This window comes from Sorex fumeus, unplaced genomic scaffold, assembly GCF_029834395.1.
Source record: "Sorex fumeus unplaced genomic scaffold, SorFum_2.1 ptg000142l, whole genome shotgun sequence".
In the NCBI taxonomy this organism is placed as follows: Eukaryota; Metazoa; Chordata; class Mammalia; order Eulipotyphla; family Soricidae; genus Sorex; species Sorex fumeus.
The window spans coordinates 124,793-262,797 of record NW_026606199.1 but is presented as its reverse complement, the minus strand read 5'-3'; the positions used below and the strand labels follow the sequence as shown (position 1 = coordinate 262,797).

The window sequence follows — 138,005 nt, the reverse complement described above, 5'->3', positions numbered from 1 at the left end:
GCGTGCAGTGCTCGCTCTAGCAGCCGACGGGCCACGTGACGCTGAGCAGGAAGGGGCCAGCCCTCATTTCTGCAGTGCCGAGACTGAACTATTCCACCGCGGAGTCCGAGCACCAAACCCTAATTTTCCTTAGAAGCGAAGCTTCAAAGCTGCCGGGTGTTATTCATAACCAGCAATAGAAAACAAATTGTCTACTGCTGCCTTTTCAGCAGATCTGAGTGTCGGGGTAAAATCCCAAATAATAATGGTGGGTCTGGCGTCCAAATATTGAATGTGATCAAAGTAGAGAGAGTAATGTGGAAATCATCTGCCCCGCAGGTAGGGGAGGGTCTGGGATGGGGGTCCACTGGGGGTGTGGCACTGGTGAAGGGACGAGTGTTTCATTGTGTGACCAAGACTTAAACCCAAAAGCTTTGTAGCCGCTCTCACGGTGATTCAATAAATAAAATTATTAAAAAAAAAAAAGCCGCTGGAGTGAAGGCTCCGAGGGACAAGCGCGGCGTGCTGGGAGCCGGGTGTGGTTGCCTGCGCCCTGCGGGTCCCCCGGGCAGCGCCAGGAACGCTCCCCGCAGCACAGCCCCCAACAAACATTAGACCTGGGGCACGGCTGGCACCAGAGGGAAGAGGCGCCTCCTCCTGCAGCTCGAGCCTCGGCTCTGGCTGGGCGCCCCGCCCGCCCCCGCCCTGCCACAGCCCTGGCGTTTCTCCGGAAGCCCACACGGGTGCGAGGGGCCGGCGGGGACCCTGCGGGAAGCAGCTTCCACCCCGCTGCCTGCTCCCACGGTGACCCCACCGGCCCGTCGTCGCGAGAAGCGGGAGGTGTAGCCTTACTCTCGTCACCACCTGACAGTGATCGACTTACTGCGAGTCCCTGTCACGCCAGTCAACGAAAGGTGAGAGGTCAAATGGGTCCACAAGGTGACCCGATTCCAGAACTGGTTTCAGGGCTGGCCAGCGGATCACAGGCTTCTGAGAAACTCACTGGGGCTGGAAGGCGTTCTGGGGGGTGGGGTTATTCCTGGTTCTGAGCTTGGTGACCTGGGCAGTTTTGGGGCACCGTATACGGCGCCAGGGCTCGGCCACAGGCAGCCTGATCTGTGGCCTTACAAAGCCGGAGGGGTTGGGGGGGGGGGTGCTGAAGGGCGCTGCGGGTGTCTTCCCCTGAGCCTGATCCCCTCAAGCGCCACAAGGACGCTCCCCTCTCCTCTCTCCTCACACATTCATTCTGGAGCTGAGAGCCCGGCCCCTGTGGGCAGGCCTGTTGCCGCCCCGCCCGGGGAGATATTAGCCTACGCTGTGTCTGTCGTTATCTGCTCCGAGCAGACGCTCCTAGAAGGCAGAATTATCCTTTCATTAGCTGTTTTTTTTGGTCTTCACCCCAAACCTGAGGTCGGTGGAAACGCCATCAACAGATGTTGGGCTTAAGAATGAAAAACTCAGCACGCAACCACCTGGCAGCACTGGGAGATTTCACTTCAGAAAACCCACCGTCAGCTGCTCTCGTAGCCCGACAGCTTCAAGGCAACAACCCCTTCCAGGGAAGACGTGATTTCTGCTGGGGGTGGGCAACTGACATCACCTACAAGGCTTTTCAGCTGCCCACCATTACCATACTATCATCTTTGCTTCTGCACTGGAATTTTGGGGGTTCGTTTTGTTTTGGGAACATACCCAGTGGTGCCAGGGCGTACCTGCGGCTCTGTGCTCAGGAATCTCTCCTGGCAGTGCTCAGGGGACCACATATGATGCCTGAGATAGAACCTGGGTTGGCACTTGCCTGCTGTACTATCTCTCCAGTGCATGGACTTTTATTCATTTATTTTCTATTATTATCGATTTTGGGGTTTGGGCCATCCCTGGTGACACCCTGCCTTACTCCCGGCTCTGCGCACAGGAATTACTCTTGTGGTACACTGGGGACCATATGGGATGCCCGGGATGGAAACAGGTTGGCTGCGTATACAAGGCAAACACCCACCAGCTGCACTACTGCTCTGGTCCCAGGGCACAGATTTAAAAAACAAAAACCGAACAAGAACAAAACCCTCTGACAGAAATGGAAAAAAAAACCGAGGAACCCTACCCCCCCAAAAATCTCAAGTGTTTATATGATGTCACAGGTAACACAATGTGTCACCAAAAAAAAAAAGTAATAAAAAATATAATTCCTACACTTAAGAAACACCATTAAATAAAACACATGATTTCTAAGCAAAAGGAAGCAACAAATTCATGCCTTTAATCTCAAAGGAAATCAAGCATTCGCCTTGAGCACAAATTTTTACTGACTCAAAACAGCAGGTCAACTCTAACTGAGAATCCTGGTGTCGGGAAGGAAAGGCAACTCTCCCGCCTCTCTGACTGATCTGTTCCTTCAATGGGAAAACAGCATTTTATTTATTTACTTTGGTTTTGGGGCAACCCCCGGAAATGCTGTGGGCTGACTCCCGGCTCTGCGGAGATGCTCGGGGGACCATGCGGATGCTGGGGATGGAACCCAGGTGGGCCACATGCCAGGCCAGTGACCTACCTGCTGTACCATGCTACAGCCCTCTTGCTTATTCTTATGCCGGGGCTACACCTGGCTGTGCTCGGGGCTGACTCCTGGCTCTGTCTCAGAAATCACTCCTGGGGCTCAAGGAGCCCTAGGGGGTTCCTGGATCCGTTCTCCAGGGATCAAAATGCAAAGCAAGATCCCCCCTTGCTGTGTTAGCTCTTCAGCCCCAGAAAACACTATTTCAAAATCCCGGAATTAAACTGAAACGATGTCTCTACTTGCTACTAAACAGACTGACACAGGGCGGAGGGGGCGCTGGAAGCTGGGCAGGGGGCCGGCACGACAGGCCCTGGCCCTCCCCCCTGACCCACGCTTCCTGCCGGAGTCTGCACCCCGAGGGAGTCCGCACCCCAGGCCCGTTCTCCCTGGGCCTGGCCGAGGCCCTGCCTCTCGGGGGACCGGCCCATTCGCATTCCCTGCACCCTCACCTGGCGTCTCCCCTGCTGCTGTGGTCAGGGTTTGTGTCTCCTTGAACAAGCTTTTTCATTTCGGGGTTCTTTTGGGCCACGCCCAGAGGTGCTCAGGCAGACTCCTGGCTCTATGCTCAGGGATCACTCCTGGCGGTGGGGAACCTTAAGGCTGGTGGGGACAGGACCTGGGCAGCCACATACCAGGCAAATGCTGCTGCACTGTGGCTCTGGTCCCTCCACGGATGATCTTTTAAAAAGCTGTTTTGCTGGAGCCAGAGCTACGGGCAGGGTGGCTGCCCGCATGCAGATGACCCGGGTTTGGCCCCCAGCACCACATACAGTCCCAAAGCCCCACTAGGGGTGATCCCTAACCACCCCCCAGTCAAATAAAAACCTGCGTGTGGGAAGGAGGCTCCCACGTGATGTTCAGAGGGGCAGGGGCCCGTCCTGTGGGTTCTCAGCAGACCGGCCTTTCGCTTGAACGTCAGGGCTCAAGGATGCCGCTCGGGCCCTGAGATGCTGAGGCCCCACCCGTGACACCTGGGGGGTTCAGGGCCACACCCATGGTGGGCAGAGCCCATCTCCCCACGCCGGAGACTGAACCAGATATAGCCCAGGTTTCAGTCCTGGCCGGTGTGGACCCGAGCTTTGGCTAGGAGTGGGCCCAAAGACCCAACATTAAAAATTTAGAGTACATACTTTCGGTGTCACTGTCCTCCCGCTGTTCATCGATTTGCTCAAGAGAGCCCAGTAACATCTCCATTGTGAGACTCGTTACTGTCTTTGGCATATCGAATATTTTAAACAGTATGTAAACAGAGGCATCAGGTCATTGTGGATGAAGAGAGAACTTTCTCTGGGAGGGTGACAGGGAGCATACGACCTTCCCAGAGTCACGCGCGGAGGTCACTCCCGGTGGCAGGGCACTGGCCCTGGAGTTCACGCACGCACTCTGCCCTCGGAGTCACACGCCTGCCCTCACCCCCACCCCCAGCCCTGCCTGAAAACTTTGGTTGACGCCGGGGCCAGAGAGAGAGAGCACTGTGGGTCAGGCGTGTGCCCTGCACACTGCAGACCTGGGTTCGATCCTGGCATCGTATGTGGTCCCCCGAGCCTTCCAGGAATGATCCTGAGCCGTGCTGGATAACCCAAAAGTGTTGGTACTTCCCCCCACCACATGATGCTTTAAAAATCAAATTAAAAAAATTAATCTAGAATTAACTTATCTGAGTGAAAATGGAGACCCTGGGGCGAGGAGAGAGCGCAGCGGTCACGGGCAGGCAAGCGTCCCGGACCCGGGCTTGAGGCTCAGGCACCACGTGGTCCTCTGACTCTCCGGCCAGGGGCACCAGGAGGTGTGGCCGAGGCACACTGCACAGCCAGGGGGAACACAGGGCCCCAGCACCATCGCATCCTGGAGGCACCGCCCCCTCAGGGGACTGCAAAGGCACTGCAGAGCACTGTTGCAGGGGATGTGGCTCATTCCCATCCCGTCCTGCCTCCGTCAGACCTTCCACCAGACCACCGCAGGCCCACTTACAGATTTCTGGAAAAACCTTTCTTGATTATAAAATTAACGTCTGAGGGTCTGGACAAACATTAAGATAATGGGGGTGTTTTTTTTGTTTTGTTCTATTTTTCTTTTACATTTACTTAAGCTGGCACACAGGACTGACCCTGGGTGCTTAGAGCACCCGCCCAGTAAGTGTGCGGTGGCAGGTCAGATCCAAGGGGTCCCACGGGGACAGGGGACAGCACTGCTCAGTCCAGACGCGCGGGAGCGATGACCGGCTGCGTCCCAGCCGGTACAAGTAAACAGGGGCCAGAGAGACAGTCCAGTGGGGACGGCATCTGCCTTGCATGCAGCTGACCTGGGTTTGATCCCAAGTACCCCATAAGGTCCTCTAAGCCCACCGGGAGTGATCCCTGAGCACACGGCTAGGAGTAACCCCTTAAGCATCACTGGGTGCCACCCAAAAAGCAAAAAAAAAAAAAAAAAAAAAAAAAAAAATCCCAAAATGAGGCCTGACCCAGTGAGCACCACAAGAAAGATGCGTGAGAGGTGAGCCTGGAGGGGTGACCTTGGGGCGGTGCAAGGCGGGGGCGCAGGCATGAGCACCTCCCGCATCCCGGCAGCAGCAGACCTACCTTCCTCCGCTCCTTGAGAATCCTGTCCAGGCTCTCTTCGCTCACTTTGCTTGCATAGTCGTAAAAACTGTCGTTTTCGGAAAGAAGAGAAAAGAAAAATGAAGACCGCGCAGGGTTGTGACATGAATGCTTCTCAGCGACACCCTGTCCCCAGGTGTCCCTAGGAAAGGCGGGTGCGAGTCCTGGTTGGGGCGGGAAGAGAATCCGGGCGCCTGGACGGTGCTTGCTGAGCCAAAGATGGCTCCTTCCAACGTGGCAAGTGCTGAGAGCCACTGGTGAGGTTTCAAACGCAGGCGCAGCTTCGCCTGGTTTCTAAGGATGAAGGACTCACAGGAAAGAAAAACCCAAAAGCGACGGCACATTGAGTACAGCAGCAGGGCACCTGCCCAAGGCCGACCAGAATCTGAAGCCCAGAACCACACATGCTCCGCTGGGATGGACCTGTGAGCAGAGAGGCAGAGGAAGCCCTTGGCACAGCCTCAAAAATGAGAAACCAAAACAAATTAACAACAACAACAAAACAGACGGGGGCTGTTTTCTGGGCTACGGGAAGACACCATCTGTCCAACGGGCACTAGCCAAGGGCACACCTCCTGCTGCTACTGCACCTTCCTCCTGCCTCTGTGCTCAGAGGGAAGCACTTGGTTGGCTAAATAAGTCCCAAGCCTGACTCCCATCTCCGCAGATGAACGTCCCAAGTTTGGTGACTTGGCCGTGTCACCAAGCTGGGCGATGACGGGCTGGGACCAAGAGCCCAATCCAGCCAGCCCAGTTTACACAGGCACCCCCTCAGGGGACCCCTGCCCAGGACCTGTGGTGAGTAGTCCGGGCCCAGTGTGGAGGCATCCCGGCCAGCGGCCTGCCTGGACTAGCTCTTCCACCTGGAGCATCTCTTGCCGGCATTCGGAAGCGCTCCTCAATGGTTTCATCCCGGGCTGGACAGCGAGCTCGGGGGTTCGGGCGCAGGCCTCGCATGTGACCAACTCACAAAGAACCCAGGACCACTAATGGCCCCCAAGCTCCACCAGGAGCGAACCTTGAGCAGAGCCAGGAGTAAGCCCTGAGCACAGCTGGGTGTGGTCCCAAAACACCCACAGACACAGACACACACACACACACACACACACACACACACACAAAGTAAAACTCTCTTCTTCCTACCCAAAGTTGTGTCACCCACACCAGTGGCACTCAATAAATAAATGTATGTGGGTGCCCTCAGCCATCCCAGGGCTTTTAAAGGCCAAAATTCAGTGGTTTTTAAGCAATAAATATCCTTTTTTTGGATAAAGATAAAAAGCTCCAAAGGAAGGCATGGCTTACCTAAAAAGTTTCGAACAAGGCTGATGATTATGAATTTCTGTAAGTAAAAAGAAGAAACATATCCCAGTGAGTCATAGAAGATAAAGGCAACTATTAAAACAGTTCAGAACTTTTTTTTTTTTTAAAATAAAACCTCAGACACAGACAGGTCCCGGGAACAGCCAGGAACATGGGTGCCCAGCAAGCAGGCAGGGACAGTCCCTGGGCCAGCCGGGAGCAGGGCAGCACGGTAAGCAAACAGGGACAGTCCCTGGACTGGCCCGGAGCAGAGGAGCACTGGGAGTGGACAGGGACAGTCCCCTGGGCCAGCCGGGAGCAGATGCGGTTCCAGCCAGGCCACAGGGCTGTGTTCTCAGACCACGTCCATGGTGCATCCAAGTTCCATTTCCGCTTGTCGCGTCCGATGCACACACATTGAAAGCTCTCAGAGGGTCACACGGATGTGCATGTCCCCTTCCATCTGACCACCTCAACAGAGCGTGCAAAGAAAAAGTACCCCAGGACTGGAAGCGTCTCGTCAAAGGGGACGAAAGCTGGGAGGACAGCCTAGGGAGAGGGCGGGCTCTCAGCTCCACAGTGACCGCTCACAAGCCCGTGAGCTACAGCTTGGGCCAGGGGCTCTGAAGGGCAAGGGCAGGCCCCGGGGAAAGCAGTAACCCTTTCAAACCCAGGCACCCCGAGGGAACAGTCACATCATGCAGTTTCTGAAAAGGCAGCTGTGGTCAGCCAGAGAGAAGACTTCCGTCGAGCTCTTCGGGGGACTGAGGGTCTGGGGTGCTTTCTAAGACCATGGGACTAACTGGCTGTCCGGTTCTGTGGCCCACGGCTGCTTGCAAAATGAAACCACGCTGGCAATTTCTGTGCTCACGGGAAGGCTCGCAGCCACGGCGAGCCACGGCCAGAGGCAGGACTTACAACGCAGAGAAGTGCAGTGCCTCAAGGGGCTGTGGACAGCGAGTGCCAGGGCAAAGCTTCCTCTGGAACGACAGCCTTCTCCGCCCCCCCCCCCCCCAAAGGATGCCAGCACCACGGCAAGTTCTTATGGAGACTGTTTGCAAAGTTTCGGAAACGGACCTTATTTTTTTTTTTCTTTTTGGGTCACACCCGGCGATGCACAGGAGTCACTCCTAGTTGATGCACTCAGGAATGACTCCTGGCGGTGCTCGGGGGACCCTATGGGATGCTGGGAATTGAACCCGGGTCGGCTGCGTGCAAGGCGAACGCCCTACCTGCTGCGCTAGCTCTCCGGCCCCCGTTTGTGTTTATTCTTTGAGGAAACAACTACAACGATAAGACAGCTCAGATAATGCCGGCACTGCACCCTGAGCTCCACCGTCCTTTCAAATCGCCAACGGGAGGTGGCTAATGCATGAAGGACTGTAGGGCTGGTGTCTTTAATGCATCAGCTACCCGGTCTCACGGCGCCGGGAAGCCGCCCCGCTGGGTTGGCGCGTCTCGGCGTGAAGAGCACCAGGGACACTGGTGCTGGCGGCGAGGGGAACCAAAGCAGCAGGATGCCGGGCCCTGAGACCGGAACGCCCGTACCAGCCGGGGGACCAGTCACCGCTGGTGCACGCGCTGTGGTTACTGGAGGTTACTCCGGGTGACGTTTCAACCCCCCGCTGCGAACTTCGAAAACCCAAGTGCAAACAGTAAGTAGATGCACAAAACCGAACTCTCTGTTTTAGGATTAAAAAAAATTTTTTTTGAATTTTTTATGGCTTGGAGGGCCCCAGCCGGCAATGCCCAGGGTCCTGGCTCTGCTTCGAGGGACCACTTCTGGCGGGCCTGGGGTGCTGGAAACCGAACTCGGGTCAGCTGCATGCAGGGCAAGTGGCCTACTTGCTGTGCTACGCTCCGGGCCCCCACTGTAGGATTTTAGAGTCAAGCAAAGATAGAAGAAAAACCGAAACCGCAGGACAACGCGATTCCCGGCTCTCGAGGCTGACACAGTCAATTAACGCTGCGGGGAGCGGGTCATCTGGTTGGATCCTTTGGCAGACAGCACGCCTCACTTCCCACCCGCCCTCCCTACCCCCTCCACCTCCTCCTGGACCCCTGCCCCGCCCACGGCTAGCAGGCTCTCGGCACTGGCCTGAAACGATTTCACCCCACACAGGCTCCTACGCCAGCAGCGTTTCAGACCACACGCTGGTGCTGTCAGAGGATCAGGCCGTGGGTTCCGCCGGTTCCCTGCACTCAGCTGTCCTCCTGAGTCATGCCCGCTGACCCTCAGCTCGCCTCCTCCACGACTGTGGCCCCATGACTCCCCCCTCCCCCCCCCGACACTCGGGGGAGCGGGCCCTGTCTGCATTTCCCCCTCGTTGCCGAGCCTGGGCTCACCCGTGGACACCAAGTCAGCCGGTGCCTGAATGAACGGACGGTCCCGGTTCTTAGAGGATGCGCTGCCTGGTGCAGTGGGAAGAGCTTCCGTCTGCTCCTATCGAGAGGAGTCGAGTCGGACCCAAAGAGAGCGGGCATGTCTGCAAACACCTGCTCATCCCTCCCTCCCCCATCGCCCCTGCAGTCGGGGGCAGCCCTCAGGGCGGGCTGGGACACACTCACACCAAGCACGAACACCTTGGCGGATCTCCCCATGGCCCAGCGCAGCGGAGACTCACACTCGAGGCAGAGGTTTGCCGGGAACCGGGAACGGGACAGACTCATGTGGAACCAACCAAGCTCAACAGCACATGGCAACGCAGAGAGAACCAGCGGCTCCCTTCAGCCTTCGGGGACACCTGAACCTCCGGAAATACTCGGGAACTTGACGGACTCTCCGATCACCCGTGAGAGTGGACACCTGGCGCTGCGAGTCTGGCTGTTCTCTCGGGTTGTTTTTAGTGCTTTCGATTAAAATCAGGGATGAGCCCCAGGAACACACGGACACGTCAACACACAAACAGAAGCGGCGGGAAACGGACTCACCGATCACTTGCAGAAACTCTGTGTTGCTGATCTGTGAGTCGCTGATGCTGAATGTCTCCTCCTGTCTCACCTCGCCCAGCAAGAAGCCTTCCTAAAGGAAAGGAAACAGCTGTCAAGGCACAGAGGTGACTTCCTGTGTTGGAATCGAGAAGAACTGAGGCCATATTCAGAGTAATGGTGACAATCACCAAACAAGCCCGACCACACGGACTCTTACCCCGCGAAACCAGTGCATCAGAGGAAAGCAATCCCCGCCAGAGCTACGAACCCAACTGTCTGCGAGACAGAATTCCATGAAAAGATGAAAAAACATTTTTTTTTATCCCTCCAAGTACTTCCTGTAGTTTTCGTTTGTTTTCGGAACACTGAACCCAGCAGTGCTCGGGGTTTATTCCTGGCTCTGCATTCCGGGATCACTCATGGTGGGCTTGGGGGACCCCATTGGGGTGCCAGGAATGAAACCCACGTTGGCCATGTGCAGGACGAGCACCTCAGCCACTGCACTAACACTCCAGTTCTGTTTTCCCTTGGTACAGAAGTACAGCGAGGGGCGGAGGATGTGACCGGAGTCGCCGCGCCTGGGTGATGCCTATGTAAGTAAGGCTGGTTCAATCCCCACCACCGCTCGGTCCCCAGTGCTGGCACTGCCCACTGGGGTCCTGGTGGTCCCTGAGTTCTGCCCAGTGAGACCCCCGTTTCTGTTTCTTCTTCCCTCCCTCAGCCCTTCCAGGCACTCTGCCCTCCCGGCCGCATCTTCTTACGTGTCTCACGACCCATCGCCTTAGTTCTCCAGCTAAGCCGGCAGCGACCCCTCAGAGTATAAACTCGGAACACGGGAGCGCCTTCCCGCTGCGCACACCACACGCAGAGCCCCACAGAGCGGGCACGCAGGAAATCCCGAGTGACGGCCGCCCAGTGCCCAGGCACCTGACTCGCCAGCTTGAGTCCAAGACCGATCCCTGCGTGGCACCACGTGACCCAGTGCAATCCCTGGCTTTGCCACGTGATCCGTGCGGCACTATAATCTGTGCAATCCTGGCCCTGCCACTGTGATCCCTGATCCCTGGTGTCGTGACCTACGTGCAAACAACCCTGGGCATGTGGCACGCATGTGAGCTGCAAACCAGGCACAGGCCCTGGACCTCTGGGGGCCCCACCGCCCCTTGCGAAGGAAAGGGAGGGGGAGATGGGGAGAGGGGGCCCGGGAGCTGGTAGTTGCCTTGCATTTGGCTATGACAGTCACAACCCTGGTTCCCATCCCGGAACTGCATCTGGTCCCCGGGCTCTGCCAAGGCTCACTCCTGGGCACAGAGCCAGGAAAGGCCTGAGCACCCCAGGGCGTGGCACGGCGCCCCGCCCGCCCGCCAGCAATAACAAGACATAGGCGCTGGAGAACTCGCTGTTTCTGCCGGGCCAGCTTTAGGGGTCTCGGAGGCCTAGACAAAAGCTTAACCCAAACCGGAGACACACTCTCCACTCCCACTGAACTTCGTGGGTGGAGGGAGCCCAGGGGCCAGGGCACAGGCAAACCCTGGCACTTCAGACCCCCCCGAGCACTGCTGGGCGTGGTGAACCCTAACACCCCTAGGACCAGCATAAAATCATCAGGTCCAGTTGCCCAGAATCACCAGAAATGACCCCCTGAGCACTGCTTGGGGTCCCCTCCACCACACACACACACACACACAAAAGTAACATGTGAGTACCACGGCCAAACTAACTCCGGGTGAATCTGTGAGTGCCACAACCAAAACAATGTGACCCTCTGCAAGTGTGAGCCTTATAGTCAGCGTGTGCGACCCCCGGTGAGTCTTATTCAGTGTGTGTGCAACCCCGGCGAGTGTGAGCCTTACAGCCAGTATGTTCAAGTCCAAGCAAGCACAACTAAGTGTGAAGGTGACCCAAGAAGGCACAACAACAGAGATGGGTGAGATGATTACCAAAAGAATCTGCGGTGTGCCAAAGCGATAATGCAGAGGACAAGCCGCCTGCCTTGCCCAGGGCTGGCTGGTTCCGTCCCCAGCAGCCCACATGGTCCCTCAAGCACTGCCAAGAGTGACCCCTGAGTGCAGAGCAAGGTGTGGTCCGTATCCAAAAACAAAACCAAATAGAACTTACCTAGAAATTCCTCGTGCTCTACAGTCTAGAATCACCAGATTTCACACTCAAACGCAAGCTACCAAGCACCACCAGAATTTCAGAGTCACAACAAACACCTGTGTAATATTCAGGACGTACTTATGCTAAGAAATAACTGACTACTAAAGTTTTGGATCGACCAGCTGCCTCGTACTGTATCTGGCAGCCCCGACACGGTCCTCAGCTTGAGGCAGTCAAGAGTGTTGGGGCTGGAGCCATAGCACAGCAGGCAGGGAGTCCGTCTTGCTCGCAACTGACCAAGGTTTGAGTCTGGGGAACCTTACATGGTGCTCCAAGTCCCACCAGGAGTGATCCCTGAACACTGAGCCAGGAGCAGGCACTGAGCACAGCCGGGTGTGGCCCCAAACCAAAAAAAATAAAATAAAATAAAATATGATTTTTAAAAAACAGTGACGGGCTGGAGCGATAGCACAGCGGGGAGGGTGTTTGCCTTGCACGCGGCCGACCCGGGTTGGATTCCCAGCATCCCATAGGGTCCCCTGAGCATGGCCAGGAGTAATTCCTGAGTGCATGAGCCAGGAATAACCCCTGTGCATCGCTGGGTGTGACCCAAAAAGCAAAAAAAAAAAAAAAAAAAAGACAAGTATAAGCGGTGAACGGGCCACTAGTCACCGCAGCTTTGTGGCTGGAGCAGCCGGTGACGACGTGAGGCTGACTCAGGCGGCGGATACTATTCCCCAGGCTGCCAACTTGGCCGATCCTTTCGCACGGCTGATTCAAAAACTGAGTAGTACTTTACGGCATGACAATCACGTGAAGTCCCACCGTCAGGGGCCACGAAGAGGGAGTGACTGGAGGCTGTCTCCTCAAGCCTGCACTGGTGACGGCTGCTCTGTCCTCCTGCGCCCAGAACGGCTCCCTGGAAGAGCCCCTCTCTGGCCCTTTTTGCAGAAAGGGACAGCTCAGCTCCTCCAACTCTACAGAGTCAGCAGTCTTTCCGGTTTGGTTTCTGGCCACAGAGGACAGTCCTGGGGGGGGGGCGGGGGTGACTTCCACTCTGTGCTGGGTGGCCGCTCTTGGTGCTGCCTGGGGGGGTGGGGGATGTCGGGGTCCTGATGCAGGGCTTTGCTCTCGACCTACCCCCAGGCACCCCCTCCAACACCGCACAGTCCAGCCACAAACTCACGCCTTGTCTGGCCAGCACCGGAAGAACACCACTACCCACGGGGATCCTCGGCCCCTCCGCCTTAAGCCACATCACCCTGAACTGGCTCGGGAGCATCACCCACAAACATCCAAGCAGCGGGGACGGTCCCCGGATGCAGGGCTGCAAGGCGCCATCCCTGCAGGCGCATTTGCAAACGGGTGGGTGCCCTGGGGCTGGCTGACCGTCCCAGGGAAAGGCATCAAAGAGGCACGTCCTGCACGGCAGGAAACAGCAAGGCCAGTGACAAGGGGGGGGGGGGGGGTTTGCACAAGAACCACGCACCCACCAAGAGGCAGCTGCTGTTACCCTGTCCACCACCTGGGCTGGACCCCCGAAGCCTGTGCCAAGCGGAGGGGAAGGGTCACTCCGACTCTATCTGACCGTTTGTCTGCAGGACAGTCGCCAAGCGCCCTTCATCAGCGGAACCGCACGCCCTGGGCCGGGCCGGGACTCGCCCCGTGGGGCGGGGTGGGGGTGGGGATGGGGATGGGGATGGGGGTGGGGTGGGGTGGGGGTCGCTCCCTGTCGCTCATCGCGTCCACCGCTTCGGGATGCAATTAGCAGGGACGCCCCTGAGAAGGACCCCCCGCCCCCTGCCAGGGTCCCGCTTCCTCCCCGCCCGCCCGCCCGCCCACCGGGTCCGAGCGACCCCCCCGCCGGCCCCGCGCGGGGCAAGTCGCGGCGCCCCACCCCCACCCCGGCGGGCAGCGCGGGCGGGCCTGGGGGGCGGCGCGCGGCGGGGCGGCCGGCCGGACCCCGTCCCCGGGGCGGCCTGGACCGGACCGGACCCGCGCGGGCTCTCGGGGCCCCGGGGCCGCCCACCCGCCCGCGCAGACGGCGCCGGGACCGAGCCGGGCCGGCCGAGCCCCCGTGCGGGCGCCGCCCGGTTCCCCGGTTCCTCTCGGGGAGGCGGCCGGGCCGCGCACGCCGCGCGCACGGGGGTCGGGGGTCGGGGGCCGGGGGTCGGGGTCGGGGGCCGGGGGCGGCCGCGGCGCGGGGCCCGGCACCTACGTGGTCGGCGTTGCTGTTGGCGCTGTGGAAACACACGGCGCTGAAGGTGTAGCCCGAGATGGAAGCCGCCATGATGGAAATCGCCGTCCCCCAGCATGCCCCGCGCGCGCCCGGCGGCCTTCCGGGCCGCCCCGGCGCGCGGCATGCTGGGAGTTGTAGTCTCGGGCGGGGGCGGCCGCGGGGGCGGGGCCGGGTCTCCGGGGAGGGAGCGCGGAGGGCTGGCCGCGGGGTGAGCGGAGTCTGGATCGCTGGGCTGGGCCGCGGGACACACACGCCGCGGTGTGGCGAGACACACCTTCCTCCTCCGGCAGCGCGGCTTCTGCAGAATTTCCGGGTCCTGGACACACGTTGTGTTGTTTTTTTTGTTTTGTTTTGTTTTGTTTTTTTTTTTTTTGCTTTTTGGATCACACCCGGCGATGCATAGGGGTTTCTCCTGGCTCTGCGCTCAGGAATCAGCCCTGGCGGTGCTCAGGGGACCCTATGGGATGCTGTGCTGGGAATCGAACCCCGGTCGACCGCGTGCAAGGCAAAAAAAACGCCCTATTTTGTGCTATTGCTCCAAGCCCCTGGACACACGTGTTTTCACTCTATGCAAATACAATTGTCACTCTCCAAAAAACAGGGCGAGTGCGGGGTGCAGAGAGATAGGAGGGCATTTGCCTTGCATGCAGCGGATCAGGGTTCGATCCTCGGCACCATATAGGGTCCCCTGAACCCCGGGGGGAGTGATCTCTAGGCACAGAGCCAGAAGTCAGCCCTGAGCATAGCTGGATATGACCCCAAAACAACACACACACACACACACACACACATACACACACACACACACACACACACACACACTGCAGGTGTGCCCCCTTCCCACTCTCCTACCCCCACCGGAGAACATGATATAATTTCAGCTTCCAAGGACCATTAGGGATTTCAGTGGTGGAACGTGGCAGGGAGGGCAGCGGCAGGTTAGAGCAAAGGTTGTAGGGGAATTGGTGTGACTCAACTGTCACACTGGGGGGTTCGCACCTCATAGAAAAAATTAGGGATTGCTCCTGGCGCTGTGCTCAGGAATCACTCCTGGTGGTGCTCTGGGGACCATATGTGGTGCCAATGACCCAACCATGGCCTGCCACATGCAAATCTAGATTGATTGCATGCAAAGTAGGCATCTTACCTGCTGTACTTGCTCTCTTACCCCAAGAGAGGGAGTTTTGAAGGTTGAATCTAATGGCTATGGGCAGCCACAAAACTGTAGCTATAACATTGCATAGAGGGGCCAGAGAGATAGTACAGTGGGTAGGGCACATGCCTTGCATACAGCTCACCTGTGTTCCGATTCCAAACACCCCATTGGCTCCCAAGTCTGGCAGGAGTGATGCCTCAATACAGAATACAGAGCCAGGAGTAAGCTCTGAGCACAGCACCCCTCCTCATCCCTCCCCCCCAAAGGAAAGGATGAAAATCGAAGTCACCACTACGAAGACCATTGCTGGCCCCTGCCTGCTAGGCTCTGTTCTAAACTCTTTTCATGCAGCTCATGAGCTCAATCTTCCTTAGGACCCTCTGAAGCAGACCCATTTAAACTCTGTTTTACAGCAAAAGAACCTAAGTTAGCATCCACTAAGCCTTTGTCACGAGTCAGGCGCTTAAAATATCTCAGGAAGACTCTCATCGAATCTCCCATCGAATCTCTGCAGCTGCCTTATGCTGTTACTATTATTATCCTTGTTATCAGGATGGGCTGGGGGGGGTGGTGTCTGGGAAGCAGAGGGTTCTGTCCCCCTCATGCTTGCTAAGGCTTGGGCTCAAAACCTGGCACCCTCGCCCCAGAGTGTGCACCCAGTTGTCTTTCGCAGGCTCACCCCAAGAGTATTGGGCGTTGGGGGCCAGAGAGCTGGTATAGGGTTAAGGCACATGCCTTGCATTCACCTGGCCCTGGTTTGATCACCAGTACCCCAGTTTGATGATGTGCTCATAGCATCATCGTAGGGCGGGGGCCTCCTGTGCCTCCCAGCTGAGCATGAAGGACACAGCCCAGGTAATCCATGGCACCGCAGGGCCAAGCAGCACTGCATCCTCGGACCTTTCTGGAATAACCTGGGGCCGAGAATCTACCAAAGCCTTCTCCTCACCCTCCTCAATTCTGTTTTAAGCCCCACCCGGTCAAAACAAAAGATTGAGCTGTCATGGAATTAAAAAAAAAAAGGGGGGGGGTTAAGACAAGCACTCTGGGGAGAGGTGACCACAGCGTAGGGTAACCAAGGTGAACCGTGAAATCCGATTCCCGGGTTGGCCAACGGGGAAGCGGAGGACCACGCTCGCACGCCCAGTTCCGGAGCCGGGGGCGCGCAGGGTGGCAGGCTGCAGGGATTGGCGGAGTGGGAGGAACAGGAGCCAATCAGCGTTCTCCCCGTCTCCTCCCGCCTCCTGGGCCGGCCCCCGGTAGGCGGGGCCATGCGCCTTGGCTCCGCCCAGCTCCCCCGCGGCTGGCGAGCAGGGTCAGAGCCTGGCTCCACCTGCCCCAATTGCTGGAGTGACCCGAGGCTCCCGGCTCAGCCTGGTAGGCCCAAACTGCCCGAGTCACCCTGGTACCAGAGTGGGACCTCGAAATCAGCGTGTCCACCTCCCCCCGTCCCCGGCGCCCCGCACAGAACTCCCTCCTAACGTCAGTTCCCGGGCTGCCCACGCAGCGCAGGACATCGGGGTGGGTGACACGCCAGACCCGGGAACGTGGGGGTCGGGAGCTCCTTAATCAGAACCTACCCCGGCAAGCCCCGCCCGGCGCATTCCGGCTCTCTCCAGCCCCCCCCCTCGAGTCTAGCGGAGATCAAAGCAGCCCGTTGCCCCGGGCAACGCTAATTGACCGCAGCATCCGGTGTCTTTATTGCTCTGCAACAAAGTTACTTACGCTCTTGCTAGAGTTCTCTAATCGCTACCCGGGGTCCCTCCGGCGGCCCCGGGTTCGGAGCTCACGCCTCGCGGGCCAGCGGCTGCGCTGAGCTCTGCCCAGCCCGGGTTCTGCGAGCCGAGCCGGGCAGGGAGCCGCTGACGCTCCTTCCTTTCCTCGGGGACTCGCTGGATTCTGTCAACAGAGCAGTGACCTAGGAGACCGTCCTGTCTCTTGGCAGGCTAGCCCTGCCAGGGGCCCGGAGCTGAGCTGCCCTGGGGACCCGTGCCCCCAGACCCTTGCCCATCAATTCTGGGCTGTTAAGACTGCAGATCCACCCCAGGAAGCCAGCCAGACCTGAAGTCCGATGGGTCTCTGGTTCACTGACCTGGAACGGTTTTACAGAACACGCCAGAATGCGTGTTTTGGGGGGCTGCTGTGGGGGAGTTTTGGAGGGGGCCAGGCACCCGCCCAGAGAGGAGCTTCCTGGCCTTTAGTCTCTCAGCAACCTCTTACAATGCTCTTATCAAGGTGATCACCGGATTTGGGGATTTGGGGGGAGGTCCTATGACCCTAATTTCTTCTCTTCATATATTTCTTTATTGGTAAGTCATTGTCACTGTCTTCCCATTGCTGATCGATTTGCTCTAGCGGGCCCAGTAACGTCTCCATCGTGAGTCTTGTTACTGTGTTTGGCATATTGAATATGACACGGGGAGCTTGCCAGGCTTTGCCGTACGGGCGAGATACTCTCTGTAGCTTGCCGGGCTCTCCGAGAGGGACGGAGGAATTGAACTCGGGTGGGTTGGGCTGGCTGTGTGCAAGGCAAACGCCCTACTGCTGTGCAATAATAATAATAATAAATATTAATAAATGGAATGCTTCACGAATTTGCATGTCATCCTTGCACAGGGCCATGCTAATCTTCTCTGTATCGTTCCAATTTTAGTATATGTGCTGCCGAAGCTCACATGGGTAGGGCCTTGCACGCGGCCAATCTGACCAACCCGGGTTCAATTCGTCCGCCCCTCTCAGAGAGCCTGTCAAGCTACCGAGAGTATCTCGCTCACACGGCAAAGCCTGGCAAGCTCTCCGTGACGTATTCAAATATGCCAGACACAGTAACAACAAGTCTCACAACAGTGATGCTACTGGGCCCACTCGAGCAAATTGATGAACAACGGGAGGGCAGTGACAGTGATTAATAAATGATTTAAATAAATCTTAATAAATTCGAATTTATTCTCTTCATATATTCTTTATTGGCATCAACGCTGCTGTGCTCAGAGGTCACTGCTAGCTGGGTTCAAGTGCCAGGGATCAAAGCTGGGTAGGCGGCATGCAAGACAAGGGCTTTAGCACCTGCACTGCATGAGGGGTTGGAGCGATAGCACAGCAGGTAGGGCGTTTGCCTTGCAAGCGGCCAATATGGCCGACCCGAGTTCGATTCCTCCAACCCTCTCGGAGAGCCCGGAAAGCTACCGAGGGTATCTCGCCTGCACGGCAGAGCCTGGCAAGCTACCCGTGACGTATTCAATATGCCAAACACAGTAACAACAAGTCTCACAATTTGTTGTGAGATGTTACTGGTGTCTGCTTGAGCAAATCGATGAACAACGGGAGGACAGCAGTGACAGTGACTGCATGTAACAAAAAGACAAAGCTTGGGGGCCACGTCCAGTGTACTGGGGTGGGGGGCAGGTGGTTCCTGGGATCAAACCCAGGCCTCCTGTTAGTACAGCCTGTCACCACCCCAAAGCTTCCCCCATTTTATATATTTAATGTCCCCCCCATTATATGGTTTTTTTGGGCCACCCCCAGTGATGCTCAAGGGCTTACTCCTGGCTTTGCGTTAAGGGACCACACCTAGCAGGGCTCCGGGGACCCCGTAGGGTGTGTGCTTCAAACCCGGGTCGGCGTGTTCAAGCTCTCTAGCTCGGGCCCCATCCAGGGGTTTTTAAGGCAGCATCCCAGCCACCACATACGAGGCCAACTACTCCGGCTGACTGTCCACTCTCGCTCCCTTCGGCCAGACGGTCTGGGAGTCCAGGCAGGGAGGCTTCTGCATCAAGTACTCAGTGTGGCCACCCCACCGCCAACCTTTTTCCAAAAGGTCAAGGGTCTGGAGCAATAACGCACAGCCGGTAGGGCATTTGCCTTGCACGCGGCCGACCCGGGTTCGATACCCAGCATCCCATAGGGTCCCCTGAGCACCGCCAGGGGTGATTCCTGAGTGCAGAGCCAGAAGTAACCCCTGTGCATCGCTAGGTGTGACCCCAAAATAAACAAAGTGTTTTAAAAACAAAAGGCCATGCCAGGAACGGTCCCCGACAAGTTGTCCCGAATGGAGCGGCGGTAGCCGAGGACCGCCGGCCGCAGGGGTCGGGGGCAGCGGCGGCGAGAGTCCCGCAGGGAGCCAGACTTCGCCCCCCACCGCCCACGCGGCCGCCGGCCCGGCTGAGAGCAGTCGAGAGGCGGCCTCCCGCGGCCTAGCGGCGCCCGCCGCGCGGCCGCTCTGCCCTGCCGCGCCTCTATGGCGGGGTCGCGCCGTGCGGGCGCGGGGCGGCATGAGCGCGGGCTGCGGCGGCGGCGGCGGCGGGGTCTCGGGGGTCGCGGCGCGCTCCCGGGACGGCAGCCCTGGCGGGGACGGCTTTGCCCCGTCGGCGCTGGGGACCCGAGAGCAGTGAGTGCGGCGGGGCCTGGGCTGGGCTGGGCGGCGGGGGGTGGGGAGCGGGCCGGGGGGGCGGGGGGCTGCAGCCCGGGGGTCGCGGGGCGGCCTTGCCAGGGAGGGGCGCGTGCCCAGGCTCGCGGGGTGCGGGGCGGGCCCAGGACCCCTCCCCGCCGGAGAGGCCCGGGGGTGCCCCTCGCGGGTGCAGGAGCGTCGGTGGGGGCGTCTCAGGGGGGGCTAGTGAAGGGGAGGGGGGCGTAAATCGGGGCGTCGCCCCCTACAGCGGGCGGGGGTCCGCCCCGGGCTGGGCCGAGCTGATCTGGGCCGGTGCGGTGGGACCGTCGGAGCCCCAGAGCCCAGGGCACTTAATAGAAGACTCGTTTTTTTTTTTTGGGGGGGGTCACACCTGGAGATGCTCAGGGGTCACTCCTGGTGGTGCTCGGGGGACCCTATGGGTTGCTGGGAATCGAACCCAGTGCTGCCTCGTGTCAGGCAAACGTCCTACCTATTGCTCTGGCCCAAGAGTCGTTTTTTTTTTTTTTTTTGCTTTTTTGGGTCACACCCGGCGATGCACAGGGGTTCCTCCTGGCTCTGCACTCAGGAATCACTCCTGGTGGTGCTCAGGGGACCATATGGGATGCTGGGAATCGAACCCGGGTCGGCCGCGTGCAAGGCAAATGCCCTACCCTCTATGCTATTGCTCTCAGCCTCGAGTCGTATTTTTAAAGCTTTTTTTGAAAATTATTTTGGTGGGGCTGGAGTGAGAGCACAGCAGGGAGGGCGTTTGCCTTGCACTCGGCCAACCCGTGTTCCATTCCCAGCATCCTCTATGGTCCCCTGAGCACTGCTAGGGGTAATTCCTAAGTGCAGAGCCAGGAGTCACCCCTGTACATTGCCCGGTGTGACCCAAAAAGGAAAAAAATTTATTTTGGTTTGGGGGCCATGCCCGACTGCACAGTGCGGGCTCTGGGACCCTATGGGATGCCGGGGGTGGGACCAACATTCCTCCATGCAAGACAAATGCAGTCGCTGCTGTACTATCGCTCCAGCTGATGAACAATGTTTTATTTTATTCTTTGCTTTTTGAGGTCACACCCGGCGATGCACAGGGTTTCTCCTGGTTCATGCACTCAGGAATTACTCCTGGCGGTGCTCGGGGGACCATATGGGATGCTGGGAATCGAACCCGGGTCGGCCTGGTTCGGCCGCGTGCAAGGCAAAAACGCCCGACCCAATCTGCTGTCGCTCCAGCCCCTGATGAACATGTTTTAAACATCTTTCTTGAGCATCCCTGTAATGTGTTAGAAATGCCATGTGCGATTCTTCATGAAGTCTAATCCCAGATTCTTGCTTTGCCTTTGGCTTCTTAACTAGCTGGGATTCTGTCTATGAGCGAGAGCTGGAGACCTTCCAAGAGTATGGAGACTGCGGAGAAATCTGGTGAGTTAGACAAATATATATATATATATATATATATATATACACACACACACATATATGGGAAGCACATGTGGATCTTTCTTTTATTTATTTATTTTTAAATTTTTTTGGGGGTCACACCTGGCGATGCACAGGGGTGACTCCTGGCTCTGCACTCAGGAGTCTCTCCTGGCGGTGCTCAGGGGACCATATGGGATGCTGGGAATCGAACCCGGGTCAGCCGCATGCAAGGCAGATGCCCTACCCGCTGTGCTGTCTCTCCAGCCCCGGATCTTTCTCTTTTTTCTTTATTTTTATTATTTTGGGTTTTCGACCACGCTGATGATGCTCAGGGCTACTTCGCTTGCTTTGGACTCAGGAATCACTCCTGGCAGTACCCGGGGGCTGTATGGGATGCCGGGGATGCAGCCTGGGTCCAGCTGTGTACAAGACAAGCGCTCTGGCCTCTGTGCTGTTGCTCCAGCCATGGATCTTTTTTTTAATTCATTTTTTTGGAGAGGGCCGCTCCCAAAGCTTACTCCTGACTCTGCTCTTTAGGGATCACTCCTGGCAGTGCTAGGGGGACCGTGTGGGGTGCTCGGGTGCAAGGCCTTCTCCACTGTACATTTTCTGGTCCCTACTTGATTTTACTGTTTGGTTTTGGGACCACGCGCCACAGTCCTCAGCACTGCCTTCAGGCTCTGAGCTTAGAGATCGCTCCTGGGGTGCTTCCGGGGAGCAGTTTGAGGCGTCAGGGATCTAAGCAGGTCTGCTGCCTGACTCACAGCCAGCGCCCTGCCCGCTAACCCCACACATGAGTCTTCTGAGTGCTTGCCTCAAAGGAAGCCCAACAGTCTTAGAAACCTTGGACTGATTCTGATTTTGGTAGATTATTAGTAGCTCTCTTCTCTTTTTTTTAATAGTTCAGGTTTAAATTTTAGGAGAGTATTAGGAAGTTTTTTTTCATCCTATAGTCATTTTTCAATAAGCATAAAATTTTGAGGAGCTGATATGTATACATGTTAATGCTGTTTTATAGAAATAAATAGGCAACAGACTGGCCTTATGAGGTTTTCTTCCCTTATATTTATTTATTGAATCACTGTGGGAAAAGTTACAAAGCTTTCAGGTTTAAGTCTCTGTCATACAATGATCAGACACCTTTCCCTTCACCAGTACTCATTTTTCACCGCCAAGAACCCCAGTATACCCCTCCTCCCACCCCTCCAAATGCCTGTGAGGCAGATGATTTCTACTTAACTTTTCTCTACATTGATTACATTCATCATTTTGACAAAAGATGCACCATTATTGTTTAGAATTTCCCCCCCAACAATCAGAATTGCTGAAAAGCCATTGTGAAATACTTTGTTTTCTATAGCTGGTTACGAGAATCATATAATGATTTTGGATTTCTGCAAAGAGCCAGATAATTATGAGATTGGTTTCTGTGCGTCTGGTGTTGTGGCTGTGCCGGAGAGCCACTTGTGGGGGGCAACTCGTGAGCTCGGTAGGGCATGAAGGACGAGCCGGTACCACCCCCTTTCCCATGAGACTGCAGTTGCCCCGTCACCGCCGGCTCATTCCTGGCTTTCCTATAAGCTCTGAGGCGGCAGCCACCTTGCTTCCAGGGTTTAACGCATGGTTCATTCACTTTTCTGCCGCAAGCTGCTGGGCTCTGGACTGAATCCTTTTGCCTCTGGAGCCATGGCCGTGCTGGAGAGCCACTCATGGGGGGCAACTCGTGACCTCGGAAGGGCGTGAGAGACAAGCTGGTACCGCCCCTCTTCCCATGAGACTGCAGTTGCCCCCTCACCGCCGACTCATACCTGGCTTTCCTATAAGCTCTGAGGCGGCGGCCACCTTGTATGTGGTCCAGACGCATTTCTGCCAAAAGCCGCTGGGTTTCGAGATTTGTTTCTGAGTCCCTGGGATCGTGGCCGTTAATCAGCTTGATCAGGAGCCAGAGAGGCCGTTTGTAGGCGGCGACTCGGGGGTCTCGCTGGGATGGGGAGGAAAGGGCCAGTTCTACTCCCATCTGGTAAGGCCCTGCGTGTCTTGTCACTGCAGGCCCAAACCTGACTGTCCAGTGACCTCTGAGGATGGCGGTCACCAGGCCGCCAGGGGGAACAGGCCAAGACATGAAACCTATTCCCACCTGGAGTGGCCCAGCGTCAGTAACCTACTGCAGACACAGGATGCATTTTTGCCAAAAGCCTTTGGGTTCCGAGATTCGTTTCTGAGTCTCTGGGATGATGGCCGTTAAGCAGTTCGATCAGGAACCAGAGAGGCCATGCCTCCAATTATATAGCTGAGCCGGAGGTGGTTTGTGGGTGTGTCTCCCACATACCTAACTTTTGGCCATTTACTTTCTTGGTAAACTTTGCCCCAAGTTTTTGGGGTCTGGCCAAAGGCACAGCAGCAATTTTGGGGTATCTGGAAGTCTGAAGGCGCCATCAGGCTGCTGATGCACTCGCCTCACAGGTACACATTGACCTGCTGGCGGCACCATACCCCCAAGTTATTCTTTCTGGGGGGGTGTCATTTTGATAACAGAAATGAAACTTAAACAGTCATATGTGCTACTTTTTTTTTGTTGTTGTTCTTGGACCACAGCCGGGAGTGCTCGGGCTTTCTCCTGGCTCACTCCTAGTGGGCTCTAGGGGTCAGTTATGTCCAGCTTTACTAGCTGGACTGTCTCTCCACCAAATTTTATTTCTTTTTGTTGGTTTGTTTTTGGTTCACACCCAGGATATTCAAGGGTTACTCCTAGCTCTGCACTTAGGAATTACTTCTGGTGGACCTCAGGGAACCATACGGGGTGCCAGGGATTGAACCTTGGTTGGAAAAGGGACCCTTTTACTATTTTTCACTATTTACTTGCCTGTATACTATTTTTCCAGCTCCCCCCGATATTATTTCATACTTTCATGAAAGATAATTGGGACTCTGGAAGAACTGCTTTGTGTGGAATATGATTGTGACTTTGCTCTGTAACTTCTTCGTTATTGGACTCATTGATTTCTCTCTCATAGGTTTGGAGAAGAGAGTATGCAGCGACTAATAAGGTGGATGCAAAAAGCCAAGATTCCGTTGGACGCTGCAGTGCTTGATATTGGAACTGGAAACGGTGTTTTCCTGGTGGAACTTGTTGGTACTTTTAATATTCTAGTGATACAACCAAATTGCAAAGTGAAATTAAAAAAATTAAAAAGAAATCTTGCCACTGAAAATACTAAGTGGCAAGTCTCAAATATTCAAGTAATTGGGGGTTGGAGAGACAGTATGTACAGTGGGCAAAATGCTTGCCTTGCACAAGGGTCTAAAAGTCAAAAGAGAAATATCCAAGTAATCATACCACGATGGGAAGTCACAGGTGCTAAAGGGAGACTTTTGGGGACTGTGGGAAAGAACCAAGAAAAAGTCTGGAGGTCTGAGCATAGCTGGCTCTCAGGAATAGCTTTCACAGTGAGTAAGCTGCTCATTTTTTTTTTCTTTTTGGGTCACACCCGGCAATGCACGGGGGTTATTCCTGGCGCTCTGCTCAGGAATTACCCCTGGCGGTGCTCAGGGGACCATATGGGATGCTGGGAATCGAACCCGGGTCGGCCGCGTGCAAGGCAAACGCCCTCCCCGCTGTGCTATTGCTCCAGCCCCTCATTTTCTTTCTTTTTTTTTATTATTATTTTTTTAATTAAATTTATTTATTTATTTTGATTACCCTTCCCTCCACCAGTAACCATTTCCCACCACCACGGATCCCAGTATCCCTCCCACCCCCCATTCCATCCCCATCCCACCCTGCCTCTGTGGCAGGGCATTCCCTTTTGTTCTCTCTTTCCTGTTCGGTGTTGTGGTTTGTAAAAGAGTTAAGCCTGATTTTCAGGGAGAAACGTTGGAGAATTTACTTTCCAGTGACCACTTCATATATAAGATGTCTAAGCGGCCACGCGGTTGGGAATAAGAGTCCTGGTTCCTGCATAAGTGTCATTTTCTGGGTTTAGTTCTTAAAGACTTTTTTTTTTTTACTTTTGGGGTCATACCCAGTGATGCTCAGGGTTTACTCCTGGCTCTGGACTCAGGAATTACTCCTGTCGGTGCTCGGGGGACCATATGGGATGCTGGGCATTGAACCCAGGTCAACCGCATGCAAGGCCAATACCCTGCCTGCTGTGCTATTGCTCCAGCCCCTGGGGTTAGTTCTTAAAGGGTTTTTTTGTTTGTTTGTTTGTATTTTGGCTTTTTGGGTCACACCCAGTGATGCTCAGGGGTTACTCCTGGCTTGAGGGACCATATGGGATGCCAGGGATTGAACCGCTGTGCTATTGCTCTGGCCCAGTTCTTAAAGGTTTTGATGAGATGATCTCTCTCTCTCTCTCTCTCTCTCTCTCTCTCTCTCTCTCTCTCTCTCTCTCTCTTTTTCTCCCTCCCTCCCCCCTTTCCCCCTCTCCTTTCCTCCCTCTGTCTCTGTCTCTCTTTCTCTCTCTGTTTCTCTGACTCCCCTCCCCCCGTGGCCCTGTACTCCCTGTCCTGAGAATCGAATCCCCGGGTGCTGCATGCAAGACATCAACTTCACTGTTGAACCACATTCCTGCCCCTAAATTAGGTGACCTGTTTTACTCGTTTCTTGTTCCGAACTCAAAACAGCTTTATGACAAAGATGTTTTCTGTTCCTTCCAGTCGGATATAGATCATACACTTGGCATGCGTGTATTTTTGAAGTTTGTTTTTTGGGGGCGACGCCTGACTCCCGGCTCTGTGCTAGGGGTGCCGGCAATCAAACCCTGGCCAGCTGCTTACATGGCAGGCACCCTCCTCACTGTACTGTCTTTCCAGCCTGCAGACATAGAGTTCCAAAAAAAAATGTGACTGCCTCCCCGTGCCAAGCTTCATGCCGGGATCTGGCAACATGAAACTTTAGAACTTGTACTTGAGTTGTTTGTGGTGTTGTCGAGAACAGACTGACGTAACTAGGCAAACAGCGCCCGGGAGATGGTATAGAGCGAAGGTGCTCGCCTGGTGTGTTCCAGCTGGGTTTGAGCCCAGCACTGCAGAGCACCTGGAGTGCACACGGGGGCCCGCGTGTGGTCACAGAAATACCGAAAAATACCGACCGTGGTGAATTTTGACCAAGGAGGGGTCCTGAGGAGTCCGCAGCTGCGTCGGGGGTAGACTGAGGGGCAGGTGTGGTGAGCGGGGCTGTCGAGTTTCAGGAAGGGGAGACGCTGAGTCGAGGCAGGAAGGTTGGAGCAGCTTGGCAGGCAGTGGCCTGGAAGTGTGTCAGTGAGTTGGTGTGCAAAGTGCACGTGGGGGACCGCCAGAGAGGAAGGTCGTGTTAGGGCAGGGTCACCTCTGGCTCAGGGTCTGACGTGTAGGTTGTTGGGAGCCGTGAAAGTGTTTGAGGAGGGGCCACGGACATGGCACTGGGATTGAGGGCACGTGTGGCCAGACCACTAGGCTCCCCAGCTCCATGCCGTCCCCGAATGTCCCTGGGAGCAGCCTGGAGACCCCGGGCTCTGCTGGGTATAGCCCTGGAGACCCCCGAGTACTGTTGGGTACATAGCCCAGGAGGGCCCCAGCACCCCAGGGTGGCTTGGGTAGTCTTTGGCCACATGGGGCCTGACAGGACATGCTCCTTGGCCCTGGTGTTGGCCTGAGACCTGCGTGTGTGAGACGCACCAAGGGGCACCTGGTCCTCCTGCAGAGGTCGCAGTGCTGCGTGCAAGATCCTGTCCCTGGCCCCCCCCATCACTGTGTGGCCCCCGGAACACAGTATATGGGGCTCCCCAGGAACCAGACCACGTGTGACACAGGAATTTGTCACAAACTTTTCCGAACTGCAGAAGTGTAGGACGCTTACATTGGAGCACCTGGGCTATGGCTCGGTGAGTTACCATCAAGTGTTACCATCAAGCTCCCCCATCAGCGAATCGAGCCAGCAAAACAGCCAAAGGGCCTTTGGGCTGTTTCCGGTGTTGTGAGTCGTGCCCAGCTGTCTTTCACGCTGGCTGTGCTAGTTGGTACTTGTATTGGCAGCCTGAGAATTTCAGTTGCTTCACAGCCTTATCACCTGGCCACCTCCCTCATCGGTGTAGAAGTCCCAGCCATCGTCACTGGAATGCGTTGTTATGACGTGGTTTTACCCCCTTCTCTGTGCGAAAGATGCCGGGTGTATTGTCCTGTGTGTTTTCGGCTCTCGGGCTGATCTTCTTGTTTGTTTGCCTTTGGGCTCGACCCAGCTGTGCTCAAGAGTTACCCCTGGCTGTGTTGCTCAAGGCTACTCTACTCCCAGCTGCCCCCAGAGCCTGTGTGGAACCAGGGATTGGCCCGGGTCGGTTGCACCCAAGGCAAGCGCCTTTAAGACCAGGAGGAGGAAATCTACCTACGGGATCTGCAAAGATGCTTTTCTTTGGGATTGTCTAGAGTCTCTAGAAGTTTGGTTTCCTGCTTCCCTCTTCACCTGTTGCAGATGACGGGAGTTTGAGTTCAGGCTTCCTTCCCCTCGAGATGCAGATGACGCCCACCACTTCTGGGACGCTCCTTCTTGCCCGCGGGCGTCAGAGCCAGGAAGGGGAGCTGTCTGAGCGCTTCTGGAAACCTCTCTTCTGGTCCTTCCTGTCTGCTCCTCCTGTGCCAGGGCCTCGCTGTCCTGATCTTGGGGGGACAGATGGGGGGGGCACGTAACACGAGCCAGAGCACGGGCTCGGATCTGACCCGGCACCCCATGTGCAGAGCCTGTGCTCCAGCCTGTTCGCTGTCTCCCCGCCTGGAGTTGTATTGATCTGGGGCTTTTGTGCCACACTGGGCGGTGCTCAGAGATGCCCGCAGGCTCTGTGCTCAGAGGTCACCTCCTGGTGGGGCATCCAGATCTGGGCCTGGGGGGTTCACCGGATGTAGTAGGTTGTAAGGCCAGTGCTCCGCCACTTGTGTCTCTCCAGGCCCCCTGGATTTTATTTTTGCTTGATAAAACACGGCTTAGAATGATTACACCTTTCACTTGCTGACTGGCTGGGGCTCTGGGATGTCCTATGCTCTTAGCGATGGTCTCCTGGGTACCCCTGGTTTCAACACTCCACCCATCACTCGTGTGCTCCTGTCCCTCCCCAGGGGCCCCCCACTTAACTGGGGGTGTGGCGGTGAGCACAGCTGCCTCCCAAGGGCCCTGCTGCCCCTCCCCCCGCCTCCCCCCAGTTCAGTCGTGTGGGTCCGTCCTCCTCCTGTTGCTTGGGGCCCTGTTCCCCCCTTGCCGTGCATGCACCCCACGTCGGGTGCTGTCATTCAGTGCCTTCCTCTGGCCAGCCTCTCCCAGCGCCATGTCCTCTAGTTCTCGCCATGTCCAGGCCAATTGTGTGGCCTGGTTTTATTTTTTATTTTTAAAGAGTTTTTCTTAGAGTTAGATAGTTAGAATCATGACATTTTAGGAAGAAAAAAAACCCACAAAACATCCTGATGAGGCTGGAGCAGTTGTGCAGGCAGCCGACTCAGGTTCGATCCCCGGCATCCCATAATCCAACCCCCCCAGCACCGCCAACAGTAACCCCTGAGCGTTGCCGGGTGCGGTCCCCCACCCCAAAGAAAAGCACCCTGAGATTTTGCTTCTGCTTCTGTCGGACTTAGGGCTCAATTCCAGGAGGGTTTCCTTTCCCCGTTATTGGGTCCGGAATCCACCACCACGCTCCCCTCTTTCTCTGTGTTCTTGATTTTCTCTCTAGGGAGTTTACATCTTTTTTTAGATTTCTTCCCAGTGATTTGTTGTTTTTGTGTTGACTTGCTAATGTATTGACTTTCACATTTCTGTTATGTGTCTGTGCATGTTTGGGTTGGGTTGTTTTCCTGGTGCTGGGACTCAAACCACCTTCCCCTGGCCTCTCTCTCCCGCCCTGGTGGTGGTTTTATTTGGGTTTCCGGTAGGAGGGTTTCTTACTCTTCTGTTTCGTCTGGGGGATACACCTGGTGGTGCTTAGGGCTTAATCCTCACTCTGCACCCGGGGGTCACTTCTTGAGTTGCTTACGGGGACTAAATAGGGCGCCAGAAACGGAACCCAGGTCGGCTGCATGCACGGCAGGCGCCCTGGTCTCTAGGAGGTTTCCCGGTGTTAGTTTTCTGGAATTCCTTTGGTTTTCAGTCGTCTGTTATTTCCTTGAGTGACTGCTTATTTTTCAGTGCGTGCCAGAGATTGAGCATGAAAAATGTCAGAGATAGTTTGGGACTTCAGGAGATTGTCCTTGAAATCGAAAACATTCCTTAATCAGTTCCCCTGAAGAATAGACAGACATAGTCTGGCAAGAGGGGCTGGTAGGAGGCAGCTAGTAGATTCATCCCAGGATCTAGATCTGCTGGAGAAAGGAACTGAGAAAAAGTTGGGAGAAAAGTCTGCTCTGGAAGAGAACCGACCAGACGGCCGACGGAGGAGAAGGAATGGGAGATACCCAGATTCAGCAGGAGGAGAAGCCAGGGGGCAGCGGGCGCCGTGACTGTGTTACTTGACTTCGGAGTCAGCCTGTGATTCAGGGTCAAAAGCCCACGGCGGTCAGGGTGGCGTGGGAAGGGGGTGAGGCCTGCAGGAAGGCACTGGGTGGAAACGGTGGAGATCGCGAAGGGATGTCAGTGGTGTGACACTTGCAGCTTTCCTTTGAAAGTGCTTAGACCTGATTGGTTTAAAAATGTTCCTTAGGGGGACTGGAGTGACAGTACAACGTGTCGGGTGCTTGCTTTGCATGCTGCTGCTCCAAGTTCAGTCCCGGGTACCCTCTATGGTCCCCCAGTCCCCACCAGGAGTGATCTCTGAGCACTGAGCCAGGAATCAGCCCTGAGCACTGGCCATCTGACCTGAACACACACACACACACACACACACACACACACACACACACACACATGCACACGAAGGCCCAGGCCCTGAGCACCGGCCATATGGCCTAATCACACGCACACACATACACCAGAGCCCAAATGGCCTGAACACACACACACACACACACACACACGCACACACAGACACACAGACACGCACACCCAGGCCCAGGTGAGAGCTTCGTGGGCTGGAGTGCATGCTTTGTAAGTTGGAGGCTGTCCAGGTGTGACCACAAGACGGACAGGGGCCCTGGTGTTGGGGTGGGAGGGATGACCAGAGCCTTTTTTGCCACAGGCCCAGCTCTTCCATGGCTCAGGTCCATTTTGGGGGGTCAGTGAGCTTCAGTGATGGGGGCGCAGTTTAACCTCCCGCTTCTTACTGCACACATTTCTTTGGAGGGACCCACACCCAGCAGTGCTCAGGGGTGCCTCCCGGCTCTGCACTCAGGAATCACTCCTGGCAGTGCTCAGGGGACCCTGTGACATGCCAGAGATCGAACCCGGGTTGGCTGCACGCAAGGCAAACGCCCTCCCCGCTGTACCATCACACCGGCCCCACTGCACACGTTTTCAATAAAAGTTCCTTGGAAGGCATGAGATGTTTCAGAAACAACAGTCTGATAATCAGTCAGTGGGTAGAGATTGGAGTAATTTATAATTACACTGAAGGAAAAAAAATTTATGGAGGAAAAACTTTGACCTTCTACACATACACTTAATCTATTCACGATCACGATCATACTATTGTTCGTCGATTGCCTCGAGCAGGCACCAGTAACGTCTCCTTCATCCTAGCCCTAAGATTTTAAAAAGTGCCATATTCAAGGCTCTTTCAGGGTTAGGAGAATGAGACCCGTCATTGTTACTGGTGTTTGGCATATTGGGTACGCCACGGGGAGTTTGCCAGACTCTGCTGTGCGGGCAGGGCACATTCGGTAGCCTGCCGGGTTGTCCAAAGTAAGAATGAGATAATAAGATGTCGCTTCCGGGATCTGGGTTTTATGGTCTCTGGGTCTTGGCCGTTGATGGGATTACACGGTGCCGGGGACAGTTGGTGGGTGTGACCCCCGCCTACTGGAATTTGGAGGATCTGGGTGGAGGATGCTCAGCCCCGATCCGAGCAGGCTTGGAGATCTCAGCCCCGGGACCCGCATGCCTGTGTTCCTCTGCCAGTACCTTCATGCGTGTGGAGAGTGGTCTCAGCATGGTTGTGGCTGGTTCTGGAGGTCTTCGACTGCCGGGGCTCTGCTCGGGGTTGGGAGGGAAACTCAACCCGCCCCCCTCCAAGGGGCCCCGTCGAGGACAGCCAGGCACGGGGGCAGGAGACTCTGCGCTGTTCTCTTCCGGGATCTGGGTTTTATAGTCTCTGGGTCTTGGCCATTATATGAATTATATGAGTAATGAGTTATATGAATAGATTAAGTCAATGGCCAAGACTTAATCTATTCATATAACTTAATTACGTTAAGTAAAATTTATTAGGTTTTATGTGAATTAGAGTGTATCAGATGTTAATACTTTTTTCTGCTTTAGGGCAGAAATCGTGTACATATATTCTCATTTCTTTGAGAAAGTCAGTTTCTTTTTGAAGGAGAAATAAAATACTATAAAAGCAAATGAATTGTCACATATAAATTTGAACTTTAAGTTTCTACTTGGCTTCGACAATAAAATTGAAGCATTGCAAGTTACTGGCTAGCATATGTCACCTGATCTATTCAAATAAATAAAGTTGTCCCAGTCTTATTTCATATGCAGAAGATTATATTAAAACACTCTAAAGCGGAAGTAGAAAATTATTTCTTTTGTCTCCAGGCAAAATGTGGTTTCTCTAATATCACTGGAATTGATTACTCCCCATCTGCAATACGACTGTCTGGAAGTATCATAGAGAAAGAAGGGTTAGCGAACATTACATTGAAGGTAACTATTACCGGAACTTGTTTTTACTTATAATAAAAGTTGTTAAGTTTAAATGCTTTAAGGATGTATTAACTTGCGGGGGCTGGAGTGATAGCACAGCAGGTAGGGCATTTGCCCTGCACGTGGCTGACCCGGGTTCGATCCCCGGCGTCCCATATGGTCCCCCGAGCACTGCCAGGGGTAACTCCTGAGTGCAGAGCCAGGAATAACCCCGGAACATCGCCGGGTGTGACCCAGAAAGCAAAAAAAAAAAAGAAAAAGAAAAAAAGATGTATTAACTTGCTCTGGCATCTTGGAACTAGCTTCCTGCTCCTGAGATGTGGCCAACTGTCCTGTTCTGTCCGTCTGTCTGTCTTTTGCTTAGGCTGTTGTTGCCCCTTCCGGCTTGTTCCCTTAGCTCTTCGCTCATATACCTTTTTTTTTTGGTTTTTGGGTCACACCTGGCTATGCTCAGGGGTCACGCCTGGCTCTGTCTGCACTCTGGAATCACTTCTGGCAGTGCTCGGGGGACCCTGTGGGATGCTGGGAATCGAACCTGGGTCGGCCGCGTGCAAGGCAAACGCCCTCCCCGCTGTGCTATTGCTCCAGCCCCTTTCTTGTCTACTTTTGCAAAAAAATTTTCTTGATTACACACTGCTTTATTTTGTTTGTATTTTCTGTGTAGCGGTTTTGCTGAAATATGTAGTCTTGTGTCTTCCTGTGCGGTATAGTCTCATATGACTTTCTCTGTTCTGTTTGTTAATTTTCCTGGCCAAACAAGTTGGCACATGGAGGGGCCGGAGCGATAGTACAGCAGGTAGGCATTTGCCTTGCACTTGGCGGACCCAGGTTTGATCCCTGCCATCCCATTTGGTCCCCCGAGCACTGCCAGGAGTCACCCCTGAGCGTCGCTGAGTGTGGTCCAAAAACAACAACAGAAAATGGCCACATATAACAGGCACCTATGAAATATTGGTGGAATAAGTGTGCACTGTGTGTGTGTGTGTGTGTGTGTGTGTGTGTGGTAGCGGGGATTGAACTGAGGGCCTCACACATGCATAGCAGGTGCTCGAGAACAAAACACCTTCAAATGTAAGTAAACATAAAATCCACATTGTAAATAAAGAAGTGGAAGTTTTGGTGATACACTCTGTGGGGGGCGGCAGAGGGAGACAGAGCAAAGGACTAGGCGTGTGCTCTGCAGGTGCGGGCCCCTGAGCACCGCCAGGTGTGACCCCGAAACAAACCCCCAAAATGGATAGACGTAGTTTTGTGTGAATAAAGATGAGCTCATTGCTGGATTATTATTTTCCTTTTGGTTTTGGGGCCACACCTGGTGGTTCTCAGGGGTTACTCCTGTCTCCATGTTCAAGGATCACTTGTGGAGGGACTGGGGGGGGAGTTGCCAGGGGTCTGATCCAAGGCCAATCTTTTGCAGATATCCCGTCTCCATCTCCAGTTGCTTCATTCTGATGAGAGCTCTTTTTTTTTTTTTTTTTCCTTTTTGGGTCACACCCGGTGGTGCACAGGGGTTATTCCTGGCTCATGCACTCAGGGATTACTCCTGGCAGTGCTCAGGGGACCATATGGGATGCTGAGAATCGAACCCAGGTCGGTTGTGTGCAAGGCAAATGCCCTACCCACAGTGCTATCGCTCCAGCCCCTGATGAGAGCTTTTCTGAGGGGGCTGGTTTGGGCCGTACCTGGTTGTACTTGGATATTATTGGTGCTTGGGAAGCAGGTGGTTTTGGGGATCAAACTGGAGTCAGCATCTTAACACATGTGCTATGTGCCAGACCCTCGGAGTCGCTTTTCAGAGTTGGCAAATTAATCGTGTGTTTTGATTTTTATTTTTCATTTTTATTTATTTATTTATTGGCTTTTTGGGTCACATCTGGCGATGCACAGGGGTTACTCCTGGCTCTGCACTCAGGAGTTACTCCTGGCGGTGCTCAGGGGACCACATGGGATGCTGGGAATCGGCCACATGCAAGGCAAACACCCTACCCGCTGTGCTATTGCTCCAGCCCCTATGTTTTGATTTTTATCTTTAAAATTTTTTTAATTGGCGGGGGTTATTTCTGGCTTGGTGTGAAGGGGCCCCCCTGGCTTGGTGCGGGGGTCTGGGTGCAGTCCCAGGGTTTGAACCAGGCTTGTAGCAGTAGCTCATGCCAGGCGAGCGTCTCAGTCTTTGTACTGTTTCTCCTGCCCTAATTTTATTTAACTTTAAATGATTTCAGTAATGTTTTTAGGGGCTGGAGAGATAGGGAGGGCGCTTGCCGTGCACAAGACAAGGTCAGGTTCGCTCCTTCGAACCCCTTCTGGTCCCCTGAGCCCCGTCAGGAGTACGCCCTTGAGCACTGCTGGGCGTGGCCCCAAAATCGAAGAAACAAAACCGTTTTCGCAGTAACACAGCGTTGTTGCTTTATGCTCATGCCGCTCTTACCCTGTGTGTATGTGTGTTTTTTGCTCCCGTGTGAGCTCCTCCTCAGACATGTGTCATTCTCTCCCTCTGTTTTCTCGCCGCTGGGGCGTGAGCGAGGGCACGGTTCTGCAAAGGAGCCGAGTGTTCGGCTCAAATCTTTGTAACTAGTTTGTGACAGAGGTAGGTCACCATTTCCAGGGCTTGTAACATACCAGGTTATTCAGAGGTGGATGTCTCACCTTGAAAACAGAAAGTGCCGGTATTGCTAGTTAAAGCGTTCTAGTTTGAGCCACCATTTAATTTTTTTTTTTTCCCCGTTTTGGGTCACACCTGGCGATGCACAGGGGTTACCCTTGGCTCATGCAGTACTCAGGAAGTACTCCTGGCGGTGCTCAGGGGACTCAAGGGGATGCTGGGAATCGAACCCGGGCCGGCCGCGTACAAGGCAAACGCCCTCCCCGCTGTGCTGTCGCTCCAGCCCCCACCATTTGATTCTTGAGCCTTGCCCGTTGGCCCTCCCTGCCGCTTGCCTAGTAGCTGCTGGGTTCACGTCACGAACTTTGTTTGCGATCTACTCTTTACTTTAGGTCTCTCAGTTGCTGTTCCCAGCTCAAAATTATTTTCCTTCCACTTACCTGTTTGAGGGCTGGAGTGATAGCACAGCGGTAGGGCGTTTGCCTTGCACACTGCCAACATGGCGACCCGAGTTCGATTCCTCTGCCCCTCTCGGAGAGCCCGGCAAGCTACCGAGAGTATCTCGCCCGCACGGCAGAGCCTGGCAAGCTACCCGCGACGTATTCGATATGCCAGACACAGTAACAACAAAGTCTCCAATGGAGATGTTACTGGGCCCGCTCGAGCAAATCGATGATCAACGGGAGGGCCTTTACCTTTACCTTACCTGTTTGAGATCCAGATAACTTTTTGGTCACTTCAAGAACATGTTAGGAGCTGGAGTGATAGCATAGCGGGTAGGGCGTTTGCCTTGCACGTGGCCAACCCAGGTTCGATTCCCAGCATCCCCTATGGTCCCCCGAGCACTGCCAGGGGTAATTCCTGAGTGCATGAGCCAGGAGTAACCCCTGTGCATCGCAGGGTGTGATCCATAAAGAAAAAAAAAAAACATGATAAAGATTTTAATTTGGACAAAAATGGCTTCTTGTCAATAATCTTATTATTAATTGTGTGTTCGTGCCCCCAGAGGTCACTCCCAGGGCCTCACACGTGCAAGACCACTGCTCTGGTTTTGGTTGTTGTTTCTTTTTTGTTTGGGGCCACACCCGGCACTGCTCCTGACTTTGTACCCGGGCATCACTGCCAGGGGGCTTCAGTACCGTGTGGGATGCAGGGGATCGAACCCGGGTGGGCCGCTGTGCTGTCGCTTTTCCCCCAGTGCTCTGTTTCTAAACTCGATCCAGCCCCCGCTGCTGGTGTTTGAAGGTAACCTGGCTCTGGTTCGTTGCCAGGAGTGTTGTGATTCGGGGCGCCCAGGAAGTGCCGTCAGTTTCTCTCACTAGTCCCAGCTTTAATGCTCTTGGAGGGAAGCCCGCGGGACAGGTAGCTCTGAAGTGAAGATACTTGTATTAAAGATCCGTCGGAGTGAAGAGACCCCTATTTATAGCGTTTCACACGCTGTCACTTCGGTCCAGGAGAGATTGCTGGTTCTCACTCAGACATTGATTTTTCAAACAGGTGGAAGACTTTTTGAATCTGCCCACAAACCTGTCCGGATTTCATGTTTGTATCGACAAAGGGACTTTCGATGCCATCAGCCTTAGCCCCGACAACGCGGCGGAGAAGAGGCAACAGTATGTGAGGGCCCTGGGCCGGGCCCTGGCCGGGGGAGGTTTCTTCCTGGTCACCTCCTGCAACTGGACCAGGGAGGAGTTGCTGAATGAATTCGGTCAAGGTAAAGCACTATGTTTAAATGTACACGTACCCTCCGATGAAATGGAATTAAATAGAGTTTTCCGCCCCGCTTGGCATTGGAGTAGTCCTTTTGGGAAAAGAAAAAACTTGCGGGATTTGCCTTCTTTCTTTCTGTTAATAACCTTAATGGTATTTTTGCCAGTATTCATGCCCTGTAGCACTGTCCTCCCGTTGTTCATCGATTTGCTCGAACGGGCCCAGTAACGTCTCCGTTGTGAGACTTGTTACTGTGTTTGGCATATCGAATACATCACGGTGGCTTGCCAGGCTTTGCCGTGCGGGCGAGATCCTCTCGGTAGCTTGCCGGGCTCTCCGAGAGGGGCGGAGGAATCGAACTCGGGCCGGCCAGGTTGGCCGCGTGCAAGGCAAACGCCCTACCCGCTGTGCTCTTGCTCCAGCACCCAGTATTTATGGGCCAATAAAAGTCAAATTCTTTTCATTTTTTTCCATGAGGATGTAATCTGTCTTTGAGAGAATCCGACAAATCCCCTATCTCCTGGTCTGGTCATTTGGGCTTTCCTCTTTGTTGCTGATTTTGGGCACCGGGCGGTGCTCAGGGCTGACTCCTGCTTGTGCTCAGAGGTCGCGCCTGGCGGGACTCGGGGGACCGTGTTTGGTGCCTGGGGTAGTTCCGGGGTTGCAGCACGCGAGGAGAGTGCCCTGCCCCTGCCCCTGCCCCGTTTCTCCAGCTGCAGCGAGGAACGTCTTACCTGCTGATCCACGTGGGCATTTGGGGAAAATACCTTGAGAATCTGCACTTTCTTTATGTGCTACTTTTTCCCCTTCAGACTCATTCTCAGATTTGGTTGTTTGACAGTTGTGCTCCATCCCGGGTCGTGGGCTGTTCCCCGGGGGTCCTCAGGGCTCCCGGCAGGGCGTGCTCTGCAGCCCACGGAGCGGGGGACATTTTCAGGGTGGGAGACGAGTGAGCAGAGCTCCGGGTCGACGGCTGGGCCTGGCACCGCGGTGGTCTCCAGCTGAGCTGGGTGGAGGAGCACTGGGCGTGTGGAGGAGCACTGGGCGTGTGCCGGATCACCAACGGCCGGGCTCTGTTTGGCCAGAGAGGGGCAGGCCGGTCCCAGGGGACCCTGCCCGGGAGTGCTGGGCGGCGGGGCTATGGGGAGAGCTGAGGGGTGGGCTCTGGCTTCGCAGGAACCCCTGTGGCTCATCGTCTTTTCTTTACGCCGATGCTAGAGCTGTCTCCTGGTGAGGGCCGTGTCCGTCGTCTCCTCCCCGTTCCTGAGCTCCAGTTCTAACACACGCTCCCGTTACACTGAGGGCGGGCTCCCCTGTGGGCTTCAGATGCAGGTGTCCCCCGGAACCCCGGGCAAAAACACATTCGTCTGTCTTTGCACACGAGGAACAGACTTTAGCTTGGACCTTGGCGGAAAACAGAGCTGCTACATTCGTCCTTGAACTTCTGTTCACTTTCAGAGCTTAAGGCCGCGTTTAAGCTGTTTCCACCTGAAATCCTTGTATAGCGGGAGGGATCTGTTCTGGGCGGGCAAGAAGGTGCTTTGGCCTGGGGGCCGTGACGCTGGCAGAGTGCGTGGGAGAGTGACCTGTGGGAGCTGCCCCTCCCCGCGGGGGGCGGGGGGCGCAGCAAAGGATGAACCTGGCTTTCCACATCTCTGAAGCTCCCTTCCTTAGTTGAAAATGTTCATCCATCTGAAATGGACCGTGCGTATTTTTCCCTTGGAAACCTCGTGTCACGTTCTTTGTTTTGGCGAGGAGAACCCTGGTTGGCTGCATGCAGACCTGCCCCTGTGCTGTCGCTCCACCCCTCCCCCTCCCCAGCCCTTTTTTGGGGCCAGACCCGGCTGTGCTCAGGACTCACTCAGGGGTCACTCCTGGGCGGTGCTTGGGGACCATGCAGGGTTCCAGGGTCCTGGGGAGCTGACCCTGGTGGGCCCTCCCCACGTCCTGCCTCCCTAGCCCCTCACAGACGCACCTTTATGCTCCCGTTGTTTAACTGTCGGTAGTGTGTGTGTGTGTGCGTGTGGTGGCTTGGTGATCCCTGTAGGGCACCGGGGCAGTGCTCACCGCAGGCCTGCACAGGGGTGAGTGCTGACGAGGGCAGGCCTGGAGGGAGGGTGGGAGGGAAGCAGTAGTGGGATGGAGGGAAAGCTCTTTCTGGCAGTTTCTTTTTTCTTTCTTTCTTTCTTTTTTTTTTTTTTTAGTGAAGCAAGATAGTTTTTATTTATTTATTTATTTATTTATTTTTGCTTTTTTCTTTGGGTCACACCCGGCGATGCGCAGGGGTTCCTCCTGGCTAGTGCACTCAGGAATCACTCCTGGTGGTGCTCAGGGGACCCTGTGAGATGCTGGGCATCGAACCCCTGTCGGCCGCGTGCAAGGCAAACGCCCTCCCTGCTGTGCTATCGCTCCAGCCCGATAGTTTTTATTGATCGAAGTATTCTTAGGTGTGAGAGGAGAGAAAGAGAAGTACCAGTTCAATCGAGAAATTGGGGGTCTTGATCGATGGTACAGCGGGGAGGGCATTTGTCCTGCACACAAGTGCCAGGTTCAAACCCCAGCACCCTGTAGGATCCTCTGAGTGCAGAGGCTCCTTGATTGCAGAGTCAGGAGTCAGTCCTGAGCTCCGTCGGGGGTGGGACCCCCAGAGGAACAAAACAGAGAACAAACACGGCTTCCCTACAGTGCCAGGAGGAAGCGCAGAGACAGGCCGGGGAGACGTGTTCTAGGGGGTGAAGGACGAGCCGCAGCTTCTCTCTTGCCTCGTCTGATTCTTGTTCAGTTCAAGAAGTGAAAAAACGCGATAGAATCGAAAAGTCCAACACGAAAGGAGAGTTTTCCACCACTCTGTGTTTCGTGTTTTGTTTTTGCCACTCCCGGTGGCAGGCGACTGGCCATGCGCTGCGGGCAAGACCCCCCCCTCAGCTCCGGGCGGTCCTGGGCCTCTGCCGCTGTTTCCAGGGCTCTAAGGACGTGAGGAACCCCCAAATTTCTCTCACCTCGGGACTCGGGCCCTAATAAAAGAACTTGATTTTTTTTGTCTGGCAGGATTTGAACTTTTTGAACAGCTGCCGACGCCCAAGTTCAGTTTTGGAGGCCGATCTGGGAGCAGCGTGACGGCCTTGGTGTTCCGGAAGACGTGACGAGCCCGGCGTGGCAACGCAGTGAGCCCGCAGCCGTGGCACGGGCAGGTGCCACAGAGTTAGTGAGTCCCAGGAGACACCTGTCACATCGATACGAGGGCTTGGTTTAAAAAAAAAAAAAAAGCAAAACAGCAATAATGAGCATTTAATGGATTGGGCTTACATTTTCTTTTGTATTTAAAATGCATTTTTCATTTTCTTTTTTTTTTTTTAAACAATATCCCATAACTGTTGAGCCTTTGGAAGGTTGGAAACGGGCAGTATGGCGAGCTGTGCTCTGTGTTCTTGCGTGAGCACGGCTGTGGGTGGAGACCCAGCCCGACCTCTTTCAGGGCTGCAGTCAGCAGACGCCACGGAGCCCATAGCGTTTCCTTCCTTACGTGAGTTGTGGGTCGTAGATTATCATTTCCGGTTACATGGTGACAATTAAAAGCGTTTTTATACCTGAGCACTCCTTTCTCTTCTTGCGCTGACTTAAACCAGATGCATCCATTGGTTCATCAGAAATACGGAGTTTCAGGGCTGGAGCGACATCACGGCGGGGAGGGCGTTTGCCTTGCACGCGGCCAACCCGAGTTCGATCCCCGGCATCCCATAGGGTCCCCCGAGCACCGCCAGGAGTCATTCCTGAGTGCAGAGCCAGGAGGAACCCCTGAGTATCCCCGGGTGAGACCCAAAAAGCCAAAAAAAAAAAAAATACGGAGTTTCTATTTTGCGGCCACTGTTTACGTGCGGAGGGGTGATGGGGAGCAGAACCCGGGGTAGGGATGGACGGTGCAGAGTGCCAGCATGATGTCCTTCTCTTGTTCCGGCATAAGCAGAGGTGCCAGGCATCGTGCCCCTGCCCCGGGGGTCTGCCTCCCTCAGCTCCAAGGTAGGTCCCAGCCCCGTGAGCCCTTCCCCGGGCCTGCTTGTGCTGCCTTAGTTGTGGAGTGCTCCGGAACGTTCTGGAAGTTTGATGACTTATTCGATTCTGTGACAGACTTCGAGGACAGGGTGGAGCCAGATTCTTCCCTGGGTTTTTCGCTGAACCTCATTCCCTGCCCCCGGCCTGCTCTGCGTCCCTGGTGATGGGATTCAGCCTTCCCAGCACTGCCATGCGCTTTGGGGTCCGGAACTGACCCCTTGGCTAGGGAGTGACCCTCGGGTGCTCCGGCACCGTCCGTCAGCGAGCCTGGCTGTGAGGGTGCTGGGAAATGAGTCCTCCTTTATGGCCGCTCTCTCCCTCCTGCTCAGGATGTTTCACAGGAAGAGATACAGTCACGTTTCATGTCACCTGTCCTGGGGCTCTATTTTATTTTTGTTTATTTATTTTTTTGCTTTTTGGGTCACACCTGGCTCTGCACTCAGAAATTACTCCTGGCAGTGCTCAGGGAACCAAATGGGATGCTGGGAATCGAACCCGGGGTGGCCAGGTGCAAGGCAAATAAATGCCTTACCCACTGTGCTATCGCTCCAGCCCCAAGGCACTCTAGTTTAATACTGAGTCACAAGGTGAGTGTTTTTTTTAAAAGATTTGTATATTTTGGTTTTTGAGACACATCCGGCAGTACTCAGGGATTACTCCTGGCGCTGCACTCAGGAATCACTCCTGTTGGTGCTCACGGGGACCCTACAAGAGACCGGGGATTGAACCCTGGTCAGCTGCACGCAAGGCAAGCGCCCTACTACCTGCTGTACAATGTCTCCAGCCCCAGATGAGGGTTTTGTTTTTTTTTTTTTCAAAGAGAAGATTTTCAACTTTTGGGCGCTGGTTGAGTTAAAAGTAGAACAAACATTTTGGTTAGCCCAGGCAACTAGTAATAGAGTAAGTCAAGTACTACACTGTTTTCTTTTTCGGGGTGGGAGTAAGGGTCCTTTGCTTAGCCTCACTGTCAGCCAGCCGTAAAGGTCACTGCCTGCCTGGCACAAGGTCACCAAAGGCATCGCGTCCACTTGGAACTCTGATAACATGTTTTGAAGCGCTTTAACCTGGGGAGGCAGGATTCCTCCACCAAAGCAGTGCTCGGGGGTCCTGGGCTCCCACCAGCAACTCCTGGCCAGCTGGGCAGGCAGGTTGATTTGTGGCAAATGCCTGAGGATGCTGTACTGTCCAGGACGCGTGCTGGGGGCCCCTGGGCCTGGAAGTGCTAGGGGGACCCTGAGGTGATGGGGTGGGATTGTTCTGCCGCCTCCCAGCTCCGGAAACGCCCTAATGTTCACGGGATAAGTAGTAATTCATCGCATATGACTTCAACTTTTAAAAATTGTTCCGTGATTTGTCTTCCTTTTTCCACATCACTGTTAGTTGATTTCAGAGATGATGAAAGTATATTGGTTGGGGATTGTCATTGAAAGGCAGGTGCTGTTTGAGAGCACTGTTGGACAGAAAAGGGGCTTCAGGTGTCGGGGGGTTCGCTCCAGCTTGGGGTGGCTCCAGCCGCTGCCCAGGGCTTACTTGTTTCACGTCCAGACAGGAAGGGCGCTGAGGGGCGGGGTGGGGGGGCAGGCCAGGGACCGGGAGCTGGTGCTGGGGTCTGGAAAGGGGACTGTCCTCTTCTCATCGGCGTGATCTACAGGAAGCCAGCCTCTTAGAGGTAAAAATCGCGAAACAGGCCCAGTAACTGTCCCCAGTGCCGTGGTTGTTGAGAGCAGCCTTGCTAAGTCCGACTGGGTCCGGGACTGTGGTGATGGGCTGTGGCCGGGAGCTGTTGGCCCACGAAGGCCGCGTTCTCTGGGTAAGAAGTTGGAATTGTGATTCCGTTTCTCTGAAGGGGCACTCTTATTTTGTGGAAACTTGTTTGAAATTCAAACAAGGTTACTCTCTGGAGCCAGCTCCCAGTGACCTGTTTGTCTTAGGTTAAGGGCGTGTATGTGTGTGTGTGTGTGTGTGTGTGTGTGTGTGTGTGTGGTATGAGACAGGTGTCTCTAGGAGTCTGCCAGGCTGGTGGCAAGGGTGTGTGTGTGTGTGTGTTAGGTGTCTCTAGGAGTCTACCAGCTCCCAGTGACCTGTTTGATGGGAAGGGCGCATGTGTGTGTGTGTGTGTGTGTGTGTGTGTGGTGTGGTATGAGACAGGTGTCTCTAGGAGCCTCTGTGTGTGTGTGTGTGTGTGTGGTATGAGACAGGTGTCTCTAGGAGCCTGTGTGTGTGTGTGTGTGTGTGTGTGTGTGTGTGTGTGTGTGTGGTGTGGTATGAGACAGGTGTCTCTAGGAGCCTGTGTGTGTGTGTGTGTGTGTGGTATGAGACAGGTGTCTCTAGGAGTCTGCCAGGCTGGTGGCAAGGGTGTGTGTGTGTGTGTGTGTGTGTGTGTGTTAGGTGTCTCTAGGAGTCTACCAGCTCCCAGAGTGACCTGTTTGACTGATGGGAAGGGCGCACGTGTGTGTGTGTGTGTGTGTGTGCGCGTGCGTGCAAGTGCGTGCATGTGTGTGTGTGTGCTGGGGGTGCGTGTGTGTGTCTGTGCATGTGTGTGCATGCGTGTGCGTGTGTGTGACAGTGTCCCTAGGAGTCTCTTCCAGGCCAGCCAGGAGAAGGCGGCCCGCGCGTGACTGAGAGCCCCACGGTGGGCGTCAGGGAGAGCGGACCAGGGTTCAGGACCTTTTCCGTCAGCAGGAGCCGGAGATGCCCTGCGAAGGGGGAGCCCGTGGGCATGTTTGAGAAGCACTTAATGGCGGAAAATGAATGCTAATTTATTCTGCATCCATACCACGCAATTTGTTAGAAAAGTGAAAGAATAGTTTGAAATTCTTCGGTCAATGGATGGATTCCGATGTTAGGGCCATAGAAATGAAACTCGACATTAAGCAGACAAAGGCCCAAGCCCACGGGCTACGTAACTGCTGAATAAAGCGAGCTCCACAATGGAACCCTGAAAAGCAAGCGGTAAGCAGCCTAATGAATGATTGAATATGACCTTCGCAAAATCCCCGAGCGTTGCTGAAAGATCTTTCATTTCCAGCCTCGATGTCAAGATGGGCTCCAGTAACCAGGGAAAAAAGGGAGCCTGAGTCGGTGCTTACTTTTAAAACATCTTTTCAAAACGCAGTGCTTTAGATGAATCGTTATGAAAAGGGCTTCTCCGACAAAATTTTGAGCTGTCACTGTGTGAGCCTGTAGTTCAGACGGAGGCAGACCGAATGAAAAAGGTTGGAATAATTCCCCAGACATGAATGTATCAATATTCCGCTTTTATGGCGTAGAACTTCAAAAACGGGGGGGGGGGGGGGGGGGTGTATCGCTGACAATGTACTTTTGTCATGCTGATCCTACGGTACAAAAGATTTGTGACCAAGAGATCAACTGTGCCTTGAAGTATTTGCAAATTAGTTACCTAATTTATTTAAAGGAAGATTTGGGAAAAAAAAAATAAAAATAAAAAACCTTCCTCCCTCCGCCCCCGCCCCATTTTTTTAGGTAACCCTTCCAGAAGAAGTGTTAACTGCGTCTGTTTTATTTAAAATATATTTTTGTTTGTTCTGGAAATGACGGCTATCTTCGTGAACGATCTTTATTATTGTGCGTGCTTCTAGCAGCTCTCAGAGAAGGCGAATCGGACACGGTGGGTTTTTTTTTTCCCCCAAGTACCTAAAAATGGCCCCAGGAACCTGTGCTTAGCAGATGCTGGTATCGTGGGGGAGATTTTTAAGGAGGAAGCAGACTGTGCCCTGTGTTTGTCAGTCTTCATTAGCATACGGACCGCAGGAGAGGGAGAGGTTATTATTATCAGGGTGGCAGTTGGGGGAGAACCCCCTCCGCCCCATCCCCCGCTTCCCAGGGGAGAGTCGAGGAAGGGGTGTAGCGGAGCGGGAGTGGGTGCCGCCTCAGACAAGATGTCAATCCTTTGTTCCCATCTAATTTTAGTACATCCTGGCTGGAAAAAAAAACGTTAAGCTGAAAAATGTTAGGATGGCTTCCAGGGTGGGGGGGGGGGGAGTCGAGGAAGAGAGGGGGGAGGAAAGTGCAGTTCATACCCCATATCCGGTGGCGCCCAGCCCTCCCCCCACGTTGGAGTTTGGTCCTGGAGCGACTCAGTTTTGTCCTTCCCTGCTCTCAGCAGGAAGCCCGGGAGGAGTGTGAAGAGGGAATCGAATGAGAGGGCCGTGGGCAGAATTGCAAGGAAAGGTCTAGAACGGGGAGACTGTCGCTGCCTTCTTCAGAGCAGACGCTTTGAGGGTTGCTGGGATTCCGTGGGATTCCGTGACGGCTTTCTTGCAGTGATCGGGCACGGGAGTTCGGAGGGGCAGTCAGGAGCGAGACCCTGGTCCGAGCGCCCCCCGGAGTCCACACAGGGAGCGCGGCCTCCCTGGTGCGCTGGCCCGTTGGGGCCCAGTGTGGACGTGCAAGGATTTTTTTGTTCTTCCTTTCCAAAAGAAATTTTGTTCTTTGTTTGAACCCAGGTCGGCTGTGTGCGAGCGGGTGCCCTGCCCACGGTGCCTTCTCTCGGGCCCTGGAAAAGACTCCAGGCAGGGGCCATGCCCAGCTGTGTTCAGGGCTTACTCCTGACTCTACGCTCAGGGGTGACTGTCTGGCTCAGGGTGGGATGCTGGGGGTCGGGCCCCGGTCGCCTGTGTGCCAGGCAAGTGCCCTCCCAGCTGCTGCTCTAACAGTGGTCTCTGCACACGCTGACTCTGACCTTGGACTTGAAGTGTCTTCCCAGCCTGAGACACACATCTGGGTCTCCCATTGCTGCTCAGGGGGCCTGGGCCCGTGTGTGTCCTGCATGAGGTGGACACTCGCTTTCCCTTTGGTACATTCCTTCTAAGGAGTCTGAGAGCGTGGAGGGTGGCCAGCGTGGGACTCGTCCAAGCCCGCGAGTTTCGCGTGTCTTCACCTTCTTCCCAGAACACAGTGCCGGGTCAGTAACCTTCCTCCCAGGATCCTCCTCACCGGAACTAATGCATTGACTTGTTCAGGAGAGGCTTTTGTTTTTTCTTTAAGCCTCCCATGCCGTGTTTTAATATATTCAGTTTCATTGTCCTGGGTTGATGAGATCAGTGAAGAGGAGTGGGTGGAAAATGAGGGCGACTTTGAAACAGGTGGACTTCTCAGAACTTGGAAAAAAATTCGGGGCCGGAAAGATAATCCAGAGGGCAAGGTGCCTCCCTGGCATGCACTGACCCAGCGTCCGTCCCTGGGGCCCCATGTGCACCCCCAGGTGTGCCGGGGGTGGACTCCTGAGCTCAGAGCCTTGAGCACTGCTGGTGTGACCCCAGAACCGAAGCGGGAAAATCAGCTGTACAGCTGGAGAGAGAGCTTCCTGGTGGAACACCTGGTCTGCGTGCCGGAAGTTGAGGGTTTGTCCCCAGAACCACATAATCCCCCGAGCACTTTCAGGAGCGACCCTGGAGCCCACAGATGGGAGTAGCCCCTGGGTACCACCAGCTATGCCCCAGGGACACAAAAGCTATTCATATTCAGTTGCTCCTGCTACATCATCTCCTCCTCCTGTTTCTCCTCTCCTTGCCTTTCTTCTTCCTTCTTCCTTTTTTTTTTTTTTTTGCTTTTTGGGTCACACCCAGCGATACCCAGGGGTTCCTCCTGGCTCTCCACTCAGGAATGACTCCTGGCGGTGCTCGGGGGACCCTATGGGATGCCGGGGATCGAACCCAGGTCGGCCACGTTCAAGGCAAACGCCCTCCCCGCTGTGCTATAGCTCCGGCCCGCCTTTTCCTTTTTAATTCTCTGTGTGTGTGTGTGTGTGTGTGTGTGTGTGTGTGTGTGTGTTTAGGTCACACCCAGTGATGCTCACGGCTTACTCCTGGCTCTGCACTCAGGAATCACTCCTGGCAGTGGTTGGGGGACCGTATGGGATGCTGAGGATCGAACCCGGGTCGGCCATGTGCAAGGCAAACGTCCTCCCCTCTGTACTATTGCTCTGGCCCCCTCCAGCTCCTTCTTAGTCTCTAGATAAGGCTGGCATTGAAGCACCTTTTCGGGGGTTGTGGGAGTTTGGACACGGGGGTGCTCAGGGGCTATTCCTGGCTCTGTGTTCAGGGGTCACTCTTGGTGATACTCAGAATCAAATGCCGTGCCAGGGATCAGACTGGTTTCGGTTGCATGCAGGGCGAATGCTTTACCCCCTGTATACTATTTCTCCAGCCTCTGAAGGGATCCAGTGAAGAAGTGAGGCCGGATAGCAATACTGCTAAACTCACCCAGTGTCCCTTCCAGTGGCGGAACGGGGCTCAGAACCCGCCTCAGATTGAAGGCTACTGTCTGCCTTCAGGGGCACTCTTTTTTTTTTTTTTTCCTTTTTGGGTCACACCTGGCGATGCTCAGGGGCTCCTCCTGGCTCTGCACTCAGGAATCAGTCCTGGCAGTGCTCAGGGGACCATATGGGATGCCGGGAATCGAACCCGGGTTGGCCGCGTGTAAGGCAAATGCCCTACCCGCTGTGCTATCACTCCAGCCCCACAGGGGCACTCTTCAGTGGAGGTGAGAAAGGAAGGTCCCTTCTGTCATTGGATCGGAACCTGCGCTATTTCCAGGGAGACCCAACACTGGTCCTGCAGTGGTGAGGCTGCCGGCCCTGGGATTCCATGCAGGCCGTGGCACTGCACTGGGTCTTCGCGATGCTCAGGGGTTGCTCCCAGCCTTCGCTCAGACTCAGGGTCGGGGGTTGCACTGGGTGTTTAGAGAAGAGTGGGCCGGAGCCATAGTATAGCGGGAGGGCACTAGCCTTGCATGTGCCTAGCACCAGGTTTCACTCCTGGTACCCCGTTTGGTACCCCAGCACAGCCCGGAGTGATCCCTGAGCACTGGGCCAGGAGTAAGTCCTAACCACCAGCAGGTGTGGACCAGCCCCTGCAAAAATGGCCTAGCGTCCCAGCTGCTTCCTCAGGCCGGTTCTGTTCTCCACGTCAGCTGTAGGCTGGCAGAATCGGCCAGGCTGGTTGTCTACTAAACACAGCGTTGTTGTTAAAACATCTTTGCTCTTGGTTCAGAGGAGATTGGCAAACTGCTGGGGTGAGGTGAGAAATCTGCAGGCAGGGGTGGAGGGCAGATGTCCCCCCCGTCCGTCGCACTCTGCTCCCTGACCACGGGGGCCAGAGGCTGACTTTTATGGTTTTGGTTTTTCGATCCAAGGGGTTCAAGGCTTTAGATTGGGTATTTAGAGTCTGTGAGATTCTCGTTATGCAGCTTCCTGTCTGTCTGAAGAAAGTGAAATTTTTCTCGGCTTCATTTTCATGTGCACAGTAAGGGATGGGAGTCGCTTTGAGCTGATCGCCGGGGATGAGTTAAAAATAGCTTTCTTAAGGCAAAGACTTATATAGCAGATTGTCGAGAGGGGGGAAAGTATATTAAGTTTTGGTCTTGTATCTCAAATACTAGACCCGAATTCCATTGAGGAGTATTTAAGAGTGGGGCTGGAGAGAGAGCACAGCGGGGAGGGCGTTTGCCTTGCACGCGGCCGACCCAGGTTCGATTCCCGGCATCCCATAGGGTCCCCCGAGCACCACCAGGAGTAATTTCTGCGTGCGGAGCCAGGAGTAACCCCTGAGCATCGCCAGGTGTGACCAAAACTAACTAACTAAATAAAAAGCATTTAAGAGGAACTGGAGCAATAGTGTAGCAGGGAGGGCACTTGCCTTGCACGCAGGGACTTGGGTTCAATCCCTGACACCCTGACATCCCATATGGTTCCTTGAGCACTGCTGAGTGTGACCTAAAAACCAAAAAAAAAAAAAGTATTTTAGAGAAGAAATTGATAATACTTTACATTTGACGATAGTTGACCTCATCGTTTATCTAGGGTGCAGTAGAAATGCTGTTTAGATTCAATTCAGATGAATATATTAGACCTCACTTTCAGTTACATATTTGGAGGAGTCACTAAGATGAGCGTGGTTAAGCTGTTTTCTGGTGATACTGAGGGTCTGCTTCGACTGGATCACACTTAGGTCAGGGGAAGGCCAGGAATCAAGTCTCCTTTTCAATCGGAGTATGGAAGGGGCCACGGAAACGATAGAGCGGGCAGGGCTTAATTCCTGCAGCCACAGATGTGCCTCAGACCTGCCTGGCGGGACCTTGAGCATAGCCCAGTGTGGCCCAGCTCCTTTCCCTAAGAAATAAAAGTGGGAGGGGCTGGAGCGATGGCACAGCGGGGAGGGCGTTCGCTTTGCACCCTGCTGAACTGGGTTCGATTCCCAGCATCCCATATGGTCCCCCGAGCACTGACAGGAGTGATTCCTGAGCGCAAAGCCAGGAGTAACCCTTGAGCATCGCCAGGTATGATCCAAAAAGCAAAAAAAGAAAGAAAGCAGGGTCCGGAGCGATAGCACAGCTGGGAGGGTGTTTGCCTTGCTTGCAGCCGACCCAGGTTCGATCCCTGACATCTTATGTGGTCCCCCAAGCACTGCCAGGAGTAATTTCCTGAGTGCAGAGCCTGGAGTAACCCCTGTGCATCGCTGGGTGTGACCCAAAAAGCAAATAAATAAATTCGTCGATTGCCTCGAGCAGGCCCCAGTAACGTCTCTTCCATCCTAGCCCTGAGATTATATTCAAGGCTCTTTAGGAGAATGAGGCCCATCATTGTTACTGGTATTTGGCATATTGGGTACGCCACGGGGAGTTTGCCAGACTCTGCCCTGTGGGCAGGCTACATTCGATAGCCTGCAAGTTTCCTGATAAGATGTCCGGTTCCGGGAGCTGGTTTTTATAGTCTCTGAGTCTTGGCCTTGATGGGATTACACGGCGCCAGGGGGCCAGTTGGTGGGTGTGACCCCCGCCTACTGGAATTTGGAGGATCTGGGTGGAAGATGCTCGACTCCAATCTGAGTAGGCTTGGAGATCTCGGCCCCGGAACCCGCGTGGCTTTGTCCCTCTGCCAGTACCTTCATGTGTGCGGAGAGTGGTCTCAGCATGGTGGTGGCTGGTCCTGGAGGTCTTCGGCTGCTGGAGCCCTGGTCGGGGCGGGGAGGAAAGCTCAACCCGCTCCCCTCCAAGGGGCCCAGGCGAGGAACAGCCAGGCGTGGGGGCAGGAGACTAAATAAATAAATAAAACAGTAAAAAAAATTTATTTACTAAATAAATAAATAAATAAAACAGTAAAATAGGCTTGATCAGTTTTACTTTTCTCAGCAACTTATTTTTTTTGCTGAGGTTTTGAGCCGCACCCAGCTGTGCTCGGAGCTGGCTCCTGATGGTGTCAGGGGACCATTTGCCATGCCGGGGACCGAACCCACGTTGGCGACGAGCACCTCAAGTTCCCTTGCCCTGGTGACATCATCTTCAGCCTCCTCCTCAGCACCTTTATATGGAGAGAGCAAAAAGCTGTCGTTTTCTTTTTGCTTATTTTCCACGTGTAAATAAGCAGGATCTGTTTCAGGATCTGTTTTTTTTTTTGGGTTTTTGGCTTTTTGGGTCACACCCGGCGATGCACAGGGGTTACTCCTGGCTCTGCACTCAGGAATTATCCCTGGCGATAGCTCAGGGGACCATATGGGATGCTGGGAATCGAACCCAGGTCGGCCGCGTGCAAGGCAAACGCCCTACCCACTGTGCTATCTCTCCAGCCCCAGGGTCTGTTTTTTTTTTTTTCACACTCCTGTTTTCTCGTAGCTCGACTCGACTTTCCTTGCCTAACACCGAGGGTTCCTCTCAACCGTGTATCCCCAAAGTACTCTCAGATTGAAGTCAGTCTGAACCTTGTCTCGGTTCTTTGGCAGCTCCTTTTACCGCGGGCGTTGTATCCCCTGAGTTGCAAGCGTGACATTCGCCGTGTTTCCACACCTGCCAACTTGGAAGGCAGGGTCTGTGCTCGGGACACAGGCTTACGACCCACGTCTTGGGGCACACGATACCCATCCCAGCTGGCATGCCTCGTACCTCAGTGGCGCTAGACAGGCAGCTGCAAAGCCGAGCGGACTCACAGGCGCTGATTCCAGAGGCGTTCCCCCTTCCGGCCGCTTTCCACTCTCACCCTCCGTCAAAGGCGTTGGGTTGGTATCATTCAATTCACTGCCCGGGTTATTTTTCAGTGGACTCAATGTATTTTAATTAGCTCCCGATTCAAAAAGTAATTTGGCCTTCAAGCACTGAAGTATCCCTTTTTTTTTTTTCCCTTTATTTTATTTTATTTTTTTTAAATGAAGTATCCCTTTAAAAAGGGGTGTGTTGGGCTGGAGCGATAGCACCTTAGGTATGGCTTTGCCTTGCAAACGTGGCCGACCCGGGTTCGATTCCCAGTATCCCGTATGGTACCCCGAGTACTGCCCAGGTGTAATTCCTGAGTGCAGAGTCAGGAGTAACCCGTGTGCATTGCTGGGTGTGACCCAAAAAGGAAAAAAAACAAAAGGTGTGTGTGTGTGTGTGTGTGTGTGTGTGAGAGAGAGAGAGAGAGAGAGAGAGAGAGAGAGAGATTACATAACTGTATAAGATCGCTAACTTGTTTTCACCAGTGGCAAGGTTTCCAATTCCGAGATAAGGATAGGGAAAGCAAGAAGGAATGCATGTGTTTAAACATGGTTCTGCGGGGTGGGGGGCTGGAGCGATAGCACAGCGGGGAGGGCGTTTGCCTTGCACGCGGCCGACCCGGGTTCGATTCCCAGCATCCCATATGGTTCCCTGAGCACCGCCAGGAGTAACTCCTGAGTGCAGAGCCAGGAGGAACCCCTGTGCATCGCCAGGTGTGACCCAAAAAGCAAAAAAAAATGGTTCTGCGGGGATGGCTCTTGGTTCAGAGCTGGCCCCGAGGGAGAGGGCCACCTGCTGCCAGAACTTCCCACCGGTGGGCTCAGACTCCCGCCTAGACCCCTCCCACTTCCCATCTGAACCAGAGAAGTGTGTTTCGCTGACTCGACTTCCGTCACCAACCTCCGAAAAAGGCTTCAGGTGGCTTGGATGCGGTCTCCCCAGTCTACCGAGAGCCCTTTAAAGAGGCCCTGCTGCTTGCAAAGGTCTTTTCAGCCGGAGAAAGGACGGTGTGAAATGTGACTGACTGGCTTTTACTACAGCAGTCATGGCCACGGGGCCACCGCGGCTTTGCAAACGACCAAAGGGTCCGCTCGGAGCTGGTGGCGCCGTACACACACACACACACACACACACACACACACACACACACACGGCCACGGGGCCGCCGCGGCTTTGCAAACGACCAAAGGGTCCGCTCGGAGCTGGTGGCGCCGTACACACACACACACACACACACACACACACACACACACACGCCTGTTTACTCCACTGCCTCTCCCGTCCGCTGGGAATCGTGTTATTCTCGGAGACAAGCCCATCGATCATTCGGCTCCTCCATCAGCTTGTGGGAAAACCGGAGTAAGGCAGACCGGCCTCGGCGCCAACTTCAAAGCCAGTCGACTTCCTTGTTGTTGATTCCATCGGAGTCTAACCAGAGTCTCTGGGCGCAGAAACACAACAGCCAGGGCTGGCGCGATGGCACGGCAGACGGGCTCTTGCCTCGCATGTGGCCCACCCGGGTGGCACCCGCAGCACCTCGTAGGATCCCCTGAGCCCCGCCAGGAGAGACCCCTGAGTGCAGAGCCAGGACTAAGCCTGGAACACCCCTGGGTTTCACCCAGAAGCAAAAAAAAAAAAAAAAAAAACCAAACAACTAAATCAAACACCTCCGGACTACCTAGAACACTTGCATGCAAATCAGAACCCAGTGTTCCCGTCCCCTGCACAAAAGTGCTTAGGTGAAGCCTTTATTAGCTTGTTGATACAAGTTAGAGTTGGTTACACCCTCTCTCCTTATTGTCTTCTGTTGCTTAAGAGCTTTAAACCAGGAATGCTTCGCCTCTTCCTTAGTGCAGAAGGGTTCTCGGTTTAAATCCTGGCGTTTTCCAGCGAACGGGATGCTAGTCACACGCTGCTGATCCCCCGTTCGCGGTTCTGCGCCAAGAGGTGCTCTGGGGGCCAGTGGGTTCCAGCCCTGGCCTCATGGGTGTGGTCCGGGGGTATCCTGGGTTTCACGTATGTTCTCGGAGGAAGATCGCATGCAGGAGCCCCCACGGTCTAAATTTCCCAGGGTCTGTGGTTTCATTCGGTGAGTTGCAATGGAAAAGTGAGAAGTGATTGTCTTTGGGTTACTTACGGATTTCTTCCCAGGTTGGCCAGGGGAATTTCGGTTTAGGCTGTGCTCTAAATCTGGTTTTGATCTTTATGGACCGAATAAAGGAAGAGGTTTCCACCGCTCCCCTCTTCCGTGTCCCCCATCCCCAGCTTTCATTTATTTTATTTTATTTTTTATTTATTTATTTATTTGCTTTTTTGGGTCACACCCAGCGATGCACAGGGGTTCCTCCTGGCTCTGCACTCAGGAGTTACTCCTGGCGGTGCTCAAGGGACCATATGGGATGCTGGGAATCGAACCCGGGTCGGCCGCGTGCGAGGCAGACGCCCTACCCCCTGTGCTATCTCTCCAGCCACGCTTTCATTTATTTTAATCTAGAAGTTGCAGTGAGTCTTCTGAATGGAAAACAACATAATCTTTTGGATAGTATTTTAATTTTTTTGCTTTTTTTTTTCGGGGGGGGGGGCGTCACACCTGGCGATGCTCAGGGGTTGCTCCTGGCTTTGCACTCAGGAATTACTCCTGGCAGTGCTCAGGGGACCCTATGGGATGCTGGGAATCAAACCCGGGTTGGTCGCGTGCAAGGCAAACGCCCTACCCGCTGTGCTATCGCTCCAGCCCCTTAATTTTTTTTTAATCTTCCATTTTTTATTTTTGTTTTGGGGGCCACATTCGGCAGTGCTCAGGGTTTACTCTTGGCTCTGTGCTCATGGTTCAGTGCTAGTGAGGCTCAGGAAACCTTAGGGGTGCCGGGGATCAAACCCCAGTTGGCTGCGTGCAGGGAGAGTGCCCTTCCTGCTGTACTCTCTCCAGCCCCTGGATAGGATTCTTGATCTTTAATTTTTAATAATAACTTGAGTCCTCCTGGAGGTGGTGTGTTTATATGGCTTTAGGGCACTGCATGACGGGTAGTTCTCCTGACTTGAAAGGGTACGTAAGTGACACAGGCCTTAATGGACTGAATTTGAGCCTGTGGAGACTCAGGCAAAGAAAATGAGATCTTGGGGCTGGAGAGAGAGCACAGCGGGGAGGGAGTTTGCCTTGCACGTGGCCAACCCGGGTTCGATTCCCAGCATCCCATATGGTCCCTTGAGCACCGCCAGGGGTGATTCCTGAGTGCAGAGCCAGGAGGAACCCCTGCGCATCGCCAGGTGTGACCCAAAAAGCAAAAAAAAAAAAAAAAAAAAGAAAATGAGATCTCGGGGCTGGAGCGAGAGCATAGAGGGGAGGCCTCTTTTTGCCTTGCATGCGGCCAACCCTGGTTTGATCCCCGCATCCCACGTGATCCCCCAGCACTGCCAGGAGTGCTTCCTGCATGCAGAACCAGGAGTAAGCCCTGAGCACCACCCGGTGTCACCCCCCCAAAAAAAAAAAAAAAACAAGAAAAGAAAATGAGATCCATATTCATTGTTCAGCGGCACAGTTTCCAGTCTGCTACTGTCCACTCTCACGCCTTAGAACTAGGGCTGCTTTGGGCCTGGGCAAGGGTGTCCCAGCCAACGGGTCTGCCATATCCACAACCTTTGGAATTTCGTGAGACTAAAATCATCCTGGAAGCAACAAGAATAATGGCGGCAGTAATAGCTTCCAGGCCCAGGACCCCTGCATCTTGTTTTTGAGTTGACCCGCTGAACTCAGAACTGCAGGAACAGCCGGTGTGTCTGCCAGCAGGAGGCACTCCGGGACCCTCTAACCGCTTCTTCCCTGGTTGGGGTGTTCTGAGGAGCCCGAGGTCTTCGTTCACCATGGTGGGGCTCGGTCCTGGGTCCTTGGTGGTCCTCGGTCCCAGGTTTCAAGCCGCGCGTGACAGGTCAGGATCGCAGGGTTGTCCTATCCTCCACCTTCAGGCTTCGATGCGCCTGTCCGACACCTCCAGGAGCTCCATCCTTGCCCTGGGTTGCTGCAGGTGTGGATGGAGATACCAGCTCAGGAGTTTTCTGGAAAAGCAAGGTGGGGTTAGGGCTGGAGAGACAGCACTTGCCCACCCAAGGCCCATCCCGGCACCAGATGTGGCCCCCAAGCACTGGCGTGGCCCCAACGCTCCAACCCACCCACCCACCCCCCACCACACACAGAACCCAACGGGTGCAGGGTGGGGGACATAGCACTCCGGGATGCAACGACCCCCCCTCCACCCGGCGCATACCAGCCCCTCAAGAAGTTAATTGTTCATTTACGTTTGATACAGAGCCTGAAACATCGGATTGGAATCAATTAAATGTTCCTAGAAGCCGAGGGAAAAGTTTTCCTGATTTATGAATAGCTCCATTGAAACGGAGAGACGATCCAGGTCAAGGAACGAGGGGGGCTGTTTTGTGGGCAAAGGAGGAGACAACAGGCAGAGGGAGTCCTTTACAAACACAGAAAAAAACGGAGACCCTTCTTAAAAAAAAAAAAATCCCAAACCCACAACTTGATGGCTAGAAGGTCAGCAAAAAAAAAAAAAAAAAAAAAAAAAAACCAAAAAACGACAAAAAACCCAAACCCAGCCATCCGCGGGTGGGCCGGGGGACGCGGGGTCGCGGCTTCCCTGCCCAGGTGAGCCCCGGGGAAACGGGGGTCCCTGCCCGCCTGCGGCCGCCCCCTAACCCCCTTCCCCCCGCGTGCGCCCCGGGCCCCAGGGCGACCCCCGGAGCCCCGCGCGGCTTGGAGAGCGGCCCGGGGGCCGGGTGCGCGCGGCGGGGCGGGGGCCGCGGGGCGTGGGCGCGGGGCCGCGGGGCGCGGGTTCCCCCGGCCGGCGCCGCCCCCCGCAACTCCCCGCCCACCGGCGGCTGCGCGCGCCGCGCCCGGCCCGGCCGCACACGCAGCGCGCTCGGGCTGCCCAGGGCGGCGGGCGGCGGCCCGGCCGGGGCTGCGGGCGGCGGCGCAGGAAGTGACAACGCCGGAGCCGCGCACGGTAAGCTCGGGGGTCCCGCCGCCCCCGCGCCCCCCGCGCCCCCCGCGCCCGCCCCGCGCGCGCCGCGCTTTTGTCCGCGGGCGTTCGCGCCCCGGCCCGGGATGCGCGCGCGCGCGGCGCCCCCCACCCCCAAACCCAGCCCGGCCGCTGTCCCTCCCCCCACCCAGCCCACCCCCGGCCGAGGGGCTCGCGGGCTGGGCGGGGGGCGGCCGGCCGGGCGGCCCGGCGTGGGCGAGTCACATTGTCGCCGGCTCCGGGCTGGCCGCCCGCTGGGGGGACTCGGCCGCTGCGCCCGGAGCCGGGCTGGGTCCCCGGGGTGCTGCGTCCCCCCCACACCGCTCCCCGTCCTGGCCCCTCGCGCGGGCACCCCCGTCCGTCCGTCCGTCCCGGCGCCCCCTCTGCACGCACGCCGTGGGGGTGGGGGGCACAATGCAAGGGGCGCGGACCCCCCGGCGCCCCCCACCCCGAGGCCCGGCGCCCCTCGCCCGCGCGCCCGGGCACCGGCGCGTCCCGAGCTCGCCGGCGCCGCGAACAAAGAGCGCTCGGCGGCGCCGATGAATGGGCTTGTGCCTCCTACAGGCCACGCCGCGCGGCCCCGGACCGCGGCCCGGTGGGCCCCCGCCCCCCGCCCCCGCCCCCGCGCCGCGCCCCCCGGCCCGGGGCCGCGCGCCCCGCAGCAGCGGCGGGCGCCGGCGTTGGGGTAGCTGCAGGGTGGGCGCGGGGGGCTGCGGCCCCCTGAGGCCCGGGAGCCGGGACGCATTGTTTCTGGGCCAGGGAAGCCTGGTTCCGACCCGGCCCGCACACACCACCAGGTCTGGGCCGGCTGGCGGAGGGCTCCCACCCAAGGCCGGCTCCCCGTCCGGGGGTCCCGGTTTTGAGCATTGGGACGGGAGGGGGTGAGCGGAGAGGAGGAATCAAGGGTCCCTGAGCCGGCCGTGGGGGGTTTTGTTCCTTGGAGGTTCATCCCTCGGGGTACCGGGCTCACCCTGGTGGGATGCTGCGGCCCCAGGGGTGCTGGGCTGGGCCCCCCCCTAGTGGGGACGGAGCCACGGAGAACCTAACCGCCTCTTGACCCCGTGCCCAGTTGGTGGGAGATTGGTCGGGGCTGGTGACCTTTAACCCCTGCTCTGCCTGCCCTTGGCCTGGGGGCCCCTGACCCAGGAGGGAGCTGGGCCGCCCTCAGGGTGCGTCCTGTTCTCTAGTCCGGAAAACTGAAGCACCTCCGGGAAAACATGCAGTCTTCTTCCAGGTGCCCTGTCCGGAGTACAAGGTGGTTTTATTTGCTTTTGATTTGGGGGCTTGGCTGCAGGTGGCTCTCCAGTGCTCCCCTGGCCGTGCTCGGTGGACCACGTGGGTGGTGGTTGGTGGTGGTGGTGTCTCGGCTCCAGCAAGCCCATTTTAAGGCGAAGGATTTCTGTTCGTTTGGGGCCACACCTGGCTGTGCCCAGGGGGCCGTCTGCAGTGGCAGGAACCAAACCTGGGTCAGCGCCCTGCAAGACGGGCGCCTGCCCCACTGCGCCGCTCTGTCTGCCCCAGACTCAGGGGGTGTCCTGGACGGACAGTCCTGCTCCTGCTCAAGGCACTCTTGCAGATCAGCCTGCAGTGCTCAAGGTTCCCAGGCCGGCGGGACCAGTGAAGCCCCCCTGCTTGGCTTGGACTGGCCCCGTCTTCCGGGCTGGTTTCAACTTTGAGAACTGCAGCAGCCCTGAAGGGACGCTGGGATGGGGGTTTCTGCTACCTTGGGATCTCCGAGTTCCCGGGCAGGGAAGCCCCCTGGTTACAGCCGAAGTTGCTTTCTTCCCATCCTCCCAGCCCCGCAGGGAAGAAGCCCAGTGACCTGTGATTGGACCCGGGGGCAGCACCCGACCCGTGTGAGAGTTGAGGAGAGACCAGCTAGGGTTGCATCCCTTGCAGGGCCTGGTGCCGAGACTCCTGGGGGGTGGGGGTGGGGGCGCGTGTGCAGGCATCTCCCCCACACTGGGGCCTGGGAATGGGGGGACGGTGGGCGAGTCCCGGCCAGCCTGGCCCGGCCCTCAACGGCTCTTCCGACTGGGACTTCTGAATCCTGTGCTGGGTGGAGAAAACGTCTCTGTTCTTGCTCTTGAAAGAAAAAGAAAGTGAAATAGCCCAGGTCAGCGCCAGCCCCACCTCGGCTCCGCGGGCGCACACCTCTCTGATGTGTAATAAAAGAAGCCTGCAGGCATAATTTGTTATGTAATATGCTGATAATACAAGTTTCAGTTGTGGATGGAAAACACATGTGCCGGGTGCGGGCGCGAGATCCCCTTGGCCCCCGCCGGCTGGCCGGCCAGCCGGCCCCCGGGGGGCTACGGGATGCTACGGGGCTTTCCCAGGTTGGCCTTGAGGGGAGGATCCCCGAAGGGTGCGTTTTTCCAAGCGGCTGCCCGGAGGCTGCGTGCCTGGCCACAGCTGTCGGTTTTGTCAGGGCCTCTCTTGAAAGGACCCGTTTCTTGCCAGCGCGCCGCACATGGCCAGGCTGGAGTGCCCCCAGTGGCCTCTCTGCCGGGTCCCCCTCTCCTGCCAGCCCGGCCCAGGGCCCCGGGGCGCGCTCACCGCCCTGCGGAACCCTCTGATCAGCCTGGGCGAGAGGCTGTTCCAACTTGCCCAGAGAACACACTTTCCCAAAGCCCTGGACGCTCCCCTGATGAATTTCTGCGTGTGTTTCCTGCCCGGCTGGATGAGGTCTCCCTCCTCGACTGAGTCACCTTCGTGACGATTACCAAGGTCGGGGACCGCACGGTAATCGCTGACCCCGTTTAACAGCGGTCGCGTTGCGTGTTGCGGTGTGACCTTTGGAAGGGAACCCGGAGGCTCAGCGATGCTGACGGCCCCAGACTCAAGAGAACGTTTCTCGTTCCCGCGCTGTCCGCCGACCGGTCTAGATTCAGAGCGAGTTCTGGTTCCCGAGGGTTCTTGATTCTGACCAGGCATTGTCTCAGCTTTGTTTGAAGGTAACTTCTCTGATGTTTGATCCGAACGTCCTGGGCACGGGATTTGGGATCGGGGTTCGGGTATGGTAAAAAAAAATAAAAAGCAGGTGCTTGATGACTCGGTGAGCCGGGGCAGGGGACAGCCCGTTTCTCTCTTTAGAGATGGGGAGGTCGAGTGAGCAGCAGAGCCCACGGGAGCCAGGCGGGGAGAATCTCCCAGAGGGAACCAGGAGGCCTCAGGCCCCCTGCCAGGGCAGGGTCCCTGCCCCCCGCCCCCCGCGGGGGACCCCCTTTCAGCAGCCGCTGGAGATCCTTGAGCTCTTTGGAAAGAGCGCCTGCCTCCTGCTCCGTGGCCAGGGCTGCCTCTTTTTTCTCGCTGTTAAATGCGGGTTGATTGAGAGGGGACGTGCTGACGGGTGGGTCTGAAAGGGGCCTTAGGAAGCCCAGAAAATAAAAACACATTTGAAGGACTCGGAAGGATTTTGCATTTCAAAGGGTCCACCTTGTCGAATTTCACATCACGTCAGGGTTTACGGGGGACTGTGACAGCGGCCTGTGACAGACACTCCGCTTCTCTCTAACGGTTCTGCTCGCCGGCTGCCTCCTCCCGGGGGGAGGGGCTGTCCCTGGGGGCGCTGAGGGGCGTCTGGGTCCCCCTCACCCCCCTCCCCGGAGGCCCCTTTTCCACTGCGCTGCTCTCTGGAGGGAGGAAGCCAAGCGTGTTGGTAAACAGCTTGTTATTTTATTTCATTTTACTTTTATTAAATCAGAGCTAGATACATAGTTGCAGAGTTGTTCGCGATGGGATCTCAGTCCTATCGTTCCAACGCCCGTCCCTGTCCCTGCGTCAGCCAACGGGCATTTTCCACCACCAGTGTCCTCAGTTTCCCTCCTTCCACCCCGACCTGCCTCTAGGGCAGACACTTCTCTCTCTCTCTCTCTCTCTCTCTCTCTCTCTCTCTCTCTCTCTCTCCCCCCTCCACCCCCCCACATCTCCTTTTGGGCATTGTGGTTTACAATGCAGATACCGAAAGGTTCTCATGCATATCCCTTTACCTACTTTCAACACTCAGTTCCTGTCCCAAGTGATCATTTCCTACTATTATTGTCACTCTCTGTCCTCACGGCCCTCTGCCCCACACACACTTGCGGTGGCTTCCAACCATTGACCCGTCCTCCTGGCCCCCGTTTTCCCTGGCCTTGGATCTCAGTCTCATCCTGCTTGATTTTAGTTTTGCAAGTAACACTGTCCTCCCGTTGTTCATCGATTTGCTCGGGTGGGCACAGTAATATCTCCACTGTGAGATTTGTTGTTACTGTGTCTGGCATATCGAATACGCCACGGGGAGCTTGCCAGGCTCTGCCGTGCGGGCGAGATGCTCTCGGTAGCTTGCCGGGCTCTCCGAGAGGGGCGGAGGAATCGAACGCGGCTTGGCCAGGCTGTCTGCGCGCAAGGCAAACGCCTTATTCGGAGGCTTTTAGGAAGGGGAAGGAGGGAGCGAAAGTGAGAGAGTAAACACATTCAGGAGAGGACGCGGCCTTCTCCAAAGGCAGACTTCCCAGCGTTAGAGACGAGGGAGATGCGGGTGACACCTGTGCTCGGCCCCGAGGGCACAGGAGCACAAGGGCTCGGGCAGCATATGCGCCCTAGTTTATTTTTATATCCCACAGATGAGTGCAGCCATTCTAATTCTGTCCCTCCCCTTCTGACTTATTTCACTCAGCATGATACTCTCCATGTCCATTGATTTATAAGCAAATGACATGACTTCCCTTTTTTAACGGCTGCGTAGTATTCCGCTGTGCAGCCGTACCATAGCTTCTTTATCCAGTCTTCTGTTCTTGGGCTCTCGGGTTGTTTCCAGATTCTGGCTGTTGTGAGGAGTGTGGTAAAACAGCTCATGGGACCCCAGGACGCAGGGGCAGGCTGGCTTCTGACCGCTGGCTCCTCCGCTTGGTCCCTCCAACCGGACGTGATTCTCCCCCTGCGCTGGTATACAGGGTGTCAGCAGGAATCAGCTGAAACGGGGGCCAGAAGAACCCAGCAGTGCTCTTGGTGGTCGAGGCTTTCCCCAGTGCCCCTTACCCCCGACCAGAGCCTTTACTGCCTCCATCTCAGATGCCCCAACAGCCCTGCCATGGCTCAGAGAGGCCCAGTCACTGGCTTCAGACCACACAGCCCCGGCTCTTCTCCTGTTCTGCGGCTGCCTGGAGGCTGCTTGCTGTCGGACCATCTCTCTCTCTCTCTCTCTCTCTCTCTCTCTCTCTAATTATTTGGCCTGGCCCCAGCGACAGCCCTTTTGACACCTGAGGATTTGGGGTGGGGCTCCCTGTCTATAACCAGAGGTAGCAGCTCTCACCTCTGCGGCCATGGGGGCCGGCCCCCGGGCTGTGCTGAGATCCGGCCTCCAGAGTCTGGAAGGGATCGGGGGGTTGGGGGCAGGCCGGGTCCAGCCTGGTGCATTCGGGACAGACCCCACGTTTCCTGTGTCGGGGACCCTCAGGAACAGAGGAAGGTCTTGGAGTTTCCCATCAGCCGAGAAGAAGCCTCTGGCCCTGCAAGGTGGCTGATGGGGAAGGCAGGACCTTGCGCCCCTTCTGGACCCTTCTGGAGGCCTGGCCGTGGTGTTGCCACGTTTGTGCCTGTGTCCCTGGCCTAGAGAAAGAAGGCCACAAGGCAGCTCTCCATAGAGGGGCCACGGAACCCGCCTCCGTCCCTGGGGAGCCCTGGGGTTGGGGGCGGGGGGGTTGCGCTCTGGTCAGCTCTGTGGGAGAGGGACGGATTGTCCCTGCCCAGTGGCCAGGACTGTGGCTGCCAGGGCGTGTGTCAGCCCAGGGCTCCATAGCACCCGCCTGAGTCTTGGGCCTGACCAGGCGCCCGTGGCCGGCCACTCCTTAGGTCAGGGGGCGCCTCTGAGCTTGATGCCGGCTCTGACTTGCCTCCCCGCATCTCTGGGTGCTGGTTCCCCCTCGCGCCTCTCTGCGGGAGGCCGGTTCCTCCTGGTGCCCCTGGGCCGGGGCTCCCGGCTCTGGCCTGCCTGGGGCCACTTGGTACCCTCAGATTCCGCAGCCCTGAGTCTGAGCTCGTGGGCTCCCACGGCCGCTGCCCCGGCCTGCCAGTCTCCGGGCCCGGGTGGCCACCCCCTCCCGCCGCCCAGTCGAACAGGGCCCAGCTGGGAGCGGCGGGGCCAGGCCTGGAATTCCCCTGCTGTGGCGTTTGCCTTGGCCTGGGGCCTGGGAGCGCAGGGGTGGCTCCATCTGGCTTCGAGCAGCCTCTGGAGGGCGGCGAGTGAGCGCGAGCCCATGGGGACCGCAGTCCCCCCAACCACGTGGGGTGTCCGTGTGCTGAGACCCCCCCAGGGGCGGGGGGTGGGCCGGGGGCCCCTCCAGCTGCCAGCTGGGATTCCAAGGCTGAGGGCGCGGCCCCGGGGGCCTGATCCGCGACTCTCGCCCACTTTCCTGTCTGCTGGCGCCAGCTGAAGTGCTCTCGGGGGCGGGGGCTCGGAGCCTGTCTGAGAAGCCCCTTGTGATGGGTGGGAGGGGGGAGGGGCCGCTCTGCCTTGAGGTTCTGGGGGCCAGAGGGGCGACTGGCTCTGGGCCTGCTCCTCCCGCGTCAGCTCTGGGCAGGGGTCTCTCCTCTGGGTGGGGACCTACAGGGCCTGGCTGGTGACCCTGAGCATCGTGGACTTCTGGGGCAGCCAGAAGACCGAGTCGGTGGGCCCCAGGTCGTGAAGGGCCGGGATCCAAGGGGCCACACCGAGGCCCAATCTGCCTGGCCCCCCGTGCACACGCTGACTCGCCGGGCCGTGTGGGCTTCCTTGGTGGTGAGCCGCTTCTGTTTTGGGTGGGGGGTGGGGGCACACCCTTTGGTGCTCAGCCTTCCTCGTGGCTCTGAGCTCAGGGGTCACTCCTGCTGGGCTCCGGGGACCCTAGGCGGTGCCGGGATGGAACCCATGTCCCAGACTCTGGGCCAGCTCTGGCCCCTGCGGCAAACCTCTTAGTCCGAGCGGAGGCAGCTGAGATCTGGGGCTTCTGGGCACCAGGAGTGGAACCCAGGGCCTCCTCAGGCCAGGCCTGTGCCCAGGGGAGGATACAGCCTGTCTCCCTGGAGGGACACACAGGCCCCAGGCGTCTCCTGCAGTGCTGGGCACTTCAGCACTGGGCTGGGCCCTTTCCGAGGGCTTCGCGGCGAACTCTGCTGACCAAGCTCTGCCCTCTGCCCTCCGGGGAGTCCACCTGGGCCTGGTCACTGGCCACCACCTGGAGGTGTGTGTCTCGGGCAGGAGGACGCCGCCTGTGAGATGAGCCATTGGTGGGCGGGACAGGCTACGGCCACTAACCTGCCACACCCCCGCCCCGTCCTCGGTCCATGGGTATGAGCTGGACTCAGAAGACGCACCCAGGGCCTGGCCACACCAGCTGCTGACCCTTTGCTTCCCGGTCTGTCCCGTGTGGCCGAACCCCTCGGGGACTGTCAGGCGGAGAGCACAGCCGTGGACCCGGGCCCCTGCAGGGGATCCCGGAAGGGGTGCAGGGTGGGCTCCGGAGTCTGGGAGGCGGGGGAGGAGAGGGAAGGGGCAGGGCTGGGAGGGGCCAGGTCTGAGAGCGTGGACCTTGGAGGATGGCACAGGGCACAGCCGTGCTGAGTGGGCAGGAGAGAGGGCACGGATGGGGGATGGGGCAGACTGACGTGATGATAAGAAGGAGCTGACGCATGAAAGGGGCAGGTGTGTGGCCCCCAGCCCCCAGGGAAAGCGCCCTTTGGGCAGCCTGGCCAGGTCTGGGCCTCTTGACCTTGGGGTGTCCTTGCTCCCATGGGGTGCCCGAGAATACCCACGACTTCCTGCCCGGGCCGGGGCAAGCCAAGGCCACGGGGGCCTTTTCTTTGTGGTTTCTGGGGCCGAGCCGTCGGGGCTCAGGGCTTCCTCCCGGCTCTGTGCTCAGGGCTGGGGACAAAATCCAGCTTGGCCACCCGCGTCCTGTTCCCTCTGGTCCTTCCCCCGCCCGGGATCTTCTGGCGTCGAATGAACTGACCAGTGGGGTCCGGCTGAGAGTCCTGCCCTCTGCGTCCGTTTCCCTCAAGGAGACACAGGCCGGAATGGGGGCTCTGGGGGTGACCGGCTGAGAGCTTAGGGGCAGGTGGGCCAGTCCTGGAGGTGTGAGCACAGACACCTGGGCATGCTGGCCCCGGGACTCTGGGCGAGGGGCCCGCCTCCTGCACCCCGTGGTGACTGCAGGACCCCAGGGTGTGGCGTATCCGCCCAGCGTTCCCGGGATTGCAGCCTGGGCAGGGCTTCTCGCGTCGGCGTTGGCGAGTGGCCCCTGTGGTCACGGGTTCCCAGGGCGGCAACTGTGCCCACACCTGGGATGACGGGCTGAGCGGGACGGGGCCTGGACCTGCGAGGGGCCTCCAGGGGTGGCCACGAGAATGTCGGGGAGCGGCGGCCCCGGGAAGGGCCTCAAGGGCCTCTGGGAGTACCCGGCCTGGCTGAGCCCAGGCCCCGCCCCTGCCCTGTCCACAATCTGCAGCTCGAGGGAACATTCCCAGGGTGTCCCCCCCCATGCTTGGCAGAAGGCAGTGGGCAGGGGCTGGGGGCTGTTGGGGACAGCGGATTCCCCCCTCGGCCCCTCGCTGGGCAATGCCCCCTCCTGGGCAGCTCGGGGGCAGCCTGGCCCTCCGGGGACAGGGGTGAAGGGGGGTGCCTGGGTAAGCCACGGCTCAGGGCTGGGTGGGGCGGAGAGGCCGGGAGTTGGCCTGGGCGAGGGTCCCTCTCTGAGCTCCCCCAGGGGTCCGTGCTGCGCGGGGCAGCACTCGGGACCCCTTTGGGGGGGTGTCACACCCGGCGATGCACAGGGGTTCCTCCTGGCTCTGCACTCACGAGTCACTCCTGGCAGTGCTCAGGGGACCCTATGGGATGCTGGGAATCGAACCCGGGTCGGCTGCACGCAAGGCAAATACCCTACCCGCTATGTTATCTCTCCAGCTCAGGACTCCTTTCTGACCCGCCAGTGAAGGTGACCTTGGGGTGGGCGTGATGGTTCAAGGGGAGGCTGTGCTTGGGCTGGCCGACCCCACAGATTCCCACTTCCGGTCTTGCTGCTGTGCCCAGGGTTTTTTTTTTTTTTTTTTTTCAGATTGATTTATTTATTTGTTTTGCTTTTCGGGTCACACCCGGCAATACACAGGGGTTCCTCCTGGCTCTACACTCAGGAATTACCCCTGGCAGTGCTCAGGGGGCCCTATGGGATGCTGGGAATTGAACCCAGGTTGGCTGCGTGCAAAGCAAACTCCCTCCCTGCTGTGCTATTGCTCCAGACCCTGTGCCAGGGTTTTGATTTGGGGCCACACCCGGTGATGCTCGGGTCACCCCTGTCTCTGCACTCAGCGGTCATGCCTGGGTGGCCGTGTGCCAGACAAACTCCTGACCCCTGGGCTGTGTCTCTGTCCGCTCTGCTATGTGTGCTGTGGAAGTTGCCCTTGGCCTTCCTGGATATCCAGGCGGGTGCCAGCTCCTAGGCCCTGGGCGGGGGTCGCCTGGACATCAGGTTGGACCCCTCCCGCCACTGCCAAGTGGGCCCTCAGCCTTGGCCCTCTCCCTGGTGAGGGTCTTGAGGCTCAGCCGGGACTGTGGGGTGCTCAGTACTAGGGGTTGTGAGCCCCCAGCTCACTACTAGGGGTTGGCGACCGAAGCCCCCAGGCCGAATCTGGCCCTCCGCCTGGTGGTGTAAATAAAGTTTTATTGGCAGTCGGCCCACGGCCCTGGGCATCTGTGGCCGCTTTGACGCTGCCGTGGAGTGAGAGGCAGCGCCAGGGACCAGATGGGCCCACAACCTCGTGTTCCGGCTGCCTGCCTCTTCTCAGGAAAGACGTACTGACCCGTCCGGTGCCGTCCAGCGTGCTGGACACTCTCTCGCTCATTTCTTTCCATGCACCTCCGGCGAACTGGGGTTAGCAGCTGGTGGAAGACTGAGTGTGAATGGGAGATGGCTCCGTGAAACAGTTTCCCCTTTCACGGCACCAGCCCTGGGTCCAGCGTTCCGGATTTAACGTGTAGCATCCGTGGTCCTCGAGGACCTCCCAGATGGAAGCAGGGCTGTCATTCTGGAAAGTTCCACCATTGGGTGTGACTCCACATCGGAGACACCTGTGACCAAGGACACTAGGTTGTCCCGGCCCCCAAGCATGAATTCGAAAAGTCGATTCAGCGGTGGTGAGGAAAGGTGACATGGCAGGGAGACCCGGACTAGCCCCCCGAATGCCCCTGACCACAGTCCCCAGCTTCTGGCTTGTGGGGGTCAGCGACTTCAAGGGCGCCCCAGCTTTTGTCTGTGGACGGGCCCTCAGGGATCCCTCCCTGGCCCCACGCTGCCCACCAGGCCTCATGCGCTCCCGGACACACAGGACGTGTCTTCCGTGGTCACAGAGAGGGAGCTGCTTCCCCCCTGCAGGCTGGTGGCCACCGTGTGGTCGGAGGAAGCCCGGCCCAGAGCCTGCCCCGGTCACATGCCTCCCCGCAGCGCTGAGGGCGCAGCTCTGGGCCAGGCCGAGCTCGTGGCTGACTCGGTTCCGCTCTGCTCAGACCAGGGATCTCTGTGGCAGCTGGCCAGGCCTGTGCCGTGGGTGAGGGCCAGTGTGGAGGACACGCGCCGGCGGGCCTGTGGACAGCCCCCCGTGGCCTGAGTACGGGCAGGGCCAGTGGGTGTCTGGCCTGTGGGTCTCAGGCGTCTCGAGAGGTGCTGGGTGCGGTTAAAAGTCTGACCTCTGCAGCCCCCTTTCCTGTCTCCGATGGGCTTCTGGGGTGTGGTCAGCCCCAGCGGGCTCCCTCACTGCTGGGCGAAAGCGTTTCTGAAATGCAGGAAGCAGGGCCGACAGTCCAGCGGGGGCGCAGCTGTAGGACCCGGGTCGGGTGCTTGCCTTGCTCCGGGCTGACCCTGGCTTGATCCCTGGAGTCCTACCAGGAGTGATTCCTGAGTACAGAGTAAGCCCTGAGGACCGGGGGCGGGGGGTGCCCCCCCCCCCCCCCCAACCAAGAAAAATCGAAAAAGAAATAACAAAAAAACAAACACTGTCCTCCCGTTGTTCATCGATTTGCTCGAGCGGGCCCAGTAACGTCTCCATTGTGAGACTTCTTGTTACTGTGTTCGGCATATTGAATAGTCTCAGTAGCTTGCCAGGCTCTCCGAGAGGGGCGGAGGAATCGAACCCTGCTCGGCCGGGCTGGCTGTGCGCAAGGCAAACGCCCAAAAGCAAAACTCGGGGCTGGAGCGATAGCACAGTGGGGAGGGCATTTGCCTTGCACACGGCCTACCCGGGTTCGATTCCCAGCATCCCATAGGGTCCCCCGAGCACTGCCAGGGGTGATACCTGAGTGCAGAGCCAGGAGGAACCCCTGTGCATCGCCGGGTGTGACCCAAAAAGCACACACACACACACACACACACACACACAACCCCAAAAAGCAAAAATCAGCTCTTGGGACCAGGAGGTGCTCTCAGAAGCCCCTCAGCCCCCCACATCCAGCCCTCACGGTTACCAGAAGGAGAGCAGGGAAGCAGGAAGCTGGGGTGATGAGTTTTTCCTACCCCCCTCTTGCTTTAAGACGGAAAGGAAGGGGCCGGGGAGCTGGCAGGCGTGCGCTCTGTAGGGGAGGCCCGGGTTCCCTCCTGGCACCTCCCGGGCCCCCGAGCCCCTGCCAGCTGCCGGGTACGGCCCCAAGCAAACGAATGGAAGAGCTGAGGGCTGGCCGGCCACCCTTGACTGCACGCCCCTGGGCCCCGCAGGCCTCCTGCTGACCACACTGCTGTCTGCCCACCCTTGGCCAGCGCCGGGCCGCGTTCGTGGCAGATGGACCATGCCTGGCGCTGTCAGGGCTGGCAGGATTGCAGGTGCCTTCCTGGAGCTCCTGGGCAAATCGGCCATCAGTGGGCACTTTAGCTCAGGGAGCTCTGTGCCAGCTGCCGTGCTGGCCTCCGTGCTCAGCGGGCGGGTACGTAGCCCCACCGTCGGGAAGAACCAGCTTGAGCGTCCCCCGATGAGGCCCTGGCCCGCCCGCTCCTCCCCCCCCCCCAGCCCTGCGATCGTCACCCTCCTGCCCCTCCGCGGCTCCCGTCACATTCGTGTCACCGCCTTGGGCAGAGAAGTAGGTTGCCGTGTGGGCTGACATTAACGCAGCCGCGCTCCGTGGTGCTTTCCCTCGGAGGCTGTTGTTGTGGTACAAGAAGTCTTCGTCTTTGTCCCCGGCTATTTTGAAAGAAAAGGCAGGAAACCCCCCTCTCGTTTCTATATCTTGCCTAGAAGTCATCAGAACAGAATCCTGTGTTCTGGGCAGCCCGGGGATGGAGGAAACAGCTGCTCCCTTTGCCATGACCCGGCCAGAGCCAGCCCGCTGTGGGCGTCGGCGTCCAGAGGGGGCCGGCCCAGCTGCCGCTGCTGCTGCTGTCGGCGCCTTGGCCCCGAGGATCTGGCGCACAGGCTCCTTCCTTCCCCAGCTCCGCTCCGGGGGGAAGGCCAGAGGCCCACCCGGCCCTGGGACCGTGGGTGCTGTGGCCCCCGGGGGCACGGAATCTGGGCAGGACCCACGAGCCAGGTGAGGGTGGCCGCGCATGTGTGTGTGTGTGTGTGTGTGTGTGTGTGTGTGTGTGTGTGTGAGTGCATGCGTGTCCGTGTGTGTGCATGTGCGTGCGTGCGTGTGTATGTGTGTGTGTGTGTGCGCGCGCGCATCCGTGCGTGCGGGCGGCCGGGCCTGGAGTTTCCTGGCGCTGTTCTGTGTGTGGGGGGGTTCAGGCTGTACTTTTGGGCCCAGGCCGACTCAGGTCCAGTCCCAGTGATCAGTCGGTGCTACCTGACTGGGGCCCCTCGGAGCCCGGGCTCGGCCACGCTGCCCTTCAGGCCATCCTGGAGATGCCTGGTCTGCAGCCGCGGCCTCGGTCAGGTCTGGTGGGGGCCAGCGGGGCAGGGGTGGTTGCCCCCAAGATTTCCTTGTGAGGCTTTTGTGGAGGTTTGGGTTTTTTTGCCGTTTTCCTTGCCGCTTGTCAGCCTCTCTGGCCGGCGGAGAGATGGCCCATCTCTTCGGGAAGCCTCTCTTTGGGACTTGGTGCCCGCACGGACCGCTCTGTGACATGGGGGTCGGGGGGGGGGGAGACAGCTTGGCGGGCACACCCCCACCCAGGTCGCCCCGACGCCCCCTTCTGCCTCCCCCACGCTCCCCTGCGGCGTTTTCCCTGGTTTAATCTTCTTAGCCCCAAAGGGCTGCCCTGATTTTAACAGACGCTGCTGGGGTTCTTGATTTTTATTTTTTTCTTTCAACGCAGACTCGATCTTTAGACTATCTCGGCAGATACCCGGTCCCTGTCGTGGGCAGGTAAATGCCTTCTGCCCGTGGGAGAAAGGGAACGTTCCCAGGGTAAACAGAGGCGCTCTCGGTGCCTTTGGAGCATGTCCATCACTCTGGAGACCCCGGAGTGAGCCAGGGGAAGCCCCCCACAACCCCCCGGCAGGTTTTTCTAGGCGTTGGTCCCTGTGGGTGCGGCCTCCTGCCGGCTCCCTCTTGGCGTTGGGCGGCACTTGCGTGACGTGGCCTGTCTCACCTTCACTTGTGGCCCTCGCTGGGCCCTCCCCGGCTCGGGGCGCCTCTTGCCCGCAGTGGCTCTCACCTCTGCCTGTGGCCGTTCACACTGGCCGCGGCGTGACCGGGAGTCACTTATGCCACCAGGGCCCTGAGCGAAGAGCCCAGGCTTGTCCCCCGGCCTGAGGTGGTCCTGGGGACCGTCGTGACGCCTCACAGGGCACGGTGGACACCGCAGCCCCCGAGCCAGCTCCTGGACCCCAAGGTGGTCAGTTTTCCAGGCGTTGTTGAGTGTGCCTGGCTTTTGATTGGGGTCTTGCGGTGGCCACCCGCGGCAGTGCCCAGGGGCTGTTCCTGACTCTGCGCAGTGATGACCCAGGTGTGCTGGGGACCCCACGTGGTGCCGCAGGTGCCCGAGCCCCTCAGGAAAGGGGTCCCTCGCCTCCCGCTCCCCACGTCGGACACTGGGGGCCCCTCGTGGCCCTGGCTCTCTCCGTCTCGCCGCCCGGCCAGCCTTTGCGCTTCTTGGCCTCGTCCTTCGGGCCGTTGGCTGGACCTGAGCCACGGCGCAGGGACTCCCGCTCCTGGGTCCTTCCTGTCCAGCCGGCTGCAGTGTCCGCGTCTGCTTCCTGTCCTCTCGCCCGGCAGCCCCTCTCCCACCGCGGGAACGTCCCTGGGAGCCTGGCCTGCGTGTCGCCCGCGTCCTTTAGGGATCGAAGAAGCAGGGTCCGGTCCAGAGACTGTGCGGGTGCTGGGGGGGGGGGGACAACCCTTGGCTAGCCTCAGGCCCTTCGTCAGAGACTCACTCCTCATGAGTCAGTTTGCTCATCTGTAAAATGGTCCTTCCAGGGCCCAGACAGGTCGTGCAAGTGCCTGACTTGGGTTTGAGCCCAGTGACCAGATACGACTGCCCTGAGCCCGGCCAGGAGTGACCCCTGAGCACAAAAACAAGAGCAGGAAAAGCCTCGTGGGCACCAGGGTTTTCGGGATTGAATCTACCTCGCAGAGGTTTGAACTTCCAGGCGCCTTCGGGGCCCCTGACCACTGACCTCCCCGCGGAGTTCCCGCTCCCTCGGCCTGGCTGGACTGACGCTCTGAACTTCTTTTCTTTTCCGTTCTGTGTCTCTTCCCAGAGGCGGGGGTGGGGGGCCCGTCCCCACGGTGCTGAGCGCCCACTCCCAGTTCTGTGATCAAGGGGCCATGGGTGCCTCCTGCCTACAGACCCTGCTTCCCCCGGGCCCCGCCCCCACCCTGCTCTGGGCTCCCACGGGGCCTCGGGCGCGGCTGCTGGGACCCGCCACTGCGTCTGAGCTGGCCCGAGCGGGCAGTGGGCGGCCCCGGAGTTCAGCAGCTGGCCATGGGCACGTCCATCCCCATCCCTGTTCCTGTTCTCACGTGCTCTTCCCCACTGGCCGTCGCATGAGGCATCTTCCCAGAGTCCCAGGGGGAACCAGTTGCCAAGGCGTGTACTCAGGCAGTGGGGTCCTCCCCCCCTCACCGCTGTTCCCCACTCCCTGGTGTCCAGGCTGTGTGCGGCGCCCGCCTGGCCCAGCCCTGCTGGCGCTGACCGGGACTGCGTCTCCCGCATGGTGATTCTCTGCGTCTGTCAGATGCACCTGGTGGTCGGGGCACTTTTCTGCAGTCCCTGCCCCTGCCCCCCCCGCCCTGACCCCTGCCTGGGCACCCCCACGCTGGAGCTCCAGGGAGTTTGGGTTGGTTTCCCCGGGAGAACATTCTGCTCCCCAGAGAGACTCGGCAGGGGCCGACCTGGACAGCTGCTGACTGGGCACACGCCCAGACTTCCCAGGGGTCCACCGTGTCCGGACAGAGGGGCCCTGAGCCCCGCCCCCCTGTGCCCAGCCCTCACTCTGAGGGGCACGGGGAAACTGAGGCCGGGCTCCAGGCCAGCCGAGATGTGGCCGCCCTCCCGGCTTTTCCGGGTGGGGGGGGGGGACAGTGCACCCGTCACGGTGTGAATGGGCCAGCTCTGTGCTGTGACCCGCCACCTTCTGTGCCGTCCGGCCCCCAGCTGTGCCCAGGCCAGTCCCGGCCGCCTGAGCACGCGGGACCCTGTGCCTTTGTGCTTTCATAGCGGCGCGGGCACGTGGTCAGCGCGTGCTGGGCACATGGCCGGGGACAATGGGGTGGCCGCGCCCCTGGGGGTGCGGGAACAGTGGCCCTTTGTCCTCCGGCATCTGGGAGAGCTGCGTGGCCGCAGCCAGGCCTGGGGGTTCACCGGGATGCGGCACCCTGTTTTTTCTGGCCACTGGGGAGCGGGCAGGACCCCCCAAGGTCGCCTGCCTCTGGGGGCAAGCAGACACCACCCCTGGACCTGCTGACGCTGCTTCTCTGGGAGTCGCCCTGGACCCGGCCTGCTTAGCGCCCGGCCTGTGCCTCTGTGCTCAGGAGTGTTCCTGGCCATGCTGCCATCCACCTGGGTCGGCTGCGTCTCAGGCAGGTGCCCACGCCGGACGCTTCTCTGCCTGGCACTGAGAAAATGCCTGGCCAAGCCCAGCAGTGCTTGGGGACAAGGGGACCCGGCGGTCTGCTCCAAGTGCTGTCCAGCCCTTTGTGCCACCTCCCGGGCCCCCTTGGCACCTTGATGTCCCTCCCTCCCTCTCTCCCTCTCTCTCTCCCTCCCTCTATTCTTCCCTCTCTCCCTCTCTCTCCCCCTTTCTCCCTCCCTCTCACCCTTTCTCTGTCTATTTCCCTCCCTCTCTTCCCCCCTCTCTCTTCCCTCTCTCCTCTCTCACCCTTTCTGTCTCTTTCCCTCTCTCTCTTCCTCTCTCCCTCTCTCTCTCTCCTTCCCTCTCTCTTCCCTCTCTCCTTCCCTCCTTCCCTCTGCCTCTCCCTCTCTCCATTCCCCCCTTCATCTCTTTTTTTTGGGGGGTCACACCCGGCGATGCTCAGGGGTTACTCCTGGCTCTGCACTCAGGAGTTACTCTTGGCGGTGCTCAGGGGACCATATGGGATGCTGGGAGTCGAACCCGGGTCGGCCACGTGCAAGGCAAACGCCCTCCCCGCTGTGCTATCTCTCCAGCCCTCCCCTTCCTCTCTTTTATTTTCAGCTTTTTGGAGCCATATCCAGTGGTACTCAGGGCTTACCCCTGCCTCTGCACTTAGGGGTCACTCCCGGCAAACTCGAGGGGACCGTCTGGGGTGCTGGGGATTAATCCTCAGTCAGCCACATGCACGGCAAGTGTCCCCCTACCCAGTGTACCATTACTCCAGCCCCTCTTTTTTGGGGGGGGGCACAAAAGGCAAGGGGGCCCCTCCTGGTCACATCCAGCCGACTGCTAGGGCTCAGTGTGGGCACAGGGTGAGGACACAGGGTGGGCTCAGGACCTGCCCTGCTGGGGGTCACCTGGGCGCCCAGTCATGCTCGGGGACCTCCAGGATGCAGCGTGTCGTGCTTGGGACCACTGGGTGTCGGGATGGAGCGTGGGGCGGGGGGTCTCGTGCACACGCCCCTTAACCTTCCTGAGCTCCTGGCTTGTGTGATGGGCCGCCCTAGGCCTGGCGCTGCCCCCTTGGGGCTGTCAGACTGACGCCACCAGGAGGACGGGGAGCAGAGGGCTCGTCTCCCCCTGGGCAGTTGCGGTGCCCCTGGGGCCTGGGCCGGCTGTGTCCAGGCTGGGCTGTAGGAGGGACGCCGCCTGGCTTCCTCGCTCCAGGTTCGAGTCCGACCCAGGTTCGAGCCCCCGCATTCCCCGATCCCCGGGTACTACCTGGAGGGATTCCTGAGCAGAGTCAGGAGTCACCCCTGAGCATCTCCGGCTGTGACTCAAAAACTAAAAACAAAAAACAAACAAAAAAAATTCAACGTGAATGTTCCAGGTGTGTCCAGGCTGGGCTGTGGGAGGACGTTGAATGTGTTTGTTTGTTTGTTGTTTTTTGTGTCCGGGGATGCACACGACCCCCCAGGTCCCCCCCCTAGGGGGATGTAGACACCCCGCCCCCACTGATACACACACTCTCGCCCCAGATGCAAGCACCCCCCCACCCCGGGATGCACACGCCCTCCCCCCCTCGGAAACGCTTCCCCTCACACCAAGAGCCAGTGACTTGGGTCCAGCCAGCACTGTGCTGTGGCAGGCGGCAGGCGGAGCCCTGAGCAAGTCATTCTGGCTGGGTCACCCACCGCCCGGCCGTGGCGGCAGGGTTTCAGGCGGTTTCAGGCCGAACGACATCTCCTGGGCGGCCCTTCGTGTGTGGGACGGGGACCAGGACTGGTTTCATCCAGGGATTCACACTGCGGGGGGTGTGGGGGCGAGTCCTGAGCTAAGTTTTTGGGGGAGGGGGTGTACTGCTGGCTGCTGGCAGGGCAGAGGGGCATGTCCACGTGTTCGCGGGATGTGTGAGCGTCTCCCACTCGCAGTGCCCCTGGTGTCACGGGCCTGGTTCTCCACATTCAAGCTGGGGTCCTCAGGGTGGGCCCACTCGCCGAGTACACACCTAGAATATTCACATTGGATTTGGGGGGGAGGGGCTGGAGTGATAGCACAGCGGTAGGGCGTTTGCCTTGCATGTGGCCAACCCAACCAATCTGGGTTCGATTCCTCCACCCCTCTCGGAGAGCCCGGCAAGCTGCCGAGAGCATCTCGCCGCACGGCAGAGCCTGGCAAGCTCCCCGTGACGTACTCGATATGCCAAACACAGTAACAAGAAGTCTCACAATGGAGGCGTTACTGGGCCTGCTTGAGCAAATCGATGAACAATGGGAGGACAGTGACAGTGACAGTGGTTTTTAGTTTTTGGACCACAGCCGGAGATGCTCAGGGGTGACTCCTGACTCTGCGTTCAGGAATCACTCCAGGTAGTGCCTGGGGATCGGGGAATGCGGGGGCTCGAACCTGGGTCGGGCGCGAGCAAGGCAGACTTCCTGCTGCGTGCCAGAGCAGCTCTGCGGCCCCCCCATGTCCTGTTTGGCTCTGGGGCATTCCAGCCCCCCTGCCCCTCCCCGGGCGCTGACCGTGGCCCCCTCCTGCCCTGCTTCCTTTGTGGGAGCTCGGTAAGGTCCCGCTCATTCCCGACCAGCTCCTCAGCCCTCTGCAAAGGCCGCCCTTGGCCCTGTGTCATGCCACTCCCTGTCCCTACCTCTGGGCCCTTAGGTGTTGGTTCAACTATACAAATTGGAAGTATATGGCTGTGATCGTGTTTTTTGGTATTCCTATTTTGTTTTTTTTTGTTTTTGAGTCGCACCCGGCGATGCACAGGGGTTCCTCCTGGCTCTGCACTCAGGAATGACTCCCAGCGGTGCTCGGGGGACCCTATGGGATGCTGGGAATCGAACCCGGGTCGGCCGCGTGCAAGGCAAATGCCCTCCCCGCTGTGCTATCGCTCCGGCCCCCCTCGTTTGTTTCCTCAAACATCTCCTGTCCCTGGGTGCATCTTTAATTTCGCCCTGACGCTGTCCTCTTCCTCTGGACAGCAGCAGGCTTGAGGTCACTGGCGGGGTCAGCTCTGCCGGGGCTCAGCCTCCCTCTCGTCTCCGCTCCGGCCTGTCCGAGCAGGTGCTGACGTTGGCACAGGCCGGGGCCGCGGGTGTCCGGGCGGCCGTCAGGCCCTCGCACCCGTGCGTGAGAGGAGACTCTGCCCCCGGCCAGCTGGTCCTGGGCCGGGTGGACGCTCCTGCAGGCTGCCCTTCGCATCCTGCTTCCCGGGGTTAGGACAGGGCTGCGGTCCAGATCTGGCTCTGCTCGCCCTGTGGGTGGGGACCACACGTGACAGTCCCCGGTGTGGTCCCTGCGGCTGTGGCTGGCGTGTGGCTTTGGGGTGTGGGGTGCCAGATGGCAGAGGGAACGTTCCGGGGCCTGGCCCTGAGGCCGGGCTGTGCTGTCCTTGGATCCGGCTCAGCTCTCTTGGGCCGCCCACAATCTCCCTTCCACCCACCCCACCACCCCCGGGACCCTCATGGAAAATTCTGGAAGAGGCCAGCAGCCTTCCCTGGGTGCATCTCACTGTGGTGCCGTCCGCCGAGTCATTTCCGCTCTCGCTGGAGGGCTCAGAAGGAAGTGGAGGCCCCGTGCAGATGGGGTGCCCTGCCCTGGCGGGGGAACGAAAAACCCGTCTGGCGCCTGGCGCGGCTGTCTGGCCCGGCCTGCACCCCTCGACCAGGTCTGCAGGGGGTGCCGTCGGTGGGGCCCGCAGCCCCGCTGGTGTTGGCTCTCCCTGACTTCCGGGCACGGGCTCTGGGGTCCCTTTGTGTCCCTGCACCCTGGGAGTTCTGTCCTGCCCCGGGCAGGGTCTGGGCTGGGCGCGAGGCTGTACCTGGGACCCTTGCGTCTGAGGGAAGGGGGGTCCGGCTGAGTGGAGCCCGGGGGCACCCGTCTCCTGGCCCTGCTCTCGGAGCCCCCCCCAGCGTGATGCTCAGACCCTGAGCCAGGCCCCTGCATTACTAAGGGTCCCGCGGTCGCTGTGTCCCCATGGAACTGTACGCACAGGTGGGGTCGGGCGTGTGCCGTGTCTGTGGGTCTGAGTGCGATGTCTGCGGCGGGTGGAAGGGCCTGGAGTGTGTGTGGTTATGTGTGTGTTGTGGGGGCGTGTGATGGTATTTGTGGTGTCGGGGGTTTGGGGTGTGGTTCCCACCGACGCCTCCAGGCCGGGGGTCCGCCCCCAGCCCCCCGGGACAGGGCTAGCATCTGCAGGAGGGGGTAGGAAGGAAGAAGACCATGACCACGCTCCTGGGTCCTGGGAGACGCCGATTCAGACGGTGCCACTGACCATCACTGACCACCTGTGGGAGAGGCCTGAGCTGGGAGATGATGCGTTTGTGTGTGTCCCCCTGGCTGTCCCCCGGCGAGGGCTGATACCGTGGGGCTGGGGGCACCAGGAGCCTCTGGCCTGCAGGTGGGGCCCTGTGATGTCCCTGGCTCCCCGCGCTTGACTCTGGGGAGTGAGGCTCGCAGGTGGGGTGACGGCTGGCTGAGGAGGTCCCTGGGGCCTCTGGCCTGGCCAGCTGACCCTGCTGGTGGGCACATGCTCATCCAGGACCCCTGTCCTGGCGCTTGTGGGCCTCTTGGTGTGGTCCGTAGGGCCATCGGGGATTCCTGGGGGCTGTGCCTGTCTGACGCCCTCACAGGCTGGCCCCAGGACCTTGGCACAGCCACATGTTAGGATTGTCCGGGCCCCCTGGACCGTCTGCGGAGGCCAGCGAGCAGTGTGGCCCACTGGCCCGGGCCCAAGGGGTCTCCAGCCCTGTGTCCTCCTGTGGACCTCGGGCTCTTTATTCCGTAGCACCAAAGAGTCCCCCCCCCCCCCCCACTCCAGCCCCGGGGATGGGCTTTCTGCCCCTCGGAGCTCCGTCTCCTCAGTAGGCACCGGCCAGGGGACGGAGAGGACCTCCGGCTCCAGCACCCGAGTGTTCTCCGATGGCCCCCCCCCCGCCATGTTCCAGCGACAGGTGCCCCCGAGCCTGACCACATGGGCCAGGAGAGGCCCCCACACGCTGGAAGTGGGCTTGAGAGGGCAGGAGGGGCCGTGGGGCAGGGGTTCGGGGTCACAGGTCACAGGTCACGGATCGGGCAGGGAGAGGCAGAGGGCACCCCCAGATTTGCCTTCTGGGTGGGCACGAGGCCAGCACCTCCGAGCCCCTTAGAGTCGCGGGACCCTGTGGCTGCCCGCCCACCCGGGCCCCTTCTCCCTCGTCCTTCCCGCAGTCACCCTGGTGCGGAGGGGGACGTGTCCTGAGCGGCGGCCGGACAGCCCTGCCTGGGCAGCGGCGTGCTTGGTCCGTGCGGGTGCCCCGCCTGCTTGGCGGCCGTCCCTGTTTCGTCACCTCCCCCCGGGGACAGCTCCCTTACTTCTGCAAACGCAGGCCAAGAAAGCAATAGGAAATGGTTAAAATGGGGTCCGGCCAGGGGTGGCGTTAGGGAAGTCCCAGGGCTGAGAGTGGGGCCCTGTCTCCGGCCACTTCCCTAGCGCTGGCCTGCGCCTGGGAGCCCGCCTCCTCGGAGCTGTCCTCCAGGCTGCACAGCCACTGGCTGGGTGGTGGGGGCGGTGGTGGCCGGCAGGTCTGGGGGCTGGAGCGGCACCCGGCCAGCAGGTACAGCCCTGCCCTGGGCCTCAGTTTCCCCCAGCCTGATGCGTCTGTCTGACGGGCTTGGGAGGCGCTAGAACCGCCGACAAGGGCACACACACAGCGGCACCGGGGACGGGGAAGGGCGGGCCGCGGACAGAGCTGCCCTGAGCTGGGCTGAGACCGTGACTGACCCTGGGCCATGTGAGTGACCGAGTGTGGGGGTGTATGACCAGTCTGTGTGTGTCTGACGCATGTGAGTACGTGAGCGTGTGAGCGTGTGATTGAGTGTGTGTGGCGGAGAGTGTGATACTTGGTGAGAGTGTGTGTGCCTGTGTGTGTGATTAAGCGTACGGCTGTGTGTGAGTGTGAAACAGCATGACTGCGTGGCTGTGTGTGATGGTGTGTCTGTGGGAGTGTGTGACAGTACTAAGCAAATGAGGAGATATGTGTGTAGGGAACACTTTAGGCCCCTCACGGTGGTGAGGCCACCCACCAGGAGGGCGCTGTTCGCGGGGCACCCACTTGGGATCCAGGTGGTTGGGCAGCGTGGCTGCAGGCCGGATCGGGGGCTTCCTCCGTCTGTAGGGGGGCGTTGTTGGATCTGGTGTGCATAAGGCCAGCCTAGGCTCGGTCCTGGGCCTTGTGGGGGTCACCCCCCGGTGGCGACACGGTGCCCTGGGTGGGTGCAGGGAGCAGGGTCTGGACTCTCTCGTCTTCTCCTTCCTGGTGTGGGGTCTGGGGCCCCTCCCTGCCCCCTCCCCACGCCGGGATGGGATTCACGTTGCGTCCACGGTGGTTGGTTCCGAGTCAGTCCACAGCCTCCCGGAGCCCCCACGCTGGGCTGTCCCCTCCAGCTGAGAGCAGCGTTTGCCAAGGCGGGCAGTGCCGCCTCGGTGCCATCTGACGGGGGGGACACGTCCGTTTGTGTCCATACGGGAGGTGGGTTTCAGGGGGGCACCAGATGATGGTTTTGTGGAAAGGGGTCAGGAAGCCAGAGAAGCTTCCGAGGTTTGGTCCAGAACCTTATCACCCGGCCCCTGTGGGTGACTGGGCTTGGACACCCCCCGTCCCCCCAGATCACACCACCTCTTCCCTATCTGTCCTTCCTAGGTGGACACCCCCAACCCCACCCCCGGGCGCGGCAGGCGGTCAGCGCCCCCTGACCACCCTTCTCTGCATGTGTATCGCGAGGTTGAAGTCTGCACCCCCGCCTGTCCTTGTTGTAAGGACGGGGGCCCGGTCTGGCGTTGCTTTGAGCTACGTGCGGTGGGTGTGACCCCCTGGGGTGTCCTGCTCCTCCCTGTGCCCACGTTGGTCCCTGTGGCAGGGATGTTCTCTCAGCCTTCCTCCTCACCGCACCCCTGTGAGCCGGCCCTTCCCCAGAACCCAGGAGCCTACCGGGGTCCCATCTCAGCTCATGACCACGCCTGGCAGTGCTCAGGGATCACTCCTGGTGGGCTCGGACCCAGGTCGGCCTTGTGCGAGACAAGCTCCTTCTCCGTGGACTGTGTCTCCAGCCCTGCACGCAGGTCGGCTGCCCACCTTGTGAGCCCCGGGCTCACTTGTGGGGAGCCCCCGTGGGATGCAGCTCTCAGGGTGGGAGTGGGGGGGGGCTGGCATGTTTCCGTGGCAACAGCCTTGACCTGGCCAGTTTCCCGATGGCTGCCGGGTGGCCCGGCCCGCTTGGTGGTGCTTCTACCGCTCAGGCTCAGACCTGGGGTCTGGGGACAGGAGAGGGTCCTCCCACTGGATAAATGAGTCCCTGTCCGAGCCGGCAGTGAGCCTCCCGCTGCCAGAGGGCAGGAGGAAGCGGGTTAGGGGCAAGGCCCCAGCAGCCGGGCACCCGCAAGGCCCCAGTGGCCAGTGGTCATTGGGCCCTGTGGCTGGGCCGGGCAGCAGAAGCTCAGAGAGGTGGTGCTGGCATGGCCTTGGCCAACCCCCCCGTGCCCTCTGACCCCAGGGGCTGCCCACCCTCCTTTCCCCTCCTCTTGGGTGCCATGTGGCCCCCTTACCCCCCCCCCCCCAGTACTCTGGGTGAACAGTGGAAGGTGGTTCCCTTCCGCGCCGGCTGGCCACGATGGGCCCACAGTGACACCCGCCACAAGGCGATTTGCTACCCAGCTGGCGGCAGATACCGGTGCGATTCATCTGTGCGCCGGCAGCAGATTCGGGACCGTTTCCCTGCTGGTGGTCGAGGCAGCCCTTCCCTGGTCCCTTCTCTCTCCAGCTGTGAGGGGCAGCTCTGAGCGAGGAGGGGCCGGACTGACAGATCAGGAGAGCATCCGGGTGGACGCCGGCCCCCCCACCCCGGCGGGAGCGCAGGACTGCCCCTCCCCTGCCTGGGACTCAGCGTGGCCGGACAGTACTCTGAGAGCTGGACTTGGGGCTTATTGGGGGAGGACCAAGCCGAGAGGCCCATGGCCACTTTGGAGCCGTCCAGACGCGAAGCTTCCGTGGAGGTCCTTGGGGGACTTGGGGTCGACCCCGTCGGTTGTGATGGTTCCTCATCACTTTCGTTCCCGGAGAGCCAGGGCAGGTTGGGACCACCGGGTCCCAGCTGTCCAGATCCAGGTGGGGGCCTCACGCCCCTGAGTGGGAACCCCCAGGCGTGTCCTGACCCTGTGCCTTTCTTCTGTCTCTGCAGGGAGCCGTCCACGCCCAGCCGTGTCCAGGGAGGGCCTCGCCCAGGCCGAGGGGCCTGAGGGGAGCTGCCGGCGCTGGCTCTGCCTGTGTGCGCCCCCCAAGATGGCTCGTGCCCACCCCGGGGTGGAGCCCAGCGCCTGAGGTCCTGACCATGGTGATGATCCTGAGGAAAAGCCTCGACAACCGGGCGGCGGGGTCCGCGGCACGCGGGACCCTCACCCCCGAGCTGGTATGGGCTGGGGTGCGGGTGGGGTGCGGACACAGCCCCCGTGTGTGCGGGCCGAGGGGGCAGGGGTGAGGTGGGGGTCTGCGAGGGGAGGTTAAGGGGGTCTGAGAGGGGCTGGAGCGATGGCACAGCAGGGAGGGCGTTTGTCTTGCACGCGGCCGACCCGGGTTCGATCCCCAGCATCCCGTAGGGTCCCCCGAGCACCGCCAGGAGTGATTCCTGAGTGCAGAGCCAGCAGGAGGAACCCTGAGCATTGCTAGGTGTGACCCCAAAAAGAAAAAAAAAGGCGAGGGGGGATCTGAGAGGAGAGGTGGGGGACGGGGGCATTTGGGGGAGGGGCTCTGGGGGAGGGGATGGGCCCCCGAGAGGAGGGTCAGTGGTCATCACACCTTCCTGCGCTGTCCCTGCGGGGCCTGTGCCCTCCCATGCCCCCTTCTGGGTCACTCGCTCAGCTGCTCTGGGGTGCAGCCCCTCTCCTGTCCCCCCGTGGTCAGCGCAGCTCCGGGAGGGCTCCCTGGCCTGGCTGCCGTGGGCACAGCCTCTGCTGGCCGGTACCCAGGCTCCCCCGGCCTGGCTGCTGGGCGTCGGGGCTGGAGCCGCCGGGGTGGGGCGTGGCAGATGCCCAGAGATGCCCGGGCCGGCGTATCTCCCAGGCAGGCGGGAAGGTCACAGGGCGCGGTGGGGGCTGGAGACAGGCCAGGGCACTTGCTGGGGGCCTGGGTGCCCCTCCTCGCCTCCCCGGCTGTGGAGGAGGAGGAGGAGGAGGGCAAGGAAGAGGAGGAGGAGGGGGAGGAGGAGGAGGAGGAGGGGAGGCAGCCCTTGGTCCCTTGTCCTTGGGTGTAGGGCTGAGACCGGGAGCTGCCCACCAGCTCTTCCTTTCCTGTTCTAACGTTAGCTGGGCGCTGGCCGCCGGCCCGCACGCTGACCTCGGGCCTCTCTGCGCCCACGCGCAGGACACGGCCTGGCCCCGTCGCCCAGGCTGGACCCCAGGGGTCCCCGGGGCCCCCCAGCAGGTGCCGGAAGCAGCTCTGTCCTTCCTTCTGTGGGCACACACGCGACCACCGGGACCCTGCTCCTGTGGCAGCTGTGGACACGGAGAGCCGTGTCCCTGCCACTGAGGGTCTTTTCTTCCTGGACTTCAAGGCCACACACAGCCCTTGGCGGCCCAGGCAGGCTCCAGGGTCCTTGCCAGCCTGGTTAGGCCTCAGAGGTGTGCCGTGAGCTTGGGGCTGTCCAGGCCTGGTAGGCCCCGTCCACTGGCATCTTTGCCAGAGCTGGCCCCTCACGGGGTCTCCCTCCTGCCGGCCACTGTCCCGGCCTCCTCGCATCTCGCGGTGCAGGCCGGGGGCTCACATGTGCCCTCAAGAATGAGCTCCGGTCAGCTCTGGGCTGGGGAGGCTTCGGTCAGTGTCTGCGGGCCAAGCTTGGGGCCGTGGACAGGCTACCCGGCTGTGCCTGCCGGGATCGCTCCTGGGGACAGCCTGGAAGGGCCCCGAGGTGGCCTTGAGGCAGGGTGGGCGAGCCCCGGGGGAGGCCCAGAGGCTCCTCTGACCCCTCTGGGCTGGGCTGGGGGAGCCCCAAGCCTGCCCCGGGCACAGGGCCCTGAGGCAGCTGGTGCCAGGTGCTCAGGGCCCTTATCTGGGGGGGGCAGGTGCTCCGGGCAGCCCCACCCTGACCCGGCCAGGCGTCTCAGCACATGTCCCTGCCCGCTTCTTGCCGAGTGGCCTTGCCCGGCCCTGTCTTTCAGGGCCCCTTGCGGTGAGTCTCAGCGGTGTGACATCAGCTGCAACCAGCCCTGTGTGTGTGTGTGTGTGTGTGTGTGTGTGTGTGTGTGTGTGTGCAGCCCTGTGTGTGTGTGTGTGTGTGTGTGTGTGTGTGTGTGTGTGTGTGTACACGGATGGGCAGAGCCCATGACGAGCCCCCAGAGTGTTCCCTGCTCGGGGCACCATCAGCTGAGGAGTGAGGGGCTGTTGAGAACCCCCACCCCAGCTCACTGGCAACTCTCCGGGCTTGGGGGGGACCCCCGACCCTCTCGGCGCATCTGTGTTCCCCTGAGCGGGCGGCAGCGGCTGGGGGCCCTTGGCCTGGGGTCACCACGCAAGTGAGCCGCTTTCTTGGTTCCTTCCAGCACACGCCAAAGAAGATGAGCCGCGGGCCAACGCTCTTCTCCTGCGGAGTGACGGGTGAGTGGGGCCGGCAGCGGGCACGGGGTGGGGTGGGGGGTGCCCGGGGGCCTGGTGCGGGCACCCAGTGGCGTCTCTTTCACCCGGCGGCAGCCTGTGGGGCAGAAGGCTTGTTCCACGTCGAAGATGCTCAGGGGGACAGAGTCCAAGATGAGCCCGGGAGCCACTGCTGCCCTTTGGGGGGCGCGTTTGTCACCGCGGACACCGGGGCTGGGGGGTGACACAGAGCATTTCTCCTCTTGGTTCTTCTCAGGGGCAGTCGCAGGGCCTCGGGGACGGGGACGGGGGCGTCTCCCAGGTGGACGGCTCGTGGGCGGCCGGGGAGGAGGGCTGCTTGGTGTGCCGGGCTCCCGGGGGGACGGTGCTCGTTGCTATTGGGGGCCGTGACCTTTCCACGCCTCGCCGCTCCCCCGTGACGGCTGCCCCCTGGGGACGCCGGGCGAGTCTCTGCTTCCTGTGCACTGAGGCAGAAACCACCCCGGCCCTGCCCGGTGCCAGGCGGTTGCTCCTGGCTCCGCCCCCACCCTGGCATCTGGGCGCCCTGACGGTGGGGCAGGGCCGTATCCCCACCCTCCGCAGGGCCCGGGGGCTCTGTCCACACAGAGACACTGGGGGGGGTGTGGGGGACTGGCCGTGGGCTCTTCCGTCCCCAGCCAGCCTGGGTGGGGTCACGGGGCGTGGCCCCCAGAGGAAGTGGGAACAGGGCAGCACCTGCCGGCGGGTGCACGCGGCTCCTTTTGGGGACCTTGCCTGCAGGGCGGGGTCCAACGGCTCCCCGGGGGGGTGCCGGAGGGAGAGGCTGCGGCCCAGAGCCACCCTGTGCCCTCACCCGCCATCCAGTCCAGTCCTGGCTCTGAGCCGCCTCCTCGTCTCGGCCTCAGTTTCCCCGGGGTGTGTGAGGGGATCCCAGGGGGCTGCTACCTCGTGGGGAAGTTTGCCCTGTGCCCAGTGGCCTGTGTCCTCCCTGCACCATGGGCTTGAAGGGACTTGGCTGCTGCCTGCCCTCTGCTGTGGCCCATGGCCTTGCCCCCCTCAGGCAGTGGACGCCCCGCAGGCATTGCTGAAGGTGCGGGCAGAGATAACGTAGCGGCTCCCTGGCTGACTGCGGGAGATAAAGGCCCTATGCTCCGGGCCCGGAGCCTGGGGACCAGGAGGGCCCCGTCGGGGGCAGCAGCGTCCTGGTCCCCCTGCCCTTCTTCAGGACTCCCGCAGGGCCATTCGCCTCCCAGAAACCCTCCCGCAGGGAACCGGGCATCTGCTGGCCGGCCAGCCCCACCCACGACTGTCCCCTGGGGTCCCGCGCTGAGAACACTGGGCTGAGCACAGCCACTCCGTGTCCGCTCCTCCTGACACAGCTGGGGGGCTTGTGCTGCGCTGGCCTGGGGTGTTCGAGGAGGGCGGGAGGGGGGCCTATCGCTCGCTCAGATGCTGCTCCCCTCCTGGGGGAGAAGGACCCCCTACCCCCAGCACGGCGGAGGCAGCCCCAGACCCACTAGTCGTGGGGTCTCCAGGCCACCTGTCCAGCCATGGGCCAGTCTGCCCCTGTCTGGCTCTGATTTCTGGGGGCTGCCCACAGGATTTGTTGCAGCCACGTCACTCAGGTGGGGGAGGTGCCCCTCCCTCCCACCCACCCCCACTGCCCTGCGACCAACCCCCCCCCCCCCACCCCCACCCCATGGAGCTGCCCAGGTACTGGCCCTCGACACTCACTTTCTCTCCTGGCGGGGCTGACCGGCTCACCGAACCCAGGATGTGAGTTGTGGGGTGCAGGGGACCCACGGTCTCAACACCCCCAGTGTCCCGCTCAGGCACGGAGAGGATGTGGGACCAGGAGTCGGGAAGGCCACGGGGGCCAAGTGGCCATAGGAGCAGACAGATCCGATGTAAACTAAAGCAAGGGTGGAGGGCTGGAGCCCTGGGAAGACTCGGGGAGTTGCGGTAATAAACTATTATTAACGTCAATTATTTCCCGGGCAAGAAACACAGAGACCTCTTGGAGCAGAGGGAACATCCCTAGTGTCTAAAAGGGAATTGTAAAAATATCACGGTGGGGGCCGGAGCGATAGCACAGCGGGGAGGGCGTTTGCTTTGCACGCGGCCGACCTGGGTTCGATTCCCAGCATCCCATAGGGTCCCCCAAGCACCGCCAGGAGTAATTCCTGAGTGCAGAGCCAGGAGTAACCCTTGAGCATTGCTGGGTGTGACCCCAAAAGCAAAAAAATAGATATATATATCACAGTGGGGGCTGGAGCGATAGCACAGTGGGGAGGGCGTTTGCCTTGCACGCGGCCGACCCGGATTCGATTCCCAGCATCCCATAGGGTCTCCCCCGAGCACTAGCAGGAGTGATTCCTGAGTGCAGAGTCAGGAGGAACCCTTGAGCCTCACTGGGTGTGACCCAAAAAGCAGAAAAGTATCACGGTGCCCCAAGCCGAGCCACTCGAGCCCAGGGTCGTGGCATGTTAGTTGTAAGCGACTTGGCGTTGATTCGCTCGTCTGCAATCAGCTCTGGCCTCGCAGGGCCCGGGTCCGCCCTGACTTGGTCTCTTGCCTTCCGGGGGCTGGACAGTAGAAGTTGGTCCCGGAGGTGAGGAGCGTTGTAGGCGGCTCAGGACAGACGGGCCCGTGGCTGGAGCGGAACCCACACAGCTGCCCGCCCTGCCAGGCACCCGGGAGTCCTGCGCCCGTGCCGTGCATGGGTGCGGGGGTGGGTGCTGCCTTTATGGGTTCCCTTGGCGGCAGCCGTGTGGGTCCCATCTCGCTCTTGTGGGCCTTCTGGGTAGAGAAGCTTCACACAGTTTCCTTTCCTATTTCTGGGCGGCAGACAAATGTGCGTTTGGAGTAGAACACAATGGAAGGGGTGTGGGTATTGAGGGGGGTGCCCGGGCCCTGGTGACCAGGCTGACCCGGGCCACCTCCAGCCTCGGGGCCCAGTCCTGGCGCCTGTGGGCAACCCCACCCTCAGGCCAAGTTGGCATCTGGCAGTGCCTCCAGTGGGCACTCCTTTCCGACAACACCCGGTGACTTAAAGGGTTTGTGTCACTCAGTCTCTCTCTCTCTCTCTCTCTCTCTCTCTCTCTCTCTCACACACACACACACACACACACACACACACACACACACAGACGCACATACATGCCTGACAGCGCCGGTGACTTAAAGGGTCTGTGTGACTCAGTCTCTCTCTCTCTCTCTCACACACACACACACACTCATACACAAGCCTTTCCAACAGCACTCAGTGACTTAAAGGGACTCAGAAACTCAGTCACACACACACACACACACACACACACACACACACACACACCTTTCTCACAGCACCCAGTGACTTCAAGGGTTCATGTGACTCAGTCACACACACACATACACACACACACACACGCACACACACACACGGACATACACAGACACACACAGAGCTCCATCCTCGAGCTGCCTTTGTGAGTTAGGCCCGCAAACACCTCCCCTAAGGTGGGGTGCCCGTCCCCCCCTCCTGCCTGTGTGTTCTCACTGGGAGTGGGTGGCTCAGTGCTGCAGGCGGAGACCCCCCCACAGTCCCCGTTTGGTCTGAGGTGCGGGGAGGCTCAGCGCTCACAGAGGCTGAGATGGAGGCTGGGAGGAGCCTTTGGTGCATTTGAAGTCTGGGCTGCAGGCATGGGCGTCTCAGAAGCCGCGCTCAGCCTTGGTCACCAGGAGGCAGCGGGACGAGGCACGGCCAGCTCCAGGCGCCCCGAGGGGCCAACCCAGCACTGTGCCTTCTGTGCTGTCGCCCCGGGAGGCCCCTCCAGCTCCATCCTCTCAGCCTCATCATCGTCCCTGCCTCACGGTTCCCGTGACCTGCCGGGGCTGCACTGTCAGCTCTGGGGGTCTCTGGGAGACGCCCCCTCCGAGCCCTGTGGCGGGGGCCGGCCTCACCCTGTGGACTTGACACCCCTTGCCCAGGCAGGGAGGAGAGGCCCAGGGACCCTGAAGGGCCTAGGAGTGCCGACGTGGGTTTCAGAACCTCCCGAGAGTCTCCAGCCACAGCGCGTGTTGGGGTGGGGGTGGGGGGCATGAGAGCTGCCCACTTGGGCTTCTCAGCGGCCAGCCTGGCTTGGGAGGGGGTTGCTGGTCGGAGGGGCCTTCTCCGGGGAGAAAGGGGCCGACTGTCCCCCACGCCCATGGGTGGAGCCAGGCCCTGTCACAGTCCCTCACACTTCTGGCGTGGGCCGGGGCGGCCCTCCCCAGGGCATGTGTGCCCCGAGGCGCCCGCTCAGCCTTTGTTCCCGCCTCCCAGCAAAGCCCGTCGGGGCAGATGGTGGCCAGGCTCCTGCCCTGGGTGTGGGCTGGCTGAGCTGCCCCGCCAGGCCCTTGGCTGTACTTCGGGGTTTGTTTGGGCTTCTTCGGGGGCCACGTCCAGGCGACCTGGGGGCGCCTTCCACACCCGCGGCCGTGGCCACTCGGAGCTTTGCAGCTCCTTGTTCAGGACCGTATGCCGAGGGGCGGGGGCATGTGGCAGGCGGCCGGGCCCCTCCGAGGCCTTTGGACAGCCTGCGGCCGGCCGGACGCGCGGGGCGTTTGCCATTAAAAATGAGCGTCTGTTCCTGTTCCCTTTGTTTGCTGACCTGACCCAACAATTTCTTTCTGTTCTCTGCGCTCGGAGGGGAAACAGGGGCCTAAACATAGCCCGGCTCGCTCGGCTTCTGGAAGTGATAAAGATAGAAACGGTGGGCAGCGGAGCCCACGGCCAGCTGGCCGGCCTGGACACGAGACGCCCCGGTCCCCCTCAGGCTATGCCCCTCGGAGCCAGGGGCCTTGGGGCTGTCCCCAGCCCACCCACCCTCGGGGTTTCCACTGCCTCCAGCATCCCCTGAGCCTTGGGGGAGGGGACCTTCCTGGGGACACGGCACAGGCCCAGGGACACTCTGCTCCCTCCTGCCCTCTCCAGCCCTGGGCACTGGGGCTCACGGCACAGGAGGGGCCATGCCGAGTGTCTCTGTAGAGGGGGGTCCTGTTAGGGTGGGGGTCCCGCAGGGTGGGGGTCTCGCAGCGTAGGGGTCCCGCCGGGTAGGGGTCCCACAGGGTGGGGGTCCTGCCGGATGGGGGTCTCGCAGCATAGGGGTCCCACCGGGTAGGGGTCCCACAGGGTGAGGGTCCCTCAGGGTGGGAGTTCTGCAGGGTGGGGGTCCCGCCGGGTAGGGGTCTCGCAGCGTAGGGGTCCCGCCGGGTAGGGGTCCCGCAGGGTGGGGGTCCCATGGTGGAGGTCCCGTTGGGTGGGGGTCTCAGCATGGGGGTCCCGCAGCGTGGGGGTCTCGCAGCGTGGGGGTCCTGCTGGCCTTCTCTTGGGGAGTGGACACCACATGGCCTTTCCCTTCCTAAGTCAGGCGTGGGGTCGGCGGGAACTGGCCGTGGGCTAGTGCCGCTTTTTTGTCTGACTCGTTACCTGCTGACCAAACTCTCAGCTGCTCACACCTATCGCATGGAAGCGTCTAGAAAAGAATGGGGGCTAGCGTGGGCATGCAGACGGATTCTGAGCGAATAAATGCTGCTTGTGTGACGAGGGTCTGGGCACCGGCTCGTCCATCTCGGTTAAGAGGCCAGAATGGACCGGCCGGTGCAGCACGTTCAGGAGTGAGGGTCCCACCGGGGTCCCCGCCGCGTGGGCTGGTTTCGGAGGGGCCGAGCGCCCACCCCCGCCAACCCCGTGTCTCTCTGTCCTTCGCCACCCAGAGAACGGCAGGTGGCGCGACCTGGACAGGAAGTGCCCGCTGCAGACGGAGCAGCCGAGCGCCCGCCTCTGGGAGGGCTTCCCCGAGGGCTGCCCGGACAGCGCCCTGTGGCCCCGGGAGGCCGCCGCCGCCGCCGCCTGCGCCGTGACCAGCCTCATCCAGGACCTTAGCCTCAGCGACCCCAGCGGGAGCCCCGCGGCGCCCCCCAGCAAGCGTCCCTGCCGCTCCCTGTCCTTCTCGGACGAACTGTCCGGCTGCCGGACGTCCTGGCGGCCGCTGGGCTCGCGGGTGTGGACGCCGGTGGAGAAGCGACGCTGCTACAGCGGGGGCAGCGTCCAGCGCTTCTCGGGGGGCGGCAGCCCCATGCAGCGCAGCTCCAGCTTCAGCCTGCCCTCGCGGCCCGAGGCCCCCGCGCCCCCCGCGCCCGTCCCCGCCCGGCCCGGCCCCCCGAGCGCGGCGCCCTGGAGCCCCCCGGCCGGCGGCCGGCTGGACCTGCAGCGCTCCCTGTCCTGCTCGCACGACCGCTTCTCCTTCGCGGGGGACGGGCCCCCCTCGGCCAGCAGCACCCCCGCCTCCACGCCCGAGCTGGCCCGCCGCCCCAGCGGGCTGGCCCGCAGCCGCTCGCAGCCCTGCGTCCTCAACGACAGGAAGGCGGGCGTCAAGCGGAGACGCCCCGACGAGGCTCTGGAGCCGCGGCCGTCGCTGGACCTGGCCAAGATGGCCCAGGTAAGCCTGGGCGGCGCCGGGTGGGGCTCGGGGGATGGCCGTCCGCGGTCGGCACAAGCGTCCCCTCCACCGAGGCCCAGAAATGCTCCTTTTGTGCTGGGCACGAGGGGGGGTCCCCGTTCCCCGGCACACCGCTGGGCTCATGCTGACCCCCAGAGCAGGGCCACTGGTGGTGGTTTGAGAGCTGCAGGGCCGGGGTGGGGTGCAGGCATGTCACCTGGGGTTGTCACTTGCTGAGAAACGGGGCCAGTGCCTGCCTCCCCGAGGGTCCTCGTGTCACGGGTCATTGAGGCCCTAAGTCACACACCTCGTTCCCCTGGGCAGGTGGGCCCCTGCGGGCTGGTCCTTGCACCTGGGGGGCTCCATGCACAGTCCATGGCCCTGTGCGGGCCGATCCGTGTGGGTCAGTGCCCTGAGCACGTGGGTTCACGCAGGTCCCGGCGAGTCCTGGCCCTGTGCAGAGGGACCCATGGGAGCCCCTGGGCCTTGCGGGCGGCCAGGCGGACACTCAGTATGCTCGTGTGGGGTCAGGCGGGCACTCAGCACTGCCCCTACCGGTGGACAGGCAGGCATTCAGTACTAACCTTGCAGGTGTCAGGCAGGCATTCAGTACTGCCGTGCGGAGTCAGATGGACACTCAGTACTGCCTGTGCAGGGTCAGGCGGACACTCAGTACTGCCCATGTGGGGTCAGGTGGGCACTCAGTACTGCCCCTGCTAGTGGTCAGGCAGGCATTCAGTACTAACCTTGCAGGTGTCAGGCAGGTACTCAGTACTCCCCATGCAGGGTCAGGCGGACACACAGTACTAACCTTGCAGGTGGTCAGATGGGCTCAGCACTGTCCATGAAGGCAGTCAGGCGGGTGCTCAGTACGGCCCGTGCAACCCGGCCTGGTGTGTCTGTGATAGACTCTCCCCCCTTGCTGCCCCTCCTGTCTCTCGTGTCCCTCAGAGCAAGTCTGGTGCCTGGTGTGGTGGCCACTCGCCTGGCCCGAGTGCAGACTTTTCTGCCACTTTGGTCCAAGGGCTACTACAGCCCCCGTCCTGGGCTCCCCACCCGAGGGCCATTGCAGATGGACGGGCCTCTCTGCGGTAGCCCAAGTTCTCCCGGGTCCTGATGGGGCCCATCCCGGCTCTCCCGACCTCGGTGTCCAGGTGTGGGGCGGGGGGTGGGGGTGGGCGCCGTCAGAGCTGCCTGTTGGCGGCAGGTGGGGGACGAGTCTGGTCTGTCTGGTGCTGTCTCGCGAGGACTCGGGCCTGCGGCTGGTGCAGGCAGCCCCGGAACCGTCCCCCGAGACCGTGCCCCGAGACCAGGCTCCTAGATCAGCACCCAGGGAGGTCAACGCGAGGGCAGCAGTGCGCAGCCTGGAGCCGGGCTCTGCTCTGTGCGTCTGTCCGTCCCGGGACAGCGGCCCTGATTGAGTCTCGCCCCTGGCGGGAGCCCCCAAAGGCACCCAGACCCCCCTTGGCCTCCCCAGGTGCCGTGGGTTGTGTCAGCGGCAGGAAGGTCGCGGCTGGGGCCGGCTGTTGACACAACAGCGCTGGTCCCCGGGAGAGGCGCGGCAGGAGCCTGGGGACTCGCGACTGCCTGTGACTTTCCACCTCACTCCTGAGCCCTTGTGAGCCGGGAGGTGTCCGACAGGCAGGGTCCCGGCCTCCTGGCTCCAGGCCTCGGCGATTAGAGTCAGGGCCCGGCGGGAGCCCCCAGCCTCAGGGTCTGAGTCAGGGCCAGCAGCAGGGCCAGCGTCATCCTGCTGCCCCCGGCCACGCGCTGGCCTGGGTCTGGCCGAGGGGCACTGCGGGGAGGACACACCTGCTTCCTGGGCAGGGGCAACAGCCTCGTGCCTGTCCCGGTCCCAGTGGCCAGACCCCGGGTCCCTGAGTGCTGTGTGCCCGGTCGTTGGTGCTCACATGGGCCGGGTGAGGGGGAGTCTGGGCCGCTCCAGCCACTCCCCGGCCTCCCGACTCTGCGTGGCCTCCTGCTGCCCGAGAGCTTTGTCCGAGGCAGGAGCTGGGAGCCACAGGGTCCATCTGTACCTGACGGCCCCCAGGACTCGCGCAGGGCAGGCCCCAGGGGGGTCTCTGAGCTCCCAGGTGGAGACGCTGAGTCCAGGGGCTCTGAAGGCTGAAGCTGACCCCCCAGCGCCCTTCGAACCTGGGAGCCCCGAGAATCCACGGCAGATACAGGGGAGCACGCGAGCAGGGCTGAGCACTGCCGGGGTGGCGGGACCCTCAGTGGCCACGTGGTGGGCAGCAGCTGTAGAGGAGGCAGCAGAGACCCAGGACTCCGTGAGTGCCCACCCACCACTGTCCCTGCCGGTCTGGCCTCGACTCGCTCTCAGGCCTCGGAGCCCTCGGGTGTGTGATGGAGAGCAAATCTGGGCACCGGGAGCACCTGGAGTACCCACGGCACCTGGAGCACCCATGGCACCTGGAGCACTCAGCACATGGAGTACCCATAGCAACTGGAGAACTCAGGGCACCTGGAGCACCCACTGCACCTGGAGCACCCATAGCACCTGGAGCACCCATGGCACCTGGAGCACTCAGGGCACCTGGAGCACCCATGGCAACTGGAGCACTCAGGGCATCTGGAGCACTCAGGGCACATGGAGCACCCACAGCACCTGGAGCACCCACGGCACCTGGAGCACTCAGCACATGTAGCACCCATGGCACCTGGAGCACTCAGCACATGGAGCACCCACAGCACCTGGAGCATTCAGCACATGGAGCACCCACAGCACCTGGAGCATTCAGTACATGGAGCACCCACGGCACCTGGAGCACTCAGGGCACCTGGAGCACCCATGGCAGCTGGAGCACTCAGGACATCTGGAGCACTCAGGGCACATGGAGCACCCACAGCACCTGGAGCACTCGGCACCTGGAGTGCCCACGGCACCTGGAGCACCCACGGACCTGGGTGGCTGGTGTGGGGAAGAGAGTTCATTCCTCTCAGGGAGGGGAGGGGAGAGTCCCGGGAAGGTGTGTGTCTCAGGGTCTCAGTAAGAAACGCAGGCGGGACTTGCGGGCATGGCGGCCTCTCTGCCCGTGCTGCCCAAGCAGGATGAGGTCAGGGACATCCCTCCAGCTCGCCTGACCTCATCATGCTGTCAGAGCGGTGGGGGCCGGAGCGTGACCCAGGTGAATTCCAGGCATGGGTCCGGCTCGGCCACCGCAACGGAGCAGGGCCCTGGGTGGAGTAAGATGAGCGTGTCCGGGTGGGAGCCTCCCCTCTGCACGCCAACAGAGCTCGGACACGATCGCTGGACGGCCATGGAGGACGACGCTCTCCAGAGGGCAGAAAGCACGACCAGGAAAGGCCGAGACAGACAGGAGTAAATCCTTCCTCCAGGACCCTCTGATGTGGGACCCGAGATGGCCTAGACTCCTCCCCCTGCCCTGTGGGCACTGCAGGCTCTGGGGGGTCGGACACACTCAACCCACGTCCGGTGGCAGCCACAGGACGGCCCTGAACTCCCAAGTGGAGGAGGCAGGAAAGAAGAAAGTGACACACGGTGACGTCCAAGAAGCTCTGGCCTGTGCGGCCGGGCGGGACTCGTGGGGACTCTGAGCCGAGCCCCTCTCTGACACGGTCTCCTGCTGGGCCTGGGCAGATACACGTCCTGCCCTCGGCGTGCGACCCTGGGCTGGCTGATGCTGACGGCAGGCTGCTGAACTCGGTTTACTCAGAAGAAGTTGTGGCATGTCCCCCTCACGGAGCTGGGTGTTTCCGCAGTGTCCCCCAAGCACGCCGCCTCCTTTGGGGGCCGTGGCCCTGGGAAGGCCCGTGTCCCCCCGCCCAGCGGTTCCCCACCCTGCGGCCCAGGCTCATTCAGGACTCGCCCTGAGGTCCCACACCGCCCTGCCCGATCGGGGTGCCAGAAGGTTCCGTGAGGAGTCCGTTCCCCAGACTCGTCCTGGCCCCTGCTCACTCCTCATCCTGGAGGGGCCGCGTCCAGCCGCCAGTGTGTGTCTTTGGGGCCCGTTGGGTGCAGGCCGGGTGGGAGTGACGGGGCGGGGGCTGCCTGTTGGGCCGTGACCCCACCCCACCCCCGTCTCGCTTTGCAGAGGACTTTCCTGATGAGGTGGGGACACCTCGCCACGCTGCCCCTCAAGCCAGAGCCCCGAAGCTCATGCCTGCACCGTTTTTCTCCTCCAGGGAGGGGGCGGCATTCACTTCTTTCTCTTAACAGGGAACCACTCTGAGACTCAGTTTACCAGAAAATGGGTTTGGTGATAAGAGTTGGCGTGAAACTCACATTAGGCCAAGGCACATATCAGGCACGACTGGCCCCGTGGCCAGCGTCACGTCAGCCCATCTCTGCTGTCGTCATTCCCAAGGCCCTTATCTTCACCCCCCGTCCCCATGACCCCTGCTGCCTCCATGGTCACCATCACCCCCCTCCCCACCGACGCTACCATCTTCACCATCCCAGGAATCACCGTCACCACCATCCCCGCTTACTCTGGCACAAGGCACACATGGCTCTGCGGCGGGGCCCGGTGCTCCGAGACAGGGTGGGACAGGCCCATCCCGCGGTGGCCCCCAGCTTCTGCCTCTCAGGACACTCTTGGCTGCAGCTTCCGGCGGGGTTCGGCCTCACCGTGTTGGCGGCTCCTTGGTGCTTCCCCCCGGGCGTGAGACAGGGTCTCAGACTCCTCTCGCCGCCTGTGATCACGTGCCTAAGAATAAACTCTGGCTCCACTGGGGGGACGTGGCACGGTGGGTCAGGGCATGTGTGCGTGTCCCTGGGTCAGCTGGCGAGGATGGTCAGTCGGGCTGCATGCGGGAGTGCAGTGGCCAGGCCCTCCCCGGCCCTCCCCACCTTGCAGCTGTCCCGGAGTGCCAGGTCCTGGGCACTTGCCCTCCCAGGCCCACGGGCTCTTTGTCCTGACAGATGGGGCCCCCCCTGCCTGGTGTCCAGGTCGCAGGGGCTTGGGGTGTGCAGCCAGGCTCGGGGGTCCTGAACACACCCTTTCCCGCAGAGGTGGGACCACACCCTGCATGTCCTGACAGGGGCAGAGGAGCTGCCCCACGTGAGGCAGATGGGTGCTGGACGGTGCCCCCTGCCCTCCACTGTCTGTCCCTGTGCCGCTCCACCACGCCCCATCTGTGGGGTCACAGGGTGCTGGTCGGCCCAGAACAGTGAGGACAGGGGAGAGGCGTCTGCAGAGACCCGGGTGCTGGCATTTGTCAGTGATTGGGGCGGGGGTGTCACCCAGCCTTGAGAACGGGCGCCGTGGGTCCCCCGAAGCTCCACGTCTCCGACTGCAGGGACCTGAGTTCAGGCCTGATGTATGTGTCTGCAGGGCCCCAGGCTGGCGCCAGCTGACCTTGGCTGGTGACCCCAAGGGCCCATTGTGGCACCTACTGGGGGAATCTGTGCCCGCCCCCCCTCGCACCGCCGCGCCCCGGCCCACGTACCCACCTCCCAGTGCCCCTGCTTGGTGACACTGCTCTGTCCCCCGGGCTCGGGGCCCGTGGCTCTAGGCGACCTGTTGCCCGTCCCGGGAGCAGGTCTGTCAGGGGAGCTGAGGTCACTGCCGCCTGGACGCAGCCTCTCCGCTCGGGATGGCCCAGCCCAGGCAGGGCTGATGGATGCAAAACCCACCTCGCCTCCCCGTCCTTGAGGTTCTGGGTACCAGGCACCCACTGGGGAGCAGTTAGTACCCCGCCCAGCCTTCTGCCCTCCAACAGGGTATTTTCCACCATGGTTCCAGAGCCAAGAAGTTTCCTGCTTCCTTCCCGAAACTGGGGTGCCCGGTGCTTGCAGGGGCAGGAGGATGGGCGGGGGTGTGCTGTGGGCTCCCCTCTGCATCGGCATACTCGCCGATTTCCTGTTGGCATCTGTGCCCACACCCACTTCCTTTTCCATCTGTCTCCGCCCTGTGTTCTGGGCCTTGCCCCTTTGTCTGCACCTGCAGACCTTGTGCCCACCACCCCCCCACCCCTGCCCCTGCCACCTGTCTCTGGGCACCCTCCCCCCCACCCTGCCCCGTGGTCCAGCTCTGTCTGCCTCAGAGCCCCAGGCCACAGCTGGCCATGACCCTCAGGGAGAGGGTGCTGCTTCATGCCTGCCCCCAGGGGTGGGCAGTGACTGGCCTCTAGCTCGGGTCCTACAGGAAGGGGGGCGGGGGCAACTGGCTCTTCTCAGCTGCCTCTGGGCACACGTGTCATCAGGCGTGTGTCAGCAGTGTGTGGACATGTGTGCATGCATGAGTGATGCGTTGGACACGGGTGTGCACACACGTGTGTGTGTTGAGTGATGTGGGCACGCGTGTGTGCGTTCATGTGAGCCGTGAGCACTGGGCTTGTGAGCATGGGTTTGATTTGAAGCGTGTGCCCGTGTGCGCCGAGGAGGGGTGGCACGTGAGGTGGGCACTCGTGTGCATGCGACACGAGCATGTGAGCAAGGAAGTCCGGGCGTGTGCGGTGTGCTGGCCCCCCGCGTGGTGTGGCAGTGCCTGTGTGTGGGTGTGTGTGAGCACCAGGGCGTGCCTGTGTGACGTGCAGACACGTGTCTGTCCGCGTGCGGGAGGGAAAAGGCCGCACAGGGGCCCCGGAGGGCCTGTGACTGGTCCCGGCTGGGGTCTGGGTGGGGGCTGGGTCCCCGGATCCCGCGGGGCCTCCTGCACCCGCAGCGCTGCCCCTTCGGACCCGACTCCGCAGCGCCTGCCCTGGGCCTGGTGGAGAACAGAGCGCCTCTCCCGCGCCTCCGCCCACCCGGCACCCGGGCGTCCGCGCGGCCAGGAGCAGCGCCCCTTGCGCTGGAGGCGGGCCTAGAGCGAGGGTGCGCCGGGTCCCCGGGGTGCCCTGCTAGAGCCTGCGCCGGCGCGGGCCCCGCCCACGGCGCTAGCTCCGCCCCTCGCGCCGCCTCGCCCAGCGCTGGCTCCGCCCACAGAGCTGGCCCCGCCCACGGCGCCGACACCTCCCTCCCCGGCGTAGGCTCCGCCCCTCGTTCCCGCCCGCCCCGGCCACGCCCACAGCGCAGGCCCCGCCCACGGCGCCCGCCCCCGCCCCCGCGCTGGCCCCGCCCACGGCGCCCGCCCCGCCCCGCGGGTCCCGGAAGCGCCGGTGCCAGCCCGCGGGCTGGTCCCCAGCATTTGCCCCCGTGCTGCGGGCGGGGCGCCCAGGAATGTCCTCCCACCCCCGCTGCCAGCAGGCACGGCCGCGGCCACCCGCCCTGCCCGGGCATGCCGGGACATGCTGGTGGAGCCCGCTGGCCGCCGCCGCCGCTCAGCCCCGGGCTTCCTGGCTGGGGGGACCCACGCGGGGCCCTGCACCCTGGGGTCCTGCCTGCGGGCGCTGGGCTCCCCCTGGACCCCGGGGCAGCAGAGAGTCCACCCCCCCCAGAGGCCCCCAAAGGGCATTCAGCGGGGTCGCTGGGGGAGGGCGCACCGGTCAGCTGGCTCGGGGGCGGTGGGTCTGGTCAGCTGGCTTTGGTGTCCTGGGCCTGGTCAGCTGGCCTTGGGGCAGTGGGGACAGCGGGTCTCCGGTGTTGGAGATGGGCCAAGCCCGCAGGATACCCCCAAGGTGCCCTGTGGGAAGCAGGACCTGGGGTGCAGGGGACCTGGATCCCATGCTCAGGACGCCAGGGGTGAGGGGCTTAGAGGGGGCAGCGGGGCACGTGCTGGCCAGCCTCTAGGATGCCCAGAACCGGAGCGGTCCGGCCCGTTTGGTGCGGGGCTGAAGCTCTGGCAACGAGTTCTGGAGGGGTTGTTCCCCGGCCTGGGGGAGGCAGGGCCCCCTCGTGGATTTGAGGGGCTGGGGAGCGAGGCCGGAGCTCTGCAGGGCCCCCTGCTTAGGGGGGGAGAGGGGGACTCTTAGCCACTGCCAGGGCAGCTGCTGGTTTCTGGAATTTTCCGAGCTGAGGCCTGTGGGGCAGATAAGCCGTTGTTTGTTCGCCTTCATGTTTCATGTGGTGTGCCGGGAGGGAATCCTCTTTGCCAGACTGGGAGGGAGTCCCTCGTGTGACACTTGGATCCCATCTGTGTCGGCCACGTGGGGTTGTGGGTGGGCGGAATGCACCCCCTCAGGACCCCCCGTAGGACAGCTGACACCCACAGGGGTGGCCCCACAGGACACCCGCCCACCCCAGGGGACTTCCAGTGGGGTCAGCCATGCCCTGGGATCCTGGGGCCTTCCTCAGCGACACCCACGTGCCCCCCACTGACAGCTCCCCCCTCGGGACAGGCCTTGTTTGCAGGGAGCCAGTGTGGGTGACAGCGGAGGGAACAACGGCCGTACCAGCCCCCAGGGTGGGTGGGGCCTCACAGCCCTGCAGCAGTCAGGAGCCCCTTCTTCCGGGACCCCTTCCCCAGCCCTCCCTGGGCCGTGTGTGACACGCATTTTCGACTCGGTGCTAAAGTCATTTCCAAACCGCGTGGCATAAGCCAGATTCCCGGCCCTCAGCGGTGGAAAGTGCCGTTTGGTGCTCGAGGAGCCCAGGGTGGTGGGGGTTGGTGGGTGGGACCCCCGGCCTCCCTCTGCAGCACACACGCACCCTCACGTTTGCTTCTTCAGCTGAACACCCAGACCCCCGTATGGCATGGCCAAGGCCTGACCCCTTCCCGGTGTTCCCAGCTCAGCGTCTGGCCGCAGGGCCCTCTGGGGTGGCGTGGATGCCCCCGATGGTCCCTGTGCCAAGCCCCCACCAGGGACCCCCCTCCCTTTGTCCACTGGGCACCAGCTCCAGAAGCCCAGCCTGGTGCCAGGAATAAGTTCTTGGCGCTCTGCAATTCCGTGACATTCTGGGGGGGTCAGTGCAGGCCCCTTGCTGTGATCACTGCTTCCCAGAGCTGGACTTGCGTGACTGGGGGGGGGACACACAGACCCCCAGTAGTCGGTGTCGTGGTGGGGTGCGTTGGAGAGTGGGTCCTACTCAGCTCTGAGTCGGGGTGGGCTGGGGCAGTGTGGGCTCGATCCCGCCTCTGCAGGCAGCTCGTACCCTGCCAGGAGGCCCGTGGGGGGTGGGATCTGCCTTTCTGGGGGTCCCTTGGTCAGGGGTCTGGGGTGGGACCACCCAGGGTCATGGCACGCACTGACCCTCCCCCTCTCTCTCCCGCAGAACTGCCAGACGTTCAGTAGCCTCAGCAGCCTGGGAGTGGTGGGCGTGGACGTCGGTGGCCCCCGCGCCTGGACCGCTTTGCTCTCAGCCTCGGGCCCTGGAGGCAGGACCCCAGCGGGGACCCCCGTGCCCGAGCCGCCGCCCCCCCCATCCTTCGACGACCCCCTGGCCTGCCGGGAGGAGCTGTGCTGGGAGGAGACGGACAGCGGCCCCCTGGACGATGGCTGTGGCCAGAGGTGGGAGACGGCCACGGCCTGGCGGGACCGCGCGGCCGCCGGGGGCAGCCCCTGCTCCCTGGACGGCGAGCTGGACATCGAGCAGATCGAGCAGAACTGAGGGGGCCCCGGGCGCTCCTCGCGGGAGGATGCCGGCCAGCCTGCGCCTCGGGGCGCCCACTCTCACCAGCACTGCAGGGGCCCTCGGCTCGGGGACACCCGGACCCCAGCGGGCACTCGACGGTGGGGCTCCGTCGGGGCGCGCGGCCCCTCAGCCTCCTGCTCAGGTCACTCACTGACCCCGTGCCTTCACCCCCTGCCCCCCACCTCTCCCCTGCTTCTAGTGACCCCAGAACTGCCGGCCTTAATGGCACGGGCAAGGCCCCACACCGGGTCAGAGGCTGTCGCGCCCACGTGGGGTCATCTGCTGGCCCCAGACCAGCCCCCACTGTCCCCTGGGGCCAGGGTGCCGGGGGTGGGCCTAGGGCGGCCTTGGCAGGTGCTCACGGCCCTCGGGGTCAGCCTGGCAGGCTGGCGGGCAGGTCAGGCTTGCTGTTGGGACCTGCTGGCTTGAACCTGGGCATGGCGGTCTGAGTGCCATTGGCGGGGATCCCGCCGGGCACACACTGGCACAGGTCGGGGCTTCCGTCCACCTGGAGAGGCTGCCCCAAAGCGCTGCTCGTGGCCCCCCGACCCCGGGCCGTGCCCATCTCCAGGGCCGGGGCACCTCAGGGCGTCCCCCCGAGGCACAAGCCTCGGAGCTGGATGCTCGAGGGGGGACGAGGTACTAGCCAGCGGCCCCTGGCACCGGTGGCCTTGTCCTCACCACGAAGGAGGGCACGTACCACAGGCCGCCCTCTGCTCAGGGAGGAACGTGAGTCCTCTGGAAGGCCCAGCACTGGCGAGGGAGGACCCGGGGCACCCCCCAAGCAGCGGGACCTCCCGCACCCCTCCCCCTGCCAGCCCTGGGGGTGGGGGGGGGGACGCACCCACCGGTAGGGCGGCCCCCACCAAAGGAGCCTCACTTTTGTCGGGGCCCAGGACAGGCAGAGGCGCTGGTGGCTGCAGAAGCCTCGGCCCCTCCCCTCCCCCCCCCCCCCCCCCCCCGTTTACATTCCTGCCAACCCTTTGCCTTACTCCCCGGGGTGGGGGTCCGGCCCCCCGGGAGGGGTGTCCTGTGCGGGCGCCGGTCTCAGAAAGCCTTACTGTTCACCAGAAGTTTGTAGCAGGGGAGTTTTGTGAATTTTTACACGGAAAAATAAAAGAAGTCCACGTGACAAAGAAAACCGAAGTTTCCAGATGGGTCAGGTTTCCACACGGTTCTCCTGTGGGGGTGGGAGTGAGGGGGGGTGGTCCGGGGGGGCTGTGCAGGGCAGGGAACCTCCGTGTTTCCGGGTGCACAGCGGCATCCCCGACACCGTGGAAGGTCACGAGTCGGCCCTTCCCGCCACGTCTGGGCAGAGAAGCTGCTAGAATCGGCATGGTGACGCCTTGGTGACGGACTCGGAGCCCAACTGGCCATGACATGGGGCAAGCCCACACCCCCGGGTCCTTCCGTGCCAGGCTGGGGCGGACAGCTCCACTGTGACACTCGGGGGGGCCGAAGGATCCCCCTTTTCGCATGGACAGGCCCCCACTGGACAGGACAATGCCTCTCCCAGCCCAGAACCCAGGTGTCACAGGACGCCCCCCTCCCCGGCCCCTCTCCCTTTCCTGCCCCCCTGTGGCCACCACGCTCCCTCTCTGCTGGACACGGGGTGGGGGGGCAGTGGACAGGTGTGTCCAGCTGGAATTGGGGTTCACCTGGTGGCAGTGTCCAGCCCAGGGCCTGTGCCATGGGGACCCTCAGTGGAAGATGGGGGGTAGCTGATGCCCTGTAACCCAGCCAGGAGCCCCGCAGATGCCCCAGGCCCCGCCCTGTGGGGCTGCCCCGAGGGTGTCCCAACCCTCCACAGGCCCGGCCGCCCCCACGGGGAGGGCAGGGAGGGGTTTCCAGGAGCCCCTCCCCACTCAGCAGCCCTCAGCCAGACGGGGGTCTCGGGCGCTGGAATCCTGCAGGCAGGTCCTGGGGGCCGGGGCAAGGACAGGGAGGGCCCCCCACCCCCCACGGGCCCACAGCCCAGTCAGAGTCAGCGCCTTTATTAGCTCCACGCCTCACATCGGGCTGGGGCTGGGGGCTGGGGAGGGCTCCAGGCGCTCGCCTCGCTCCCCTCCAGGCCACTGGCGGTCCCCCGGGAGCCGACTCTGCCTGCGGGAGGGGACGGCGAGTGGGGCTCAGTGTGCAGACGGGCCGGGCGCCAGGAGCGGGCTTGCAGGAAGCACCTGGCAGCCCCCCGGCCGGGGCACAGGGTGCAGGCGGGGCCGCCGCTCACTGGGCCGCGTGTTTCAGCAGCAGGTCCACGGCCGCCGCCAGGTCATCCACGTGGCCGTCGGCCGTCACCTCCGGGTGATGCTCGTCGCTGGGCCTGGGGGTGAGGCCATTGGTCAGTCAGGGACCACATGAGACCCCGAGGCGACACCAGGGCACCTCCATCCTGTCCCCCTCCCCAGGAGGAGGGTCAGGGCAGCCGCCCGTGCGCGGGGCGTCCCCAGGAGTGGCCCTGGGCTGGGGACGGTGGAATGGGGAGTCGGCGCCCGTCGCCCTCGTTCCCGAGTGTGACCCAGAGGGCAGGGGTCCAGGGCGACATGACTAGGGGCAGAGCTGCCCAAGGAGAGTGGGCGCACCCCAGAGCCGGCCAGGCGGGCAGCCTCATCCAGGTGGCACTGATGGCATGGGGCTGTCGCAGGACCCTCCCATCGAGGCTCGCGGCTCCCGGAAGGGGCAGCGGGGCCGGCCTGGGTCCAGCCCAGCGCCTCCCTCTGTGCCCTGGGAAGCCCAGACAGCACCACCGGAATCCCATCCTGCTCACACCCAGGGGCACAGCCTTTGCGGGGGTGACGGGTCCCCACTGGCCCCTAGGGCATCATGCTGACACCACAGGGGACTTGGCCTCGAAGCCGGCCCGGGCTGGTCAGTACGTGTGTGCTACCGTGGGCCTGGTGTGATGTGTCAGTCGGCACATCTCATCAAGGCCTGCCAGCCCGTGTCCCTGCTGTGCGCCCTGCGTCCTATGACACGCCCTGTCCCGTGGCCGGGAGGGTGGGGGGCAGCTCTGGAGAGGCACCCAACAGCCTCGAGCTTGGGAGATGGGTGGAATTTCCACCAGAATTGGCACAGACACACACACGACCACACCTACACACACACACACTCACACATTCCCGCAGTCACACACGACCACACATACAACCACGCACACATACACTCATTCTCACAGTCACACACATTCACACTGTCACAACCACGCAGTCACAATTAAACATACACAGTCACAATCACACAGACACACTCAAAACCACATACACGACCACACACACTCGATCTCATAATCACACACACACACACACACACACACACACGTTCACGCCTTCTCACAACCACACACAGTCGCAGTCACACACTCAGACCTACCTGGGCGGGGTCTTTGCAGGTCCCAGCACAGCCCCTGGGCAGCCCGGGCCGAGGACGCGGGTGAGTGGGTCCCCGTGGGGCGAGGCGCGGTCAGTGCACCTGGTCAGGAGCGGGCGCCTCCCTGCACCCCACACCAGGGGGGCAGAGCTGCGGCCACCCCACCCTGCGCTGGCATCTCCGGGGCACGGCCAGGTACCTGGCTGGGTGCCCGTCCACATGCCTGTACGCCCTGGAGAGGTCGGTGACTCGGTCAGGGCCCCTGGGACTGAGACTTCAAGCAGGTGCCTCCTCCAGGAAGCCCCCAAGCTTCCCCATGGGGCACCCCAGGACTCCTAAGCTGACTCCGGCCCCTCTTGAAACACCCCCGGTGCCCCGAGTGTTTGTGTGTGTATGTGATTGCATCTGCGTGACTGTGCGTGTGTCTGTGTGTGTACCTATGTCTTTGGGTGTGTGTGCCAGTGTCTGTGTGTCGGTGTGTGTTTCTGTGTCTGTGAGTGTGTGCTGTGTGTGCAGGTGAGTCTGTGCTTGTGTCTGCCAGTGTCATGGGTGTCTGTAAATGTGGTCTCTGTGTGCCTGTGTCTGTGTGTCTGTGTCTGTCTGTCCGTGTGTGCCTGTCTCTGAGTGTATGTCTGTGAGTGTTTGTGTATGTGTGTGTGTGTGTCTGTGTGTGTCCTGGTCTGGGGGGCCCCACCCAGCCAGGCGTAGATGCGGCAGGGGGTCCCCTCACCCCTTCCCCGGCTCCGTGCCTCCCTGACCTTGGGCCTAGCTGTGTGGCCAAGCCCAGGCCCGTGGCCCAGCGTGCAGGGTGGCACCATGGGTGTGTGGACACGAGGGCGGGCTCAGACCTCCCAGGGCCACCCCCGCCCAGCCTGCCGGCTCAGAGCCCACCCAGTCAGCGAGAACGGGCCTGAACCCTGCGTTCCTCCATCCTGACGGAGCGGCCGAACTTTCCTGAAAGGACTTGGCCAGTGGACCCCGAGTCAAACAACTGTGTTTGGCAGCTCTGGGCGGCCCAGGCCTGCCCGCCTCGGCGGCCGAGGCACAAGGAGCCCATTCAGAGCCTGCGCGCTCTCAGGAAGGCGGGCGCGGGGCCCCGGGACCCCCAGGTCTGCACCAAGCACCACGCCAGCCACGGGGGCCCTGAGAGAGCAGGGAGGAAACACCGCCTGGGGTGGGTCACAGCATGTGAGGGAGTGGGGGAGGGGACTGGGGGGTCCCTGACCCCCAAGGCATCTCCAGAGGGGAGGTCACTTGAGCCCTGGGGCTGGCGGTCACGCCCCACATCTGGGTGACACTGGCCCAGCCCAGGCCGCCTCCAAGACCTTCTGTTGGGAGGACCAGAGCGACGGAACAGGGTGCTGGCTTTGCACGTGGTCAACCTGGGTTCCATCCCGGCTCCCCACAGGGTCCCTGAGCCCCGCCAGGAGGCAGCCCTGCACACTGTTCACCCCTGCCCGCCCACTGCAGGCCTCCAAGGCCAGCCCCTGGAACCAAGCCAGAAGTGACGGCTGATGAAGCATCAATAAAATCTCAGAGCGGTTCCCTCCATGCTGGCCGGTTTCAGAGGGAAGTTTGAGGGGTTCAGGGCCTATGGGAGGGTCCCCAGGCACAAGAGGCCGGCTGGGCGACCTCTGGATGGCTGGAAGGGGGGGGCCCGGACACAGCCCCTGTTGGCAGGCACCCCGTATTCCAGTTCCCGCCACGCACAAGCCCAGAAGGGGTGAGGCTGCTTCCCACAGACAATCTCTGGGTGGCCTGGCGCTGCCCACCCTGGCCTGAATGGATGGGCCTGTGGGCGCACAGGGGAGACGTGGGGGCAGGCCCCCTGGGACCCTGGGGTTCCCGCGTCCCAGGGACACCGTCTCAGTCCCGAGCAGGAGACCCCCGGGGGCCGGAGCTCTGAGAATAGGCCTGGGGCCGAGGTGACCACAAACCTTGGCTTCCTGCCCCAGGGGAGGGTTCAGGGCTGTCCACTCTGCTGAGGACCCCAAAGGCATGGGGGGGACACTGCACTGGGGTGCTGCGTGGGGCACCCTCACCAGGACTGGGCAGAGCTGGGGGCCCAGGGGGCTGCCATGGCCATGGCCTGGGCTTACGGGTGGGGGACAGGGCCTGTCTCAGCCGGGCCCCTGACCCTGGCCTCCACAGACGCTGCAGAGAGCGCCACCTGCTGGTCACGAGGGGAGACACGGCCCAGGCCCCAGGGGCCTCTTCAGGCCAGGGGCACACTTCCCTGGAGAGCGTGGGACCACCCCCAGCTCAGAGGGGGCAGGGCGAGCACTGGGAGCGGGGGGCTTCCACACGCGCCATGTGGAAGCAGGGTGCCTCTGAGGGCAGGGGCCCTGCACGGGCCGGACCCCACCCTCACGGCCCGCCTTGCTGGAATCAGGCCCTGCAGGGCTGAGCGCGCGCGCGCACACACACACACACACACACACACACACACACACACCACACTGCAGGCCCTGTCCGCCCATGGGCAGATGCAGAGGCCGCGCCCTCCGGGGCCCCTGGGGCATCCTTCCAGCTGCATCCAGCCGTCGGGCAGATTCCAACCGTGTCCCTGAATCCCCCCCCCCCCACCCCGGCCCCCAGGAGGGCAGCTGGGGTGTCCGGTTCATGGCCCAGGTGGCCCAGCAGCTGTGAGTGGCTCCAGACGCGACACGGCTGTCCAGCTGTCCAGGCGCGAGAGGGCCTCAGCCCCGGGTGCCCGGCAGACAAGCTGGGCCTGGGGTCAGGCCACACACGGTGGGCAGGGGCCTCAGATGCGGGAAGGGAAGCCCCCAGCCAGCTGAGCCCCCAGCCACGGACGCGTACGCTGTGGTTATGGGGCTGTGCCCAGGGGTCACTCCGGCGGGTCTCGGCACGGATGGGGTGCCGGACGCCAGACCAGCCTGGCTGTGTCAGGCGAGCACTGCCCACCTTGTGTGGCACCTGTGACCACACCGCACACACCCGAGATGGCACAGCGGGACATCGGGCCGGCAAATGGCCTCGCCCGGAGTCTCCCTGTGCGGTCCGTCTTCCTCGTTCCCAAGTGACCACTGCCGCGCTGGGTCTGGGGTGCCTGGGCTGGACAGAGCAGTAGTGAGCAGACCAGCCGGGGATGGCCTGGTTCCCTCTTGGCTGAGGGACCGAGAGCTGTAACCACGTCAGCAACACGCGTGAGAGCTTGGGGCAGGGCTGGCCGGAGCACGGGGCCCGGGCAGGCCCACGCGTGAATCAGCAGGAAAACGAAGAGGCAGGGACATCGCCCAGCAGAGCTGCTCCTGCACCGTGGCGGGTTCGACGCCCAGGGTGACACACACACACACACACACAGACACACGGACACACAAGCACACACACACAAACACAAACACACAGACACACACACAAACAGACCCACACAAGCACACACACAGACACAAATAGACACACACAAGCACACACACAGAAACATAGACACATGCACACACGAACACATGAACACACGCGGACACACACAAAGACACACACAAGCACACACACGGACACATGAACACACACACAGACCCACACAAGCACACACACAGACACAAATAGACACATGCAAGCACACACACATGAAAACACAGACACATGCACACACGGACACATGAACACACACAGACAGACACATGAACACACACAAAAACAAACACACAGACACATACACATGGACGTATGAACACACACACAGACACACACACAAACACAGACACACCCAAGCACACACAATGGACACATGAACACACACAAACACAAACACACAGACACATACACATGGACGCATGAACACACACACACACACACATACACACATACCGACATGCAGCCACGGTGGTATAATTCATATACTAACCACACGTGGCACCCAGGAGGCTACCGGGTGAAGCATCCTCCCTGAATGGCCGCTGGGGACAGGGTCCGGAGGGGCAGGCCGACAAGAGGCTGTGCAGGGTCCTGCGCCCAGCGGAGAGTGGGCAGCAGCCCCGCAGCTACCCCTGCAGGGAAGGGGCCCCCCGGGGCCCTCGGGTGGCAGCTTTCACCCTCCTTCCACGCGTGGGAAGACCCAGGGAGCCTGACCCGCCGAGCGCCAGCCTCTGCCAGGGAACCCCAAAACGGGCCCCGACTCAGCACCTCAGCCTGGGCTCCCGGGGCAGGACCCCGACGGTCCCTCCCGGCCTGCGGGTACCCCCCGCCCCCGCCCAAGGCCCCCTGCCCCGCCTGCTGGGTGCTGTGACCCACTGTCCGGCCCACCCAGGCGGGGAAGGACAGACTCACACTCGCCACCTGCCCTCTGCACTGGTGGTGTCGGGCACCCAGCGGGTGGGCCCTGCCCTCCCCTCCTCCCTCACGCTGAGTCTCACGGATGTCAGGGGAGCAGAAAAGGGGGAGCAGCCAGCCGGGGGGAGCACCTTGGGTTCTAAGGGGAGCACCCTAGAGGGGGGCAGGTCTGGGGGCCGTACGGGACAGTGGCCCCGAGCACCAGCCTGGAGGGGCCTCCCCGAGTCCTGCAGGGGGCAGCCCACCCAGCCCCACGGCCGAGGGGTCCGGGAGCCCGAGGACTCCTGGGCAGTGAGGCTGGTCCCTGGTGGCCAGGCGGTGAGGTGAGGAAACCCCAGAGGGACCCTCCGTCCCCGAGTGAGGGCAGCAGACCCCTCTCTGCTGTCCCCCAGGGCTCCCTCCCCTGCAGGCGTCCACTGGAGCCACGGGGAGACCCACAGGGCGGGCTGCTTGGGGGGGACATGGTAGCTGCGAGGTTTCCTGCCAGTGCCATTACAGCGCCTTAATTAGCTCCGGGCCCATTGATCTATGGATTCTATTAGGTTTCTAATTGTAATTACCCGGACAGGCATATGGATTCCAATTATGCCCCAATTAAACCCCCAGCGTAGGGCGTCCAAAGCAGCCCGCGGCACCCAAGCTGCAGGCTGCCAGCCAGCCAGCCACCGCGGGGTCTTGGGGTTCTGAAGGCTGGGGGGGGGGAAGGCCTGGAGGCCCTCGGGCAGGACAGGGCAGGGCAGGGTAGGGCCTGCTCACATGGCCCCAGGCCCCGCTCCCTCTGCCCCTCAGGGCACGCCCGGGGGGTTTGCCCCCAGCCAGGCTGCAGGAGCCTGGTGCAGAGCCCATGGGCGGCAGAAAAGTTGGGGACACAGGTGGGGGGCTGCAGTCAGCGGGCAGGGGCTGAGACACAGTCCACCAGCGGGTGGAGACGGGTGCAGTGGGGTGCATCTGAGGCCACACCGGCCCTCAGGACCCTCAACCAACGGCCGGGACTCATGTGGTGGTGCCAGGCCCCCTGCCGGGCCTATCTCCAGCCCAGAAACGAGCCTGGGGCCACCCTGAGGTGCCTCGGGACCCCCGGCCTCCTCCCTTTCCAGGCCTCCCCCCAGTTCCACCCCCTTCTCTGCCCAGAACTCAGCTAAAGCCAGACTGGGCCACCGACAAAGGCCCGGGCCGACAGGGCCAGCCCCAGACCCCCGGCCCCCCCCCACCCCTGGTTGGACATGCCCCACTCCTGCCAGGCCCCGAGTCAGGCGGTGCGCAGAGGGTGCCATCTGCAGGGAGCACAGGGCAGTGCAGGCCCCACGGCCAACAGAGGGACCTGCTAGAACATTCTGGGAGGAGGGCACCCCCAGAGCACAGGGCACCAAGGGTGGGGTCTGGTGTTCCCGAGCTCGGGCATCCGAGCTCAGCTGTGACCTCCATGACCCCGGCAGCACCCGCCGTGACCTCCACCGGGCAGCGGGGTGGTTCTCCCACGCATGCCTCGAAGAGGACTTCTGCGTCCTCCCCACCCGCAGCCAAGGAGGGCAAACACCTGGGTGCCGCCGGGTGCTGTGTGGACTCTGCCTGGGCCTGCGACAAAGGGGAGGGGGCCGCCAACGCGACCCGCGTGCTCGGGCAACGCAGATGCCCAGACCCGCCTGTCACAGGGCACTGGCCAGCCCCGGGGGCGCCTGGAGGGCCCAGCAGAGACAGTCCAGCAGCAGCACCGGCCAGACCCCTCGGGGTCCCCCCATCCTGGGCCCTCAAAAGCAGGTGCCACCGAGGACGTCACCTCTGGGACACCGCACCAAGGCCCGGGTCAGGCCCCTGCCCGCATGCTCAGGGCACGGGGGAAGACGAGGATCTGGCCAGCCACCCCGTGTGGAGAACAGAGCCTGGGGGGCATCTCCCCCGCTGGGAGCCAGGGAGCAAGCCCGGGGGTCTCCGGAGCACTGGGGGGGGCTTCATGACGCAGCCACTTCCTGCTCGCCCCCACCCACACCCAGACCTCCGACCCCAAGTCCCAGTCAGGAGAGGTGGGTCAGGTCGGGGCGGATGGCTCAGCAGGCAGTGCTGAACCCCAGCCGCACTCCAGCCAGGCCTGCCAGCACAGAGCACGGCAGCTGGGGATGACGCAGACGGTGCGGCCGGAGGGTCCCGAGGTGACTGTCCCCATGGCTAAGAGCACCCGTGCCAGCACGCCCACAGGCCCGGCACCTCCCCAGACCGGCCAGTGCTCTGGCAGAACAGCAGGTGCCTGCCCCCCCACCCCAGGACCCAGTCCTCGTGGGGGCACCCAGGACCCGCCTCCAGGCTGCCCCAGCCCCGCCCCCCGGCTCACCTGAACTTGCCCGTGCGCACCTGCAGGGCCCGCATGCCGCAGCGCTGGGCCCCGCCCACGTCACCCACGATGTCGTCCCCGATCATGACGGCCTGGCAAGAGCGACGGGGGCACCCGTGAGTAATAAAGGCATGATGGGCTGGAGCGCCGGCACAGTGCGGAGGGCGCTGGCCCGGCACACAGCGGACCCGGGTTCGACCCCCGGCATCCCACAGGGTCCCCTGAGCCCGCAGGGAAGTGATCCCCTAAGCGCAGAGCCAGGCGTGACCCCCAAACCAAAACAGAGTTAAAAATAAAACAGCGTGTGGGCAGTGGAGACCGCAGGGGGCGGTTCTGGTCAGGAAGAACCTGAAAGGCGCCGAGAGCACAGCGGGGAAGGCACTGGCCCGGCATGCGGCCCACCCGGGTTCCGTCCCTGGCACCACACAGGGTCCCCTGAGCCCACCAGGAGTGATCCCCGAGTGCAGAGCCAGGAACGAGCCCTGAGCATTGCCTGGGTGGGTGCTCACGCTTGGGTGCTCACTGGGGATGCGAAGGAGGTGAGTTTGCAGCTGGCATCCGAGGCATGAGGGGTCCTCCCAAGGTGGGTGGACTGGACAGCGAGAGCATGTCGGTCATGCACTGACCCTCCGGCCCCGAGGCTGCATCCTTGTGTCCAGCAAGCTGCCGGGCGCCCCTGAGGTGGCAAACGCCCATGGGCCCGTGGTGGGTGTCGGCCATGAGCCCCAACATGCTACTTTGTTGCCAGCCCAGTGACCCTGAAGCCATCAGCTTCAGAACGTTCCCGGGTTCCAACCCAGACCCCGTCCGTGGGCACCAGTTTCTTGGACATCAAACGGATCCCCCGATCCCCATGACATCACGGGGATTCCAAGCCCCAGAGGAAAAAAAATCGCGCGCACACAGGTGTATGTGTGTGTATATGTGTGTGCACACAGGTGTGTATGTGTGTGTGTGCAGGTGTGCGCACACTTTGTGTGTGCACAGGTGTGTATGTGTGCACACGCGCAGGTGTATTTTGTGTGTACACAGGTTTTCGCGTGTATATGTGGGTTGTGTGCACAGGTGTGGTTTGTGTGTTCAGTGTGCACACGGATGTGTGCATGTGTTTTGTGTGTGCACAGGTGTTTGTGTGTGCATAGGTATGTGTGTGCACACGCGCAGGTGTATTTTGTGTGTACACAGGTTTTCGCGTGTATATGTGGGTTGTGTGCACAGGTGTGGTTTGTGTGTTCAGTGTGCACACGGATGTGTGCACGTGTTTTGTGTGTGCACAGGTGTTTGTGTGTGCATAGGTATGTGTGTGCACACGCGCAGGTGTATTTTGTGTGTACACAGGTTTTTGCGTGTATATGTGTACGTGGGTTGTGTGCACAGATATGCTCTTTTTGTGTTTTGTGTGCACACGGATGTGTGCATGTGTTTTGTGTGCGCACAGGTGTTTGTGTGTGCATAGGTGTGTGTGTGCACACTGCAGGTGTATTTTGTGTGTGCACAGGTTTTTGCATGTATATGTGTACATGTGTTGTGTGCACAGGTGTGCTGCTTGTGTGTTCTGTGTGCACACGGATGTGTGCATGTGTTTTGTGTGTGCACTGTTGTGTACGCGTGTGTGCACAGGCCTATGTCTGTGTGTGTTGTGTGCGCACAGGCCTGTACGTGCATCACCCCCACCCCGCTGGGGAGCAGGGTCGCGGCGGGACGGGGCCGGGCAGCCCACGCCCCAGGCCGGGGAAGGACAGCAGCTGTGGTTCTGCATGAAGGGCCGGTGCGCCCGGCGCGTGGGGGGCGGCGAGGCCGTCTGGCGGCGGTCGCTCCGCATACCGCATACCGAGTGGCCGCGGGCCCCAGGGGAGCGCGCGCATTTACTGCCGGTGAAGGGCAATAACCAGGCAAGGAGGAGCAATTATTGCCGAATCGTTTAGGATTTAAAAAATCATTGGCAAGAAGATAGAGGTCAAGAGGGTGCCGTCGGGGGAAATGAAGAGCCCCACCTGTCAGCCTGGGCCCCCCGTCCCCGAGCGGCCCGGGTGAGGCGGGCTGCCGAGCGCCAGGGCAGAGCAGCAGCCCTGAGAGCCGGTCTGGGTGCGGGCCAGCGAGCCCCGGCTCAGCGGAGCCCCACACCCACAGTGCTCAGGGTGCGGGGAGCACGGCCGAGGTGCAGGCATGCTTTCCCGGGGTGCCCAGAGTCTCGGGGGTTCTGGGAACTCAGACTCACTCTCCCTCTCACCGGCAGCTGCGGAGGGGTCGGGGCAGAGGGTGCAGGTCTGTATTCTTTTTTGCTTTGTTTGTTTTGGGTCACACCCAGCGATGCTCAGGGGTTCCTCCTGGCTCTGCACTCAGGAATTACTCTTGGCGGCGCTTGGGGGACCATGTGGGGTGCTGGGAATCGAACCCAGGTCAGCAGAGTGCAAAGCAAACGCCCGCCCCACTATGCTATCGCTCCTCCGGCCCCTAGGTCGGTATTCTGACCCCAGGAGCAGCCTGCAGGCTCTGGCTGTGGGTATGAGTCCCGCAACTGCCTGCAGGGGAGCACTCCTGAGCACAGAGTCAGTGGCTGCGTCATGAAGCCCCCCGGGTGCTGTCAGGTGTGGCCCCCAAATTAAAAACCAAGGGGGTTGGAGCGATCACACAGCGGGGAGGGTGTTTGCCTTGCATGCGGTCGACCCAAGTTCGATTCCCAGCATCCCATATCCCATATGGTCCCCTGAGCACTGCCAGGAGTCATTCCTGAGTGCAGAGCCAGGAGACACCCCTGAGCATTGCCAGGTGTGACCCAAAAGCAAAAAATAAATAAATAAATAAATTAAAAACCAAGTAAACTTTTAAAAAATGGAAACAGCTCTAAGGAGAAAATGTTTGGGAAAAGGAAGAGCTGAGCGTTTCCTGCAGGAATCTTCCCAGCGGGGCCGGAGCGAGAGGACAGCAGGGAGGGCGTTTGCCTTGACCTGAGTTCAATCCTCGGCATCCGATGTGTGGCCCGAGCACCGCCAGGAGTGATTCCTGATGTAGCAGGAGGAACCCCTGAGCATCGCTGGTGTGACCCAAAAGGAGAAAAAAAAAAAAAGAAAAAGAAAAAAGGAAAGAAAAAGAAAAGAAAGAAAAGAAAAGAAAAGAAAAAGAATCTTTCCAGGGGGCGGCAGGAGCCCAGGGCAGCTTCATTCAGGGGCCTGGATGCGAACTCAGCTGGGGACGGGCCGCCAGTCAGAGAGAAGCGAGGGCCCCCCAACAGCCTCTGCATGGACACTCTCCCCCACCCGAGGGTTCCAGACTGGGCACGACCCTGAAGCCAGAATCCTGCCCTGGGCAGCAGAGCCTGGTGACCCCGCTGAGGACGCCCATTCACACCCGTCCATGCCCGTCCACGCCCGTCCACTCTAAGCACAGGCCTCGGCCCCTCCTGATCTGATCTCTTTTTGTTTGTTTTTTGTTTTTTTGCTTTTTGGGTCACACCCGGCAATGCACAGGGGTTACTCCTGGCTCTGCACTTGCACTCAGGAGTTACTCCTGGCGGTGCTCAGGGGACACTATGGGATGCTGGGAATCGAACCCAGGTCGGCCGCATGCAGGGCAAACGCCTTCCCCACTGTGCTATTGCTCCAGCCCCAGTTTGTTTTTGTTTTTGAGACCACACCCTACAGTGCTCAGGGCTCACTCCTGGCTCGGTGCTCAGGGGTTGCTCCTGGCAGGCTCGGGGCCCCTCTGGGGTGCCGGGGATCCAACCTGGGTCAGAGCACATGAGGCTAGCACCCTCCCCGCTGTGCCACTGCTCCGGCCCCTCAGCACCCAGTTCCTATCCCAGGTACTGACCACTGACTACCAGGTACTGGAGCGCTGACCACTTGCTCCTGTCCCTGTCACAGGGGTCCCTTGCCTGTCCGAAGGCCCCACTGCCCTCCCCCAGCACCACCTCTAATGGAGGGCGCCCAGCGAACCCCAGAGCCGAGTGGAGGAGTCGGACCCCCACATGGTACTAGAAGAGTTCGAAGGGGGGAGCAGCCGGCGACCCCCTGCAGCCCCGCGAGGCCCCCGGGGATCACTGTGTCATGTTCTCCACCTGCCCGGATCCTTGGAACATTCCATAATAAAAAGGTCTTTTGAATTGGGGGCTGGGAGGCGGCTGGAAGGGAGGTCCCCAAGCACTGCCGGCCACCCAGGCCCAGCACTGAGGAGCCCCTGGGAAAATGCGATGTTTTGTGACTTACTGGGGGAGGCACGCCCGACTGTGCCAGGGCCCTGTGGTCAGGGGTCTCTTCTGGCGGTGCCCAGGGGGGACAGCCAGGTGGCTCTGTGTGAGGCAGGTACCGTCCCCACCGACCCAGGAAGAGCTTCTCAATTCTTAATCCACAGACTGTCCACTTATGGTTTCGCCAAGGGCGCTGCCCTGAAGCACGCACATCCGGATTATTCTAAATGGAGCAGAGAACCCCCCCTGACCCCCAGCCGTGGGGTCCATCCCGCCCCACCCAGGCTCCAGGGCCCCCCCCTCCCGGCAACCCCCAGCCTGCTTACCTGGTGGGCCCCAACACCCAGTTCTCGCAGGGCCAGCTGGAAGAACTCGGGCGACGGCTTCCCCACCACGTGGGCATCGATGCCACAGGCGTACTGCAGAGAGGAGACAGGCGTGGGCTGCCCGCCGGGAGGCCCTGACCCCGCATGGACAGCTGGACCAGGGATGTCAGATACAAACGCCATTGTGACCTGCCCAGGGGCCACCCGGGACACACTCGGGCTCCTCCACGGTGCCTCTTGCAACCCCCAACTGTCAGGGGCATTCCCGGAGGCAAGACGGCGCCTGCTGGTCCTCCGCCTCACTAGGGAGAGGGGTGAGAACCTGGGGGTCCCCACCCCACCCCAGAGAGTCTGGGGGTGCCGGGAGGCCTGGTGCGGCTGGCGGGTCAGCAGACAGAAGTGGTCAGAGAGGCGGGGGCCAGGCCCAGGGTGGGTGTGGGGGGCAGGAGGTGGCACACACGTTTGCCCCTCCCCCAAGACCTGCGGCTTCGGGGTGTGTGTGTGGGGGGGGGGCCCGACGGTACCTCGAGTGCCCTCATGTAGGCCCCCACGTCCAGCATCAGGCCCGACGTCTCCTTGTAGTAGCGGCTGGAAGAGGAGGCGGGCAGTGAGCTGGGCAGGGGCTGGGCAGCCCAGGAGTGGCCCTGCCGGCCGGGAGCCAAGTCTGGCCACCAGGCCACGGGATTGGGCTACGATAGACCCCACCCTGCTGCCACGACAGACGGGGACCCTGGGTCAAATCCATCCCAGTGCCCATCCCGCATCCCTCCCTGCATCCCTCCCTGCATCCCTGCCTGTATCTATCCCTGCATCCCTCCCTGCATCCCTGCCTGCATCCCTCCCTGCATCCCTCCCTGCATCCCTGCCTGCATCCCTCCCTGCATCCCTGCCTGTATCTATCCCTGCATCCCTCCCTGCATCCCTCCCTGCATCCCTGCCTGCATCCCTCCCTGCATCCCTGCCTGTATCCCTGCCTGTATCCCTGCCTGCATCCCTCCCTGCATCCCTCCCTGCATCCCTGCCTGCATCCCTCCCTGCATCCCTCCCTGCATCCCTGCCTGCATCCCTGCCTGTATCCCTGCCTGCATCCCTCCCTGCATCCCTCCCACATCCATCCTGATGCCTGCATACCCAAGCAGCCCGCAGCCCTGGGTCCTTAGCACTTGCTCTAGAGTCGATCGGGGGACGAGGTGAGGGGAGAATCCCTCACCAAGTCAAGTGTCAAGGACACGGGAGCGGTGACTGCGGGGGAGGGGGGCGTGGGCGGGGGAGACATGCATGCTCGGGGGTTACTGCCCACTCCCCTCTGCAGGACTGGGCACCCCCGACTCGGGCTAAGGGGAGCAGGAGTGCGCAGAGTCCCCGAGAGCAGATGGCGTGGGAGGCAGGGACAGCCCAGGCTCTGCGCCCCACCTGAGGGGGGCAAACGGGAATGGGGGCCGGGGGGACCCCCGAGAAGGAACTGCACCACGGGAGCTGCAGGGGAGGGCGCCCCGCGAAAGGTCGGGGGAACAAGTTCAGGCCAGCAGCTCCTGCTTCCCATCAGAGGGGAATGAGGGGTACCAAGCTGTGGTGGGTGCTGGGGGGCCTCTCATGGGGAGGGGACAGGTCACAGGGAAAACGGCTGCGACCCAGGTTCCAGCCCTGCCACCCCTCGGGGTCCCCGGAGCACCTCCAGGAATGATCCCGAGCACAGAGCCAGGAGTCAGCCCCGCGCATTGCAGAAAGCAAACCGCCCAATGCCCGGGGCAGTGCCGCCCGGGTGTCCCCGACTCAGCGCTGCCCGGACTGGGGTGTCCGGCCAGGACAGACGCGCGCGCACGGGAAGGGGCCTGGCCGCTGCTTTCTCTCCCGGGCTCCTGCCCGTTCCCTGGGGGTCCCGGGAAAAGGGTGACTCTGCCTGGAGCAATACCCCCCCACCCCCTTTACTCCGTTTCTCCCTCAGGAAAGCGAGAAGGCACGCAGCGGTCAGCTGTTTGCCGAGAGCGTCATCAGCGGACCGGGAGTTCCCAGGAAGACCCGGTCAGCCCGGGGGGGGGGCGGTTGGGGGGGTCGCATCTCTCTCGCTCGTCAGAGGGAGCCGGCAGAGGGGACCAGGAGATGCAGTCAGAGAGATTTTCTGCCTCCTTCTCCGGCCCCTTCCGGTAATTCCGCCCGGCCTCCTTCCAAATGACCACTTGCCCTTTCCCACAGAGCCATTAACCTTCCCGAGGCTGCCGCATAAACAGCTTAATTTTCTGACAGCCGCATGACAGAAGAAATTACAAAGGCAATTCCCACTCCGGGTCCCAGCAGATGCCAAATGTAAATCAGCCCATCCCCGCGAGGACGCGGCGCCCAGCAGACCCGGCCTGCTGCCCCCCCACACGCACGAGACCCAGGTCCCCTGCGTCAGAACCCGGAGCCAGAAGCAGCTGGTTCCCCTCTCTGGGTGCCCCAAACTGGCCCAAGCCAGGGCCCCCCCCCCCCCACACACACACCTCCTCTCACCAGGACGCAGGAAGCAGAACTAAAGGCTAAGTGGGGGGGCTGGAGTGATATCACAACGGGGAGGGTGTTTGCCTTGCACGTGGCTGATCCAGGTTCGATTCCCTGCATCCCATATAGTCCCCCAAGCATCACTAGGAGTAATTCCTGAGTGCAGGGCCAGGAGTAATCCCTGTGCATCGCCGGGTGTGATCCAAAAAGCAAAAAAAAAAAAAAAAAAAAAAAAAAAAAAGGCTAAGTGGGGCCACTTCTTCTTTCTCACCAACAAATCTTTCTGAACCATGGACCGGGATCTGGAATAATGAGAGTTTTCAAGGGAGAGAAAATGTGGGGCTGGTGTCATGGCCCAAAGGGCCAACAAGAGCCCAGAGTCAGACCAGAGCGGTCTTAGCAACAGGCCAGCAGTGATGAGCAGGAAACCCCGTATCCCCCAAAAGAGAGTTTGCACAGAAATGGGTTAGGACAGAGACTTGGGCAGAAGAGACAGTGCAGGGCCCAATGCTTGCCTTGTATGCAGCCGAGTCCCCGGCATGGCATATGGGCCCTGGAGCCCCGCCAGGAATAACCCCTGAGCACAGAATCAAGAGCACTTGCTAGGGTCTGGAGTGATAGCACAGCGGGTACGGCGTTTACCTTGCATGCTGCCAACCTGGGTTCAATTCCCAGCATCCCACATGGTCCCCCAAGCACCGCCAGGAGTTATTCCTGAGTGCATGAGTCAGAAGTAACCCCTGAGCATCGCCGGGTGTGACCCCAAAAAGGAGAAAAAAAAAGAGCACTTACTGAGCACCTCTGGGACGGGCTCCAAAACCAGAATCAGGAGGTAGGGCTAACCCTGGTGGGGGATTTGTGCTAGAATATTATGTCTAGAACTCAACTCTTAGTAACTCTGTAAAGCATGGTTCTTTACAAAATATTTTAGGAGCTGGAGTGATAGCACAGCGGGTAGGGAGTTTGCTTTGCAAGCGGCCGACCCGGGTTCGATTCCCAGCATCCCATATGGTCCCCTGAGCACCGCCAGGAGTAATTCCTGAGTGCAGAGTCAGGAGTAACCCCTGTGCATCGCTGGGTGTGACCCAAATAAGCAAAAAAAATATTTTTTTTATTTTTTAAAAAGGAGGTAGGGGCAGGAGAGATAATACAGTGGGTAAGAAACTTACCCTACATGCAGCCAGGGATTTCCCGGCACTGCTGAGGGTCCCCGGTGCCCTCCCGGAGTGAGCCCTGAGCACTGTGGGGTGTGTCCCCCAGGAAACAAAAAGAAACAAGGAAGGAGGCAGCTACTGGTGGGGGCAGTGAGGCCCACTGGGCAGAGGGTGACGCAGAGGCCAGCTGGCACCTGGACTGCAGGCGGTGGAAAGGCAGGGAACCTCTCTTGGGGGGACCACACCCAGAGATGCGCGGGGCTCTCTCCTGGCGCTGCACGCAGGAACCTTACGGGATCCTGGGAATCGAACCTGGCCACATGTGAGGCGAGCGCCCTACGGGCTATGCCGTCTCTCTGGCCCCCAACACACCATGACTCTTTTTTTTTTTTTTTTTCCATTTCGGATCACATCCAGCGATGCTCAGGGCTTCTTCCTGGCTCTGCACTCGGGAGTTACTGCCGGCGGTGCTCTGGGGACCATATGGGATGCTGGGAATCAAACCCGGGTTGGCCATGTACAAGGCAAACGCCCTCCAGCCCCTGCACTGTGACTTTTTTTTTTTTTTAATTTACTGAATCACTGTGGGAAAAGTTATAAAGCTTTCAGGTTTAAGTCTCGGTCATGCAGTTATCAAACACATTTCCCTTCACCAATACTTATTTTTCACCACGAAGAACCCCAATGAACCCCCCCTCCCAACCCTCCCAATGCCTGTGAGGCAGATGAATTCTAGTTAACACTCTATCTACTTTGATTAGAGTCACTGTTCCGACAAAAGATGCACCATTATTATTTAGAGTTTACGCCCCCCCAAATCAGACATTGCTGTAAAGGCATTGTGAAATATTTTGTTTTCTACAGCTGGTTACAAGAATCAAATGATGCCGGCCGCGCGATTTTGGATTTCTGATATTTTACTTATTAAGCCTGGAAGTATTTCTGCCGAGAGCCAGATAATTATAAGACTGGTTTCTGTGACCCTAGAGCCATGACCGTGCCAGAGAGCCACTCGTGGGGGGGGCAACTCGGGACCTCGGTAGGGCGTGAAGGACGAGCCGGTAACGCCCCCCCTTCCCATGAGGTTTCAGTCGCCCCGTCACGACCGGCTCATACCTGGCTTTCCATAAAGCTCCGAAGTGGGCTGCACTGTGACTCTTATGTGCCCGTGTTCCCCTGCTCCCCCGACCCGTCCCATGTCACCCTGTCCTATCTCCCCCCTATCCCTGCTCACCCCATCCCCCCTCACCCCATCCCCGCTCACCCCACCCCCCCTCACCTGTCCCCACTCACCCGGTCCCCAGCGAGATGAGAAGGGGCTCCCGCAGCCCCATGAGCACCTGGAAGGCCGCGTTCATGTTGCGGTAGGAGAAATCGTCCCCCGCGTCCCCAAGCACCACGCAGTTGGGGTTGGACATGTCGATCCCGTCAAACTCGGAGCGGATGCCTGCAGGAGAGGGGCAGGGGAGTCCCAGGCTGCCCCCCCAAACCCTCCCAGGACCAGGACCCCGCCTCCGACCAGTCCGCTGGTCAGGAGAGACGACGGGGTGGCTGGGACCTTTTTTTTTTTTTTTTTTTGCTTTTTGGGTCACACCCAGCAATGCTCAGGGGTTACTCCTGGCTCTGCACTCAGGAATTATTCCTGGCGGTGCTTGGGGGACCCTATGGGATGCCGGGGATCGAACCCAGGTTGGCCACGTGCAAGGCAAATGCCCTACCCTCTGTGCTATCTCTCCAGCCCGGCTGGGGCCATTTTCATGGGGGCCGCGCCTGCCGGGGCTGGGGGCCCACGCATGCCAGGCCTGTGCCCTGCCCTCAAGGTACCCCACCAGTCTCTCAGCATTTCCCAGCTGGAGCTCAAGGTGCCCCTGAGAGAACTTGGGAAGAGACAAGAGATGCCCCCCAAAACAGCAGCCTGCAGCACCAGAGCCCAGGAGGTCCCTTAGCTCAACGCCTCGGGTGGGGAGCCCCCAACGCTGCACCCAAGAGGTGACACCTGTCTGCAGGTGCAGGCTGCCAACGGGGGTCCCTGCTGGCCCTGAACTGCAGGAACCGGATACAGGTCAGCCAACCCCCTGGGACAGGTCAACAGCACGCATGCATGCAGGCACATGTACACGCACGCATATGCACACACACACACACGCCTGCGTGCACCTGAACACATACACTCCACTAGCACACACACACACAGGACACACACATAGACCTGCATGCACACACACAGAGCACACACACACACCTGCATGCATTCTAAGGACACAGGCACACACATACGCACACTTATGTGCACAATCACAATGCACACGCGTGCACACACACATGCCAAATGCACACGTGTGCACACAGATGCCTGCGTGTGTGGGGAAGCCTGAGGCCCGGCCAGGCCCCAGGGAGCACGCGAGCTCCCTCCCACCCTCTCTCCACCCCACCCCCTCATTCCATCTGGGGTCATCCCCAGCTGTGCTCAGGGACCCGTCCCGGCAGTGCTCGGGCTCCAAATGGGATCAAATCTAGGTGGGCCGGGTGCCAGGGCCCTCCCCGCCGCCCTCCGACCCTCCAGCCGGCCGCAGGGGTGGGCGGGAAGACAGACCCCGTGGCGGGGGCTGGGAGGCGAAAGCCTGGAGGGACAGGGAGGCAGGAGCCGCCCCTCTTTAGGATGCAGAAGGCGCCTTCCAGAACGCGGGGAGCGCGGGGTCACAGGGGCGTCTGGCACCCAGACGAGTCCCAGGACGTAAGCGGGTCTCAGTGGCCTGCGCTGATGGAGGTCAGGCGCAGCGTGCTGGGCGCGAGGAACCTGCGGTCTTCGCTATCACACACGCGCACCGACAGATGCACACGCACGCAAGGACAGAGCTCCACACGCAGGACTCCAGAATCCCGCAGCGCTGAGTCTCTCTCTCTCTCTCTGTCTCTCTCTCTCTCACACACACACACACACACACACAAACACACACACATGCATACGCAGGACATCAGAATCCTGCAGCACTCAGTATCATGCGTGCACACACACACACACACACACACACACACAGAGGACATGATATTCCTGCAGCACTCAGTATCACATACATACACACCCACACACCCACATACACATGCACACGCACAGGCAGGATATGATATTCCTGCACACATACACACACACATGCGCACACACACAGGACATCAGAATCCTGCAGCACTCAGTATCACACACACACACATGCACACACACACGTACACGCAGGACATGGTATTCCTGCAGCACTCAGTAACACATGCACACACACGTGAGCACGCACACACACGCACATGCACACATACACACGCACACACAGGACATCAGAAACCTGCAGCACTCAATATCATGCGTGCACACACACACACACACCTACATACACATGCACGTGCACACACACAGGCAGGATATGATATTCCTGCAGTACTCAGTATGACGTACACACACACACAGATGTACACACACACAGGACATGGTATTCCTGCAGCACTCAGTATCACGTGCACACACACACGTGAGCATGTATACACACGCACATACACACACATACACATACACACACAGGACATCAGAATCCTGCAGCGCTCAGTAACAGACACACACTCATGCATGAGCGCACACACACACACACATGCACACGCAGGACATGATATTCCTGCAGCACTCAATATCACATGCACACACACATACGCACACACACACACACACACACACACAGAGTCCTCTGGACCTGACTGGGGCCCCCGGGTGTGGGGCAGGCATGGCCGTGTCCCCCGGGAGCCACAGCAGCAACCTGGCCCCTGCAGAAGCCCCGCCCGGCCCTGCCCCCCTCCCGGACAGGGCCGCTCACCATCGTGGACGAGCAGGTGTGGGCGCAGGCCGCGCTCCTGCAGGAGCTGGCGGGCGGCCGGGGCGGGCGCGGTCACCTCCTCCTCGCTGACGTCGAAGCCGAGGGCCCGCAGGTGCCGCACCAGGGTCTCCCGCGTCTTCTGCGACTCGTTGGTGCAGAATCGAACCCTCAGTCCCGACTGCTTCAGCCTGCGGGAGAGGCCGGGCCCTGAGCGCCAGCCACGCTGGGCCCACGCCCTCCTGCCCACCCGCCCGACAGCACCCGCAGCCGGGCACAGTGCAGCCCCCAGCCCGGTTTCACTGAGTCCGAGGCCCCGGCCCGGATGCCCGAGCGACCTCTGCTCCCAGGACGCCCCACAACCAGCCGGGAGTCAGTCCATCAGCCACGGGCAGGATCGGCTGACACAGCCCCGACGGACACACACGTCATTGTGCTCCTCTCGGCGTGGCGCCATGCGATCCCTTCCTCTGCCGCCTTGCTGCCCCCCAAGGCACCCGGGAACCGGGGAGCCCCTCACGGCCAGGGGACAGCACCCCGCCCGCCCGCCTCTCCCTTCTTCTCCCACCTCTGCAGGGTGCAAACCATCCCCCACTTATAGGTGAGCTTCCTGTATCTGTCGGGGCCCTGTGAGGTCAGGAAGGGGGTCTGCAGGGTCTCCCTCCGTACCCCCAGACTCCCACACCGCGGACCCCCCAACGACAACAGGTCGGAGGGTCCTTGCTCCCCCACGAGGGTGTCCCAAGGGGGGCCAGCAGAGAGCCAGGACTCCGGGGAAACAAACATCTCCCCTGGCAGGCTGGTTGCCCCGAGAGGAGGTTTGGGGGGGTCCCCCCCGCAGGGGGAGCCAGCCCCTCCGTAGTATTTGTCTTTCCCGATCAGGGGCCCATGAATTATCAATTACGCTCAGTGGTTAATTGCCCTTCATAAAGACAGCCTCTGCGTTGTGAAATTAGGCAGTTAATACGTCGTAACTAATGACACCCCCTGTTCTCCGTGGAGGGGGGGCGCGGGCTGGCCCGGGAAGGTGTGAGTCAGACCCGAGTTAATGGGGCAGCTGCGTGAAGAAGGGGTGGGCGCAGGGGACTAATTACCGCTAATGGATGATGATGTGACCTTCGCAGAACAGCGAGCAAGCCCAGCGCGGGGACACGGGCCGCCCATCTGTGCCGTGAACCGTCGGGGGGACGACGGACTCCTGACAGAGCCCTGGCTGGATGTGACGCCGGAGAGCAGGAGGGCCGCTGGGCTGGGGGTGGGGTGTGGGGGGAGCCGTTGTCTGTCTACGCCCCCAAAACGCTTAGAAACGTCACCACGGTTCTGACCGAGCACTGGAGACAGAGAGTCCTGGCTGAGCACTTTAAGGGCGGGGCGGCCCCTGGGATCTAACCCCCACCTTTCGGGCAAGGCCGGTGCTGCCACCCAGAGCCACACCCCCCCACCTGCCTCCCTTCCCCTGCTCCTGATGGGAACCAAGGCAGCCGGAGCCGTGATGGAGACGGCCATGTGGCCTCACGGCGGCCTCATCTCTCTGCCCTGCGCGGGTAGAGGGGGGCATGGCGTCTCTCCCTGCTTCACCCCTGCGAGCTCCTGAGACAGGAACCAGGGTGCTGGGGCCGGGCAGGAGCACAGCAGGGAGAGCGCTGGCCCTGCCTGGCCCGGGGCACCCCGTAGGGTCCCCCGAGCACCGCCAGGAGTGGTTCCAGAGTGTAGAGCCAGGAGGAAGCCCTGAGCATCACGGGCCGGGGGGAGGAGTCCCCAAAAACAAAAAGGGAAAGAACCAGGGGGCCTTTCTGGAGAGGGGGAGGGGGGCTCGAGGAAGCAGAGACTGCCGACTGCCATCCCACGGTCCCACAGCTCGTGGGCCGTAGCCAGAGATGTACCCAGAGATGCAGGCAGATGGGGCTGGAGCGATAGCACAGCGGGGAGGGCGTTTGCCTTGCACGCGGCTGACGCAGGTTCGATTCCCAGCATCCCATATGGTCCCCCGAGCACTGCCAGGGGTAATTCCTGAGTGCACGAGCCAGGAGTAACCCCTGTGCATCGCAGGTGTGACCCAAAAAGCCAAAATAAAGCCATCCTGCAGGCAGAGATGGCCACACTGACCAAGGCCAGCGTCTGTGTGTGTGTGTGTGTGTGTGTGTGTGGGCGGGGGGGCACAGGGGTATGGGGGGGCACCTGCACTCGGGGACACAGAGTGAGAGAGGGAGGCCCCAGGGCTGAGGGGCCGGACGTGCTCCTCGGGGCTGAACTGGACACCCACGTCCTTCTTTGGCGGGGGGACGCGCCCCTGGTTGTGGCTGACCAGGCAATTCTGGGGCCTGAACCCGGGTCTCCCACACGCAGGGTGGACAGCCCGGCTCTCTGGGCCACCCTCTGGCCTGTCCCCTACGCTCTGTTTAAGCCCAAGGTGGACAAACTAGAGATGGGGCCTAAGTGGCCAGGCCTGGGGGACGGACCCAGCAGTGCTCAGGGCTGACTTCCGGCTCTGTGCTCAGGGGTGGCTCTTGGAGGGGGTTCGGAGGTCCACGTGTGGTGCCGGGACTCGAACCCGGGCCTTGCTCAGCTCAGTCTCCCCGCCTGAGGTGGTCTAAGAAGGCGCTGGCCATTCAGTGGGTCTCAGGAGAGGCCTGAGGACAGTGCCGGCCCACGAAGGGACAACAGTCCTGCCCTGTGAGGACACAGTGACCAGCGGCCACCTGGAGGCCCAGCTGCGAGGTCTCAGTGGAGGGGTGGGGGCACGACCCGGAGACGCCCCCTTCCTCCCGCCCCCGCTGCCCTACCCGGGCCACCGTTGGGGGGTCTCCAGAGCTGCCGCCGCGGCCCAGACGCCGGAATTCCGAGTGCCGGGAAACCTTAAGCCCGCTGGGTCACAGGAGGTGTCTGGGGGCAAGTCCAGGGGTTCCTGCCCAGGGAGGCCCAAGCAGGATGTATCGGCCTGTCCCTGAGTACCCCAAAACCAGAGCAGGGCTCTGGCCTGACAAACCCAGTTCCTAAAGCCAACGCACTGGGGTACCACTTCCTGTACCCCCTCCCGGGGGACCCCACTTCCTGCGGCCCGCCAGGTCTCTGAACTGACCTTCACCCCGAGGACAGAGCGGCCGGCCAGCTCTGAGTGACGGGGACGCCGTGGCGTGTGGACCGTCACTTGCAAATCACTTCGGACCTCACACATCTGCTGGCTGTCGGCAGCTGCCAGGGGCGCTCACCCGAAAATAATGGGCCCCCTCTCCTCAGGGCCGGGAGGCGGGCGGGCGGGCAGGGACGGCGCTGGACATCCTGGGTGACCTTGGCCAGCCTGTCGCCGGCCGCCCTCCCGGCTCCCTGTGCAGGGAACCAAGTCCCTCCCCACCCCGGGGCTCCCTCTTCTCCCCACCTGGCCCCACCTCTAGGCAGGCCCAGGCGCTCTCAGTGCCTACGTCCCCTCCTCCAGGGAGACCCCCGGGCATCCTCCTTCCCCTGGACGGCCCAGCCTGGAGGCTGCTCCGTGCCGGCCTGCAGTGAGTCCTCCCTCCTCCAGCACCGCCCCGCTGGGACCCCCAGCAGCGAAGCTTGGGCAGCACCTGCCTGGCCCACCTGCCCACTGACTCGGTTTACCAACCATGCCCCCGCCCGCCACCTCCAGTCTGGACGTCAGGCAGTTTGTGGGTGGGTCACAGGCAGAGGCGGGGTTCAGGGCCCCTACGGCAGTGCGCAGGGCCACGGCAGTGGGGCTACACCCGTGGGATGTGTGTCAGCAAGACCCTCCTCGCCACCCCCCAGAAGCCACGTGTGATGGGAAGGAGGAGGCAGTAGCCCAGGACAGGCCCTGGGACAGCCTGGGCACCGCCCAACTCCCTGCATGGCTGCAGTGGCACCCAGGGGGCACTCTGGGCGATGACCTGGGCTCCCACCCCTGCCACGGCCCACATGCTCTGGGGGGTCCCGGAGAGGAGCAGGGTGAGGGGCGCCTCTTGTCTGAAGGGAGTCCGCGAGCACTGACCCCGGGGGCAGGAGAAGGCCAGGATGACCCCCAGGGCTTAGGGGTGCGGCATGGCCACTGCGGGCCCTTTCCTCAGGGCCCCCCAGGGACCCCCACAATGATTAAGGGGCCTTTGGTAGGAAAATCTAGAAATCAGCTACAGAGACTTAAAAAAAGCGCAGTGGGGGGACAGGTCATGGGAGAGGAAGGAGTCACGGAGCGGGCGCGAGAGGGCGCGCAGGGGTGAGGGGGCGCGAGGGGGCACACTGGGTGGAGGGGGCACCCGGTGGTGCCGCCCACTGCCCTGAGCTTCCTTAGAGGCCTGTCTGGTTCAGCACGCCTCAGCCGGAGTCAAAACTCTTAAGAGATCTCACTGGCTGGGACTGTCCAGTGACAGGTGGGGGCCCCCAGGGACCATCCGCTGACAGGTGGGGGCCCCTAGTGACCGTCCAATGACAGATGGCAGGTGGGGAGCCCTGGGGGGCTGTCCAGTGGCAGGCGGGACATCTTGGGAGCTGGCCGTCCAGCGGGGGAGCGTGAGTGGGAGGGGTCTGCAGAGGGTCCACGTGGCCTCCAGGGTTGGGCTGGGCTGCGAGCCGGGGCCACTCTGACCCAGGCCCCCCGGGGGTGTGGCCAGGGTCATCAGGACCCCATGGCCCTTTATGGGCACCAGGACAGCTGAGCTCCCGGGGGCCATTCAGAGGAGGCCCAGCACAAAGGCCAGCCAGGGACATCCGCATGTGAAAGGCGACTTTTACTGCATCCTGGGGCCACGGAGCCCATCTGGGAAGGAAGCTGGAAGGACAGGAGGAAGGAAGGAAGGAGGGGGGCCCCGGCAGGCGGCCCCATAAAGCAATTTCCACCCCCTCCCCGGGCCTCAGGCCCCGCCCCGGCCACAGTGCCCGCTCAGTGCCTGTCCACTCTGTAACCCAGGGCCAGCCTCTCTGCGTCTGTCCACTCCGGCACTAGGACCAGCCCGGCTCGGCCTTCCACATGGTCCTGTGGCGCAGGGCCCAGGGGATATTCAGATTGTCCAGCCTCCTGCCGCATCCCCCGGGGCAGAGTGTGTGATTGTGGCTGTGTGGCTGTGGCTGTGTGTGTGTGTGTGTGTGTGTGTGTGTGTGTGTGTGATGGTCTCAGTGCCCGTGTGTCTGTGAGTGGGACTGTGCGTCTTGGTATGCAAGTGCGTCTGTGTGTGACTGTGTGCCTCTGCATGTGAGTCTGTGCTATGCCTGAGTGTGTGCTTGTGGTGTCTGTGGTGATTGTGTATCTGTATGTGTGTCTGTGCCTGTGAGATTGTGTGTCCCCGTGTCTCCGTGAGCCTGTGTGTGCATGTGTGTGTGTGGTGCATGAGTGTGTGTGTCTGTGAGTGTGTGAGTCTGTGTGTGTGTGCATCTGTGTATGTGTGTCTGTGTGTGTGTGAGTCTCTGTGTGTGTGCATCTCTGTGTGTGTGTGAGTCTCTGTGTGTGTATATCTGTGTGTGTGTGAGTCTGTGTGTGTGTGTATGTGTGTGTGTGTGTGTGTGTGTGTGTCTCAGGCCTGTTTCAGAAGGTTGTGGCAGATCTATTTTTTTATTTTTTAGAGGGAGGCCATGCCCAGCAGTATTGGGCCTTACTTCCACTCTGGTGAGGTTCTGGGACTCCGTGGGTGCCGGGGATCAAACCCAGATCAGCCACGTGCCAGACAAGCACCCTCCCCAGGGCTTTATCTCTGGGGGACCCCACCTCCAGCAGAGACCAGGCCCCCCTCAGGGCTCACCCCGCACCCCCAGAGATATTGGTCCCCACCCTGATGGTCCCGTTCCCCACTCCCACCAGCTCTCAGCTCTGTTTTCTTGGGTTTTTTTGGGGGGGGTCACACCCGACAAGGCACAGTGGTTCCTCCTGGCTCTGCACTCAGGAATTATTCCTGGCAATGCTCAGGGGACCATATGGGATGCTGGGAATCGAACCCGGGTCAGCTGCGTGCAAGGCAAACGCCCTCCCAGCTGTGCTATCACTCCAGCCCCTAGTTTGTTTGTTTGTTTGTTTGTTTTGGGGGTCACACCCAGCAGTGCTCAGGGGTTCCTCCTGGCTCTGCACTCAGGAATTACTCCTGGCGGTGCTTGGGGGGACCATGTGGGATCCCGGAGATCGGACCTGGGTCGGCCACGTGCAAAGCAAATGCCCTCCCCGCTGGGCTACGGCTCCTGACTCTCAGAACCATTTTCTGGACAATTCTAAGGCCGACCTGGCATGAGGGGTTTGCTCACCTGTGTTACCTCCCCTCCACCAGGGACCTGTCTGCGGTGCCAGCCCCAAGGCTCTGACCTCCTGCCCCCCATTCTGGGCCTGTTTTACCCCCAAACACAGCTCCATGGCCTCAGGCCACCCCCATGACAGAGTCATCAGCTCAGGGCCCACCAGGCACCAAAGCAGACAAAGGAGGACCCTGAGCTGAGTCCTCCTGGGGAGCCCGGACGTGCCCTCTCATGGGCCTTCCTGCCCAGCACAGCCTGCTTTGACAGATCTGCTCCCCAGCGGGGCTGGAGCAACAGCACAGAGGATAGGGCGTTTATCTTGCATGTGGCCTACCTGGCCGACCTGGGTTCGATTCCTCCGCCCCTCTCGGAGAGCCCGGCAAGCTACCGAGAGTATCTCGCCCGCACGGCAGAGCCTGGCAAACTCCCCGTGACGTATTCGATATGCCAAACACAGTCACAACAAGTCTCACAATGGAGACAATACTGGGCCCGCTTGAGCAAATCGATGAACAACGGGAGGACAGTGTTACAGTGCTCTCCAGGAGGGGTAACTCTGCAGTACCCAGAGGGTCACGACGGTGCCTGGAAACTGAGTCACAGGGGGAGTTAGGCCCCCTAAACCCCCAGCTAGAGTCCAGGAGACCAAAGCATATGTGGCTTGTGCTCCCCTGTGCAGACCACAGACCCCATCCACGTCCAGTGTTCCTGGCCCGGCCAACCACCATCCCAGCACGGACCCTGGGCTCAGGGCTGCCAGCCACAGACCCCTGGTCCCAGACGAGGGGGGGAAGTGCCAGCCCTGCCAGGCGACCCGGGGCCGGTCACGGATGTCAGGTACAGTTTCTGGGGTTTTGCTGTGGTTTTGTTTGGGGGCCACACCTGGCAGTACTCCTGGTTCTGCTTCCAGAATGACTCCTGGAGGGGACCTGGGACACCACAGAGGGCGCCAGGGATCAAACCCGGGCTAGGCACCTGCAAGGTAAACACCCTCACATCTATACCATCTCGGCGGCTCGTGTGGAAGAGTGGGGGCTGCAGAGGGCACGACGGCAAGCTGGCGTGTTAACAAAGACCGAAACGTGGAATTCGCTTCATGCAACCTTCAAATTATTATTTGCTCAAGAAAATGATGCAGGGGCTGGAGCGATAGTCCAGCGGGGAGGGCGTTTGCCTTGCATGCAGCCAATCCGGGTTCGATCCCCCAGCGTCGCATAGGGTCCCCCGAGCACCGCCAGGGGTAATTCCTGAGTGCATGAGCCAGGAGTAACCCCTGTGCATCGCCGGGTGTGACCCAAAAAGAAAAAAATTTTTAAAAAAATGATGTCGAGGCTGGAGCAATAGTCCAGCGGGGAGGGCATTTGCCTTGCACACAGCCGACCCGGGTTCGATCCCCCAGCGTCCCATAGGGTCCCCCGAGCACCGCCAGGGGTAATTCCTGAGTGCGTGAGCCAGGAAGGACCCCTGAGCATCTCTGGTGTGACCCAAAAAGATGAAAAAAAAACCAAAAGAGAGAGTAATGGAATGAGCTGAGATGCTCTCACTGTCTTACAGCACATCTCAGCTCGGAGTGCTCAGCTGCCACCCGGGCAGAGTCACCTCCGCGCCTGACAGCGCAGCTCACGGCTGCTGAGGCTGCGTCCAGGTCCGGGGTCTGCACGGAGCTGATTCTCCGTAACCAGGCGGGGGCGTGGCCTCCGTGGAGGGGCGTGGCCTCCCTGGGTGGGCGTGGCTCCGCGGTGGGCGGGGCCTCCCGCGGATGTCCCGCCCCGCGTCCGCAGCCACCCGAACCCCCTGACGCCGGTGGCGGCCATCGCGGCCCCCCTCACCTCGCCACGGCTTCCACCGAGCCCGGGATCGCCTTGCCGCCGCCCTCGCCGCCGTCGTAGAGCACTCCCGAGATGTCCAGGAGCACCCCGCGCACCCCAGCTAGCCGCTCGCCCCACGCGGCCATTGCGCCTGAAAGTGCGTCTCAGACTCGGCAGTCCCAACCGGCAGCGGCCGAGTGCGCCTGCGCCGGCGCGCGGAGGCTCCTGGGAAATGTAGTTTCTCCGGGAAGGCCACACGCTGACCCGGCCTGGAGGCCCCGCCCGGCTCCCAGCTGCTCCCAGCTGCTCCCGGGTCACCCTCGGGGGCCCCACGAGAGCAGTGGGCAGCTCTCTGGGCCGGGCAGAGGGCAAATCGAGATAACCGGGGGGCATGGGGGAAAGTGGCAGATACAGGGGACTGGTGAGATGGCACAGTGGGAGGGGCGTGTGCCTTGCAGGTGGCTGCCCAGGGTTGGGTCTGCATCCCAAATGGTCCCCTGAGCATCGCCAGGGTTGGTTCCTGAGTGCAGCATAACCCCTGAGTGTTGGATAACGCTGGCTTGTCCTTGCTCCTCCCGCAGGGAGCTTAAGTTTATTGAGTTACTCCCACAACAGTGCCCCTGAAATTCCATCAAGCGCTCATAATCCGATGTTGCTTTTCTCTTTCCTTTGTGTCATCTGCACGGTTTAGCAATTTCCTTTTCGTATAGACGCAGGAAGACCGTTGATGCTAGGCTTTTGTAACTGTCACTGTCCCTGTCCTCCCGTTGTTCATCGATTTGCTCGAGCGGGCCCGGTAACGTCTCCATTGTGACCCTTGTTACTGTGTTTGGCATATCGAATACGTCACGGGGAGCTTGCCAGGCTTTTTGTAACATGGGAGTTAATTGACTCCGAAATAATATTTACTCCTGCGCATCCATATTTACTTGGCTTAAGCCTCAGTTGCTCTTAGTTCCTCACAATTCAAAAAAAAAAAAAAAAAACGAAGGGACTGGATGTACCCAGGGCAAGCTCTAAGCTATCCTGGCATCGAAGGGAGACAAGCTAAGTGCCATAAGTCTAATAAGAGCACAGTCGGGGGCTGGAGCAATAGCACAGCGGGGAGGGCGTTTGCCTTGCACGCGGCCGACCTGAGTTCGATTCCCAGCATCCCGTATGGTCCCCTGAGCACCGCCAGGAGTGATTCCTGAGTGCAGAGCCGGGAGTAACCCCTGTGCATTGCCAAAAAGCAAAAAAAAAAAAAAAAAAAAAAAAAAAAGCACGGTCTTGGGACAAACTCTGTCATGACCCCCCAAAAGAAGTAACTGAATAAGGGCCCTGCTGGGGTTAGCAGAGACTAACCTGGCCTGAGGACTGTGACCTGGGATATATACTGAGATGTCCCCAGGAAGAGCCACCCTTTAAGCTTAATATAACTCTTACTGTGTTTATACAAAACGACTAGAAATGTTATAAGAAGTAAATTTACTATGATTGTTTAAATGGATTGCTAGCTGAGGAAAGGAGAAAGCAGTACACCCTGGGTGGAATCCCGCCTTTGAATTTCCTAGTAATCTGGACTGCTGAAACCTTGGATGAGATTCTCTTCTTGAGTTAATCTCCTAAAGGAGTGGCTTTACCTCTACTTGTTGTTATGACAATGTCCAGCCTCACCTATGTGTACCCCCACCCTTCATGGTTTCTATGTAAGTATGCTGTCAGGGGAAAGAGGGGAGGACGAGAACTGGGACTTTGGCGACTTTGGGACTTGGAGGACTAGAAGGAGGACTAGATGACGGCGATGACCGGAAGGAGAGGACTATGAGACTGTGATGAAACGAGGAAAAAAAATGTCACAAGGTAGAGGACTTTGAGATCTATGAGGTAACTAGGATGAGGGAACTGTGATGACTGGGACTCTGACCAAAACTATAACTACGATTGTGACCGCGCCGACTAGGGTTGTGCCGTAAGGGGAGAGATCGGACTGCGCTGGGGAGGAGAGAGAAATAAACTGACTACTGACCAGCCTGGGGCCCAGTTCCTGTTTCTCTGTTCCCTGGGTCCTTCATCCGTCTGTCGCTGTCATCTGGCCTGAGGAGGCGGCTCTCAGCCACTGAACCCTCGTGAGCCCACCACAGTTTTCTTTTGAAACTCACAGCCAGGGATCCGCCTCCAGCCCGCAAAACGTGGGCACTCACCATGCAGTGCCAGGGATCCATCTCCCGCACCCAAAACATGGGCACTCACCCTTTGAGCTCTCTGATGTGTTGGGTTTCTGTTGGGGCCACGTCCTGCAGTGCTCAGGAGTTACTCCATTCTCTGTGCTCAGAGCTGCGCCTAGTGGCGTTCAGGGGACCATTTGGCGGTGCTGGCGAACCGTATGGGCTGCAGGGGATCACACCAGGGCCTTGGACGTGCACAGCCCAAGCTCATGCCAACAGATGGCCTGTCTCATTCTCTCTCCAGCCAGTTCGCTGACTTTAAAGATTTTTAGCTCTGCAAGTATAAAACACAAAAACAAACACTGTCCTCCCGTTGTCCATCGATTTGCTGGAGCGGGCCCAGTAACGTTCCCATCATGAGACTTGTTGTTACTGTGTTTGGCATATTGAATACATCAAGGGTAACTTGCCAGGCTCTGCCATGCGAGCGAGATCCTCTCGGTAGCTTGCCGGGCTCTCCGAGAGGGGTGGAGGAATCGTACCTGGCTCGGCCGGGCTGGCTGCACGCAAGGCAAATGCCCTACCGCTGTGCTATCGCTCCAGCTCTGCGAGTAGAAGCAGGTAAAATTGTGTTCTTTCGTTTTGTCTTAGGGCCATACCTGGTGATGCTCAGGGGTCACTCACGGCTCCGCTCAGGAATCACCTCTGACCTGGCGGTGCTCGGGTGGGATGCCCGGGATCAGACCCAGGTCAGCCGCGTGCAAGGCAAGTGCCCTATCTGCCGTACTATCGCTCTGGCCTCAAAATCATGTTCTTTTAAGACACTCATTTTAGGGCCAAGGAGATTAGCTCAGAGCACTTGGGCACGTGCTTTGCATGCTGAGGCGTAGATGGCGGGGCAGGCAGTGACCCCTCGGCACCACAGGGGAGGGGAGGTCCCCCAGACAGACCCCCCAAAGACACAGTTTTATGGTGATTTCTGCAGGAGACTCAGGTTCCACAGCTGAAAAGTGGTACATTGAACACAATAGTAGCACTGTAGCACTGTCCTCCTGTTGTTCATCGATTTGCTCGAGCGGGCCCAGTAACGTCTCCATCGTGAGACTTGTTGTTACTGTGTTTGGCATATCGAATACATCTCAGGGAGCTTGCCAGGCTCTGCTATGCGGGCGAGATACTCTCGGTAGCTTCAGGCTCTCCGAGAGGGGCAGAGGAATCGAACCTGGGCCGACTGGGTCGGCTGCGTGCAAAGCAAACACTCTACCCGCTGTGCTATCGCTCCAGTCAATAGAAACTGCTTATTTGGATGTATACTTTAATTTTTTTTTTTTGGGTGGGGACCCCACTGTACTATATTGCTCTAGCCCTCTTTATAATTATTATTATTAATTATTATTATTATTATTTAAAGCAACATTTTAAAGGGCAGAGAGAGCCTCTGTGCAGGAGCTAGTTAAGACTCTTGGCTTGCATGCAACCCACCCCAGTGTGGTCCCTGGTGTCACATATGCCCTCGACCTCCAGAACTGCCAGGAGTGCTTGCTGACCACAGGCCTAGGATAGTCCTTGGCTGGCTCCGCTGCCAGATGGGGTCCCAAATCAACTCCCCTTTACACCCCCAATACACACACACACACACACACACACACAAAATAGAGCTTTGTGTTTCTTGGGGCTGGAGCAATAGCACAGTGGGTAGGGCATTTGCCTTGCACGCAGCTGACCTGGCTGACCCGGGTTCGATTCCTCCGCCCCTCTCGGAGAGCCTGGCAAGCTACCGAGAGTATCTCACCCGCACGGCAGAACCTGGCAAGCTCCCCGTGACATATTCAATATGCCAAACACAGTAACAACAAAGTCTCAGGATGGAGACATTAGTGGGCCCGCTCGAGCAAATCGATGAACAATGGGAGGACAGTGGCAGTGTTTCTTGCTGAGAATCATGCAGTCAGCAAGGAGGGAGGAGTTTGGGGCCTCAAACGTCAGAACAGATGCTCCACCTCTGAGCTTGCCCCAGGTTCTGGAGGAGGCTAATTTTAATTTTTGTCGGGGGGACAGCGGTCCAGCCGTCCTTAGGCTCAGTGCTGGGCAGTTGCTCCTGCTGGCGCTGGGAGGAAATGGGAGAGGAACGCAGAAGCAGGGAGCAGACCTGGGCCCTGGCCTGCAGAGCACGGACACCCGCCCTCCGAGCCCTCTCCCGGGCCCACCCCCGCTCTGTCTCAGGGAGCACTCCTGGTGGTGTTCGGGGTTTGTCGTGCCATGCAGCAAACTGGGGTGACTGGATACAAGGCAAGGGCCTCGTCCCTCTCCAAGCTCTGCGGTATTTTGTGCCGTTTCCAGCTGGTTGCAAACCGCATCCCGCATTCATCCCAGAGAGTGTCAGCCCCAGCTGCCGGCTGTGTCCAGAGGGGAAGTGGTCCGAGAGGGTCCGGCCTGACCTGGATGGGGTCTCTGCCCTTAGTGTCAGGGAGGAACGCTTCTGTGCCAGCCACCGGGCCACAGAGGATAGAGGGAGAGGAGCCCCAGCCCAGCACACAGCTCCCCACTCCTGCTGTGTGGTCAGAAATGCCTCCCCCCAAATCCATGGGTGCAAATCTACCCCCTGAGGTGACGGTAGGAGGACTCAGGGCCCTTGGGTGGTGATCCCGGTCCTGGGGACCCCGTGTGGGATTCAGTGAGTGGGTTCAACTCGCCCTCCCACCAGTGAGAGCAGGGACAAGTGTGGGAATGGGAGGCGCCCGAGTCGACCCTAAGCTGCGGACCCCCGAGCACCGACTTCCAGCCGCCACGTGAGTGATTAGGGCTGTGCCTGACATCCTGGGCTCCGATGGCGCAGACCAGGCGGATCAAGACTAAGAAAGAAGGCAGAGAGACCCGTGCAGGCCTGACTAGCCGCACCACAGCCCCTCTCAGGGGCCCTTTGTTCTGTCCTGGCTGTGGTCCCCGGAAAGTGAGAGCAGACGCACTGAGTCCCCGTGGGGTGGGGGGAGCACTTCTGTTGGTCTTGCTTTGGGGGTCACACCGGGCAATGCTCGAGGTAGCTCCTGGCTCTGCGTTACTGGGAGACCACACTGGGTGTCGGGGCTGTCCCATGCGGTGCGGGCCCCTCCCCGCTGTTCTGTCGCTCCAGCCACCAGTACTTCTGTTTGCCTGAGAGCACCCCCCGCCCCCCCCATGAGGAAGCTGCTCTTGAAGCGCTTCTTAAACTTGAGAAAGGTTCTAGACGGGCCGGGGGGATGGCTCGGCAGTGGAGGCGCTTTGCCTCGCATGTGTGAGGTCCCGGGGTCGATCCCCGGCAAAGGTACAGAAGGGTCATTCGGAAGCTTATGAAAGCAGGTTGTTGAATTTGGATCGTGGAAGGGGCCTGGCTCTGCATTTCCGAAGACGGCGCAGTGCTAGGTCTGAATTTCCCCGCTTCTCTTTCTGGCTCTGTCTCTCTCTGTCTTCTTTGTCTGTCTGCTTCCTCTCTGTCTCTGCCTCTGTCTCTGTCTCTGTCTGTCTGTCTGTCTCTCTCTCTCTCTTTCTCGGTGTGTTCAGCTAACCGCGAGCCCTTCATACATGCAAAATAAGTGCTCTACCACTGAGTGATCCCGAAGTGATGTTCAGGTTTTTTTTTTTGTTTTCTTTTGTTTGTTTGTTTTTTGCTTTTTGGGTCCCACCTGGTGATGCACAGGGGTTGCTCCTGGGCTCTGCACTCAGGAGGTACTCCTGGCAGTGCTCAAGGGACCATATGGGATGCTGGGAATCGAACCCGGGTCAGCCGCGTGCAAGGCAAAAGCCCTCCCCGCTGTGCTATCTTGCCAGCCCCGATGTGCTGGTTTTAAGGCACCCATCAATGCTTATCAGGGGGCTGGAGCGATAGCACAACGGGTCGGGCACTTACCCTTGCCTATGGGCAATCTAGGTTGTACCCCCGGCACCCCATCCGGTCCCCAGACCCCAGCAGAAGTGATCCCTAAGCGCAGAGCCTGGAGTCCTCCCTGAGCACCGCCAAGTGGCTCAGAAGCAAAAAAGTAAAATAAGAGACTGGTATCCTGTGATCCTGTGACGGTGTCCCTGGCCCTAAAAACAGCCCCGCTCCTGGAGGGTCAGTGGGTCGCGTCAGCAGCTCACGTGCCCGGGTATTTGTTCACAGCGGACGGGAGGCAGGTCAGCTGGGCAGAGTCCCTGGTGGCAGGGAAGCCCATACCGCCTGTGCAAGTGACGAGCGGCCTGGGCAAAGGTCGGAGTGGGGGCCCAGTGGGGGACACATTTCTGCAGTCAGCCTGTGTCTGGTCGCTGGGGTCCCGGCCTCCCGCCGCCACTCCAGTCCAGAGAGGGGTGCTGGCAGCTTTTTTTTTTTGGCTTTTTGGGTCACACCTGGCAATGCACAGGGGTTACTCTTGGCTCTGCACTCAGGAATTACTCCTGGCGGTGCTCAGGGGACCATATGGGATGCTGGGAATCGAACCCGGGTCGGCCGCGTGCAAGGCAAACGCCCTACCTGCTGTGCTATCGCTCCAGCCCCCGGTGCTGGCAGCTTTAACGAAGGGACCAGATTGTCCCGAGCACAGAGCGCACTCAACAGTACTTGGACCGCAGCCGCTGGAGCCGTGAGGACAGTAGAGAGCCGAGGGTAGTCCCCAGGGGCCCAGGGACATGGGCTCACATGTCCCTGCGAGCAGCTCCACACCCACGGGCCCAGTTGGGCTCTCTGGGAAATAGAAATAATTTTTTTTCCTTTTTGGGGTCATACCCAGCGATGCACAGGGGTTCCTCAGGAATTACCCCTGGTGGTGCTCGGGGAACCCTATGGGATGCTGGGAACCGAACCCGGGTTGGCCGCATGCAAGGCAAACGCCCTCCCCGCTGTGCTATCGCTCCAGCCCCGAAATAAAGAACTTGTACCAAGACCAGCAATGAGGGACCGGGATCAGCCCCAAGCCTGAGGGCTTCACAGTTCCTCGTCCCCCGGCTGCGCCAGCCCAGGCCAAGGTCAACCCTCTCCCTCTGCTCTTCCGCTCCTGCTTCTCTTCTGCTGGGCGTCAGCAGCTCTGAAGGCTGGTGTGGAGGCCCTCGTCCCCGGGCTGGCTGGCCACTTCGTTTCCCTGCTGCCTGGAGGGCCCCAGACAGGCCAGTGCCAGCTTGTTACAGACTCGGCTGAGTTTGAACTGTTGTACCCGCTGGCTTTCAGTTTGCTCCCTGCATTCCTTCCAGAGTGAGGGGCCCGGTCCGTCTGAATCAGACGGGGGCGGAGTGGGGTTCGGGTTAGGGTAGGGGACCACCATTCATTCCTTCCAGTGATCACCCCGCCTCAATCTATCTAGTTTGCTTGAATTGGTGGGGGCTATTTGGGGTCACAGCCAGCAGTACTCAGAGCTGACTCCTGGCTCTGTGCTCAGGGCTCACTCCTGGTTGTACTCAGGGCTGACTCCTGGCCCTGTGCTCAGGGCTCACCCCTGGCTCTGTGCCCAGGGATCACTCCCTGCTCTGTGCTCAGGGCTCACCCCTGGCTCTGTGCCCAGGGATCACTCCCTGCTCTGTGCTCAGGGATCACTCCTGACTCTGTGCTCAAGGATCACTCCCGGCTCTGTGCTCAGGGCTCACTCCTGGATCTGCGCTCGGGGCTCACTCCCAGCTCCATACTCAGGGCTCACTCCCGACTCTGTGCTCAGGGAACACTCCTGGTTGTGCTCAGGACTGACTCCTGGCTCTGTGCTCAGGGCTGACTCCTGGCTCTGTGCTCAGAGATCTCGTATGGTACCAGGCATTCATCCCTGTCCCACCTGCAAAGCAAGCACCTTGGCCTCTTGCTCTCTCTCTCTCTCTGGCGCCCTGCTCTCTATTCTTATGGGGTCACCCCCGGTGGTGGTCAGTGCCGGGGCTGCTCCCAGAGACGCTGCTTGTCAGTGCGGGCTGATGGCTTTGTACTCAGGCCCGGCGGTGCTGCGCCATGCCTCACCCATGTGCGTGCCGTGGTGGGGACCCACCTCTGGGCCTCGCACCTGGCTGGCGTTTTCTCTTTAAGCCATCTCTGGGCCGCTCCTTTTAACACCTGAACCTGCTGACCCCCCAGAGCTCCTACAAACACCAGCGCTGGGGGGGGGCCTGGCCAAGGAGGCAAGGCCAGACTGTACCCACACAGCCCTTCTGGCCCCCCAGCACCCACCACAGCCACCCCATCTCCACCCTTCTTCTCCCTATGCCCACAGCCTTATCCTGACTCTCGGCAGCTCACCGGACAGTGCCCACTGCCCGCTCAGCTGGCACCGGGCCCCGGGAATGCGGCTGCCTGGGTGTGGTGTGTCACCTCTGGGCCACAGGAGTGATGGCAATGCTGGGGACAGGGAAGGCCAGCGGGGTCCAGCAGGGCTGGCCATACGCTCCCGCGGCATCCCCGACGGCCTGCGCTTCCCCATCTTTTGGGGAGGGGACTGATGCTCAGGACCACGCGGCGTCAGAGATGGGGAGGGACTCCCACTCCTCTGGCGTCTCCTGCTCCTATTTCCAAGATCTCGAATCTGTTTCCTGCACAGAAAACTTCAAAGATGTCTCCAGGAGTCGGGGTCCCTGTTTTCCCGGTGGTTGGTCACTATTCCTGCGGGGTGACTGTCCCCAGGGGAGGCGGCTGACTAGGGGCTCCAATGAGGTGCTGGGGTTGACCCAGGGTCGGCTGCATGCTGGACAAGTGCCCTGAGCTCACGGATGAGCTCTCTGGACATGAGCTGGATTATTTCAAATGCAAGTCCTGGGGAACAGTCGTGTCTGTTTCGGGAGCTCGTGGGAGGTTAAAGAAAATATTCAAACACTGGAGCCGGACAGATAGTAACACGGGTGTGGTGTTTGTCTGGTGCCCAGATGACCCAGGTTCAATTCCTGGCATCGCCTATGGTCCCCCCGAACTCCAAAAAGAGTGATTCCTGAGGGAAGAGCCAGGAGTAACCCCTGAGCATCCCCAGGTGTGGTTCCCAAGCCATAATAATAATAATATTCACAATCACGACCATCCTGTTGTTCGTCGATTGCCTCGAGCAGGCCCCAGTAACGTCCCCTTTGTCCTAGCCCTGAGATTTTAAAAAGTGCCGCATTCAAGGCTCTTTCAGGGTTAGGAGAATGAGACCCATCATTGTTACTGGTATCTGGCATATTGGGTTCGCCACGGGGAGTTTGCCAGACTCTGCCCTGTGGGCAGGTTACATTCGGTAGCCTGCCAGTTTGTCCAAAGTAGGAATGAGATAATCAGATGCTTCCGGGAGCTGGGTTTTATAGTCTCTAGGTCTTGGCCGTTGATGGGATTACACGGTGCCAGGAGGCCAGTTGGTGGGTGTGACCCCTGCCTACTGGAAGGTGGAGGATCTGGGTGGAGGATGCTCAGCCCCGATCCGAGCAGGCTTGGAGATCTCAGCCCCGGGACCCGCGTGCCTTTGTTCCTTCCTTTGTTCCTCTGCCGGTACCTTCATGCGTGTGGAGAGTGGTCTCAGCATGGTGGTGGCCAGCCACCACCAATAATAGTAATAAAATAAGCAAAATCTTTTATCCAATTTTCTACTGCTCAGTATGAACCCAAGTAAGTAAATAAGCCCACTGTTTTGGTTAATACTAAAATGTCTTGGGGCCAGAGCAATCAGTACAGCAGGAGGGCTGGAGCGATAGCACAGTGGGGAGGGCTTACACACGGCCGACCCGGGTTCAATTCCCAGCATCCCATATTGTCCTTCAAGCACCACCAGGAGTAATTCCTGAGTGCAGAGCCAGGAGTAGCACCTGTGCATCGCTGGGTGTGGCCCAAGAAGAAAAAATATAGTAGTATAGCAGGGATTTGCATCAATATGTGTTGGAGGGTATGTCTTGGGGGGGGCTCCCCTGGAGTGATAGTACAGTGGGTAGGGCATTTGTCTTGCACGCACATAAACCCAGGTTTGATCCCCCGCACCCCTGAGCCCTCCAGGAGTAATTCTTTCTTTCTTTTTTTTTAAAATTTTTATTAGTGAAACACCGTAAGGTACAGTTGTAGACTTACAAATTTTTGTGCTTGGGTTCGGTTATACAATGATCGAGTCCCCATCCCTCCACCAGTGCCCATCCTCCACCACCACGGGTCCCAGCATCCCTCCCACCCCTCGTCTCCCCCATCCCACCCTGGATCTGTGGCAGGGCATTCCCCCTTGTTCTCTCTCTCTCCTTTTGGGTGCTGTGGTCTGCAAAAGAGGCATCGAGTGGCATTCCTGTTCGGTCTATAGTCTACTTTCAGCATGCTTCTCCCCTCCTGGGAGGATCCTCCCAACACCCTTTACTTGGTGCTCCCTTCTCTATCTGAGCTGCCTTTGCCCCTAGCATGTGCGGCTGGCCTCCAAGCCATGGAGTAAACCTCCTGCTACTTATCTCAGCTATTCTTGGGTGTTAGTCTCCTATTCTGTTACTTTGTGTTCCCCAGATGAATACAATCTTTCTATGTCTGTCCCTCTCTTTCTGACTCTTTTCACTTAGCATGATACTTTCCATGTAGTACCACTTGTATGTAAATTTCATGACTTCATCTTTTCCAGGAGTAATTCCTGAGCGCAGAGCCAGGAGTAACTCCCGATGTCAGGTGTGACCCAGAAACAAAACAAAAACAAAAATCCTAAGAGTGTCTGATCTGCAGCGTCCAAATC

General features: G+C 60.3%; 4 protein-coding genes and 1 non-coding gene across 6 annotated transcripts in view; 2 read left to right on the top strand and 3 right to left on the bottom strand.

Moving 5' to 3' along the window:
- The window catches only part of ABRAXAS2 (abraxas 2, BRISC complex subunit), a 21,329-nt gene extending 7,557 nt beyond the window's left edge, over positions 1-13,772 (bottom strand). The window contains exons 1-4 of the mRNA XM_056106664.1: positions 13,685-13,772; positions 9,367-9,457; positions 6,439-6,475; positions 5,116-5,182 (exon numbers count right to left, since the gene is read on the bottom strand). Of these exons, the coding sequence (XP_055962639.1) occupies positions 5,116-5,182; positions 6,439-6,475; positions 9,367-9,457; positions 13,685-13,756 (267 nt within the window). The 5' untranslated portion in view covers positions 13,757-13,772. The remainder of the gene's footprint in view (positions 1-5,115; positions 5,183-6,438; positions 6,476-9,366; positions 9,458-13,684) is intronic.
- Positions 13,773-17,432: 3,660 nt separating this feature from the next.
- On the bottom strand, positions 17,433-17,536 carry LOC130015997 (U6 spliceosomal RNA). The gene has a single exon (XR_008791204.1). It is a non-coding gene; the product is annotated as a U6 spliceosomal RNA (small nuclear RNA).
- A 1,550-nt stretch (positions 17,537-19,086) lies between these two features.
- EEF1AKMT2 (EEF1A lysine methyltransferase 2) lies at positions 19,087-39,019 on the top strand. Its single transcript, XM_056106665.1, has 6 exons — positions 19,087-19,248; positions 20,608-20,673; positions 23,688-23,802; positions 31,322-31,429; positions 35,526-35,742; positions 38,787-39,019. The coding sequence occupies exons 1-6, from the start codon at positions 19,133-19,135 to the stop codon at positions 38,879-38,881; spliced, it is 717 nt and encodes a 238-aa protein (XP_055962640.1). The 5' UTR covers positions 19,087-19,132; the 3' UTR covers positions 38,882-39,019.
- Positions 39,020-54,679: 15,660 nt separating this feature from the next.
- Positions 54,680-97,626, top strand: FAM53B (family with sequence similarity 53 member B). 2 transcript variants are annotated; one of them, XM_056106686.1, is made up of 5 exons: positions 54,680-54,784; positions 78,965-79,192; positions 81,318-81,372; positions 87,085-87,809; positions 96,883-97,626. In XM_056106686.1, exons 2-5 carry the CDS (start codon positions 79,115-79,117, stop codon positions 97,216-97,218), a joined length of 1,194 nt encoding a protein of 397 aa, XP_055962661.1. In that variant the 5' UTR covers positions 54,680-54,784; positions 78,965-79,114; the 3' UTR covers positions 97,219-97,626. The 2 variants fall into 2 exon arrangements, with proteins under 2 accessions (XP_055962661.1, XP_055962662.1); XM_056106687.1 differs by having other exon boundaries at positions 78,965-79,204; positions 81,333-81,372.
- A 1,711-nt stretch (positions 97,627-99,337) lies between these two features.
- Positions 99,338-127,394, bottom strand: LHPP (phospholysine phosphohistidine inorganic pyrophosphate phosphatase). Its single transcript, XM_056106689.1, has 7 exons — positions 127,247-127,394; positions 119,220-119,407; positions 116,659-116,812; positions 112,258-112,321; positions 111,734-111,826; positions 107,222-107,313; positions 99,338-99,562 (listed from the first exon to the last, which is right to left on the bottom strand). Exons 1-7 carry the CDS (start codon positions 127,369-127,371, stop codon positions 99,466-99,468), a joined length of 813 nt encoding a protein of 270 aa, XP_055962664.1. The 5' UTR covers positions 127,372-127,394; the 3' UTR covers positions 99,338-99,465.
- Positions 127,395-138,005: the final 10,611 nt, after the last annotated feature.

Coding starts and splice junctions, on each gene's coding strand:
- EEF1AKMT2 (XM_056106665.1), top strand. CDS start 19,133: ATGAGCGCGGGCTGCGGCGGCGGCGGCGGCGGGGTCTCGGGGGTCGCG. Junction 31,430..35,525: donor TAGCGAACATTACATTGAAG/GTAACTATTACC, acceptor TTTTTCAAACAG/GTGGAAGACTTTTTGAATCT. Junction 35,743..38,786: donor GCTGAATGAATTCGGTCAAG/GTAAAGCACTAT, acceptor TTTGTCTGGCAG/GATTTGAACTTTTTGAACAG.
- FAM53B (XM_056106686.1), top strand. CDS start 79,115: ATGGTGATGATCCTGAGGAAAAGCCTCGACAACCGGGCGGCGGGGTCC. Junction 79,193..81,317: donor GGACCCTCACCCCCGAGCTG/GTATGGGCTGGG, acceptor GGTTCCTTCCAG/CACACGCCAAAGAAGATGAG. Junction 87,810..96,882: donor ACCTGGCCAAGATGGCCCAG/GTAAGCCTGGGC, acceptor TCTCTCCCGCAG/AACTGCCAGACGTTCAGTAG.
- LHPP (XM_056106689.1), bottom strand. CDS start 127,371: ATGGCCGCGTGGGGCGAGCGGCTAGCTGGGGTGCGCGGGGTGCTCCTG. Junction 107,314..111,733: donor TGGGTGTTGGGGCCCACCAG/GTAAGCAGGCTG, acceptor CGCTCTTGCCAG/GCCGTCATGATCGGGGACGA. Junction 99,563..107,221: donor GTGCGCACGGGCAAGTTCAG/GTGAGCCGGGGG, acceptor CCTCACCCCCAG/GCCCAGCGACGAGCATCACC.